Source organism: Mya arenaria, chromosome 14 (assembly GCF_026914265.1).
Source record: "Mya arenaria isolate MELC-2E11 chromosome 14, ASM2691426v1".
NCBI classification, from domain to species: domain Eukaryota; kingdom Metazoa; phylum Mollusca; class Bivalvia; order Myida; family Myidae; genus Mya; species Mya arenaria.
Genome location: NC_069135.1, coordinates 28,663,705 through 28,793,646, shown reverse-complemented (window position 1 = coordinate 28,793,646; position 129,942 = coordinate 28,663,705). Strand labels below are relative to the sequence as shown.

The following is a 129,942-nucleotide window of genomic DNA, read 5'->3' as shown; positions in this document are numbered from 1 at the left end:
TGTTCAGCTATATGAGTGCCTTCATCAAACGTGTGGCAACAAATACAAAACCTGTCGGGTCAACAAAACAACCTCTAACACAACCGTAGGTTGTCCGGTAAACGCAGTGGTTAGAGCACTCGATTCTGGCCTAGGTGAACCGGGTTCGACCTGGGTGCGTGTGAGTTTGGTTTGTGGTCACCAAGCCGGACAAGTGGGTTTCGTGCGGGTACTCTGGTCCCCCCCCCCCAAAAAAAAAAAAAAAAAATCACACTCTCGCGTGACATCGTGCCAGCGAGAGTGATTAATATAATGTTGTAATAACTTTGTTTCACAATCGATTAAGTTTAAACTAACAAAACAATTGATGTCAAAACGATGACTCTTCATACGTTTGCCTACTTGTTGTCTAGTTGAGAATAACTTTGAGAAGAAATGTGCTTATTGGTATATTATCATCTATGTACTCAATTTATGGAAACACTTTGCATGAACTACCGGACAAATCAAAAGGTTTTTCGTTTTGCCTTTGTGATGTACAGTACGTTCCGACACGAAGTTGAAAGTAGTATTTATGATACCGCATGCAATCAACTATGTCTTCAACACACCATTTCTTGCTCAGGCTTCCGTCACTGCATGACATATCCTCATCCTCTGAACACACTTTGTAATTAGAGTGGACTGTCATGTTTTCTTCGGGGTAGAAAACTTCCTTTTTATGATGATAGGGGGAACTTGGAACAAGCCCGCATTTGAGCAAGCAGGTCGGAAGATGTGCCACAACGTCCCTGTAGTGTACAACTCGGAAGCTATTGTTCACAATCCTATCAAATTGATCAGCAAAGACTCGGTCACCAACTCGAGGACTTCCAAAGTTGTAAAGGGTCAGGTTTTCAGAGTGTACGATTCCCTCGTAAACAAGCGAAACGGCTGTTAAAGATGCAATCGCGCCTCCAAGTGAATGCCCGGTTACAACGACTTCAAAACGAGGGTATTTCTTTACCATCTCCATGATGGAACTTTTGACACACGGGTAAAGATTTGTTTGCGCTTTTGTAAAGTATTTCTGAACTTTTCCGCCCGTTGAAAATGGCACCTTACCTTTAGAAAGAATTGAGAGTATTTCATCAAATAATTGCCTATAATCCCCAGCAACGACTGTCCCTCGAAACGCCACAACTATCTTTTTCGTAATAGTTGACACTGCAACATACGCAAAACACTGTTTGTATTTAATAATTATATAGTCCGCACAGTCCGCAACTGCTTTGTTTACGACTTTGTATTCTCCTTTTGGATATTTGGAGTCCAAACACGTTTGAGGATCATCAGAAAAGGCTGCTGCTGATAATAAAAGGTTGTGGTAAGCCTCGTCAGGGTTATAAGATTTTCTTTCACCCCTCAGATCTTCGCAAGCGTTGTGTGCAGTGACAATAGATGAATTTGCACAGTCGTGTCGTTCCTTTGGTGAGTAGCATCTTTTATCTTTCACACACCAGTCACAATTGTTTCCGTGGATATCTTTGGTCGAGGTACAGGTCTTGCAGTCTGTTGAAGTTGAACAAATAATTTCTGCGGTGCTTCTACATCGCCCGAGAGCCAGTGTGATCACAACTATCGATATACGTATCATTTTATAAGATGTTTACAAGAGAAATATTATAAAATAATGAAATGTTTTAAGTTTCGTCCTTTTGTTTGAATTTATGACTTAACGACATGTTTATCTAACATAAAAAATCAAAAGAACCAAACAAAATGACATAATCAGGAAGTGTTTCGTTTGCTGTTTGTTAAAGAATATTAGACTTATTACCCGTGATGTTTTACACAAAGATGACGGAAGATAAAGTGTTTCGGTAAAATGAATATCATTAAACTTAATACTGGCCTGAAAGTGCATATAACTGCCGCTTGTTACCTTTTAAGCTGTACAACATTAACAATTTTACTAGTTATTGTTTGCGAATAACACTTAATAAGTAACATGATAACTGCTTACATTCGAGTTTCCACTTATCTATTAAAGCTGCACTCTCACAGATATACCATTTAAACAATTTTTATATATATTTTTTTTGTCTTGGATAGAGCAAATTTTTGCGTAAATATCTGCAAACCAATGATATAAAATTGCTGACAAAGATCAGATCGCAGCTTTTTATATTTCCGTTCGAAATTTAATGTTTTATGGCTTAAACGGTTAAAGAGAAATGCATAAAACATCAATTTTTGAACGTAAATATAAAAAAAATGCGATCTATTTTTTGTCAGCAGTCTTATATATAGTAAAACTGCGATCGTTAGAACAAACGTCGTTCGAGAACATGCACTCGAGGTCGGAGCTTGGTCCCGAACAATTTTCCTTCTATTTTCATATAAAATATACCTACGCTGCATCGAAACCTAAATGTCGAGGAGTCGGGCAATATCGCGGTCCCAAGTACACAAATCATGCACAAAACCTTCTGGCTCCCTCGATATCATAATTTCACACTTTTTCCGAACGCGTGTTCCAAAATAAACAAACAATTACTAGGTGTTAAAATTTTCGCAAGCTGTAAAAATGCAATGCCAGTTGGAAGGCAATTTGATAAGGTATGTAAAACTGTGTTCACTTTTTACGCTTGACCGATAGTGATTGATAAGGGCATTTGAGAAGATAATTATGAGAATTTAATGACAAAATATTGATTGTGAGAAATGTAAATGAATAATAAAAAATAATAAAAATATGAATAATCACAAACATTTTGTACATTATCTATCTAAAATCGGAATATCTGAAAAGAACTCCTTCTCGTCACTTAGCTTTGCAGGATGGCAATTTCTATACATTAATTTATTAATATTTCTTTTACATTTAGTATACATTTAGTATATGACAGCCTTTGAACTTTTGAGCGTTTTCCACAACGCAACACATAATAGGTGTATTAGTAAATAGTCGGTTTGACGACTTCAAACTTAAAATACACTGAAAGATATATTTCATAACAGACTGGAAATTGAAATTCGGGTCGTTCGAAACATCACTTCCCTCGGGGTTTTGGCCCGGTCCCCGGCGTCCTTTAGCGGTCGCAGTTATTCTGTAACTGGTTTGCATGGATTTTCGCAAAATTTGGCTCGTTCCATGACAAAAAATAAAAAAAAGTTGTCAAAGCGTTCAATCTGTGAGAGTGCAGCTTTAATGCACTTTTGACTTTTAGCAGTAACTGGTTATTTAGTAATGATCTTCGAATTCCACTTAGTAAGTAACTGAACTAACTAACTAGATAAGATTCGTGTTACCAGTTATCTATAAATGCATTCTAGATTCAGGCGCTATCAGGTTACCTAGTTTTATGGTTTACGAATTCCACTTAGTAAGTAACAAACATACTTACTGGTTAACTAGATGAGATTCGTATTACCACTTATCTATAAAGGGCTGTGTTGGAAACCTGATGAACATGGGGTAGGTCGGGGCAACCAGCAGCCTCACCAAAGCGTTACAACAGTGCAGCAATTATTGCCATGCAAGGTTGAGCTGTGGCTCAAATGTAACAGAGCGTGACCTTAAAGCGAGAAAGCCAATGCACATTGACTGTGACGCCGACCACATTGGCTTCATCAGAATCCATCTGTATAAGAACGCCCTAGTGAACGTGAACGCTCCGTGAGGACAGGGATTGTCAATCTGCCTTGTGACCATGGACTTTGAATGTGTTGGGGGAGGGAAAGGGAGAATACGCTACCAAAGAGAATCGGTTTCACATAAATGACCACAAGTATATCTTGTTGCAATGACGTGGCGCTACGGGTCTCGATGGTGTAAGTACAGTTTTGTTATTTTTTCCTGATGTGGATACTTTAACATAAGGTTGTCGTCCATGGATTCCAGCTGCCGCCGCGGCCATGTTCGAGTGAAACACGTTGAAGGAGTCAACATCACGATGTTTCGCCAGTCTTCATGACGTTCAGGACCGCGTGCCGGAGTGAGAAACTTTATTTGCCGGGTCGAATGGGCACCAACACGAAATATTTCTAGTTACACATACAGCCGAACCTCGTTCGCTCGAACTCCGAGGGACCGGCGAAAAAACCTTGAGACTCGGAAAATTTGAGCTAAGCGGGATCGTTTACCCTCACTAAAAAGAAATCGGTCCTTCACATCTAGTTCGAGCCAACGAGGAATTCGAGCCAAGCGAGTTCGAGCCAACGGGATTTGACTGTAGGTATTTTCGCTGAAGGTTAATACCATCCTGAATGGGCCATTGGTACACTAACTTGTAGTTTTACCTGTATAACTTGTAACTATGCTATGTACTTGGGCATATTAAATTTCTGGGCACAACTGTTATCCATAATAAACTGAGATTTCTTATGAAACATCGATATCTGTTTATCATGGCGAACCTTCGTGGCAAGTGTTTTAGAAAATCCAATAATGTCTGGTTAATATACATTCCGGTTTAGGATCTTTTCAACATTTGACTACTAACTTTGACCTGATATTTGAGGTACAGACCTAGGTCTGTGTGGGACACTCCATCTCATCATTGTGAACCTATCTGGCAAGTTGTTTAATGCATGGTTCAGATTCAGCCCGGGCAAGCTTCAGTCCGGACGGCCGGAAGAACGATCACAAGCACATACATGGAAACGCCATTGTGATAACCCACCAACTATGTATCCACCCATTTATCCTAAATGCAATACCAATGAAGTGTTTGTACATTTTCAAATAAGCTTGGTATATACCAAGTTTCAATAATACTAACTTATTTTCTAATTCAAGTTTGTTTCTGAGTGAAAGTGATTTATGTAACAGTGACATTGACCTTGATCTTTTTACCTAAAAAGCCAACCCATAGTTATGACTAAACAAAAAGATATTCACACAACAAGCTGCAATAACATACGTTGTTCCAAGCGGAAACCACGTGTCTGATAATGGATAACACAAACTTAAATTTAACTTGAATTGTTCTTCATGATGGACTTTCAGGGTCCCATGGATAGCATATATCCAAAGAAATTAAACATTATAATATGGGGACTGATAATGCTAGCAGTTTAAAATATCATTAATACTAACATTCATTACGACTTCCATCTGTCCGCAAAGTTCGAGCATTTTTATTTTACATGATAAAACGAGCAAGTCAATGACTAGTACAAACCACGTTTTGATGTAAAATATCATTTTGATAACGTTAATTGATTATTACCGGTTCAGATAGGTCATGGAATTCTTTTTTTTTCTTTTTTTTTGAAGATTGTTTTTAAACTTGGCCATATCTCAATAATAGAAAGATCTATGAATACAAACTTGGTTCACATTTTACCAGGTACATTAAGTACATTTACAGCAAGGCCAATAATTCTGGCTTTTGACACTTATTTAACTTAATGACACTGAATAACTCTCCTTATATTATCTTAAACTGTAAACCTTATTATTTTAACCATCTACAAAGGTACGTGAAGTTGCGACATGGCGGCCTGGCTTTACATTCCAGATGTACGTAAAGTTGGCGGCATGGCCCCTGGCTCTACATTACATATGCACGTGAAGTTGGTGGCCCTACATTACAGATGTCCGTGAAGTTGGCGGCATAGCGACCTAGCTTTACATTGCAAATGTATGTGAAATTGGCGGCCTGGCGGCCTAGCTTTACATTGCAGATGTGCGTGACGTTGGCTCTACATTGCAGATGTACGTGAAGTTGGCGGCTTGGCGACCTAGCTTTACATTGCAGATGTACGTGAAGTTGGCGGCCTGGCACCCTATATCTTCATTACAGATGCACGTGAAATTGGCGGCATGGCGCCCTGGCTCTACATTACAGAAGTACGTGAAGTTGGCGGCCTGGTAACCTAGCTTTACATAGCAGATGTACGTGAAATGGCGGCATGGCGACCTGGCTTTACATTACAGATGTTCGTGAAGTTGGCGGCATGGCGGCCTGGCTTTACATTGCAGATGTACGTGAAGTTGGCGGCATGGCGACCTGGCTTTACATTGCAGATGTGCGTGAAGTTGGCGGCATTGCGGCCTGGCTTTACATTCCATATGTACGTGAAGTTGGCGGCCTGGCGGCCTGGCGGCCTGGCTTAACATTACAGATGCACGTGAAGTTTGCGGCATGGCGCCCTGGCTCTACATTACAGATGTACGTGAAGTTGGCGGCCTGGTAACCTAGCTTTACATTGCAGATGTACGTGAAATTGGCGGCATGGCGAGCTGGCTTTACATTACAGATGTACGTGAAGTTGGCGGCATGGCGGCATGGCGGCCTGGCTTTACATTGCAGATGTGCGTGAAGTTGGCGGCATGGCGACCTGGCTTTACATTGCAGATGTGCTTGAAGTTGGCGGCATGGCGGTCTGGCTTAACATTACAGATGCACGTGAAGTTGGCGACATGGCGCCCTGGCTCTACATTACAGATGTACGTGAAGTTGGCGGCCTGGTAACCTAGCTTTACATTGCAGATGTACGTGAAATAGGCGGCCTGGCTTTACATTGCAGATGTGCGTGAAGTTGGCGGCATGGCGACCTGACTTTACATTGCAGATGTGCGTGAAGTTGGCGGCATGGCGGCCTGGCGGCCTGGCTTTACATTCCATGTGTACGTGAAGTTGGCGGCATTGCGGCCTGGCTTAACATTGCAGAAGTACGTGAAGTTGGCGGCATGGCGCCCTGGCTCTACATAACAGATGTACGTGAAGTTGGCGGCCTGGCGACCAAGCTTTACATTGCAGATGCAGTGGCGGATCCAGTACTTTCTAAAATGGGGGGGGGGCACAACTAATTATAAACATATGAAACTTTTTTAGAATGCATTTATTTTAAATGTTCCGTGGATTACAAGGGCCATATCCTAAATCGTTCGTGAATTTTAAGAATAGTGAAAACTGTATTTACCCACAAATTTAGACAGTAGTCAAGACAGCCATGTATCAGAAGTATCCTTCACCTAATTCAATCGATCACTTTCAACTTTCAATGGCATTTCACAGTTAATACAGTGGTGGATGATCCAAGATTAAAATGTTTAAAAAGTTTGTTTACTTTTGACGAGCAAGCTTTTTCAAGAGTAAAACGTCTATTGCATAATGCTGTCCGTCATACGAACCTTTGCATTGTAAAAGGCCCTTAATTGTATCAAATTTGTTCAATTTATCGTGAATCAGTGTCATCCATGCTCGTACACAAGAGCGATGTTGCTATGCGTATGATTTTCATCTTTCTTTGTCATACCTCTGATAATTGTGAATGCTATGATCTAGCTCACTTAATCGATTATTTCTTGTCATAACCTTGCTAAATTTTAAAGCAGTTTTACTGGAACATATGGCGCAAGTTCAATGGTCAGATTGCAATGTTCAATTTGGAGTTAACGGCCTTTTAACTATGACTCAACTTCAAATATATTACATTATCTGTATAAATTTACTTGATCAGCTTCAGTAGTGAAACGAATCGATCTTCTTACGTCAGTCCTAAACTCCTAAACAACACAAATACTAACAATTATGTCGACAACAGCAAGATTATCACGAGATACACTGTCCCTTTTCCTGATTGCTAAACCTATCTGAAGCGGTCTAACATAATATATCTCATAAGCGACACAGTCTCTGTATACCACTAAAACAAGCTCAAGACGAATACTAGGGTTTATATTTAATATAGTCCTGAAACTGAGTTTGAGACTCAGAAAGAAACATTTTAGGTTTGTTGTAAAGTGCTATTATAGGCGCACAATATATAGTATATTATATAATATTATATGTGACGATGCCTGAAAAAAATGGATAAATAGATGCAAACACGACATTTGCAGTTCGTGTTAGTCTTTAAAAGAGCACATCACTTCATTGGAAACATTTTGGCTAAAAATCGAGGTCAAAATCTTACGTACTTGTTGCATTGCACTTTTAAAGACGCACAAGGGTCGATAGAAACTCCGGTGGATGTGTCCAAAAAGGCATACTTTTTTAGAGATAGTTATACATCGAAACATGTTTTGTAGCTATATATCGTACACAATGATATGGTGATTTAAGTCCAAAGTCGATCAGTGTTGTGTACAAAATCTCTTAATTATCGAAATATTCAGAAAAAAGAAGAACAATTAACTGGTATTCTCATGTATATATGCATTTTGTAGCTATGCTCATTATACATAATATAATTACAAAATTTAGTTAAATAACAATAAACGTAACAAATATAACTGAATATATTGCCATGGCGACAAAAAAAGTGAACTAGTGTATTTACTGTCTCTTAACACGTTTTTGAAATTTTATCACTTATCACATTGACATTTAACAACCAAATGCAATGTTATATATATAAATAATAACGATAGTAACAACAAATTGTTACAATGGCAATCACACGAACCCATTTCAAAACATTTAACATAAGTGATAATCAAATCTTTTCTTAAAAAATCTTTAAAACATACCGCATAACACAACTTACAAAAACTAGAAGCTTACTTAACATTTCGATAAATTGCATGTTTTGTGTGGACATTGCAGATCAGTATTCTAATAAATCTGGCCTAACATTAATTCACTTGATAAAAATGTGATGAATCAAGCATAAGACTAGTTTAAAAGAAAAAAAACGTGACATAAAACTATCAAGCAAAATGTGTAAAATATTTTTTATTGTTCGCCCAAAAAGACGGCAAAGTTAAAAAAACATATTTCACACTACCATGCATAAATTGTATCATAGTTGATAGGAAAGAATGATTGGGCCTTAAGCCACTCTTTTATGGAAGGGTACTGAATCGTGTTCTCTATAGAACAACCCTTCTTCCGTCATGAAGAGCGAGATTGGCAACCTTCTATTTTCATAGAATGAAATGCTTATATTTCTTTTGTTTCTGATAACGACTCCTAACATAATAATAAATACACACCAACTTCACATATTTGACACTTGGAACCTAATATTTATTCAATTGAACATTATTCCTAACATTTTCTGTCACATTCAGAATGAACTTCTTCACAGCCTGATGCAGTATGCCTTATTCACATTTAGAACCCAGTCTCTTTCTGCAGGACCCTGTCCTTTTCAAAACCTAGCTAAAACCTTAAAGGTGTTTTGTTTGCATGGTTTCAGATACATACCAGTTTTCAAATCCTTATCCTTCAGTTTAATATAATAATATTATAACCGCCCCCCCCCCCACACACACACACCCATCCCCCCAAACCGTGTATTTGTACACAACCTCTGTTAATTGATCTTAATATTTTTGCCTAATTGATTATCAGATCTCCAATTTGAGTATCCTGCTGTGCAGTTTTGAATGGAAAAATGGACCCTAAATGGCCATGAGCCAATTAACGAATACACAGGATATTGGCCCCTGCTGTGACACCAGTGCAATTAGCAGGAGATGCACAGCAGGGGATTATCATGCCAAACATTCCTTAAACTAAGCCTTTAACTGGTAAATTTCACAAATGCAAATAATTATTTGCAATTCATGAAAAAGAATGCTCAATATTTACCTGTATTTATTTTCCAATGTGCATACCAAAGAGCGGTATGATTTTTATTTTGGCTGGCACCATTATCAAAATGCACTTCCGCCTTTTCGTCACCAACACCATGGTACTTGAAGTAATTCTCACCAAGCCCACAATTGTGTCTGCTCCATTCCCCTGAATCTTAGTCTCATTTAACAAATTAAATGTCTGCTGTCATGCAACAATTAATACACATTTTTATTTCATACCTAAATAATCATCTAAAACATTGCCTGCTTTCAATTAAAATATTGAAACCAGGAAAATATGCTGTATTGCTCAATGTGTTTCCTGATCTCATATCACAACCACAAATCTTCTACTTGGAAAGAGCTGTTGATCAACAGCGGGTAAATAATGTATGAACTCAAGTTATAAATAACTACAATGTACCCGAGTTCTCTACACATACTTCGAAGACTTCCATGAAGTTATATCAAAATATTTGACCAGTCTGTTGGGCATGACGGGGAAGAAGAATGTCCAAACGGTACAAATGGGGATGTCGAGCAAGGCACATGGACATTGTCCTGAAATACGATAGCAATATAATGAATATGAATGCATACAAATATAGTGCACTGAATATAAAAGCCAAATCGTCATCGTCCTCAAAACGCATACATAGAACAAAAATTATGTGCAGAGTTATGGTCAGACTGAGTGTTTTTAGTAAGTGAAGGTCATCTAAGTTACACAAATCCAGAATAAAAATGTCATCAGTGTCGACGGTGACAAGTTCATTAGTAGCACCATGGCTACGAACCAATTGACTCATTATGATGCATGGAAATAAACTGAAGCGCCAGTTCAAGACATATGTTTACTTTCGGGTTTGAAGACCCTGACACTTCAGCATTATTTTGCTTTTTTAATTTGTGATTTTAACGCTCATATCAATATAACATCAATAAAACTTACCTGTCAAAATTCGACAGAAGCATCCACGAAAGGCAGCAAATGTAGACAAATTCTAAGTTCTATTTGTTAAAAAGCGAGAAAATATCGCTTATATGTAACTAATGTGCCAAAATTATATGCTTTTTGTACTTTTAAATATCTCAAACATGTTTCAATAATTGCGTGTGTGTAAGATTTTAGACCAATTGTTGAAATGGTTAAAGGTTATTTTGACACTGAGGACACCGACGCTAGCACAAAGCTTTCATAATTGTCGGCATCACTGAGATCACTGAGACCACTGCTATCAGAATGGTCTGGCGTCACTAAGACCACAGTTACCAAGGCTGTCACAATTTTATGACGTCACTGACATCACTGAGACCAATGCTATAACAATGGTCGGAGGTCACAGAGACCACTGAGACCAAGGCAATCACAATAATAGGACGTCACTTCGACCACTGAGACCAAGGCTATCGAACTTGTTGGGCGTCACTGAGACTACTGACACCAAGGCTATCACAATTGTCGGACGTCACTGCGACCACTGAGACCAAGGCTATGATAGGACGTCACAAAGGCTATCACAATGGTTGGGCGTCACAGAGACCACTGAGACCAAGGCTATCACAATAATAGGACGTCACTGAGACCAATGAGACCAAGGCTATCGCACTTGTTGGGCGTCACTGAGACTACTGAGACCAAGGCTGTCACAATTGTCGGACGTCACTGCGACCACTGAGACCAAGGCTATCACAATGGTCGGACGTCACCGAGACCACTGAGACCAAGGCTATCACAATGGTCGGACGTAACAAAGGCTATCATAATTGTCGGACGTCACTGCGACCACTGAGACCAAGGCTATCACAATGGTCGGACGTCACCAAGACCACTGAGACCAAGGCTATCACAATGGTCGGACGTAACAAAGGCTATCACAATGGTCGGACGTCACCGATACTACAGATACCAAGGCTATCACAATGGCTGAATTCACCGTGACCACTGGGACCAAGGCTTCCACAATGGAAGAACATCACTGAGACCAATGAGACCAAGGCTATCACAATGGTTGGACATCACCGGGACCACTGGGACCAATTCTATCACAATGGTGGGACGTCACCGACACCATTGACACTAAGGCCATCACAATGGTCGGACGTCGCTAAGAACACAGAGACCAAGGCAATCACAATGGTAGAACGTCACCGAGATCACTGAGGCTAAGGTTATTACAATGGTAGAACGTCAACGAGATCACTGAGACTAAGGTTATTACAATGGTAGAACGTCACTGAGATCACTGAGGCTAAGGTTATTACAATGGTAGAACGTCACTGAGATCACTGAGGCTAAGGTTATTACAATGGTAGAACTCACTGAGATTACTGAGGCTAAGGTTATTACAATGGTAGAACGTCACTGAGATCACTCTGAGGCTAAGGTTATTACAATGGTAGAACGTCACTGAGATCACTGAGGCTAAGGTTATTATTACAATGGTAGAACTTCACTGAGATCACTGAGGCTAAGGTTATTACAATGGTAGAACGTCACTGAGATCACTGAGGCTAAGGTTATTACAATGGTAGAACGTCACTGAGATCTCTGAGGCTAAGGTTATTACAATGGTAGAACGTCACGGAGATCACAGAGGCTAAGGTTATTACAATGGTAGAACGTCACGGAGATCACAGAGGCTAAGGTTATTACAATGGTAGAACGTCACTGAGATCACTGAGACTAAGGCTATTACAATCGTAGAACGTCACTGAGATCACTGAGGCTAAGGTTATTACAATGGTAGAACGTCACTGAGATCACTGAGGCTAAGGTTATAACAATGGTAGAACGTCACCGAGATCACTGAGGCTAAGGTTATAACAATGGTAGAACGTCACCGAGATCACTGAGGCTAAGGTTATTACAATGGTAGAACGTCACCGAGATCACTGAGGCTAAGATTATTACAATGGTAGAACGTCACCGAGATCACTGAGGCTAAGGTTATTACAATGGTAGAACGTCACCGAGATCAAAGAGACTAAGGTTATTACAATGGTAGAACGTCACCGAGATCAAAGAGACTAAGGTTATTACAATGGTAGAACGTCACCGAGATCAAAGAGACTAAGGTTATTACAATGGTAGAACGTCACTGAGATCACCGAGGCTTAGGTTATTACAATGGTAGAACGTCACTGAGATCACCGAGGCTAAGGTTATTACAATGGTAGAACGTCACTGAGATCACCGAGGCTAAGGTTATTACAATGGTAGAACGTCACTGAGATCTCTGAGGCTAAGGTTATTACAATGGTAGAACGTCACTGAGATCTCTGAGGCTAAGGTTATTACAATGGTAGAACGTCACCGAGATCACTGAGGCTAAGGTTATTACAATGGTAGAACGTCACCGAGATCACTGAGGCTAAGGTTATTACAATGGTAGAACGTCACCGAGATCACTGAGGCTAAGGTTATTACAATGGCAGAACGTCACCGAGATCACTGAGGCTAAGGTTATTACAATGGTAGAACGTCACCGAGATCACTGAGGCTAAGGTTATTACAATGGTAGAACGTCACCGAGATCACTGAGGCTAAGGTTATTACAATGGTAGAACGTCACCGAGATCACTGAGGCTAAGGTTATAACAATGGTAGAACGTCACCGAGATCACTGAGGCTAAGGTTATTACAATGGTAGAACGTCACCGAGAACACTGAGACTAAAGCTATAACAATGATAGAACGTCACCGAGATCACTGAGGCTAAGGCTATAACAATGATAGAACGTCACCGAGATCACTGAGGCTAAGGCTATAACAATGGTAGAACGTCACCGAGATCACTGAGGCTAAGGCTATAACAATGGTAGAACGTCACCGAGATCACTGAGGCTAAGGTTATTACAATGGTAGAACGTCACCGAGATCACTGAGGCTAAGGTTATTACAATGGTAGAACGTCACCGAGAACACTGAGACTAAAGCTATAACAATGATAGAACGTCACCGAGATCACTGAGACTAAGGCTATAACAATGATAGAACGTCACCGAGATCACTGAGGCTAAGGCTATAACAATGGTAGAACGTCACCGAGATCACTGAGGCTAAGGCTATAACAATGGTAGAACGTCACCGAGATCACTGAGGCTAAGGTTATTACAATGGTAGAACGTCACCGAGATCACTGAGGCTAAGGTTATTACAATGGTAGAACGTCACCGAGATCACTGAGGCTAAGGTTATTACAATGGTAGAACGTCACCGAGATCACTGAGGCTAAGGTTATTACAATGGTAGAACGTCACTGAGATCACTGAGGCTAAGGTTATTACAATGGTAGAACGTCACTGAGATCACTGAGGCTAAGGTTATTACAATGGTAGAACGTCACCGAGATCACTGAGGCTAAGGTTATTACAATGGTAGAACGTCACTGAGATCACTGAGGCTAAGGTTATTACAATGGTAGAACGTCACTGAGATCACTGAGGCTAAGGTTATTACAATGGTAGAACGTCACCGAGATCACTGAGACTAAGGCTATAACAATGGTAGAACGTCACTGAGATCACTGAGGCTAAGGTTATTACAATGGTAGAACGTCACTGAGAACACAGAGAACAAGATTATCTCAATGATCGGACATAGAGTCATAATGCAATACATCAAGTAGTTGTTGAGAAATTAACCTATGTGTGCGTACTTGCAAAACCTTTACCATAATTTCTGAGTCATGTAATAAAGGCCAATTATTTTCATTATATGCAAACTAAAGTTATCCAACTTCATTAATTTAGTAGGTTAGATAGTTTGAAATACATATCTAAAGTTTCAATGCAATGTATGATGTTTTTACTGAGATAATGACTTAAAGGTGCTTACATGCAAAACCTTAACCAAGGTGACGCCAACGCCGACGCTTGGGTGAGTAGTATAGCTCTACTTATTATTCGAATAGTCAAGCTAAAAATGTAGTTTATCTTATTTTTCTCAAATATTCTTTTCTAAACGCTTCAACACTCGATAACAGACAATATAACACAGATTACACATCAAAAATCGTGTAATGGTTCGAGAAATTGGGGCTAGGCAAAAAGGCGACCTCAAAACAAAGACTTATCAATGTCATTTTTAGCTCGTCTATTCAAAGAATAAGGAGAGCTATACTACTCACACAAGCGTTGGCGTTGGCGTCACACTTTGGTTAACTTGGTCCTCTGTACCAAGGGACAAGGTCACCATTACAAAAAAGGTATCTCGCTGTATAACTCCCGTAACCTGCTTACATAGCATTGTGGCATTTAATTCTTATTTTCATTGATTTTGTTAACTATCAACTTAGTCTTTGCATCCTACATATTCAGCATCAAGAACAAAATGCCAGGATGATGATAAGGTGCGGATCCGAATGGAGACACTTAATGATTAGCCTACCCTTCACCGCCATCGAAAATAATAGTCATAGTATACATGCAGGGTGGCTGTTTTTCATTTGAAGTTAAAACAGCATAAAAACAGACGTTGTGCAGTCATTTATTACTACAAGAAAGTGAACATTTCGTGGTAAAATTTAGTTATACAATCGCCATTAACTTCTTTGGTTTCAAGAACAAGCCTCCCTTATCAAATTGGGAAAAAGCATGCTATCCATACCTGTGTGTGTAATTGTTAACACATGAGAATGCCATATCACTTATATGGAATTTTATTGAAAAGGGCAACAGTGTCATAATCTGACCATGATTGAAATTTAAAATAGGACAATGTTTTAACCTTCACTACACATTTTTATACTTAACCTAAACTTGGTAGGATATGGGCCAACACTTGTTAATTTTGCACTTATTTTAATTGAATAAGAAATGCATCTATTTGTACATCTTTCTGTCAACCCTATGTCTGGCTTTATTCCCTGTCTTGTCTGGATATAGCGAAAGCCTTGTTTGAAGTCGGGGGCTCCTGTATTCCCACCATTATCCGCCCTTCAATCCATTCCCTTGTCCTGATCCAACTTCCTTTCCCTTGTCCTGACCCACCTTCTTTTCCCTTGTCCTCAACCACCTTCCTTTCCCTTGTCCTGACCCACATTCCTTTTCCTTGTCAAGACCCACCTTCCTTTCCCTTGTCCTCACCTACCTTCTTTCCTCTTGTCCTCACCTACCTGCCTTCCCTTGTAAAGACCAACTTTCCTTTCCCTTGTCCTCACCTACCTTCTTTCCCCTTGTCCTCACCTACCTTCTTTCCCCTTGTCCTCACCCACCTGCCTTCCCTTGTAAAGACCAACTTTCCTTTCCCTTGTCCTCGCCCACCCTTCCTTTCCCTTGTCCTCACCCACCTTTCTTTACCTTGTCCTGACCCACCTTCCTTTCCCTTGATTAAGATTATAAGTATCTTTCATGGCCGAGAGAGTATGATAGGTTCATTCCGACCCGAGTGTAGGGTGTTTTGCGGAAACGAGGTTTACACTGCGCAAGGGTCGGAATGAACCTATCTTACACGAGCGGCTATGGTAGATGCTTTTTCTCCCACCTCAGTTAAACAAAATAAATGTATTTTTTTCGCAGGAACTCTTTTTCTTGAAAGGTGCATGGAAACTGTTTTATGGTAACATTTGAAGCGAGAAATAATTAATTAGTGTTCTAAATATTGCCATAAGACAAGGTTTCCATGATGCTACAGACGACAGTTTTCAACAAGGGAGGTAATTACTATGCGGCGACCATAAAAAAGGAGTTCCATACGGACAGTTTATGTTCGCCCGTGGGCAAGATAAGAATTTCTAGCATTGTTAAATTATGGGATCTACTTATCTGAGGTGGGAGAAAATATTGTCTCAATAAATGTAAAATAATATGTCAAATCCATTCGCTGTCTAACTAATCAGACAGGTATATTGAAGTTTTGCCATAGTACCTTGTCTAACATTTTCTTGAAATGAAGTCAACTTAATTTTGAAAAACTTTGACTTGTGCATTAAATACAAGAATGACAAAGACACTGACCAAGAAGCAGACTTAAAACATATACAGAAATCAATTTTGCTAGAATTTTATAGTGAGGTTAAATGATTTATAAATACATGTTTAATGTAGCTATATTTGGACACTATTAACTTTATTATACTTTGGTACAACATTCTTAGTTCATAGGTGATGTGACATTCTTATGTTATGATGTGACATTCTTATGTTATGATGTGAGATTCTTATGTTATGATGTGACATTCTTATGTTGTGATGTGTCATTTGAAAAAAACAATAGGAATTGTGGTGACCTTTGCGTCATCTTTAATTTTACTTGTACATGTTAAACATGTTGGTGTAAATATAGATGTTTGAACAAAAGGTTCAGTTTTAAGTAGATTTTTAATAATAATGACAATTTTCCTATGAGTACAAATCCTTTTGCTCTTTTTTTTAAATTCATTGAAAATGTGTTGTAATTAAATATACAAATGCGCCTTTAATGCAGTCATAAAATTGCGGCAACTAGTCCAGCAATCATTACAGTTAAAACAAATACGTGGGTGCAGTTTTCCACATCTTCTTCCTTACCTCAAAATTAGGGCGATGTTTCATCTTTTTTTTCTCTGGCCCAGCGTATCTTTGTGGATATCTTGGTACTTCTTCAAATTTTCCCAGAAAGTCGAAAAAATAAAAATGCCATAACTGCAATAAACATCGGAGGGAGTAGGGGTAAATGGAACACCAGAAACAAGATTTGCCAAGAATAGACAGTGATTTATTTGTCGGAATCTACACGTATGGACTGATTTATTTTCTATACACCCCAAGGAAGAGTTCGAACGACTGGAGCCCGCATATTGTTAAGTTTGGACAGGCCGCGCGTTTGGTAAAGTTCCGTCTTTTAAACATTTCAAACACTGTTTGGTGGCAATCGTAACAACTTACTAGTAGCTTCGGCAAGCTTCGAGATAGCCATATCTTGATACTAGCCGAGGAGTTCCGATTGTGTTTGGTGGGTGCTTTTTCTTTGAAATGTAAACAGACCAAGAGCCTTACAGAGGTCATCATGGCCGAAAACGTTCCAAAGTATCTGGATATCGGATGTCTTACCTCACCCCCTGTAGATGAAGACACAAAACAAAAGTTTGTATTAAATGGAACCTGGCCATCATGTCTTCAATTCCCATTTCCAACACGGTTATTCTTTTTCTTTAGCCTTAATAAATTGTATAATTGTGTGTTCAGTACAATAACTTACACACCAGTATATTTTTAAAGTGGAATTGCCCTGTCAGTAAGGAACAACAATGTAAACCAGTTTAGATACATTTACCACGTAAACCAGTTTAGATACATTTACCACGTAAACCAGTTTAGATACATTTACCACGTAAACCAGTTTAGATACATTTACCACGTAAACCAGTTTAGATACATTTACCACGTAAACCAGTTTAGATACATTTACCACGTAAACCAGTTTAGATACATTTACCACGTAAACCAGTTTAGATACATTTACCACGTAAACCAGTTATAAAGATTTACTACGTAAAGCAGTTACTGGATTCTTTTGTACTGGAAACAAATATGGCAGTGTTCATTTATTGCTTTAAATTATATAACACGCTTATGGTTCTACTGAAACAATAGCGTTGGGGATCAGTGCTAGCCTCGCATCCGTACATCGCGTACGATTCCCCGTCCGGGTGGAAAAAAATACATATTTTTTGTCCTGTCACAATTTTAATTTTTGAATACAATTACCTATTATTGTAGTTTTCTTTTCCAGAGCATTTGGAACAAATAGTCAGCTGCGAAAACTCAGCAGAAATATTCTTGAATGAGTTCATTGTGTAGGTAAATCCAATAGATTGATAACATATTCTTCAAACACTACACTTACTTTTTAAAGCTGAAATTTTCGTCCAACACTGTGGACATCATCAGAGCAACTGGCCTGACTATCGCTCACTCGCAGCTCTGACACTCGGGACTTCCCGCCGAATTTCCGTAATCCGGCGAAAAGTGGGTTGTAAATCCCAGAAAGGAAGGCCCCCTCGTCCCGGTTCATAACTGCCCCCTCAGATAGAGACAATAAATCTAAAGGGATGGTGGTTATTCCGTATGTGAAAGGGCTATCTGAAGCAGTGAGCCGGGTGTTTAATAAACATCGAGTCGCCACGGCCATGCGCCCACATCAGACACTACGCAACATCTTAGTGCACCCCAAGGACAAACAGGAAACAACAGAGAAAGCAGAAGTAATTTACAAAATACCTTGTAAAAATTGTGATAAAGTCTACGTGGGAGAATCGGGGCGAAAATTTGGAATAAGACTGAATGAACACAAAAAAGATTGTGAAACAAACTCAAATAAGGCATTTACTAGATCAACTAGAAAACAATCAGAATCGACAATAGAAAAAAGTGCAATCACAGATCACCAGAACATAAATAATCATGAAATAGACTGGGAGGGGGCACGCGTAATAGAGAGAGAATCAGACTGGAGAGTGCGAAAAACGAAGGAGGCTATCTGAATCAAAACTGAGGGGGCAGTTATGAACCGGGACGAGGGGGCCTTCCTTTCTGGGATTTACAACCCACTTTTCGCCGGATTACGGAAATTCGGCGGGAAGTCCCGAGTGTCAGAGCTGCGAGTGAGCGATAGTCAGGCCAGTTGCTCTGATGATGTCCACAGTGTTGGACGAAAATTTCAGCTTTAAAAAGTAAGTGTAGTGTTTGAAGAATATGTTATCAATCTATCAGCAGAAATAGTTAATGGAAACACCATGGTTGAGGTACTCCATGACAAAGGATGCAGTCTTTTGTGTAAACTGCTGTTTGTTCGGAGGCATAGACGGCCGAGAGAAAACTGTTACAGCCGGCACATGTGATTGGAAGAATTTTTCCATGCTAATTAAACCTCATGCAGTTAAAAAAATCCCATCTTGATGCGTCTGTTCGTGCCGAAGGCTATATGGATACTTTACCCGGAAAATGTGAATCGATAAACAAAACGGTATCCACCAGTGCGAAAGAATCGGTAAACAAAAATCGACACATATTGTCCATAATTATCGAAGTAATTGTGCTTTGCGCAAAGCAAAATATACTATTACGCGGACACACCGAAAACAACAATAATTTCATGGCTATACTGAGAACCTTTGCACAAAATGACCAAATCCTAGCAAATCATCTAGACAACGCACACTATAACAGAAAATACACTTCACCAGAAATCCAAAATGAATTAATTGGCATTTGCGCAAGTCAAACAACTTTTGGTAAACTGTCGGTCGTGTTCGTGCCCCAATTATGTCATCAGACAAGTAACAGACAAATCGATAAAAGAACAATTGTCTTTTTGCGTGCGTTTCGTCGATGGGAGTTGCGTAGTCCGAGAAGAATTTCTTGGATTCGTCGAGTGTATATCGATCAAGGGAGTCGCACTGTGTGCAAACATTGTATTGTTCTTGCAAGAAGCAAATCTCGATCTACTTAAGAATAGAGCTCAGTGCTATGACGGTGTGTCAAACATGTCTGGGAAATTTAAGGGACTTCAAGCTCTTATCCGTGAACGTTCACCACATGCAAATTACAATGTACGTGCACTGCAAATCGCATTGTTTGAATCTGTCTTTGGTCCATTGTTCGAACATTCCTTGCGTTAGAACTCATTCGGAACTCCTCGACCATTTTTATCGAAAACAACCTCGGATGTATGCCGGTACATCAGTTAAAGTAGTTCGTATTTTTTTAATGAAATCATTTTAGAAATGTAGTGTTTTAAAATTGTATTTATTGATCTAAGTTTAAACTGATTGCCAGTGAAGTATATTAATGCAAACATAATTAAGATTTCCAAGAGTTAAGTCATAACGTTTAACTGCTAAATAAAATCATTACGCGATCTACTTGCAGCGGACTTAAACGTACCTCTTTTTTAGTATGTAAACCGTCCAAATACATCCGAGGTTGTTTTTGAAAAAAATAACCGAGGAGCTCCGAATGCGTTAGAACTATGATGTCGACTGTTCAGGACATAAGCTTCATGTTTGATTATTCTGCTAAACGTTTGTTCGCATTCCAGAACGAGCTGTCACACGATGTTGATACCCAAAAGGAAATGAACCAGCGCACTAAGCTCCGTACTCTGTGAAACACGTTGGTCCAGTCGGGCAGACGTTCTTGAAACTTTCAAGAATGCATTCCCTGTAGTGGTTCACACATTGGAGATATTACAGGCGGATGGCGACGAAAAGGCAGGGCAATATCTGGCCGCTATATTGCGTTTCGAATTAATAATTGCGCTCCTTGTGGCGGAACACATTCTAAGTAGCATCTTTCCTCTGACAAATCTCCTACAAAAGCAGGACAACGACTTGTTGCATGCTGTGAGTGAAACGCGCGTAGTTATTAAGCTGTGCAACGATGAAAGGGCTGATCAGTATGTTTGGGATGCTCTTTACGTCAAGGCCGTAGATGTTAGCGCCGATATTGACATTCAAACATCAATGCCGAGACGAGCTGGTCGACAGCAGAACAGAGCTAACCCTGATGTCCAAACGGTGTCTGAATACTACAGGGTCACTTTGTATAATGTTTTCCTGGACCATTTAGTTCAGGAAATGGAAACTCGCATTCTGGGTAATGAAGATCGGTATTGCGCGCAACCTGACCTGCAGGATAATATGCTGCCGACAATATATGCCACCTTTGCCCCCGACATTCCCCAAACATACGAGACATTCAAGTCGGAAATTGCTAGATGGAGAGTTAGATGGAGTATGACAGACATTAATGCTTTAAGACTCCAAGACACCCTACAGCAAACGTGCAAGGACTTGTATATTTGTATTTGTACCATCACCGGAGTTCTTTTGACCATATGTCACCCAAGCCCAACTATATGTGTTTTCGACTTGCTCCTTTCACTCGGTTTCAAGCAATAAACTCTCACATGCGTTGCCGCCAAAAGTGTTTATTTGTTAGTTACAGAAATGCTTAATGGATTTCCTTAAAGTGACACCCTCATTCAAAATAGGTATATACACATGTAAAACAAACATAAATTTGGAGTGATAAACCTTTAACTACTTAACAAATAATGCATTTATGGAAAATATTAATTACTGATAACAAGTTTGTTTACCGTGTGTTTAATAGCTGAAAACGCACAAAAAAAAATGATTGGTGAGTGCTAAAATATTTACTGTGATCTTCAATTAAGTCATAATGTAGAAATATCGTGTATTATGCTTCTTTCTTTCAAATTAAACTTGGTATTCTTCAATTGTACCATTGTTTTCGACATTGTTTCATCATTTTGAGTAAAAACAATTGTTTTAATTGTGGTTAATCTTACTTGGGAGAATAATAGTGCATCTTTAATAGTTGGTTTAGTTGAAAGTACCTCAAGGTCAACATACAGCTTCAAAAGTTATACCACAAGGTCATCACATACTTAAAGAGGTAGTACCTGAAGGTCATTACACAATTTAAGAGGTAGTACCTCAAGGTCACAAAGCATCAGAGGGAGTACCATCAGGTCAACATAAATTGTCAATAGTGCTTGAAGATCAACATAGAGCTCCAGAGATGGTACCTCGATTTCAACATACATATTCAGAGGTAGCGCCACAAGGTCAACATACAGTCAGCAAACAAACAGTACCTCAACGTCAACATTCGCTTTCAGAGGAAGCACTTAAATGTCAACTTAAAGCTTCATAGTTTTAACTACAAGCTTATAGCTAGTATCACCAGGTCAACAGTGTAAATAGTTCTAGAAGATCAACATACTGGTTAAGGGAAATTACCTCAATGTCAACTAACAGTATAACCAAATGGTCAGAGGTAGTACCTTAAGGTCAACATACACCTTTAGATGTAGTACTACAGGTTCAGAGGCACTGCCTCAATGTCAACATGCAGCTGCAGAAGAAGTGCCACAAGTTAAACCTACAGCTTCATAGGTAGTACATCAATGCCATCATACTTCAAGGGTAATACCACAAGTTTAACATACAGATACAGATGTAACAAGTTAAGGTCAACACCTTCAGTGATATTACCTCAATATCAACGTACAGCATAAGAGGTAGTACCACATTATCAACATACATATTTAAAGGTAGTACCTGAAAGTAAACGTAAAGCTTAAGAATTAGTACCTAAAAGTCAACATTCACCTTCAAAGGTTGTGCCTAAATATCAGCGAACATCTTCAGAGGTAATTCCACAAGGTCAATAAACAGCTTTAGAGGTAGAACCACAATGCCGTAGTACCACAATGTCGTCATACATCTTCAGATGTAGAACCACAATGTCGTCATACATATTCAGGGGTAGTACCACACTGTCAATATACAGCTTAAGAGGTAGCACCACAAGGTCATACAGCTTGAGAGGTAATACCACAATGTCATACAGCTTCAGAGGTAGTACCACAATGACATCATTACGCTTCAGAGGTAGTACCACAATGTCATCATACATCTTCAGAGATAGTACCACAAGGTCCATATACAACTTAAGACTATTTTACCTTAAAATAATAAAGATTGCAAAATCAGTCATTTAACGTAGGATTCGAGTTGAGACAAAGAACAAAACTACCCGCAATTACTTATATAAATATGTAACACATATTCTGCCATCTATTTGACATACTGTTAATCAGTAAACAATAGCCATTCAAAGGATACCAATATTGTATTGGGTCTCCCGGTATCAAAATGGCCCAACAAAATGACAGTCTTTATTTCATGGAAACAGGGGTATTTAAGAAAGCCTACACCCAAATCAGGCGCATACGCGTAGCTGTCTATACGCAAGAACGCGGCTGAATCCACATGGTTCTGACAAAAAATCAGCCAAAGTTGCAGTATGCGTACTTGACTACATGATCCTAAAACTTTCCATTTTTCAGTACTAAATAAAGCACCTCAGTACGCCCAGAATGCACCAGACTGCACCATGGTTTTCAAAAACTACCGAAGGGGCATGCCCCGAACCCCCTTGCACAATTATAAATCCACACGAATAGAGGGCTAGCTACGCCCCTGTTAACATATACAGTACACACATCTTAAAAAATCAAGATCAATGCCATTTGTGGAAAGGCGACCAGTCCTTTACATTGTGTCTATATTTGTACAATATTTTAACTTGAACAAACATTTTTGCATCTTTCAAACAAAAAAAAGTACTGTCTTCAATATTTCAAGGAGCAACATAAGGTTCTACGTTTTGAGGTTTAATATCCCTCTGAGCACGGAACCGCTTGTGCAAACAAGAGGCCCAAGAGGGTCTATGCTCTACTGGCATGGCTCTTGTGGTCATTTTCAATATAGAGCATGTACGTATGAGTAATAGGCAACAAATATATAGTTCACTTTTTGTGTTTGGGTTAGCTAAAAAAACGCTGCATGTTCAACATCTGAGGACAGAAAGTGTTGTAAGCAGATTAGTTGCATAAACTATTTTTATATGTGCCAAGTAAAGGTAATCTGAGGGTAAAAATAGTTGCTTTCAAAACTGTACTCATGGTCAAAATTTCATTTCTGTAGCTTTAAAAATAAAAAAGTTGGTCAAAAGGTCAAAGCCAATAACATCCGAGAACAACATTGATGCTCGTTTGCTAAACTGTGCACATGGTCAATATTTCATTGCTGTAGCTGTACAAATTGAAAAGTAAGTAAAAAAGGTGGGGCCAGCTTTTGCCCAAGGGGCATAATTTCAAATGTTTTGCTAGACGGTCATCATATGATGCTCCACAACCGTGAATATCAAAGGTATGGGCCTTGTGGTTTGAAACAAGAAGACAGGTTTTTAACATTACCCAATTTAAGTATACCAAACATGTGAACCCTGGGCGTGTACAGTAATGACCCCAGGGGCATAATTTGAACAAACATTTACAAGCAATTGTGACTTTACATCTAAACTTGGCTAAAAAAAGACTTCGCTTATGTAGACTTGGCTAAAAATAGACTTAGATAAAAATAGCATTTTTTATACTTTCAAGAACCATAATCTAGGCATGCATGGGCGGATCTGGCTGGTTTTCATAAAGAACCGAGCTCTAATGGATATCTAAAAACTGTACAAGTTTCATCGAGATACAATCAAAACTGAAGTCTGCATCATGTTCGCAAGCAATTGTTTACAGACGCACATACTTTTTTATACTTTCAAGGCCAATAATCTAGGCATGCGTGGGCGGATCTGGTTGGTTTTCGAAAGGAGTCAAGCTCTAATGTATATCTTAATACTGTAGATTCATCGAGATCTATACAATCAAAACTGAAGACTGTATCGTGTTCACAAGAAATTGTGCACAGACGCACATAAGTACGTTCTACGTACACATTACCATCGCATAACAACGGAGATTACAAAGTATGCCTACAGTAGCGTTAGTTTACATATTTGACATGTTTAAGGGATCAAAGAAGTGTCAAAAAAACAATAACCATTGAAAATTGGCGTTCATGAATATACATATATGTTTGGTATATATAACGTTGGTTTATAAATAACTGTTGCAGATTCTAGAAACAGACTATACTTTATATCCTTATCTTCTTGCATGCTGAGTATTCCTGGTCAGTCTGTTGATGCGTAGTGTAGTTCATGATAAATAGTTGGAGCGCACTTGTGTTTCTTATTTATTATTTCACATTAGTGAACAATGAACATTACTGAATTTGTGAACATTGAACACACGCAACACAAGGAAAACAAAACAATAACCATGTTTTATATAACGTAGTTCTAACCCAGTGTTAGCATAATCTGTAATCGATACGATCACGTGACTTTTTCTATATAAAGAAAGGTCACCCCGTGTGCGAACATAACTGATCATTTGTCGTGCTGCGTCAGTGAACGTACAGGCAAATATCAACGGAAGTTCTCAACTTTTTACTGTTTAAAGACGTATTATCTAACGTTCTAAACCTTCAATAATACAATGGCTCTGTCAAGACCTCGCCAGAACTTCCACCAAGAGAGTGAAGCCGGAATAAACAGGCAAATCAACATGGAACTCTATGCAAGTTACGTGTACCAGTCTATGGTAAGTGCATAGCAATGTTGTGTTGTATTTTCTGTTGCGTAATAACTAATTTATGCAACATTTTACGCTGTAAACACCATAACTTGAATCAAGGTCAAATTAATAAGGAGTACTCATTAATTATTAAAAACATTCCAGTACACCACTAATTGCAGAAGGTATACAGTATATGGCCATTGGCATTGGATCTGTCCGGATCACTTGGCAGTCGGATGACTGAATGAGTCATTGAAGTACATGTATTTAACATTGAGATCCTCTGATCTGTCCCTATTCAGTGTTTTTAAAGGATATTGGCACTACCCATAAGGGCATAATGTTTCAAAGACATTTTCCATTATATGCACTTTTTGTGTTTCAATGATATAATTAATAAAGACACATGCATTGACTTTTTTGTACTTAAACATATATCGACATTCATATGCAAAAGCCAACCAGTACATACCACTAACAGTACTGTATGGTCAGTGACGTTATTTCATTGTGAAATAAAAACAATGTCTTGCAATAAATGTACCATGAATTGTTATGTCGCCCCTCTCTTGTCGCGGTCTATTGGCAATATGCCAATTATGTTTTGCTGATATATTGGCCCAATGCCCTTTCCTTATACAGGCCTTACAGTACAGTATACCGTTTGTTTCGATTATGTTTTCCTTGTGCTTTATGTTTGGCTATTCGTTCTTTGCTGTTTGTTTCCCTGATACAGGCTCTATGACATTTGTGTCATTGAAATTGGCTCTATGCTATACATTTGGCTGACCCGGCACCCTATGCTGTTTGTTTGGTGCCGGGTCAAAAAGGACTAATACCAAAAAGGCTCACTTTCACATTCAAAGATAACATACTGGTATATAGTGCTGTAGTGGGTTTGACTTTGTATGATCAGCGGTGTTTGCCTTGAACAATTGGGGCAATAATCACAATGCAACCAGAACATTACAGTATAGCCTGATTGTTCAGAACTTACAACGTAAACATTCAGTAAAGTTACCAACTTTATTAAATTCATCATAGTTAATTTTCAAATTTTTACTGCTCTGGAAGTTTAAAGCTGCACTCTCACAGATTGAACGTTTTGACAACTTTTTTATTTTTAGCTCGACTATTCGAAGAATAAGGAGAGCTATACTACTCACCCAAGCGTCAGCGCCACCCCTTGGTTAAGGTTTTGCGTGCAAGCACACATAGGTTAATATATCAGCAACTACTTGATGTATTGCACTGAGACTTTATACAATGGTACTCAACCATCCAACCTACTTAATTAACCAAGTTTGATAACTCTACTTTGCATTTAATGCCAATAATAGGGCTGGTTACGGTTTTGCGTGCAAGCACACATAGGTTAATATTTCAACAACTACTTGAGGTCTTGCATTGAGACTTGATACAATGGTACTCAACCATCCAACCTACTTAATTAACCAAGTTAGATAACTCTACTTTGCATTTAATGCAAATAATTGCCCATTATTATTCGACTCAGAAATTCTGGTTAAGGTTTTGTCAGCAATCTTATATCATTGGTTTGCAGATATTTACGCAAAAAAATGTTCTTTCCAAGAATAAAAATGTTGCAAAAATGGTAAATTTGTGAGAGTGCAGCTTTAATGGAAACTCTTATGATCCGCAGTAATTGTAACAAATTGAGACAACAGTTTTAGCTTTAGTTGTTTTATTCTAAATATAATATGTTCCCTTACAATATTGTTTGTAGATTTCTTCATATAAATTACATTATTTATTCAGAAAGCGACTATCTTTTAGTGTTTACAAGTTACTATTACAGAACATGAGACCACAGACTCTAATTATTGTCTTACATTTAGTATTGTATACATGTGTAAAATAAACATAAAGATAGATAACAATTTCTTTTTGATAATCAGTCAGTATCAAGTACAACAAGCAGTTGAACATTCTATATGTTTTACAAGAACAGTTTCTGTTTTACAGGAACAGTTTCTTTCAGAAAACTGAGAAAACTAAATTCTAAATGGTTAGAAGTAAATGGTTACATGTTTAAACAATCACTTGTAAACCACAAACATGAGAAGTTGAGAACCAATCCTTTAGCAGTTAAATTACAAAGAAAATTTGTAATAAGGTACTGTAGTGACTTATTGACTTGATAAGAATACGAGTGCATAACTTTACATAGTAAGACCTTAACATTTCAACATAAACTAGCATTAACCAGAAATAAGTAAATTAGTCGATAGTGGTTACATCCCTTGTTTCTATAATTGATTGTTCAAATTTCACTATCGATTGTCGCCGCCGTAGGCCTTTCCTGTCAATTGTCGATTATAATCAATCATCGGCACAACACTAACTATGTCGTTAATCAAGTTGTTAACTTAAACCACTTTAATATATAGGTTCATGGAAACAAAATGTGTCAATAACAGTTATTAGAATCAAGTGTTTCTGGTATTGGGTCTTTCTGATACTGTGCCTTTTTCGCCCTTCATTTGTTTTTGTTTTTATTTAGGCCCTATGTGATGGTTTTTCAATATAGACTGCCTTATACCTTTGCCCAATATGTCAACTGGTTTAAGTGCATACCTAAAACTGATCAAGCAATTTCATTATATTGAAAGGATAACAAATTTGCCATTTTTTCCAGGCTTACTACTTTGATCGAGATGATGTGGCGCTGAAGGGTTTCAGTAACTTCTTCAAGAAGTCATCTGATGAAGAGCGTGAACATGCAGAAAAGTTCATGAAATATCAGAACCAGCGTGGAGGCCGTATTGTGCTTCAGCCCATTCAGGTTAGTGCTGTTGCTCTATATAAATTTATCGAAATGGTGATTTTTGACGACAAGCGCTTCAAATTACATTCATTTATACAAATTAATATAAGTTTACATGGATTTTACTTCAAAAATGGTTAAAAACCTGTCTGTGTAAAAAATCACTACAGCAATGTATGCATGTTATGATGTACACCAAAAATGTTTTAATAGGGAAAGGAGTTGGTGTCCACTTATCATTTTCATTGTATTATATTAAAATATAGTGATTAAATTTACATATGATAAAAGAGTTCCTTTACCCTAACTTGTGTGAACTTAAGATGTCAAAGTTTCTCCATAAACATTATTACTAAGTGTGTCACTATTTGTTCAAATATCTTATCAGCTGGACTCCTAAAACATGCATACTGTTTCTTTAAAGAGCTTAAGGTAGCTTTAACGGATGGCCGTTGAATCTTGGAAGATAAAATACAATCTCCCTTTCATCGTAGAAAAGTGTCATTTTTAACAAGATTATTTGTATCGAAGAGATAAAATAATCACCAATACAGCCTTAAGTAAGGAACTATGACGACAGTTTATGAAGAATGAATGAGTAATCTATTTTATTTTATTTTTTGCTAAACCAGAAACCAGACAGAGATGAGTGGGGTAGTGGTCTAGAAGCAATGGAGTCAGCCCTCGCACTGGAGAAAACAGTGAACCAGTCTCTCCTTGACCTTCACAAGGTTGCCGGCGACCATGGGGATGCTCAGGTACATAATGTGCCGGGTTTAACAGCTTTGTGGAAACTTTTAAGTGAGGATGTAAACACAAGAGATTAGCTGAAATTTGAAAATTAAACTTTTGTAAGAAATACTTCAGATCACAAATTTGTCCATGAAACTTCCGAAGTACGGTAGTAACAATAATAACCTGCATAATTGGCCAATTGTTGTAAACAGAGTACTTTAATTACTCTTAATCATTTTCGGACTTGCTGAGAGGCCCTGTTATAATAAGTGTATAAGAAATAAAGCAAACTTGATGACAACCTAATATACAATTCAAAATGTGTAAATTACTTCTTTGAAGCATTTGTGAATTCAAAAGAAATCATTGAATGAATGTTTTTTAAGAGATCTGACTAGATGCGTTGTTTGCTGGTACAGAGTTACAATGTATTTAAGATTTGTTCTGTACAAAATTCAGCTAAAGCCAGCTAAGTAAATGATAGCAAAAATTAAAACACTTCTAGACAATCCCCTTACATTTTTGTGAACAAATTCTGGAAACTGGTTTACAATTAAATAACCTCAAGTTCCCTTGCATTTCAGATGACTGACTTCCTGGAGGGCAACTACCTTGAGGAGCAAGTTGAGGCCATTAAGGAAATCTCAGATCGCATCACGAATCTCAAGCGTGTCGGCTCCGGCCTGGGAGAATGGCAGTATGACAAAGAACTGCAGTAACCATGTCAACAGCATCCACAGCAAGCACTGTGTTAACATTGGACTTTCTTTTTTGTTCTTTTCTGCTAGCTTTAAAGTTATACTGATAGTTTCAAAGATGCAAGTTTTAACATGTTGAGACTTAAAAATGGCTTTAATTTCTGTTGAATCCTACTAAATAAGTAATAAAAAGGCTTTAAAACAAAATCTGTGTTCTGCTTGTCCTCATTAAGTCCGTCTTTATGTTGGAGACAGCTAAAGGAAGATAAAAGGCAAGACGGAAACTGCTTGATTGTGAATAAAACAATAATAAATGAGAAATGCATCATGTATAAATTGCATTATGCAAGAGATGGGATAAAGTATTGTCCACATGCATTATTGAATGATTTTAAAACTCGAGTACAAATTTACCAAATTGTGAATGAGTTCAGCCTGGACACAACAGTGAGGCTGCCTTAACATCATTCAGATAGTGGACACATTTAAATGATAATTATATGTCACTGACTTGAATCTGGTTTGTGTATTTATAACACTGGAAAAGAAAGGCCATAAAGGAGGGAACACAAACACAGACATGAATATTTGCAAATTATGGAACTAGATACTTCCTTTTGTTAAAATAATTATATTGGGCAGATTAAAACACTAAAATTGGCACAAAAACATGAGGACAAAGAGATATATAGTTACGTGATCGAAGAATAATAGGATATAATCTTCCTCGATATTCAATTTTCATGGCTGGGATATATACATTTGGAGTGATGACAAAGTTTTGATAGAGAAGTAAGAGAGCAATTAACCCAAGTTTGTTAGTCCATATAAGGTTCATAAAAAAAGACATATATCAAAACAATTTAACATATTTAAAGCTGGGATTAGTTTCACCAGAATTATTAATGAACACTTTAAAGCTGCACTCTCACAGATTTACCGTGTTTACAACTTTTTTATTTTTTGTCTTGGAATGAGCAAATTTTTGCGTAAATATCTGCAAACCAATGATAAAAGACTGTTGACAGAAGATCAGATCGCAGATTTTCATATTTCCTTTCCAAATTTAAGGTTTTATGGCTTAAACCGTTACTAAGGGTTTAGGACAAATGCATAAAACATCATTTTTTGAACTTCAATATAAAAATCTGCGATTAATTTTTTTGTCAGCAGTCTTATATAACTGGTTTACATGCATTTTTGCAAAAATTGAATCACTCCAAGACAACAAATAAAAAAGTTGTCAAAACGTTCAATCTGTGAGAGTGCAGCTTTAAAAGAAAAAAGTGAAAATGTTGAAAACATTACAAATAAGGAAATAAAAATGTAGCAAAAGAAGCTGATGATATTTGTCCCTATTGTCTTAGTTCACCTAGTGTTAAAACAAATCCACTGGCTTGGCTTGGGAATGGAAGACCTCAGATTCCTGACAATAATTTAATTTCATACGAAAAAGGCTGTACCAATGTCCAAGAGAACTGAGTCATTCTTGACAGACGAAACTTAGAAGCCATACTAGAAAAGAAAGACTTATGCATGAAGCATGTAAGAACTGACAGTAGAAAAATTATGATGGAGTGTTTACTCCAACAACTGGGTGGATTAATATTTAATACCTCATTACCTGTATACCCAAGCCACAAGAAAATTACTTAAATGGTGACACTACCATACAGCTTTACCAACATTACTATAATATGAACATAAAACTTTCAAACGTTACATTGGTCAGGAAATTTTGTGTCACCTGACTATGCAACATAGAGGGGTTACTTTTGTCGGCAGCAGCGGTGGCAGCCATCTCGTCCCGTTTTTACTTGCTGGGGCATATCTCGTAAACAATTAGTGGTATCAACTTGAAATTTCATAAGTAGATAGATCTCATTGAGGGCAAGTGCAGAGCACAAGAACTGTAACTCTTGCTTCCATATTTTCAGAGTTATTGCCCTTTGTTAATTTCATGCTTAAGTTTTGTCCGGGGCATATCTTGTAGAAAATAAGAGTTTTCAACTTGAAACTTCATATGTAGATAGATCTCATGGAAGGTAAGTGCAGTGCACAATAACAGTAACTCTTGCTTTCTTAGTTTTAGAGTAATTGCCCTTTGTTAATTTTCATGCTTAAAGTTTTGTCCGGGGCATATCTTAAAGAAAATAAGAGGTATCAACTTGAAACTTCGTAGCTAGAAAGATCTCATTGAGGGCAAGTGCAGTGCACAAGAACTGTTACTCTTGGTTCCATATTTTTAGAGTTATTGGCCTTTGTTAATTTTTCATGCTTAAAGTTTCGTCCGCGGCATATCTTTAAGAATATAAGATATTAAACTTGAAACTTTGTAGATAGATCTCATTGAGGGCAAGTGCAGTGCACAAGAATCGAACTCTTGCATCTAAATGTTTAGAGTTATTGCCCTTAGTTAATTTTCAAGCTTAATTTTTGTCAGGGGCATATATCGTAAACTATAAGAGGTATCAACCTGAAACTTAATAGGTAGATAGATCTCCTTGAGGGCAAGTGCAGTGCACAAGAACTGTAACTCTTGCTTCCATATTTTTACAGTTATTGCCCTTTGTTAATTTTTCGTCTGGCTTAACATTGTAACCTTCAGTTCAAATGCCACCTACACTTGAAAGTTAAATGGCAACATTATTGTCTATAAATGAATGAAATGCCAATCTAACAGCTCTAATGTCGACAGTAAATAATTCATCAGGCAACACATCTGACTCGCGGAGTTCTAGTTATTCTGACATTTACTGGATGTACCATGTGTATTTATTTATTATCAAAGTTTCATGTCTTAACTATTGTTAGGGGACACTTTTTTCAAATTAAGAAATACCTATGTGAACATGCATAAAATTATACAAAAGCTTGCCCCAGCTGCACCTGGAGATTTATGTAGTCCTATTGCCCCCATAAGAGTTATGGCCTTCAAAATGCTTCAATGAAAATTGCTGTCCTCGCCAAAACTTGATTACCAATTGTCTGATCCTTTAGTTACCAAACTTGGACAATAAGTGTCTAACGGAATATCTAAGTTCGGTTTAAAAACCAGTGATGTCAACCTAGTCAATTCAGAGTTATATCCCTCAACTTCCTACAATAACACAGACTTTGTTGTCTATGCTGTATTTTAATGACCTTTTGTCCAATCATCACCAAACTAGAATATTATGTGTATAAGTAGGATATCTCTGCAAAGTTTGATAACCAGCTATGTCGCACCACTCACTTCAGAGTTATAACCCTGGATTTGCTGAGATAACCCAAAATTTGTTTTTAGCCAGCTATGAATTGTAACTGGAGGAGCTTTGTCAGATTTTCTCTTAACTTTGACCATTAATGTTTTTGCAGAATATCTCAACAATGTTTGATAACCAAGTATATTGTCTAGATTGTAACTCAAGGAACATTGTCTGATATTCACTAAACTTGGACAATATATGTATGGGCAGAATCTCTCAGTAAGGTTTAATAACCAGTCAGGTTGTCCCAGTCATGTTAGAGTGCCGGGGTAACACAAATTGTTGTCCATTGTAAGATGAGGAGCTTTGTCTGATCACTAAAATTTGGCAGTATGTGTAAAGGAAGAATATTTTAGCCAGGTTTCCATTGTTAATAATGTCACCCAAGGAGTTTTGGCTCTTCATTTGCTAAAATAACACAAACTGTGTTGGCTTATCATCACAAAGCTTGGACAACATGTATGGCAGAATATCTTAGCCATGTTTGAAAACAAGTCCTGTTGTTAAAAACTCTTCAGAGTTATGGCCCTTGAACGGAGTAAATTACACAAACTATGCTGTCTGCTGGAGAAGCTTTTGTACGGTCATCATCAAACTTGGACAATATGTGAAGCAGCCAGGTCAAAACAAGCCATTTTGACTCAGCTGTCTGTTATGTCTTCATGTCTGCATATTTATGGTTCATATGTTTGTCTGTCTTGCTCCCCCCCCCCCCTCCCTCTTTTCATCTGTCTGTGAAGTGTTTTGGTCTGCCTGTTAACCATGATGTGACAGTTCTTCTATGTATTTCTATTAATCTTTTAGGCAAACCATTGCTGAATTTCTGCTATTTTGTATTTTCTGTCCATCTTTACACCTTTCTGTAGACCAGTCCTTCAAGTTCTTGTTGTATAAATATTGCTTTCTTTCAGAGTTTGTACTGTTGTGTTTTTAGCCGCCTCTTTTGGTTCTTACTTCAGTGAGGACTCTAGTCACATCCGTCTGTTGTTTGTCTGCTTGTGAGTCAACAGTGTATCATGTCTACAAACACAAAATATATTCAACCAAACTTTGTTATTCTTACAAAACATAAGACATACGTGAGTTGCTTTCTTCCTCTGTAAATTTGTGATGGAGATATATACAGGTTTAAGTAGTGCATCTTAGCTAATGATTGTTTTTTCACATTAAACAGGTTTTTTTATTCAAATGTTAATATGAGCTTTTCTTTTGTAAAAGAAACAACCATGACAGTTTAATAGGTTTGTTCAAATATGCATGAATGATCTATGAGCTTTGAAGATCATGCATCTCTTTTTTTGAATGCACACTTTGATAAGAGTTGATTTAAGTATGAAACAATTAAAAGCTATATCATCCTTCTTTCAGGTGTTGTATATATTCAAAATTACTTGACATGAAAAATTGGTAAAGCTAGTTAACTATACAAAACAGTTGTATATCAATAAAGAAGTAAAATTAAAAACAAGAAAAAAATCAGGCATAGTCAATCTTGATGTCATCTTCACTTTGGCAATACAGCAGCTAAACAAGAGCTGTCACAGTATGTGACGAATGCCCCCGAATGTGACATTGACCTACGAACAAGGTCAGTACATGAAAAGTTTATCTTGCCTTTACGTGTCAAATACATATGGCAAGTTATTTTAAATTGCCTCTGAACATAAAAAATACCACCCATACTTGACAACCTACACTGTTATGTCCTTATATTCAGCATTCCATTGTGAATAAACACTTAGTGTATCTTTCACCTTAGAGGTATGGACATGGGTCTTGCACACGACACGTCGTCTTCGTATGTGGAACACATGTAGCAAGTGATTTTAAAATCTGTCCATACAAGGGAAAGTAACAGCCCTGACACAACAACCTATACTCTATGTCCTTATATGCAGCACTCCATTGTGAATAAACACTAAGTGTGACCTTGACCTTTGAGGTAGGGACACGGGTCTTGCACGCGACACGTCGTCTTGGTATGTGGAACACATGTGGCAAGTTATTTTAAAATCTGTCCATACAAGGGAAAGTTACAGCCCGGACACGACAACCTATACTCTATGTCTTTATATGCAGCACTCCATTGTGAATAAACACTATGTGTGACCTTGACCTTTGAGGCTGGGACACAGGTCTTGCACGCGACACGTTGCTTGGTATGTGGAACACATGTGGCAAGTTATTTTAAAATCTGTCCATACAAGAGAAAGTTACAGCCCGGACACGACAACCTATACTCTATGTCCTTATATGCAGCACTCCATTGTAAATAAACACTAAGTGTGACCTTGACCTTTGAGGTAGGGACACGGGTCTTGCACGCGACACGTCGTCTTGGTATGTGGAACACATGTGGCAAGTTATTTTAAAATCTGTCAATACAAGAGAAAGTTACAGTCTGGACACGACAACCTATACTGTTATGTCCTTATATGCAGCACTCCATTGTGAATAAACACTAAGTGTGACCTTGACCTTTGAGGTAGGGACACGGGTCTTGCACTCGACACGTCGTCTTGGTATGTGGAACACATTTGGTAAGTTATTTTAAAATCTGTCCTTACAAGGGAAAGTTACAGCCCGGACACGACAACCTATACTTTATGTCCTTATATGCAGCACTCCATTGTGAATAAACACTAAGTGTGACCTTGACCTTTGAGGTAGGGACACGGGTTTTGCACGCGACACGTCGTCTTGGTATGTGGAACACATTTGGTAAGTTATTTTAAAATCTGTCCTTACAAGGGTAAGTTACAGCCCGGACACGACAACCTATACTTTATGTCCTTATATGCAGCACTCCATTGTGAATAAACACTAAGTGTGACCTTGACCTTTGAGGTAGGGACACGGGTCTTGCACGCGACACGTCGTCTTGGTATGTGGAACACATGTGGCAAGTTATTTTAAAATCTGTCCATACAAGGGAAAGTTACAGCCCGGACACGACAACCTATACTCTGTCATTATATGCAGCACTCCATTGTGAATAAACACTAAGTGTGACCTTGACCTTTGAGGTAGGGACACAGGTCTTGCACGCGACACGTCGTCTTGGTATGTGGAACACATGTGGCAAGTTATTTTAAAATCTGTCCATGCAAGGGAAAGTTACAGCCCGGACACGACAACCTAAACTCTATGTCCTTATATGCAGCACTCCATTGTAAATAAACACTAAGTGTGACCTTGACCTTTGAGGTAGGGACACGGGTCTTGCACGCGACACATCGTCTTGGTATGTGGAACACATGTGGCAAGTTATTTTAAAATCTGTCCATACAAGAGAAAGTTACAGCCCGGACACGACAACGTATACTCTATGTCCTTATATGCAGCACTCCATTGTGAATAAACACTAAGTGTGACCTTGACCTTTGAGGTAGGGACACGGGTCTTGCACGCGACACGTCGTCTTGGTATGTGGAACACATTTGGTAAGTTATTTTAAAATCTGTCCTTACAAGGGAAAGTTACAGCCCGGACACGACAACCTATACTTTATGTCCTTATATGCAGCACTCCATTGTGAATAAACACTAAGTGTGACCTTGACCTTTGAGGTAGGGACACGGGTCTTGCACTCGACACGTCGTCTTGGTATGTGGAACACATGTGGCAAGTTATTTTAAAATCTGTCCATACAAGGGAAAGTTACAGCCCGGACACGACAACCTATACTCTATGTCCTTATATGCAGCACTCCATTGTGAATAAACACTAAGTGTGACCTTGACCTTTGAGGTAGGGACACGGATCTTGCACGCGACACGTCGTCTTGGTATGTGGTACACATGTGGCAAGTTATTTTAAAATCTGTCCATACAAGAGAAAGTTACAGCCCGGACACGACAACCTATACTCTATGTCATTATATGCAGCACTCCATTGTGAATAAACACTAAGTGTGACCTTGACCTTTGAGGTAGGGACACGGGTCTTGCACGCGACACGTCGTCTTGGTATGTGGAACACATGTGGCAAGTTATTTTAAAATCTGTCCATACAAGGGAAAGTTACAGCCCGGACACGACAACCTATATTCTATGTCCTTATATGCAGCACTCCATTGTGAATAAACACTAAGTGTGACCTTGACCTTTGAGGTAGGGACACGGGTCTTGCACGCGACACGTCGTCTTGGTATGTGGAACACATGTGGCAAGTTATTTTAAAATCTGTCCATACAAGGGAAAGTTACAGCCCGGACACGACAACCTATACTCTGTCATTATATGCAGCACTCCATTGTGAATAAACACTAAGTGTGACCTTGACCTTTGAGGTAGGGACATGAGTCTTGCATGCCACACGTCGTCTTGGTATGTGGAACACATGTGGCAAGTTATTTTAAAATCTGTCCATACAAGGGGAAGTTACAGAGCCGGACGGACGGACGGACAGTGCGATTTTAATATGCCCACCTTCGGGGGCATAACAATTTGTGCACAAATTGCCAGATACATTATGCTGAGCTATATAGCAAAGCTAATAACTCTGTGATACTTTTTTGAATTACGGCCCTTGTTTAGCCGAGAAAATATCAACTGACAAGTGTTGGCGTTTGCTCTGCAGTGCAATGGGTATCTTGTGCAACATTTGTTCAGATTTGAGAACCCACTTGGGTAGATAAATAGATGTATGTTTATCATCGAAGAAATTTTAGTACACTTGAGCACATTTCTTAACTCGTTGCTATGCAACGCTATGTTGGTAGAGAGCCACCTACATGTAGGTCTTCACATCTGTTTTAATTCAGGTTATTGCTTAGGTATGGAGTGCTCACACATAGCGCTATATGGTGCTCCCTATCTGCGCTAGTCAATCAGTTGTTTTCGAGTTCCTTGTACCTCAAAACAAATGGGGGTCATCTACCGTACATGAATTGAAAGATCTAAGACTGGGTTGCTTTCCAGTTATTGATCAGAAACGAATTTGATAGACTCTTGCAACAAACTTGCAATGCCATATTATGACATGCAGTAGAATACTAACATAAAAGTTTGAAACTGCCTTCAGTAATAGACCTTTTGATATCTCCACAACCATGGTATCAAACTTGCATTTTGGTACAAAAACTAGAAATCAAAACAAGTGCACAGTTGCGGTTGATAAATATATTTCTTTCATAGAGACACGAAGGTATTTTCTACAAATTTTGTTTTCACCTGTCCAACTCATTCCAATCTCAGCACAAGGCAAGAGAATGACACAGTGCCAAACAAATACTTATAAATAAGAGAAATGTTACAAATTATTTTACCACTCTAGAAAGCTTGGAAACAATTTATATTCACACACACATGCACCATCATCATTGTCATTTACATTGTTTCATGAAATTGTATTATTCTACAGCTGCATACAATAAAAAACACTTCAGTTTTATCATGGATAACAGTGTGCTAAAACACTAAATCTTCAAAGAGCACTTGTTTCACTTCCTGTACTAAACAACTGACACAATTTCAAATCTTAAGAACTTAAACATAATAGGTCACCCACTATAATCAAATTCAAATAAATTATCCAATGTAAATGAAGAGAAAAGTTAATACATTAACAATATAGCCATTTAACCATGATATTGCTCGTCAATTCGGCACTTATAATATTTTCCAGTGTTTTTCTAAGATATCACATCATTATACAACGGCAGCATGGATATTTTGCGAATGCAGGGCGAGCACATCGGTAACACTGTCAGCACTTATCTCCTGCTTCTTCCCGGCACTGCCATACAGCTTCACCTGGCGGCCATCTTGGCTTAACAACACCTTCACCTGAAACAGACGTAAGCTCCAGTATTATAAAACATCACCCAACAACAAGTAGATTATAATAGTAATCATTATATTGGTTTTGCTTTTTTAAATGGACTAGACACCAGTCATTCCTCCAAACAAGACTAGAGTTGTCAAAATGTGTTAGTGCGAGGCCATTAATTTTACATGATAAAAAGAATATTTTGTCGCTGTCTCAGGTTAGCTGATCCTTTCAAAAATAGCAGTTAATTGAGTATATAATAAGCACTTGAAAGTCACATGAGTAGTAAATACATATACCAATGCTATTTTATAAATTAACTGGGAGTGGTAGTAAATATTGGAATTGGAAAAAATACGCAAAATCTTTAAAAGACACATGTCGTAAGCGATATGATATATCAGTTATTAAGATTCAATGAGTTCTACACAATGATATCAACTGTGGTAATTTTGACAATTTTCTTGCAGTTGTACCAGTTTTGCAACTGCATCACATTTCTGCTAAATATACCTTCCAATAATCTATTGTTACTTCTAAATGATTATCATCACGGAGTAAAATAAATTGTGAATGCCATCACTGATCTGTATTCTTGATAAATCAAGATACGTAAGTCAACAGAAACTATAGTCACATTAGTGTATCAATTTGCATGTAAATATCTTCTCACTTATGGCAATGGTTCAAGTTTTGCATGAGAACATATCAGCAAACACCAAACCACGCCATTATCTCTTTTCTTTGAAAAACAAAAATTTTTAGAACTAAAAACTAGTCCTATCAAACAAATATGCAATTTTCATTAAGATATTGGTATGCCACTGCCAAATTGAAAGCCCTTCTTAAAATACCTCCAAAAGTATGAACGAACATGCATATACCTGAGCCAACAGTTGTTGAACTGTGCAAGATGCTCCTCTTGGATTTTCCAAAAGTAACATCCCTTTGCATGGTTTTCCTGCAGGATTTGTGTACTCCAGATTGGCGAAATGGCAAATAGGGGAGGTTACACTGGTTGGCTTAGTTCCACTTCCCATAGCTGGACTGGCATACAGGGTTTTCGTTGTGAGGCTAGAGATGTCAGAGGATTTTGACAAACCAGTCTGGCAGCTGGCATCAGTATATAATTCTATTTTTCTGCCCCTAACTCCGAACACAGACTGGACCTAAAACAAAAGTTAACACAGTGTGAAATAATCTCAGATACTCGAAACCCTAAAAGCAACAAGTACTATACAACTTTAATACTCATGTGATATAAACACATATTTTTATTAAGGTATCTGAACTGCTTTGACTGATTTTTCAATCTTTCAAAGTCAAAACAATGTGTTTGTAATGTTCTTATTGATATAATATTTACATATTCTACTTCTGCACTTTACAACCTTTTAAGTGATATCACAATAATATGAAGTCACCCGGCATCAATATTTCACATTATTGTACATAGGTAACCTTAAAACCAAACTCAGCATAAACATTATTGTCCCTCCATTTTTTATCTTATTTTTCATTTAATAGTGGCACACTGATTTTACAACTGATCTTATTCATGCAACTGTAGTTAGCAGTCAATGGCTAAAGAATTATTATGTTCATAATATTATTCATTACACGGTTTAAAAAATTAAAAACTTTCAAAACATTTACAAATTATAACTTCCGTTCTACTTCATGACTCACCTGTTCTTTCAACTGATCAACACTCAGCACAAACTCCCCGGCTGGGTTTTCCAACAGCACCGTTGCCTGCTGACTGCCAGTCACTCCCTCCTGACAAGGACTTCCACACAGCTGTACGTTCACATAGCGACAGTTAGGTTGAACCCCCTTTACTACCGGGGCTGGGGGAAGGGTCTCAGAAGTTGCAGCTGGTTTAGCGCTTGTTGCCAGACTTGCTTCATCACCACCTCCACCACGCTTTACAATAGCCAGGTCCAGTGTTGAAGACTTGATCTGAAATTTAAAAAAAATACATGTAAGGCCATTAGTCATGAAATTCAGTCTACAGTAAAACATTGAAACATATGTATCAGTACCAGAGATGGATATCATCTTAAGTTTAGGGAAAGTTGTTAATGCAGCCAACTTTATGCTCTAAAGACTCTAGCTTTATTTTCTTTACCGTGCTAATTTTTTTGCACTAGCCAACCCATTAGAATTCTGGATATCGGATGCCTGTCAGGTGTGGCCATTATATCTCTGGTCAAGGCCACTAGACCTTGCCCTTCAATCTACTTGCCCCAAAATCATTAACTGACCATGACCCAAGAGCAAACCATGTTTGAAGACTGTATAACAATTCATTCAAAAGAAACCGATATGAAACCAAAGTGTGATAATGATGCAGACAAGGTCTAGACAAAGTAAATCCTTGTGTGTGTCCCATGCTTCGGAGACACAAAAACCTAGTAAAATGCGAGAGTTGAAAATGTGAATCTATGTTTTAGAACTCGGCTTAATATAGAAATTCAGAATTTACACTTTCATACCTTCTGGTCTTCTCTGATGAGCTCATTAAGGCCTGCAGGTATGGGGAAGGCCTCCATGGGCTGCTTTATTGTGGAGAAGATGAAGTCAGAGAAATCACAGATGATTTTCTCTAGGTCGGGACTCGCCTTGTAGTACACTGTAATGTCGTCTGATGGGACCAATTTAGCCTGGAATATATGGAAAGCAAGTTGGACTAAGAATGTTAAAATATGAATGAGAAAGAGTTTTATGTGGTAGGCATAAGTTTCAGACTTGATGCTGACCTATTTGTACCTGTATGTACATCCTAAATCGCCTTCCCTGCTCTCTTCTTATCAGAATTGTTTGCTATTCTTCGTAATGGACAAGAAATGCATGAGTGAATAAGAACATGACGGGCCATTTTCATCATGTGCTCTACGTTTAATCTGCGAAGATAAATATCAACTTGCGAGCTAGGGGCACAAGGCACTAAAAACATTTAAATTTCACTTGTATTTTGTGAGTATGCAAACCAAAATTCAAACCCTGAATCAGACACCATTTTCAATTTTGATTCGCTTCTTGAGGCCAATAGCCCTACTTTCGTTTTGAGGCTAGTATTCAATTTTCTGAAGAAGAGAATTCCATCAGTCTTTTTGTTTTCCTCACAACACCATATTCTTGTATAGAACAATCCCAACAAGCTTGATGAGTCTAATATTTACGACATGTTTTCACTAAATAAGAATACAAAGGGCATAATGTATACCTTTTTCCTCAGTTTCTGTACGCGGTTGATGACTTCCCGTGCCACCCCTTCATCCAACATGGACTGGTCTGGTGACACATCTACTAGAACTAGCACCTGGGTGAATGGAAAATAAAAATGAAATAAATAAGTTATAAATATGTAACAATCTGCCATTTTTATGTCATGAGCCTACCCAACTTGTTTAGAGTCATTCTTTTGGCAATTTGAAAAGCCAACAGCATTCTTTAGCAGACAAGATTGACCTTTTAAATAGAGATGAATTTGCTAAATGATTGAAAGGGATCCACACAAAAACCAGGTTTGAAATGTTCCACAACCCAAAATACCTGACTTTTTAATTTATTTTTAAAGAAAATTAATGGAACGCTCATTTTTATAATTTTGTAAGATGATTCTATCTTTTATATAATACCTGTTGATCCGCATGTGCGTCATAGTGTTTCACGTCCTGCTGGCTGTCGAACTTGTACATGAGGCGTAAATCTCCCTCCTCCAACTTGTGTCCTCGCACAGTGATCTCCCCTGACTGCTGGAAGGCCATTAACTGACTGTCAGTCAACTCTCTGATGCCCTCATGGACCTGAAATTCACCAGAGGTGTTGAAGTAAGGCGGTGTAGGTTTACGTGAGGATGTTATGCAATTGTTTTGGTAAACGTATCAAAAAGGACATGGATTTAAGCCTACAAGCTGCATTTCCTCATTGCCTTGTAAATTGACACAAGTGTGTTTCAAGAAAGCTGTATGCACAATTCGGCTAAAATAACACTGTAGCTAAATTCACCTGAAAATGTCACTATTCAAGGACCACATACCAGAGTCAAAAAAGTTAACATAATAAGTCGCCCCCCCCCCTTTGATCTTCCAGAGTAACCATATTGTCATTAAAATATTAATACAAACTAAGCGCAGATTTGATATCGATTCGAGCTTAGTATGGAAGATTTTTAACAAAAAAATGTCTTACATCTTTAAAGTGCTGTTTCAACTTTAACCCAAGGACTTTGTGATCAGGCTCTGCATGAAGCCTGGCGCCATATTTCTCCTTGTCCATTGATGTCGTCAGCACCTTCACATTTAACTCCTACAAACAATATTGGGGATTATATAATGAATGTTAAACTCAAGTGCAGCAGTAACCATATAGTTTTCGGCAAAAATTTTGGGTTTATAATAAAAACTATAATTTTCTTCCAAATTGGGCAATTATTGAACTAATCAAGTTTATTGCTACATGAAGATTTTAGAATGCCAGGAAATATGGTTCTCTTCGAATGTTTTTAAAGCCATTATTTCATAAATGGTGATAATCACCTAGCATGTTATCAAACCTACCATGACATAGTTAAAGTGAACTAGATCTTGAGCAACGGTTTTATTCTGGGTGCCATATGTTTAACACATTTTCCTACCTCCACAATGTAGGACTGAAGACCTTCAATGTCCTTCAACATTCCTGGCTCATTAGAAATGGCAACTACCTCTTTCAATGGGTACTGAAACAAATCAATACAAGCCATGAGTTTATGTACACATGGTCTTCTTTCTATTATAAAATACAGAATATTATCGTTTTTCAAAACAACAGTTGTTTGCTACATTACTTTAAAAACCCTACACTGGATCCCTTTGTTATATAGAACATTTTGGTTATTCAAAATCAACTCCCCCTCTGCATCTAGCCTCAATATGCTCAACATTTGTGGCAAAATATTTAAAATCCCTCAAGAGGTTCAAAAGATTTGGAGCAGACACAAAATGAAGTCATATGACCTTTGACCTCGAAGTGTGACCTTGACCTTAAACCAATATAATTGTAACATGCACACTGCACATCATCTCATTATGTTGTACATCTAACATGAAAAGAATCAATTGACAACATGCACACAGAGTAATAATCTTTTTGCTACCTGACAGGAAAGATATCACCATAACAGGATTCAGGCAACAAATATTTACTCATAAGATTTCTTTGGAAACTTGGCCCAAAACACAAAACCTAAAGGCCAATGACCAGAGACGTCACAGGTGTTCATACCTATCAATTTGTCTGTTTTTTTGTTGTTGTTTTTTCAGTTTCATAGGCCAATTGCATTTTAAAACTTATCCCCACATACCTTGAGAGGCAGCGTGTTTCTGTCACGGATAATCCGTCCCAAATCAATCACTGACTGCATGCTTGATACAGACGCCTCAATGTGGGTATCAATCAACTCCTCTCTGGAAACAAGAACATCGGATTTTAATACATACAATACAGGTTTACTTGATATTTCTTCAGTAAACAACAAGAGCTGTCACAGTGACAGCGCGCTCGAGTATTCCCCCGCTTTTCAATGCAAGGATTGAAATGTTTTGGCGAAACATGCATGGATCACTGTTAGATTAGATTTCAATGCAATACATGGTGTGCTGAGATATTAACTTAAATGTAGTTCCATGCAAAATTTTAACGAGAATTTCTAAGTCTAATAATAAAGGGCCATTATTTGCAAAATACAGTTATCTAACTTGGTTATTCAATTAAGTTGGGTGGTTGAATAACATTGTATAAAGTCTCAATGCAATACATCAAGTAGTTGCTGAGATATTATCATATGTGTGCTAACATACAAGACCTGAACCAGAATTTCTAAGTCGCAAAATAAAGGGGCAAAAATTATATGTTATAAAAGATAGAGTTACCTTACTTGATTAAATAAGGTTAAATAGATGGGAGCCTGTGTGTAAAGTTTCAATTCAATACATGATGTATTCGCTGAGGTATTGACTTAAAAGTGGTTACATGCAAAACCTTAACCAGAATTTCTATGTCAAATAAAAAGGGGCCATTATTTTAATTTAATGCAAACTGGAGTTGTCTTACTTGGTTATTTAAGTAGATTGGATGGTTGAGTACCATTGTATAAATTCTCAATGCAATCCATCCAGTAATTGCTGAGATATTAACCTATGTGTGCTTAAATGCAAAACCTTAACCAGAATGTCTAAGTCAAATAATAAAGGCCCATAATTTGCTTAATATTCAAAAAAAGTGTTATCTGGGAATACATATCTAATGTTTCAATGCAATACATGATATATTTGCTGAGATATTGACTTAAATGTGGTTACATGCAAAAACTTACCCAGAATTTCTAAGTCTTATAATAAAGAGCATTTATTTTGCATTAAATGCAAACTAGAGTTATCTAACTTGGTTAATTAAGTAGGTTGTATGGTTGACTACCATTGCATAAAGTCTCAATGCAATACCTCAAGTAGTTGCTGAGATATTAACCTATGTGTGCTTACACCCAAAACCTTAACCAGAATTTATAAGTCGAATAATTAAGGGCAATTATTTGCATTCAATGCAAACTAGAGTTATCTAACTTGGTTAATTTAATAGGTTGGATGGTTGAGTACCATTACCATATTAACCTATGTGTGCTTACACGAAAAACCTTAACCAGAATTTCTAAGTCAAATAATAAAGGCCTATTATTTGCATTATATTCAAATAATTGGTATCTAACTTCATTAATTTAGTATGTAAGATAGTTGGGAATACATATCCAAAGTTTCAATGCAATAACTGATGTATTTACTGAGATAATGACTTAAGGTGCTTACATGCAAAACCCTAACCAAGGTGTGAGACGCCAACACCGCCGCTGCCGCCGCCGACGCCAGGGTGAGTAGTATAGCTCTCCTTATTCTTCGAATAGTCGAGCTAAAAATCACAAAGGACATGAAGCATGTGCAACTTTATCCCTGTTCCCTGATTTTTTGTTGTATGAAGAAATGTAGGATATTCAGGTTGGTATGCATATAGTTTTTAGTCTCGGTCGAAAGCATTTTTTGTTGTTGTTTTAACAATTGACATAATAATAATTCTGAACCACCCTGATATAAATATTCATTAATGTTCAACTAATGGCAAGATTTACTAGTCACATGATAATCCTGGAGACACATGTGGTTCTATTGGATTAATTTAAATATCTTTTATTAAACAAGTAGGTAATTATGAAGGGGGTTGTATCAGATATAGACACATCAATTCAGCACACTATTACGGGTACCTATTTTTTCCAGTACACAGGTCAATTACATTTGTACTTCACAACTAAACTATTTGACAATCATGAATCCTTATACCTCGGCTCAGGGATCATCATGAAGTGAACACTGCGTGTATCCTTGCCCTCAATATATTTAGGGTCAAGGAGTAGACGTAGATTTTGGAACATCAGCTCTGTTATGTATGGGATCAGTGGCGCCTGAAATACAGAAATTGCACCTCAAAGACACCTCACCTCTTTTTTTAAAATGATCTAGAAAGAAAGCTTACATAGAACTAACATCAGAACAACAATAATCATGCATTGACAAAAGATGACAACATATAAAGATTTCATTAAACCACTCTTACTCCAATATAAGATGTACTACAATTAATACTAATGTTTTAATTAACTGAAAACTATAAATACATATCGAAAACCATGGTTCTTATGAAGGATACCGGGATTAATTTGAAAAAAGGTGCAGAAAACACGGTATTTCTACCTTTTAAGACTATAGTTTATCACTGTAAATCTTTTAAATCCAACTATACATTTAATACTTTTGTGTTTGCAGCTTTTAAATATATATCGCTCAAAATTTGTGTTTGTTAAATATGTGTATGTATGTGTCACTTTTAAATTAGCTAAGATAATTTTTAAATAGAAAAACAGATTAAACACTCAAAATTGAATTTGAAAAATTATTAGAAGCATTTTTGTCACTTACCATCACTTTGCTCATGGAGAAGAGCACAGCAAACAGTGTGGTGATAGCATGTAGGCAATCGTCCGCCCCTGTGTCCCCCTTGAGACGCTTCCTGTTCATGCGCACGTACCAGTTTGTTAGCTGGTCAACAAACTTCACCATTCGTGGCATCACTGTGTACAGCCTGTAAGCTGTCGGTGGAAAAGGAAATTTCAGCAAAGGTTTTTTTTAAATAAATTTTGCTTCAATTTATAACTTCAGGATAGCTTTGCAAGCAAATAAGTCTTAGACTAACTTTGGTAAAATTTGGGGAATCTATCACAAATTTTGTGGTGACCAATCGCTAACACGTCCTTATACAACTATAGGAGCTAACCATGATTTCTGTCAGACATACATAATTTTGTCAAAGGCCTGAGAAATGCTTCATATTAACTGTATAAGTAATCTTCAGAGTCAAACTGAAGTGGCTTTGTAAAACTTAAGCTGATTAACAAGGGCCATGATTACCCTGCATCTCAGCCCGCACAAATTTGATGAGTGACTGGGTGAAGGAGAGGATCCATCGGTCCATGTAGTTCTCTGTGGTTCCCATCTTCACTGGGCTGTACTGCAGGGATATACCCTCCTCCTGCAAACATAGATGTATAGAAACTATTTAACAATCTCATTACAATATAATAAAATATTCATGATTTTCGCAGATACCGCCTATTGCAGCTTTTTGTACTGTGTAGTCTCGCCAGGCCAAGAACAGCTTAAATTTTTTAACAATGAAATTGCAATTAGAAATTTGCAGAAATGCCTTGGTCCAATTTGGTGCCGAATCAGGCTTATAATGGTCTTGAGGTGAAACTGAATGCCCAGTAAGTAAGGGGTTAGTCAGTCATTTTTTATAGTTTTGTAAGTGAATTAACTACAGAAATCAGTTTTACAATACATTTAACATGTAAAGAAAAATACAATGGTACAATTTATCCAATTATTCAGGTAATCCAGCACTCACCCGTTCAAGACGTTCCACATTCTGCATGAGGAACCTGTAGGCGTTATACCAGGGCAGAAAGACATCCTTGAGAATGTCGCGCACACCCTCCTCCTTAAATCTCAGGTTATCTGCCCTCACTGCTGGCGAGTTGCATAGGTACAACCTTGGAAATGATATTAGATATAAGCATTTTATTTATCATGTCACAAAAGTTCTGCTTTAAATATAAGTGCTGCCTTCTACCAGTAATTCTTCCAACGGATTTCGGATAAGGAGTTTCAGCAAATCAATTGATATTGTTTCTTTCTAAAAGTATATATTCCCATTTGATATATATTCTGATTTGATTTCATTAATTATATTGCGAAATAATGTTCACATTTGTTAAACCAGTATCCTCTAGCCAGGGAGAGCTTTTACAGTAGAGAGTAGAAACAACATGGTAACAATTGAGTTCATAGCTAAGTCAAGATTACATCAATTTCATGAAGTAAAAGTAAGAGTCACTTTCAAATTCAAGTATCAGGAGCTAATGAATCATCTGATTAGAGCGTGAATTACCTGAGAGCATCTGCACCATACTTGTGGACGACTTCCAGGGGATCCGGGTAATTCTTCTTCCTCTTACTCATTTTCTGTCCATCTCTGAAAAAAATCATTTGTTCAAATATAACTGATCTGGACTTCAGTAACACAAGTGGTATTTGAATTGGTTTAATAGATTTCTTTCCATGTAGGAATTGCCAAAAAAAATCGACATTCAAATGTATGTTAAAATTTATGTGTTTTTTCATTATACGAGCCGGAAAATTGTTAAGCAATTTTATCAACTACAAAGAATACTCTCACTTTTGAAATTAAACATAAACTATTTTAAGTTCGACCTAACTAATTTAATTTCAGTAGATACCATGTTATAGATATATAATTAATAATACCTGATGACAACAACACTTACGATGCTAAAACCAGTCCATTACAGACGAGGTTTTTGAATGGTGGTTTTCCAAACAGCAGTGTTGATAGTACCAGTAGCGTGTAAAACCTGAAATATAGTTCATACTGGTAATTAAAATTGATATTGAGTGTTATAGTTTCTGGCAGAACACAAAACATGGTCAATTTTATTCATCGAAAAATGGATGTACAGAGATGCCAGTTTATAACATACAGGAATGTCAATGCAGGTTTTCAATACTTAAATGGAAGATAAAATTCTACATGGCTATGAAAGTGATCTCTCACAATTTTATAAAGGCATAAAAAATGCACACATTACAAAACCTGTCTGAGCCTGTAATTACAATCCTACTGTACATACCATCCTCTAGTCTGATCAATTCCTTCAGCAATAAAGTCGGCGGGAAAGGAATCATCAAACTCCTTCTTGTGCTGGAACGGGTAATGTTGCTGGGCGTACGGCATACTGCCACTCTCAAACCAACAGTCAAACACCTCTGTCACCCGACGTAACACGCCCTTGCCCAGTCGGGACGGGATTGTCAACTTGTCTATGCTAGAAAAAGATATCATATTTTATTATTATCGTATACAGTAACATATAAACCAAGGTTATATTCAAACTTCATTGAGAAGCAATTGGGCTTCAAGGTTAAAGAAAAACTGATATATTGTAATTCCTTATTGAAAATAATTAACCGGATTTTCATCTTCAACATAAAAGGGTGATGTTTTGTAATGCATCTTGTTATTAAAGGACTAAAACATCAAGTCATTTCTTAACTTATTTACCTAACTTAAGTTTCTCTCATATCATGTGATATAAAAGCTTAATAATATTAACTGAGATATATTAATTTTAGTGATTGTATAAAAAATACATACTTTCATGTTAAAATCACTTATTCTTTTTTTTAAATTTGACAATGAAAAGTTTAGGAAATTGACTTAAGTGAGGAAATGACGTTTTATGAATACCACCCATTTGCAGTGTTAAAACAGACATAACCCTATACAGTTAATTGACAAAAATAGCTTTAAATCTTATACACAAAACTCCTAAGTCTTACTTCTCTCTGTGCAAGTCCTTGATATCAGTCACTCCAGTCAGCTTCTGCAGTTCTTCAATGGAGCCGACACAGACTATTTCCTCCATATCGTCCGAGGCCCAGAGGGGAATCGGTGTCCCCCAGTATCGGTTCCGAGATATTGCCCAATCACGAGCCTCTCTGAGCCAGTTAGCGAAACGCTTCTCCTTCACAAAGTCTGGCACCCTAGAATAAAAGGTGCATATATTGTAAAAAATCAAATTTACAGAATTCCCTTTCTTTTACAAAAAAATGCAATCAAAATGCAAATTACATCCTTTAAAAAATAGCCTATTTATATTCCATAAAAGCTGTAAAACATTTACTTGCAGTACGGAGTGAATATGGAATACTTTTTACAAGTATACAATATTTAAAGAAATTTTGACACCAAATCAGAATTCATGAGCTTACCAGTATGTCAACCAAAGCCTACCAGTATGTCAACCAGGCCTTACCAGTATGTCAACAAAAGCCTACCAGTATGTCAACCAAAGCCTACCAGTATGTCTATCAGCCCCTACCAGTATGTCAACCAAAGCCTACCAGTATGTCAATCAGCCCTTACCAGTATGTCAACAAAAGCCTACCAGTATGTCAATCAGCCCTTACCAGTATGTCAACCAAAGCCTACCAGTTTGTCAATCAGCCCTTACCAGTATGTCAACAAAAGCCTACCAGTTTGTCAATCAGCCCTTACCAGTATGTCAGTCAGTCCTTACCAGTATGTCAACCAAAGCCTACCAGTATGTCAATCAGCCCTTACCAGTATGTCAACAAAAGCCTACCAGTATGTCAATCAGCCCTTACCAGTATGTCAGTCAGTCCTTACCAGTATGTCAATCAGCCCTTACCAGTATGTCAACAAAAGCCTACCAGTTTGTCAATCAGCCCTTACCAGTATGTCAGTCAGCACTTACCAGTTTGTCAATCAGCCCTTACCAGTATGTCAGTCAGCACTTACCAGTTTGTCAATCAGCCCTTACCAGTATGTCAACAAAAGCCTACCAGTTTGTCAATCAGCCCTTACCAGTATGTCAGTCAGCACTTACCAGTATGTCAATCAGCACTTACCAGTATGTCAGTCAGTCCTTACCAGTATGTCAACCAAAGCCTACCAGTATGTCAATCAGCCCTTACCAGTATGTCAACAAAAGCCTACCAGTATGTCAATCAGCCCTTACCAGTATGTCAGTCAGTCCTTACCAGTATGTCAACCAAAGCCTACCAGTATGTCAATCAGCCCTTACCAGTATGTCAACAAAAGCCTACCAGTATGTCAATCAGCCCTTACCAGTATGTCAGTCAGCACTTACCAGTATGTCAATCAGCCCTTACCAGTATGTCAACAAAAGCCTACCAGTTTGTCAATCAGCCCTTACCAGTATGTCAATCAGCGCTTACCAGTATGTCAATCAGCGCTTACCAGTATGTCAGTCAGTCCTTACCAGTATGTCAACCAAAACTTACCAGTTTGTCAATCAGCCCCTACCAGTATGTCAACCAAAACTTACCAGTTTGTCAATCAGCCCTTACCAGTATGTCAATCAGCGCTTACCAGTATGTCAATCAGCGCTTACCAGTATGTCAGTCAGTCCTTACCAGTATGTCAACCAAAACTTACCAGTTTGTCAATCAGCCCTTACCAGTATGTCAATCAGCGCTTACCAGTATGTCAATCAGCGCTTACCAGTATGTCAATCAGCCCTTACCAGTATGTCAATCAGCGCTTACCAGTATGTCAATCAGCGCTTACCAGTATGTCAGTCAGTCCTTACCAGTATGTCAACCAAAACTTACCAGTATGTCAATCAGTCCCTACCAGTATGTCAACCAAAACTTACCAGTTTGTCAATCAGTCCTTACCAGTATGTCAGTCAGTCCTTACCAGTATGTCAACCAAAACTTACCAGTTTGTCAATCAGTCCTTACCAGTTTGTCAATCAGCCCTTACCAGTATGTCAATCAGCGCTTACCAGTATGTCAATCAGCACTTACCAGTATGTCAATCAGCGCTTACCAGTATGTCAATCAGCGCTTACCAGTATGTCAATCAGCACTTACCAGTATGTCAATCAGCGCTTACCAGTATGTCAATCAGCGCTTACCAGTTTGTCAATCAGCCCTTACCAGTATGTCAATCAGCACTTACCAGTATGTCAATCAGCACTTACCAGTATGTCAATCAGCACTTACCAGTATGTCAATCAGCGCTTACCAGTATGTCAATCAGCACTTACCAGTATGTCAATCAGCACTTACCAGTATGTCAATCAGCGCTTACCAGTATGTCAATCAGCGCTTACCAGTTTGTCAATCAGCCCTTACCAGTATGTCAATCAGCGCTTACCAGTATGTCAATCAGCGCTTACCAGTATGTCAATCAGCACTTACCAGTATGTCTGAGCATTGTTGGCTAGAAGCATCTCCTGTGCATGTTCGACTCGTACAAACCAGCTGGACACTGCCTTGTAGATCAGGGGAGTTTCTGACCTGGGGGAAGAAAAGATGGACTTGAGTACAAACAGTTTCATTTTAGCTTGTTCAGAAAGAAAGATATTAAAGATGCACTCTTATTCCCAAATAAGATTAATCACAAATAAAAAAAATGGTTTTAAAATACCATAAAGTCTGAAGAAAAGTTGAAAACAATGTTTCTTATGATTGATACCAAGTTTATTTGTAAAGAAATGTGCTGAAATCAGGGTATTTCTATCTTATAATACGCCAGTAAATCACAGAAAATCTTTTAGCATTCACCAATCATTTAATATTTTTGCGTTTTTAGCTTTCAAATACACGGTTACAATCTTTATCAGTAATTAATATTTTCCAGAAATGCATTTATCAATTGAGTAGATAAAGGTTTATCACTCAAAATGCATATTTGTTATACATGTGTATTTATTGATTTTGAATAAGAGTGTCACTTTAACTGAGAGTCTGATTAACAAGTGTTCCTGTAGAAAGTAATCGAAACTAACATCTCCTGAGCCCCACATGGACGCTATTACCACTTCACTTAACAAGGGCCTTTGATCAGAGGATCAGTGAGTCAGGTATGAGGAGATCTATAAAAGTGATATTATAAAGCACTGGGGTAATTTATCAATCACACATCAGACCTTGTTTAAATATTTATAAATTGGACAGTAAATTTAATTAAGTATCTAGTTTTAGTAAATTATAAATGTAATACGACGTGTACCATTCACACAACCACTCCAATATGATTATCGTTTTATATAAAGCCAATTCCCCCCATCTTTCATTGTTTTTGTCAGCCTCAGATAACCATTCAATCACAAATAAACTGGTACCTACCTCCAGCAGAAAGGGTAGTTATGTTTTAAAGAACCCTGGTGCACCAGTCTTCCTTCCTCCTTTAACTTCTTTATGATCTTCTTATCAGCATCCTGTGAGGGAAATTTCCACAATTCAGTAAAACTGCTTGCAAAGTCAATGAAGTTGAACATATTTGAAGAATGTAATAAAAATTGATGAAGTGTTTTATAGACATAGTAATGAATTACTCCACTTTCATCCCTAGTACCAAACAAGATTTTTTAAATTTGAAAATGCCATTGCATAGGTCAAAGTTTATTTTAGGAATAAGAAATGTTCATACTGACAAGGAATGGAAGGCAAAAACTGAATCCTACCAAAACAATAAGCCCTTGATAACTTGTTAGCCTTCACACTCATGATAAATCCAAGATTACTGTACTTACCTTGATATATTCTCCCTTAAATTCACTGACAGGGTCAGTGAACTTTCCTGTAGAATCGACAGGGCATACCATGTCCATATCTTTTGTGATGACTCCATAACGAAGGCACACTCTCTGATCATCCTGTGAAAAGTAATGTTACATGTTGTATGTAGTTCCATAGGAAACATTCTTATGATATAAACATTATCATGTGTTAATAAAGATGATAATGTTAATAAAGAACTTGATTTTTCGCCTAATAATGAGGTGCAAACCTTCTAGCCTGAAGATAAGACATTTACGTTCTTATTTTAATTGACTGTTTGTAATTTATGAGTAGAAATAAAAATTGTTTCATCAATTTTCCTGCATGAACTATTTACAGACTAAGGGTAGGTACCTCTCCAAAGTAAGGAGCCTGATGTACGACCCCAGTGCCGCTTTCCGAAGTAACATACCCATCACACAACACTTTGAACGCTCCAGTCTCCTTTTTCAGCTGAAATTATAGACAATATGATGTAAAATCTTGGTGTATTCTAATCTAGCTTTGTCAAGTAGCTACACATTGAAGCTCTAGTCTATGATCATTTTAAAAGAACAAGAGCTGTCACAGAGACTATTCCACCGCTTTTCAATGTAAGGATTGAAAAGTTTTGGCGATGTGTCACTGTTAGATTAGATTTCAATGCAATACATAGTGTGCTGAGATATAAACATAAATGTAGTTTCATGCAAAATATTTGCACAGAGTTTTTAAGTCTAATAATAAAGGGCCATTATTTGCAAATACAGGTATCTTACTTGGTTATTCAAGTAAGTTGGGTGGTTGAATACCATTGTATAAAGTCTAAATGCAATACATCAAATAGTTGCTGAGGTATTATCCTATGTGTGCTAACATCAAGACCTGAACCAGAATTTCTAAGTCGCATAATAAAGGGGCAAAAACTATATATTATAAAAGATAGAGTTATCTTAATTGATTAAATAAGAAGGTTAAATAGATGGGAGCCTGTGTGTAAAGTTTCAATGCAATACATGATGTATTCGCTGAGGTATTGACTTTAAAGTGGTTACATGCAAAACCTTAACCAGAATTTCTATGTCGAATAAAAAAGGGGCCATTATTTTAATTTAATGCAAACTGGAGTTATCTTACTTGGTTATTTAAGTAGATGGTTGAGTACCATTGTATAAAGTCTCAATGCAATCCATCAAGTAATTGCTGAGATATTAACCTATGTGTGCTTACATGTAAAACCTTAACCAGAATTTCTAAGTCAAATAATAAAGGCCCATAATTTGCATTAAAATAAAAAAGTGTTATCTGGGAATACATATCTAATGTTTCAATGCAATACATGATATATTTGCTAGATATTGACTTAAATGTGGCTACATGCAAAACCTTCACCAGAATTTCTAAGTCGAATAATAAAGGGCAATTATTTGCATTCAATGCAAACTAGAGTTATCTAACTTGGTTAATTTAGTAGGTTGGATAGTTGAGTAACATTGTATAAAGTCTCAATGCAATACCTCAAGTAGTTGCTGAGATATTAACCTATGTGTGCTTACACGCAAAACCTTAACCAGAATTTCTAAGTCGAATAATAAAGGCCTATTATTTGCATTATATTCAAATAATTGTTATCTAACTTCATTAATTTAGTATGTAAGATAGTTGTAAATACATATTTAAAGTTTCAATGCAATAACTGATGTATTTACTGAGATAATGACTTAAAGGTGCTTACATGCAAAACCTTAACCAAGGCATGACCCCAACGCCGACGCCACCGCCAATGCCAGGGTGAGTAGTATAACTCTCCTTATTCTTCGAAATGTTGAGCTAAAAATCAACCATTTTGGTTCAGATTACCTCTCCCTAACTACAAAATAGGCTACTGTTTATAAAGTCTGTTGATATTTTTTTTTAATAATAAGAATAATTTAATTGCCTTTTAAATATGATTTGTGAAACCTTAACAGCTTTATACAGAACTGTAACACCATTTCACAATAATGACAAAAACATAAAGCCTAGAATAAATTATTTTTTTTCCAAAAAACCTAGTACGCTACCCTACCCATTTTTGGACTTAATCAAGGTTAAACCTAAGGTAACCTCAATAAAACCTTCGTTACTTTGGTACATCAAGCCACATCATAGAATCAAACATTGTTATTATTATGACATTTTCAAACCCTCATTTTTAGCCACATGTACATTGACTCAATCTGAAAGTTTTTAGTTTTCCAGTGTTTTTCAGGTTAAAGTTTTAAAACATAACAGTGTTATCTTGATGGAATTGACGATTTGTCCTTGATATTTCATAATCAAAGTGTACCTCAAGTGTTTATTCTAACCTTCTCAAATGATGCAACAACACCAAAATTTTCATCAAAATAATGTCAGTGAAAGTAGTCTACCGTAGTTTAAAAGGTTTAATGATAGTTTTGAATGTAATTGCTTCATATTTGTACATGTAAGGTTCTGAGACTCTTTATTCATTAAGTGACATTTGTAATGAGAGAAAAAATAATCTCATTTAAACCAAATTAAGTAAAAACAAGAGATGTTAGTGAAACATTTATGCCCCCTTGGGAGCCAAATTGTTAGTAGGATTTGGACACTTAAATAAAATATGGACAATCAGAAAACCTTTTTTCAGCTTACAGTCACACTGACCTTGACCTTTGACCCACTGACCTCAAAATCAATAGGGTTCATCTGCTGGTCATGACCAATAAGCCTACCTAGTATGAGGTCCCTGGGTCAAAGCGTTCTCAAGTTATTGATCGGAAACCGTTTTTCATGTTAAGGTCACACTGACCTTGACCTTTGACCCACTGACCTCAAAATCAATAGGGTTCATCTGCTGGTCATGACCAATACACCTACCAAGTATGAGGTTCCTGGGTCAAAGCGTTCTCAAGTTATTGATCGGAAACCGTTTTTCATGTAAAGGTCACACTGACCTTGACCTTTGACCCACTGACCTCAAAATCAATAGGGTTCATCTGCTGGTGATGACCAATACACATACCAAGTATGAGGTCCCTCGGTCAAAGCGTTCTCAAGTTATTGATCGGAAACCATTTGGTATTCCGACCGACCGACAGACAGACAGACCGACCGACATGTGCAAAACAATATACCCCACTTTTTTCAAAAGGGGGCATAATAAATTATTTGATTCCATATTACAATTTAAAACATCATTTACACCTGGAAAAAGAGTGCACATTGACTTTCAACAAGAAAATCTGCCTACATAACAAACAGACAGGAAACTGCTGACAGGCATTCTTTCTGTCAAGGATAAATTCAAAATTCCTAAATAAACAAGCTTTGGGATATTTCATCATGCTTAACATGTGCATATAGTTTGCATTGCACCTATTTGCATCAGAAAATCAATACAGACATTAAATTAAAGACTCAAGTTATTTATTGCATTGAATATCTTCATGCGCAAGCAAATTGCACTCTTCAAAACACTACATCTACAACTGATTTTATCTCAAGAATTCAAATATATTGAATGCCATTTTTGACAAGTATGCTTCCCAGCTTAAACAAAAGTTTAAACATTTGATTTAAAGTAGTTACAGAAAAATCTCCAAAAACAGCCATAAAGTGTCTAATATCACAGGAAGTAGTTTGTTACATTGACATAGACCTAATAGTAACTTGTTTACCAGTTGTACATGTACTTACATGGACAAAGTAGTCAAACAGTGGCTTGTATTGTTTCCCCTCCAGCACCTTTCCCTTAAACCTAGGGCAGATAAAAACATACAATTACTGCATTTCGTGGTAGATCACTAATAATAAGATGAATAATTTTTGTAAAGTGAAAAGTTCAAAACCGCACTACAAAAATTGAACACTCCTAATAATAGATAATTATGTTTTTATTTTAACATTTATCCAGAATTTATTTCAACATTTATCCAGAATTGTTAAGGTAATATGAATTTAGATAATGTTAAATGATTAATAAAAATAATTGGTAATGCATGTGTTTTTGGTTCATGGTCTAGACAATTGGAAGTTACATTTAGGAATATATTTGACAATTCATTTTATCTTGTCAACCAATCACACATGTAAAACGAGAACAATGGGGGCATAAACAGTACATTTTACACCACATATGATTACTCATAAGTTGAGAAATTCATGTCAATCAAACTCACTTGTCCAGGACAGTGTACTCCTCTGGAGATTTGAAGAGGGATTCAAGCCTCGCCTCCATCAAGATGTATGTATTGCCAGTGGCCTGGTCTAGAAAGTAGGAAAGTACACATCTATGAATGTTTAAAAGCAGAATTATTTATGAACTTTGAGGAGAACATTTTCTATTTGATTTAGGAATTAAACATGGTTCAAAATGACCTTCAAACCTTTTGATACGGTTAATTCTGAGAAATTTACACTCAAGTTGCAGAAGTTATTTTCACAAAGTTAAAACAATGAAATGGCCTTAAGTAATTGCACAATTACTGCATTTTTGTAATTTGTTATAAGGCAATTTCTAGATATGTTGGCAAATGAAAATTTATCCATATAATATTTAAACTAGAAATGAACTATATATTAGAGGGGTATCTTGTCAATATAAAGAATTTTCGGTGATTTTAAAGAATTTGCCATAATGGGTTAGAATGTCTGACTTGTTATAAAGGGCTGGTTATACAGATACAAACCTTTCACTTTCACATATTCCATAGTTGGGTTAACGCAGAGGGCAAGGTTGCTAGGCAATGTCCAGGGTGTGGTTGTCCAAGCAACCATGGAAACATTCGGTTCATCATCAAGTGGAAATGTGATGATCACTGTAAAACAAAGATAAGTAGACTGTATGATAGTTGCATGTCTATTCATATGAGAAAATGATTATCATTCAGAAAAGGTTTTTGGCAAGCAGTCTAATGGCAGAACTTTGTTATCATAGAATAACACATACATGTATGAACTTTTTCATAAATCAAATTATTATTTTTCTGTACGCAGTGAAAACAATACATAAACCAGAGTAAGAAAAATTTATTAATGTTTGAGCAATATTAAAGCATGATATTTTAAAAACAGAAATCTTGTTCAACATTATACATACTTCTGTATCAAATTGCAGTTTCGTTCATGCATTTTTTCGTATTCTTTAATTACAATGAATGATTTTTAAACCCTTCAGAAATTTCTTTGTGATTGAATACATATTAACAAATAAAAGGAAGACTATTGAGTATTAAACATGTAAACTAACGAAATAAAGCACAGACCTGCCGGGTCCACCACATCTTTGTAGTTTTGACCAGACTCAAAGTTAGACAGGGGAGTGTTACAGGCAGTTGAAAATGGCATAACCTGGTTGTATAAATAAGCAAATTATCAATGTTTCCATCAAACAGAGAAATAAAACAATATTTTTTTTATATAATAATAATAATATGTTAACTAAATGTGAATATGAAGTGAAATTGCAATGCAAATCTTAGGTTTTAAAATTAGACTATCAGAGGAATTAAGTTACTTTAAATCTGAGGGTTCAAGCTATAATAGTACCTTAAATCCCCTATACACGAGGCCTTTGTTGTACAACTCCTTGAAGACCCACCAGATAGTCTCCATAAACCAAGGGTACATAGTCTTGTAGTCATTCTCAAAGTCGATCCATCGGCCTAGACGTGTGACTATATTCTGAAAAAGAATAAAAAATGTTCAAAAAAATGAAAATCACATTGTGTGGTTTCAAATAACACCTTTTGAATAAAAGCCAAATACTATTTTATTATGGACAAACTATTCATAAAAGTAGTGTTTCTGGGGTTTATTACTGGCTTATTTATAATCAGCATGTCACAGGGGTTGAAATTAGCACAAGCTTGCAAGCCCTGCATATACACATACATCTGCTTGGCTTTACATTTTTGAACAAGCCCTGCCGTATAAAACCCAGAATTTGAGCTCCCCCGGAAAACATTTTACCAGTGAAGGGGTTGTGTTAATTTCAACTACTGACTGTCAATCAGCTTGAGTCTACAAGCAATTGACAACTGCTAACTTTAAACAGCTTGCCAAAATAGGTACAATCTAAAAACTTTTAACAAAACTAGACTATCTAACCTCCCAGTCTGATGAGTATCTCATGACAATCTTCCTGCATTCAGCATTGTATTTTTCAATTCCCATCTTGGCCACATCATCCGGGCCTTTTATTCCGAGGGTCTTGTCAATTTCATACTCCTGAAATGCCGAGGATTTCTTTCATTTAGCACACAAGGCATACACATACAAGTGTATATATATATATATATATATATATATATATATATATACTAAATCTCTGTACACAATTTTTAAGACAGCAAACCAATTTCAGAATTAAAATATACCTATAGTATACTTTTTTAAACAGTACAATACAAGGTTCTCAATAAAATTCAGTTGAACCGTCTCAAATAGTAGAGTAACTGACAAGCTTCTACTTATTCTACTGAAAATTCTGTTAGTTTTCCAAATTTGAACCGGCCCCATTGCCATTGGAACCGTCCATTCTGGCAGCCAGTTCTTATTGAGAACACTGATAATATCAAATGCACATTTTCAAAATGGATACTTAACAATAGATGACTTGATGTCTACATCAGTCCATACTTTACAGAAATTACTTTATTATACTAGTACATTCACAGAGTAATGATTTCTCTAACAACAACAACAACAACAACACAACAACAACAGTGTCCCACAGAACCAATCCATAGCCATACCACAGGGAGTCCATGACAGTCCCATCCAAATCTTCTTTCCACATGGAAGCCACTCTGATGTGCCCAGCGAGTGACCACATCTTTGATTGTCCCTGCCAGGATATGCCCATAATGTGGCAGGCCTGTTGCAAATGGAGGTCCATCGTAGAATGTATACCTGGCAAATGACAAAATAAAAGGCGTACAGGTTTTGGTCAACATTTCAGATGTTTTATTTAAATACATATTGGAATGCAATAATTATCAATGTCAACAACATCAATGCTTTGACAAAACTAACATTTTTTTTTATCAAAAAAACTGTTATTGTTTTTTTCTAACCATTGAATTAGCAAAATAATTCTTTAATATATAACATGATTTAAATGCAAACATCATAAATTAAACTTTCATAATTTCATTATTCAAACTAGAGCTATCACTGGATGTAATCATACCCCCAGAACACCACTTTCTTGTAAGAAGAAGTATCACTGGGAGTGGTGTATGCTCATTGAATGTCGGTTAGAAAGCTTCCATTAAGTTAATGAGCCTATTATAGAAATAAAGACTAGAACATCAGGGATATAAGGCATCATTTTTGTACAAACACACACAATACATGGCGAGTGTATAGTTACAGAGAACTCTTTATATAGTTTACCTTGGCTTTCCTTTTGACAACTTCAATGATGTTTTAAACGCATCAATTTTTTTCCAGTACTCTAATATTTTTTCCTCTTCATTTGGAAATGATATCTTTTCAGGCACTGGCTGTGCCATGATGCTGTAAATGAGATAAGAAATAAGCTTAATGATTTCATATGATTAAATTTTTAAATATCATTATCATTGGTAAATTATGACTTTCCAGGACCTAGATATATTAAAAATCTAATGTTGCAATTCCTAATTCAAGAAATGATCAGTCAATGGCCAATTTATTTTCTTTGCATGCAAGCAATGATGTGTGTTTTATATTGGTTGGATAATAAACCTCACACTTCATAAATTTTCCAAATACCGGAACAATTTCAAAGAATTCAGTAAACTCTTCAATTAATGGAGTATTGATTTACAAAGCCTCTTAGTCTTTTATAATGTATATTTGTCCTCTCAGCGCATATTTTGACCGAGTCAAGTCAAGTCAATATTTTATTGGCAATACAATTATATACATTGCCATAACACTGAATTAACAAGCATGGTGGTGAAATTTACAATAAATCAGCATAAGTTTAGTATAATATTATGGAGAAAAGTATGCAAACTATATGTATTGATAAGATCATCTTCATAATTAAGCATATCATTATTTAAGTCATGTATTAACATGAAAAAGTATTATCCTCGCCGTTTAAAAGCTTGATATAAATAAGTTACGTTTTTTTTATAATATTTACATTTGTTGTTGACAATAATGTTACAAATTTGAACAAACATGGCCAACTTGTATACTACTTAGGCAAGTGGGATGTTCTTAGATCATGATAAAATGGACATATAAGTAAGAAGTGGTATTCATTTTCAACACAGTTCATATTACATTTAGTACATATTCTATTTTCCCTTTCAATATTTCTATATCTGCCTTCTTCTATCAATAAAGTATGTGCTGAACACCTTAACCTCGTCATCATTATTCTATTATTATCATTGACCAAATCCAGGATGAAATTGTAAAACTTCAAATGATTACACAACAAAGTGAAACATACTTTATTCTTTAATATGTTATTAGGCCTAAAAAACAAAATTAAATTTGGTTGGGGAAACCCGACCCTACCTTCAAAATAGGCGCATATATTTTAAATAATAAACCTATAATTTCTTACTTAATAATGCATTTCAGAAAATGTTTATTATATGCGAATCATAGAATTTTAAGTTGTTGGAAAGTCATGTGATATGCAAGTTTTGTAATGACATTTGCGGGCTAAAAATATAATTGCTTTCGGTTTTCTTGAAATTTGTAATTGCTATCAATGCAGCATTCTAGGGGGTTAAAAAGTGTCAAAAAGAAGACAGAAGTCATTTGGGTATGCTTACCAATAAATAAATTACATCCCATTCAATAAGGCTTCTGATAAGCTGACTGGAGTAGACAAATTTTTATTAAGATAGTATGGCCTAAGTTTGACAATGTATATTTCTTTGAGTTCCCATTTATTTTAAGTTATGGCCTAAGTTTGACAATGTATATTTCTTTGAGTTCCCATTTATTTTAAGTTATCTCATAATTGTATGACATAATTGCATTAGACAGAAATCAACATGTTGATGTATGTCGCAGTTTTTGCAATAGTTTTTTTTTATTTTTTTTATTTATATACTTGCCCATATATTTTATCAATAGAATAAAAATTTGCTAATAACTTGTGCTTCATGTACAATAAAATATTGTATGTTTTTGCATGACAAGGTGCTAATTAAATGCAATCTAATAAAGGCTCTTAAAATGCTTATACCACGTGAGCTTCAGGGGGGCTTTGCCCCTTTTGAACTCCAACAAGTGTGTTGCCCTGGGCCCATAACAGGGCCTTTCCCAGCTCCCTGAACCCCCGGTAAAAAAATGGCAACAACTTCTTAGAATCCAGAGGGAATTCATTTGGTCAATAATTTATCAAAATATTGATCACTACTGATAGAATAGTGTTTTCAACAAAAATGCAATGTAGTTAAATGACCTGGCAATGTAAACATCATTACGAAAATACCAAGAGAGATGTGTCTCAAAGGAAGTCGCGTATATGCTGGTAATAAAAACAAAAAAATTGGCAAATTCAGAAATTAAAACGGCATGCTATTCTTTTAAGAAATGTGTTGATGCAATAAATAATTAAAATATCATATAATGTAATGTCAAAAATATTTTATCGTTAAAATCCTTAGACCTTACATCAAAATGACAGCTTGTCAACCACGAAAATATATGACATAATATCTTTTTTACCTGCTGTGGTCAAATAAGCGTTAAAACATGTTAAACTTACCCTTATCTCTCGCCTAATGTTTTATTGTGCAAGACAAAGTCACTTTTATATGCTCAATTTACTTCCTGGCCCTGAAATATTGACTAAACTTGCAAAAAGTTTCATCATCCACATGTACCGGCGGCGTAAATTTATTTCACTACGTAAAAATTGCGTCCATATTAGGTTATTAAAGACTAGTATAGTTCTAAATTAAAAATTATCTGCTCTGGATTTCCATCCTTGCCAAAGGGATCGGTTGAGATAAAATTTGTTTTGGTCAAGTTGTTAAAAAGATTTCGAAGGAATTTCAATGATGCAATAAAATAATTGATACGGAAACCGGGGATCGGCTTCATGTATATGATGCAATAAAACGAAATATATGAAAAGTATATAATCTTTACTTCTCATATTCCGGTCACTGAATTCACGCTTAATTGTACTTATTTTTTATGATGTTGCCAAGTGTATAATTTTGGCCGAAAAAATAATACTTAAACCAATACTGCAATATAACAAAATATGCGCACCACTCGCCGTTGCAAACCGGAACCCTCACAATTATTTCAATACGGTGCCCCCCCCCCCCCTCCCACCCCCGACTGTTTAAACAAAAAAGTTACTTCTGTAACAATCTCGATCCTTTACAACTAGACAATGATTGCTAACTTATTCATAGCATTGATTATTATGTTCGCGCACATTCATGACACTATTTTATTGTCACAAAATGTTCCAGTACCACTAGTAGCGGTGTCAGTCCTGATATATATTTTGATAATGTTGGTATTCAATGCCGGAACGTTAACCTATATATATAGGGACTCTCATTCACCTTTATCTACATGTACGTAAATATTTTGGAAAACATATCGTTCTCAGTGTGGATTTGATCGGAAATCGGCATTTTTTTTAATGTGAGCAAGACCGTCGGTTAAGTTGTATAAACGCACTTTGTTATGATTGCCATTTTTTTATACTGTCGGAGAAAGCCGCAGTTTTTACAGCTGAATAACAGTAGCATTCTGTGGTCGCCCAATTTAAAATGGTATAATTGCGCTCTGATACGTTCGATTTATAGCGCGGAACGGTCTGCACTCGCCGAATGAGCCTTGCCCGAGTGCGAGTGTAACTAATAATAAGCTTACATACCAAAACATATACAGTGTGTCGATGAAGATTGTGGTGAGGTTGAAAAGTGACATTATCGTGCACATAAAGTATAGTAAAACATACCGAAAATACATCTAAATTATCTATGGCATTGTTTTTGAATTTGTTTTACATACATATCTCGAAAGCATTACCAAAAATAGTCCCCGGAAGTAGTTTACGTTATATTATATAATAATATTTTCTTACGGTTTTGTGTGCACGTGTACTTTTGTAGAAAAAAAGTCACAAAGAAATTTCCCAAAACGATCCTTTACAATGAATATGTGTTCATCTGCGTCATGCTTCATATCGCAACTGCCGTCACAAGTGTATTTGATAGGATATGGTCAAATTACGTGTGTTATAAACCCTTAATGCGTTTTTCAGTGTGTGTATACCACGTGATAAATTACGTCATATATGCTACGTCGGAAGGCAACATTTTGCATAAAATGAAGACTTAAATCAAAGATAACTTTTCTTTAACTACACCATTTTAAATAAAACAAAAGGCAGTCTATGCCACTTAAAGAGCCCCGCCTTCGTTTTATTACCGAAGTTTGATTAGGTGATTAGTTTTCTCAAACACTTCAACAAACCTGTTTCCATAATAATGTTTTGACAGTGCTCCGTCAAACGGCCGTATTGTGAAAAGGTTTTTCGAAGTGTTTGAAGAAACTTAAAACTCTCAATCAAACTCTGGTAAAAAAAACGAAGGCGATCATGGCTCCGTAAGAGCCGTAGACTGCGCTATGTTTCATCTAATATGGTGAAGAAATAGTGAAGTTATCTTTGTTTGAAGTCTTCATTCGAAGCAAAATATGGCCTTCCGACGTAGCATTTATTACGCAATTTATCACGTGGTATACACACACTGTTTTTGTTGATACCAAACTAGTTTTGCTTGAAGTAACAAATGTATCGGTATTTGTACAGTTTCCACCACATGCTGTGGCTTCTGCATGTCCATTATTTCTTAATTTCTTCAAATTAATGATACAGCAGATGGTCGTTTGCCTGTCTTAAATAAATGGTGTTTAAACACACGTGTTGGATCACTGTCCGTCAAGTGTTTTTCAAAGGGAGCTAGTTTTGAATGGAACGGACAGACGATAGTTTCAAAAACCGGTTCGGCTTTTGTAAAACGAACGATAACATTGATTTTCATTTTATTTGTAACTGTCACAACAAAAACACAGTTCGTGAAACCAAACCTGGTTTATAACCAACAAAAACACCCTTAATGTTGAAGGTCTCTCAGGTCTAGTTTAAGGAATGTGATGCATGATAATCCCCTGCTGTGCATCTCCTGCTAATCGCACTGGTGTCACAGTAGGGGCCACTTTCCTGTGAATTGATTTATCGGCTCAGGGCCATTTAGGGTCCATTTTTATAATTAAACCGCGAAAACTGCACAACAGGATACTCAGATTGAAGATCTGATAAGCCAATTAGGCAATAAGATTATGATCAATTAACAGAGGTTGTGTACTAATACACGGTAGTTTTTTTTTTGTTGTTGTTGTTTTGTTTTGTTGGTTTTTTTTGGGGGGGGGGGGTGGGGGGGGGAGATCACTTATAGAAGGCTTAAACTTGGCCTTTTACCAAAGGAAGCCAACAGACGAAAATAATTTACTTAAGTATGTTTCATCGATTAGCCACGGACGTTGAACTTATACCGATACAATTAAGTCTACCCTTCAAACTCTTGGCCGCGTTTCTCACCGACAGGACCTTTATTAGGGTGAGGAATCACGTGACTTCAACGGGGATTTCTAATAGGTCGCCACGGGTCAAAATCGATGTAAACGAACAAGAAAGTGACTTTAATTCCTGAATAGCTGTTCATACAGGGAGAAAATGTTGATAACATATGTAGTCTTTGATTTGATAACAAAATTTAAAGCGGTCTATAATGGTCATTGAATTGAATTACCAAATGTCTTAAGCTTCCCGATTCTCTTGAAACTTGGTAGACATTCGGCATTAATCATATCGACCTTTCTATGGATGCAATTTTAGTCAAATAAAGTATACAAAGCCTGAAAGTTGATTTTCTATTTTTTTTTATTTAACATGTGAACTTTTTCAATTATAAATAAAACAATAAAACCCAAACACAACTTAACAATCTTTTTTCAGTTTATTTCAAAAGGAACATGGTAATATGAAACAAATCGCACTCTGTGTAAGCAACATTTACTAATACAACAACAATGTAAAAAAGTCCGACTACTTTGACCTGTCTTGGAAATGACTAAATCTAATCTTCTGCCGCTCCTAATGACGCTAAGTTTATCAATGGCTATTTAAAATTTAAATCTTGGACTTAATTGAAAGAAACTTGTATCAAAAGTACGACCAATACTTTTGGTCATTGCAATCGGACTATATTACGCATTACTTCAAGGGAAAGCCATGACAACAATGTTAAGGCTCTATCACAAAATATACGGTAAACTGGCGAAAATAAATACCAGATTGTGGGAAATATTTATTGCATTTTACATATTTACCTACTAAGAACATGATGACCAATTGAAAAACATTATATGAGCTGCCATGTTGGAAACTAGTAACACAAGAAAGACAACTCAACTTGAAATCTTTGTCATTGGACGTGCCATTGTAAACACTGTGCAAAACTTAGGAAAAATGCTTGGACTTTTCGTGTAAGTAGAATGATAAACCTAGGAAAGACTAACTAATAACACTCTTGAATTTCAAACAAATGTAATACAGTGTATATGATTTTTAATAAAAAAAAGCATAATATTTGTCTCTCAGATATTGTTTAAGAATCAATGTTGTTAACATATTTGTAAATGTCTAAAAGTAAGTATGTATTATATTTTGTTCAGAAGTGGTAGCAAAATCAGTTTTGACATTGTATGAAAAAGATTTGTCAATTAACTACTGTTAAATAACATTTCATTCGTACATGTGTAAATAAGTTGTTTTTAAAGACGTATAATACCTATAATAATGGCACCTTATATTCATAAGACGGTTGTTAAGATGAGAATTGGCACACTCAGCACAAAAATAGAACACTTTCATACCATGGATTCAATGTGATTTCTTGACTGATCTGAGCATCATAAAACAACCAATCAAAGTTACTATCATTACAGCATAAAAGTTATAAACATGTTTTTAACATTTACAAAAGTTTGGAATATCCGATATTGTAACTGTATCTTTTTTTCATATAGTGCGTGCACCAATATTGTATTTATGGAAATAACATATATAGAAATATAAATATATATTGCACATTCTCCGATACCACGCTTGATTAATAAATGCATCGTACAATTATAATGTGTGTAAATATATTAAACGATATGTAATGTTAATTCCTAGACTTCTTTTGATTGCTTCCGGATGTATTCTCGTCGTCATCATCTTTACCAAATATCGTTGATTTAACAAGATCAAATAAATCTATTTCCTCTTCGTGCACATGTTCATCTTTTAAGGTAGTTTGATGCTTAATTTTGCTGTTTTTATTTTTCTTTATTATATTAGCTTGTTGTTTATTAATTTTGGCTTTTGGAATGTTTTTCATTACCTTTTTCCGCGTATCATCATCATCTTCAGAAAGAAACAAGTTTTTAATGCTTCCTACAATTTTTCCAAATAAACTCTTACCACCTCCATTCTTTTCATCATTATCATCGTCATTGTCATCATGATCATTATCATTTGCTTGCTTTAAGTTCCGTTTTTGGCCCTTTTCCTTGTTATCTGGTATTCCATCACCATCTGCATCTTCTTTATTGTCTGGAATACCATCACCGTCATCATCATCGTCAAGTTCGTCAGGTATTCCATCATTGTCATCATCTTCATCAAGATAGTCGGGAATTCCATCTCCATCTGTGTCGATTTCTTTCCAGTCTGGAATTCCATCACCATCATCATCTTCGTCCAAATAATCGGGAATACCATCTCCATCCGAATCTAATTCATTTTCATCACTGATACCATCTCCATCATCGTCATCATCCTCATCATTTGGAATTCCATCACCATCAATATCGTCATCTAAATAATCTGGAATCCCATCACCGTCCGTATCCTTTTCTAGATAATCAGGTATACCGTCTCCGTCATCATCGTCGTCTTGCTCGTTAGGGATGCCATCACCATCAATATCATCATCTTGATTATTTGGAATGCCATCGCCATCGATGTCATCGTCGAGATAGTCAGGAATACCGTCGCCATCAGTATCCTTTTCTTTCCAGTCGGGAATTCCGTCACCATCCGAATCCTTTTCCATCCAATCTGGAATGCCGTCACCATCGTCATCTTGATCATTTGGAATGCCATCACCATCAACATCTTCATCTTGGTCATTTGGAATACCATCGCCATCAATATCCTCATCTAGGTAGTCGGGGATTCCGTCACCATCAGTATCCTTTTCTTTCCAGTCAGGAATGCCGTCACCGTCATCGTCGTCATCTTGATTATTTGGAATGCCATCTCCGTCAATATCATCATCAAGGTAGTCAGGAATTCCATCACCATCGGTATCCTTTTCTTTCCAGTCTGGAATGCCGTCACCGTCATCGTCGTCATCTTGATTATTTGGAATGCCATCTCCGTCAATATCATCATCAAGGTAGTCAGGAATTCCATCACCATCGGTATCTTTTTCTTTCCAGTCTGGAATGCCGTCACCGTCATCGTCGTCATCTTGATTATTCGGAATGCCATCTCCGTCAATATCATCATCAAGGTAGTCAGGGATTCCATCACCATCGGTATCCTTTTCTTTCCAGTCTGGAATGCCGTCACCGTCATCGTCGTCATCTTGATTATTTGGAATGCCATCTCCGTCAATATCATCATCAAGGTAGTCAGGGATTCCATCGCCATCGGTATCCTTTTCCTTCCAATCTGGAATGCCGTCACCATCAGAATCTTTTTCCATAAGATCCGAAATACCATCGCCATCATCGTCATCATCCTCATTATTTGGGATTCCATCGCCGTCGATGTCATCATCTAAATAATCTGGAATCCCGTCACCATCGGTGTCCTTTTCCAGGTAATCCGGTATACCATTGCCATTATCATCATCGTCCTTGTCGTTTGCAATACCATCTCCATCTATATCGTTGTCTTGATCGTTGGGAATACCATCACCGTCGATATCATCATCAAGATAATCGGGAATACCATCGCCATCGGTATCTTTCTCTTTCGAATCAGGTATTCCATCCCCATCATCGTCATCATCTTCACTGTTTGGAATCCCGTCGCCATCAATATCATCGTCCTTTTCATTTGGGATACCGTCACCATCAATGTCATCATCAAGATAGTCAGGGATACCATCGCCATCTGTATCTTGTTGTTTCCAATCCGGGATGCCATCACCATTTGCGTCTATTTCATTGCTGTCAGGAATCCCATCACCATCGTCGTCGTCATCCTTATCATTTGGAATACCATCTCCATCTATGTCGTCATCAAGATAATCTGGTATCCCGTCTCCGTCAGTGTCCTTTTCTTTCCAGTCCGGTATTCCATCACCATCGGAATCTTCCATTGAATCCAAAATACCATCTCCGTCATCATCGTCATCCAATTCATTTGGAATACCATCGCCATCAATATCGTCGTCAAGATAATCTGGTATTCCGTCTCCGTCAGTGTCCTTTTCCTGCCAATCGGGAATACCATCACCATCATCATCATCGTCTCGGTCATTGGGAATTCCATCACCGTCGATGTCATCGTCTTCATCATTTGGAATTCCATCCCCATCTATATCGTCATCCAAATAATCTGGAATACCATCTCCGTCAGTGTCTTTTTCTTTCCAGTCGGGAATTCCATCACCATCAGAATCTGTTTCCATCCAATCAGGAATGCCATCCCCATCATCGTCGTCGTCTTGCTCATTTTTAATGCCGTCGCCGTCAATATCATCATCTTGTTCGTTCGGAATACCATCGCCATCGATATCATCATCAAGATAATCTGGAATTCCGTCACCATCCGTATCCTTCTCTTTCCAATCCGGAATTCCATCACCATCGGAATCCTGTTCCATATAGTCAGGTATCCCATCTCCATCATCGTCATTATCAAGATCATTTGGAATACCGTCACCATCAACATCATCGTCGTCATCATTCGGTATACCATCCCCATCTATGTCATCATCCAGGTAATCAGGGATTCCGTCGCCATCTGTATCTTTTTCTTTCCAATCTGGAATACCATCGCCATCTGAATCCAAATCTAAGTTATTCGGTATACCGTCTCCGTCGACGTCATCGTCTTTGTCATTTGGAATACCATCCCCATCAATGTCATCATCAAGGTAATCGGGGATACCATCGCCGTCTGTATCTTTCTCTTTATCGTCAGGAATACCATCTCCGTCGTCATCATCGTCCTGATCATTTGGTGTTCCATCACCGTCAATATCGTCATCAATATCGTTTGGTATACCGTCGCCATCAATATCGTCGTCTAAATAATCAGGTATACCATCTCCGTCTGTATCTTTAAATTTGCCAGTTCGTTGCCCACCAGAATCGATATCTTTATCGTTTTTGATTCCATCGCCGTCAATATCGTCATCATCTTCATTTGGTATTCCATCACCATCAATATCATCATCCAGATAGTCTGGGATACCATCTCCGTCGGTATCCCTTTGTTGATAATCCGGAATACCATCGCCATCATCGTCATCATCTAGTTCATCCGGTATGCCATCATTGTCATCGTCATCATCTAGGTAGTCAGGAATTCCGTCTCCATCTGAATCGAGTTCCTTTTCATCTGGAATACCGTCATTGTCGTCGTCATTATCAATGGAGTCCGGTATTCCGTCACCATCTGAGTCTTCCAGATTGTCGGGAATTCCATCGCCGTCGTCATCATCATCTTCCTCGTTAGGAATTCCATCTCCGTCTATATCATCATCAAGATAGTCTGGTATTCCATCGCCATCAGTGTCTTTTTCAAGATAATTTGCTCTTTCATAATCATAATTATCGTCATCTTCCTCATTCAAAATTCCATCTCCATCTATATCATCATCCTCTTCATTAGGAATGCCATCACCATCAATATCGTTGTCAAGATAATCAGGAATCCCATCTCCATCGGTGTCCTTTTCCTTCCAATCAGGAATTCCATCCCCATCCGAATCTTTTTCAAGGATATCAGGTATACCATCACCATCGCTATCTTCCTGGTCATCAGGAATGCCATCCCCGTCGTCATCTTCGTCAAGGTCGTCAGGGATTCCATCTCCGTCTGAATCTTGTTCTTTGTCATCTGGAATGCCATCGCCATCATCATCATCGTCAAGATAATCCGGTATTCCATCTCCGTCCGTATCCTTTTCTTGATCATCGGGAATACCGTCACCGTCATCGTCGCTGTCTAAAACATCTGGTATTCCGTCTCCATCGGAATCTTCTTTGTCATCTGGAATTCCATCATTGTCGTCGTCATCGTCCTGATCATTTGGAATACCATCACCATCAATATCGTCATCAAGGTAGTCAGGGATACCGTCTCCATCTGTATCCTTTTCTAGATAATCAGGTATTCCATCACCATCAGCGTCGTTGTCTTGGTCGTCAGGAATGCCATCATTGTCATCGTCATCGTCAAGATAGTCGGGAATACCATCACCGTCTGTGTCTTTTTCTTTCCAGTCAGGTATTCCGTCACCGTCGGAATCTTCGTCTTCACTGTCAGGAATGCCATCATTGTCATCATCGTCATCAAGATAATCAGGAATGCCGTCGCCATCTGTATCTTTTTCCATCCAGTCTGGTATACCATCACCGTCGGTGTCAATATTCTTACAATCGTCTCCGTCGCATTGCCCTGCCTCCTCTGTATCGGGAATGCCATCATTGTCATCGTCCGGGTCAAGATGATCAGGAATACCATCTCCATCGGAATCCTTTGTATCAGAACTGCTCCACATGCCCATGAGTTTCCTTTTGCAGAAAGTGCACGTTTCCTGAAATGTATATCATTATATCATGTTCACACTGATAATGCTTTTATGATAGTAATATATGTTTGAGTCATCTTCCAGTCAGGAGTTGAAAGCGAACAGTTCTCAAAATTCAAATGCTGTTTATTTGTCTGTCTAGTGACACATTCATCGGGCATCTTGAATAGAAATGCTAATTATTTTAATAACACAAACGACATGCTTGTTATTATCACAATACTGGTGCAGCATGCAGTTTTTGTTAAGAACATAATAAAATGACCTACTTATCCGTGAAATATTTTTTCTTCTCAAATGCATGATAACGACCGAAGAAAAAAGTGAAAACTATACATACTTTGTCCTGTGATGTCACTGCAGTACGTATTTCTTAGGAATTTGATGGCGATAGTTCCTTATTTCATTTTATAAACTGAACACTCATGACAGCAAATTAAATAATATATGAAAATAATCCAAATCGACATACTTGGTGATTTGGTGAGATGGAGCAACACATGTACCTAAAAATCCCAAATTGCGATATCAATGCACAAAGTACAAGCGCTGAATATATAAGTTAACTATTAACCAACATGATAAAAAAAAGAAATTTCGTGATATGTTTGTTTTGCTTAAAGTGACACTCTTATTCAAATCAATACATACACATATATTACAAACAAATTTTGAGTGATGAATCTTTAAATACTTACTGAATAATGCATTTATGGAAAATATCAATTATTGATAATAAGATTGTAACAGTGTAATTAATAGCTGAAAACGCAAAAGTATTAAATGATTGGCGAGAGCTAAAATATTTACAGTGATCCACTATCGTCTCATTTGGTACAAATACCGTGTTTTCTGCACCTTTCTTTCAAAGAACCATGGTCTTCGACATTTATTCATCCTTTTTAATATATTTAACTAATTGTATTTAATATTGTAAATCTTATTTAGAGGTAAGAGTGCATCTTTGACAAAAGAAAACGCCTCTATCAGTTCAAGTCTGTTCTATTTATCAGCTAAGTCTATAAATGGTATTATGACTTATAGAAACTCGATGTATACCAAAAACCCAGGTGCGCTAAATGATTGAAAGTATAGTTCCATCATGACATCGCCGTTGAGTTCTGCATTATACATGTATATGTATTAGAAAATTGCTACAAAAATGCAAATATCTGACATTATAGTTTACTTTCAAAAGTTTTATTTTTTAGACGTTTAAACTTCTATTGACAATTAGGGACATTGCTTCTCAGTGTATGAACAAATGCTTTGATAAAATACATATGATGTTTATCAAACCTCTGATCAACGAAACAAATGTGACGTTCAATAAATATAAAGCTACGGTAAGTCATGAACACTTCTTGTGCAGTTTGTATCCGAAAACGAAATCCTCGTTTCCATTGCGTTGAATAACATAACTTTTGTGACATCTTTGAACCAACTTTAATACCAGACGAAACTTTGCAGACTTATTGGTACCATTATATGACATACATGTATGTATACCAATTAAAAAGGAAAACGCTATATAATCTTGATCCTCGAGTTGGCTGCCTTATTTTCACGTTATTCAATCCGGAGTTGTTAACGTCACTGAAGTTTCAAATTAATAACGTTTACATAGTGCATGAATTAAGCTGCAGCTGCAATGGGGATATTAGACGAAAGTGTTGTGAGTTTTTATTGATGTAAGTATATTAAAGGTACATTATTAATCTTATTGTTAACATACCTGTGATGAGATACATAACGATGGTTATAACTTATAACATTTCTAAATATGCTAATGGAATGAAGAACTAAACTCATATCTTGATTGTCCGTCGAAGAATAAAATCACACTCGAAAAATGTTAAGCAATTAATTGGACAATTGCACCCGCAACGTAGTAGGCAAGAAAGAGACAATTGGCAATTGTATGGTGACAAAGAGATCACTAATGACGTCACATATTAACTCATACATTTACATTCGCATTAACTGGTAAATACTATTTAAGCCAATGGTGGATTTCACCAGTTGTGCACACATTCCCATGCAAAATGTCCGAGTCCTCACATGAACACCCTTAACACATCGATGCAGGGTCTTTAAACGCTCCTGCATTCTATTCATGGCAATTCACAAATAATATTTTTCAGGAAGCCACTGTAAAAATAATTGTGTGTTGTAAAAAACATTACTTATTATATGTTTAGCAGTATTGTGCTTTAACTTGCAAGGTCCGTAACAACACTGTTGCAAAACATAATTGTGAATACATGTCTATATATCAATAACTGGTAAAGCCTAAACGGCAACGCACACATACATAATATGTATTGATAATGGACACACAACCTGGATATGTTCGATAAGTTTTAAGATATAACCTACAAGGCCATCGCCATCTTTATCCGTTTCATGAACGCCAATGATGTCATCACTATCATTCATATCATCCAGAATGAAGTTTCCATGTTCATCTGTATCTAAGTCATTGATTATTCTGTCATCGTCTACATCACTACCATCTTAATGCTCTATCGCATCATTGTTATCAATTCATCTGAACTGCCATCATCATTATCTAAATCATCTTGAACACCATCTCCGTCAGTTTCATTTTCGAATAAATCCAATATACCATCGTTGCCCTCGTCACTGTAAATCTTATTAATACCGTCGCCATTAGAAGTTTATTCATTAACATCTGCAGTTCCATCGTTGTTATCGTCATTACCAATTAAATCAGGAATTGCGTCAGTGTCAGTGTCGTGTTCATCATTTTCAATGCTATCAGAAATCCCGTTATTGTCACTGTCATTGGGGACATCTTCCTCGTAAGTGTCTCGTTCTTCATAATCAGGAATACCATCACCAGCATCATCTCTATCAAGATCGTTGATCACTCTATTGCAATGACCATCTTTCTCGTCGACGGCGTTAATTCCATCGTTGTCGTCGATGGTATCAATTCAATGGCTTCAAGAATATCGTCACCATCTTATCTGTCTAGACAATCAATCACTCCGTCCCCATCTGTGCCTCTTTCGTTAACACCATTAACTTTCCATTTCACCTGGAATACCATCGTTATTCACATCACTGCCCATATCATCAGGAATTAAATACACCTCTTTCGTTATATCTAGTATTCCTGTGCTGAATATCTTTAAAATTGTGTAATCCTACCGTTGTCAACATCGTTATCTAGGTCATCTGGGATACCTTCACCATCTGTGTCTTTATCGTTTCAATCGCAGATTCCATCAATGCCTTATTATCAACATCGAAATCAGAAATATCATCATCCATGTCATCGTGACATATTCGTCAGGTATTCTATACGTGCTACGTTCAACTTATCTGGAATTGCATTGTGATTTCCTTCCAATCCATTCATGAAGTTCGAGTATCCCATCATTATCATCATCGTCGTCAAGTACATCCTTTACGCTATCAATATCATGTTCTCCATCAACATAGCCAATTAGTCCATTCCCATCGCTATCGTTTTCAAAGTAATTAAGAATCCCACTACCACTAGTGTCAACATCATTGTCATAAATTATCCCATCCTGATCTTATTTGTTTCTTAAAAATCCTGCATCTATACCATCGCCGTCACCATCCAGATCTACTAATTCGTAAATACTGTCATTATAATCACCAGGATCTAAGTATTTTGGTATTCTATCACAATCAGTGTCAATCCCATCATGGTCAGTAAACTTTAACAAACATAGGTAGTTTAAACTTATTTACTTTTCAACGATTGTGAGACTATTTATAACAGCATTGTATTAATCATGAGTATCACTATCCTTGGAACAATGGTACACGATATATATTTTATGGCGGATCCAAACTACCCGGCGAAAACCACTTGTCTGGATTTGAGAATCAAATCTGGGATGCCTTGGTAAAAAGTGAGTGTGCTAACCACTGCATTAATGACCATCAAACTGACCTTTTTCAAGATCAAAAAGAAAAATAATGTAACAAATGCCTTGAATCATACTTCGTCTCTGACCTAGTGACTAGATATTTATTTTACAAACATCCTGGCCCAGTTGGATAAGAAAGAGTTGATCAAGAGATATCACAGGAACCTGACAAATGCCCCCAACCGTGCCTTGTCAGACATTTGTATATGATGCTGTACATTTTTGAAACATATTAACTAAGCTATAGATGAAACACTAAATAATGCTTAAACATTTGTATTCAGATGTGAGTTTGACCGTTGAAATGCTCAGAGCCAAATGGCAAATGTTGTAATGTATGCTTGATTATACATGTAATGATTAAGAGTTACAAAGTTATGGCCAAGACACAAATCATTACTATGAAATCCATATCAGTGACATTGACATTTGAGGTGTTCAGATCAAATTGGCCATTATGTATGTTTGATTAAAATTTTCAAAAGTGACCAGGGGTGGATCCAGGATTTGCAAAAGAGTACCACCAGTATCCGCTAGTGGAGACAGAGTTTCAGCTGAAACACAAACCACTCCTTTGCAATGACTATCAGACTCCACTGACTACTAGATGTGACCTCGATCTTTGATGTGCAAAACACCATTCCATGCTGCTATCAAAGTCTTTATTAAAATTATCAAAACTGACAAAGATGCAATGGAAACCCAAATATTGACCACAAAGTATGGCCTTGATCTTTCTGATGAGAAAACAAATGCTCTTCACAACACACCTTTCTATACTGCTCTACAATTCTTTGAAGGTTGATAGAAGTTGCAATGTTACAGCTGAGACACAAATCATAACTTTGAAATTTCTATCTGGCTCCAGTGACCACTCAGTGTGACCTTGACCTTTGACACACACTTTTCCTTGCTGATCTACAAATCTGAGAAGTTTGATTGAAATCTGAAAGTGACAAAGTTGCGACTGAGATATGACGCTAATAGAGATACTGGCAGAAGAACTGATAGACAGTGTGCCTACCACATGACTTCCTTCGGAGGCACAAACCAGCCATAGCCAGTAGATAATTAACACAGTAGCCGTTAATCAAACATGGCTATTACACATTACACATTATTGGTGCTTGACTTACATGTTAATAAGGCAATCATTCTAGCCAAGTGTAGAAAATGTCTTCAGATTATTAAAAAAGACCTACCCTTCTATAATCTAGTGGCCTACTGTTTGACACTAAATAACACATTTATGGACCTAGCACTCAAACAAGTGGGCGAAAATGGCCCTTAATCACTAACTTGATTGGGTTAAGGGTTCTAGAGTTATTGATCGGATAACATACTGGACGCTGCCCGCCTCATGCAGTTTGGAGTTGATATCCTTAATGACAGCAATACAATAAAATAGTTATATATATATAAAATAAATAAAAACAACAACAAAGAGAACACTCTTGATAAAGGGGTCACATAAGGATCAACATTTCTGTGAAATTATTTTGAAATTGGGTCAATGGTTTCTAAAGAGGAGATTTTGGATGATTTCAAAAAGACATATGGAATAAAGAAGCCCCCTAGCCCCTAAACATGAGTTAAAGGCATTTGATAGCGGTCAACTAAGGAAAATTTCTGTGAAATTATTTTGAAATAGGGCCAAAACTTTCTAAGGAGGTTTTCAAAGTTTTTCATATAAACACATATAAAAGTAGCCCTGCTCCTGGTGGCCATGTTTTTTTTTAAAGAATCAACATGGGGTGAAGGAATTTGATTGGGGGTCACCTAAGGAACATCTCTGTGAAATTATTTTAAAATCAGGCCAGCGCAAGTTTCCATAAAGACATATAGTGAAAAGTAGCCCCATCCTGTGAGATCATGTTTTTCAAAGAAACAGCATGGGTTAATAAATTTGAAACAGGGTCATCAAACGAATATTTTTGTTACTGAGATGATTTTCAGTTTTTCCTATCAGTTACCATGGCAACCAAAGTTCTACTTTTATTAATGGAAACTAAGAACAATATTTTGTTGAAATTGTCCCTGTGGTATAGGAAGATTTAGTTGTTTGAAGGAAAATACATGCCCGATAACAGATGACGTTGAACAACCACTCTGTCACAAGTTGCTCAGCTTAGCTAAAAAAAGGAAAAGCAAAAGAATACAATGTTTTAATTTGATGATGCGACATATCTAGATTGTTAGTATTAAATGTTTATAAAACATTTTTCCAGGTGACATACTTTTTAACTGACATGACCCTTAATGACACAATGACAAACGTGACAAGTACTTCATAGAGACAATTTTGACTAAGGGTCAAAGCATGTCCTTCAAAAAGTCAATGTTTTTCAAACCTTTCTCATAGCGACCTTTTAAGACTTTGTTAGGGACCATAATCAGTTTCTCAAAGATCTCACAAAGTGGCATATTTTGACATGTCCTATAAGCATTTCAGTGTTGATGAGTTTTTAGTATAGGACCTATTAATATACCTTCTGAGCTTACGTGATATCCCCTGGCCCTCATTTAATGAAATAAAAACATGGTGACAGTAAAAAGAGGATCTAGTTAAAGAAAAAAGGCACTTTTTTATCATTTTAAATGAAATAGTCAGACAGCGTGCTCGACTACGCCACTTTGACTTAGAAGTGAATACAATAACAATGTAATATGTGCCTGTCAAAAGCAATAAAACAATCAAATTAAAAAGTGAACAAGAATCGCAATGTGACAAAACCAGGTTTTTAATGATTGGCAGAAGAGATTCAGTTTCAACTGCTTTTTTCTATTTTTTGTAACTGTGACCTTGATCCTAAGGGCCCCAAATACAATCCCATGGAAGTCCTCCATAAACTCTTCCTACATATCAAGTTTGGTCACAGTATGTGAACCATAACTGAAACAGTAATCTATTTTTATAAACAGTGACCTTGACCCTAGGGAGCCTAAAGGCAATTCATTTAAAGCTCTGCATAAACTTGTCCTATATACCAAGTTTGGTCACAGTACTAACCATATTTCTATTTTAGCACCAGTGACCTTGACCTAGACCATAACTCTCGAGGCCCAAAACACAATCTCAGGAAAGGTCTCTATAAACTCTTCCTATATACGAAGTTTGGTCACAATATGTAAATCCTTACTTAAGTTATTCAATACCAACCCTTTTTCTATTAATAGTAACCCTGACCTTGATCCTATGGGTCTCAAACGCATTCCAAAAAAAGGTCTCCATTAATTCTTCGTATATACCAAGTTTGGTCTCTTTATGTCAAACCTAGCTAAAATTATTTGATACATAAGGTGACTTTGATGCTGCCCTCCCACCATCCCGCCCAAACAACGACTCAAGTCATTCAAATAACTTGATTTCCAATTATGAAAATGTGGTTAAGAATATATACAAATATGCCTTTCAAAGGAAATTAAAAAATAAAATAAAATCAAGGGCCATAATTTGTATTTAGGCTTTTAACGGAGTTATGTTTCTTGTTGTAAGATGGTCGTTAATAATTTTGAATTTTATTAAGTGCATTTAATGAATGGTATAGAAGTTTTTTTTATTAAAATCCCAACTTGCCCTTAACTTTTACTTGCCTAAAACTTTAACCTAAGTCAATCAGGGGCCATAACTTGTATTAAGGATATGGAGTTATGTAACCTCATTGCGTGATGGTCCTGAACAATTGTGTGAAGTATTAAGTCAATTGAATGAAGGGTATAGAAGTTATTAAACAATATCCCAACCTGCCCTAAAACTTTAACTTAAGTTCCATAGTCAATCAGGGGCCATAATTTGTTTAAAAGATAATGTGGAGTTATCTAACCTTATTATGTGATGGCTCTGAACATCTGTATGAAGTATTAAGTCAATTGAATGAATAGTATTGGAGTTTTAAGTGAAAATCCCAACTTGCCGTAAAACTTTAACCTGCCCTAAAACTTTAACCTAAGTCAATCGGGGGCCATAGCTTGTATTAAGGATAATATGGAGTTATCTAACCTCATTATGTTATAGCTCTGAACAACTGTGTGAAGTATTAAGTCAATTGAAAAAAGAGTATTGGACTTACAAGTGACAATCCTAACTTGCCCTAAAACTTGAACCGGATGCCGACGCCAACGCTGGGGCGAGTAGTATAGCCCTCCTTATACTTCAAATAATAGGCTAACAAGAGCTGTCCCAGTATGTGACGAATGCCCCCGATTGTGATATTGACCTATAAACAAGGTCAGTACATGAAAAGTTGATCTTGCCTTTACATGTCAAATACATATGGCAAGTTATTTTAAATTGCCTCTAAACATAAAAAATACCACCCATAGTTGACAACCGACACTGTTATGTCCTTATATATGCAGCATTCCATTGTGAATAAACACCCAAGTGTGACCTTGACCTTTGAGATAGGGACACGGGTCTGTCATGCGACACGTCGTCTTGGTATGTGGAACACATGTGGCAAGTTATTTTAAAATCTGTTTATACAAGGGAAAGTTACAGCCCGGACACGACAACTTATACTCTATGTCCTTATGCGCAGCATTCCATTGTGAATAAAGACTAAGTGTGACCTTGACCTTAGAGGTAGGGACACGGGTCGTTCACGCAACACGTTGTTTTGGTATGTGGAACACATGTGGCAAGTTATTTTAAAATCTGTTTATACAAGGGAAAGTTACAGCCCGGACACGACAACCTATACTCTTTGTCCTATATGCAGCACTCCATTGTGAATAAAGACTAAGTGTGACCTTGACCTTTGAGGTAGGGGCACAGGTCTTGCACGCGACACGTCGTCTTGGTATGTGGAACACGTGGCAAGTTATTTTAAAATCTGTCCATACAAGAGAAAGTTACAGCCCGGACACGAGTTATTGAGCCGGACACACAGACGGACAGACGGTGCGATTTTAATATGCCCACCTTCGGGGGCATAAAAAGTCCTCTTTTTGACCAAATATAAGTTATATAAATGATAATGCAGCATACCTTTGGGTTTCATATTCAAATATTCCGGTAGTTTTATAATATTTGTTGAAAGAAAAAGCCGTCTCTTCAGCATTCAGACTTTGTTTATTCTTTAACAATTCAAACAAAAAAGCAACACACTCTTATAAACATATTTATTTAATATTCACATCTTAAATACAAACAATCTGAGATGTCAAAATTTTCGTCATTTACTCAAAAACATCTTATACTCTCACAATCACAAACAGTTCATATATGACATGGGAAAAAATGAGAAGAAAACAAACATTTTTGGTGAAACATGATTTTTTTTACTTAATTTATACAACCATAATATACATATTTTGCAAATTTCTCCTGGAAAAGTAAGACTTAAGAATTCTTGTTTGAAGAACAGATACCTTAAAAAAAATGGTACATTTCATTTTACTAGCACTCAAGATGCATTAATATGCCCTTTGGAATGGAATGACTTATGACAAATGTAATAAGGTTAACTGTAAGTTTTGGACAGGAACATGCTATTTTAATGATATTTTATGTTTACAGATAAAGAACTAAATCAAAATGGTCCTCTAAAACACTAAGTATGAAACGGCAATATCACAATAATGAGCGCTGCTGAGTTATCACTTTCTACACAAAATTTCCATCTTTACACAATATCACTTGTATATTATATATTATGACTCATTGGTCTTAAATTTGGTTGCGAGCATGTTATTCACACAGATTCTTTTTTTAGTTATTTCGGTCATCTAGTTCAGCCTGCGCTTGCCAGCAATGCATCAAGTAGCTAGCTAAGTTTCAAACCAGTCAATACTCAATAATCAACTGATGATGAACATGATCATTAATTACATCATGCTGTCACTGCAGCATGATAATGTTCTGTAATGCTTTGTATATTGATCCATGAGAGATGAAACCGAGTGATATATTCTTTAAAATGCATTTATGTTACAACTCGTCATGATCATCGTCTTTCTGCAAAGATACAAAAGGGAGAGAATTGTAAGTTTAAGTTACAACTTACAATGAGTTATCTCCCTTTGCACCAAAGCTTGCCTGCCTGTTGTATGTGTTTTTTTGGTAACACCCATCGCATTACCCCCAGAAAACAAATAAAGTCTGAGTCGTGCTAAAACACATCAACTTTGATAACACTCATGTTTTTTTAAATTGTTTTTTTTTGTTTTTTGTTTTGCTTTGCACAATGAAATTGCAAAGCAAGTATTGAAAATATGAACATTTTACACATTGGTAAAATGCATCCAGTCAGAAATGAGGTAATGGGTAAAACGATGGTGCAAAACTCAGAATTTGGAACATGCATAACTGTTCAAAACTCTCTAATCACAAGAGCAACCATGGGAAAGAATTTAACCTTATGCATTCAAACGAGTTATATTTGTTAAGTTTTTTTCTAGATCTTGTTTTCAATAAATGAGAACAGTTTTTTAATGAGAAATAGAGTAAATTCTTTTAAACTCAAGGGAGCATACTTTGAATTGTATTTATTACTATAATGATCAGCTTCACAGTCCAAGTACTTCTAATGGGTTCCTATTTGGAATGAATCCCTTATGAACATTATTATATCTTTGTCTAAAAAGGTATAAGTATCTCCTTATTTATCCAAGGCCCTTGTTAAAAAGGATATGTAAAACTTATTTTTGGCCCTGGTTACTCCAAGTGAGCATGACTAAAACACACACAGGCAAAAGCTTCGGTACAAAAGGAAATTAATCAACAATAATATTAATCAAGGATGTTAATATGCCAAACTTTGGTTATTGTAATAAATACTTATACACATAAACAAAATTGAAAGTCTACATAGAATTGATAAAATGATGTGCATTTAAGGAAAGTATTGTGTATGTATATATTGGTGAAATGAAAAAAAAGTTTCTTTAACCTAACATCTTCTTTATCAACTTTCTTGTTTATAAAATTACAAATGTCTATTCAGCTAAATTATATCTCCATGCTTGGCTCAACTTTCATAACAGACAATTTCTAAAAATGTCACTTTATAATTTGAAACTAAACCAATACCAACCTATCCCTCAGAAAGATAAACAATAAATAAAATGACAACTCTGTATTGAAAGCTGAGCCATAAGGTAAGATGAACTGTGTAAGCACACTGAGACCAACCTTCTCTGCATCAGCATCCTCCCCGTCGGCATCCACTTCTTCATTGTCTTCATCATCGTCGGCGGCTTCTTCCTCCTCCTCAAAAACTGGCTCCTCTTCAACCTGGCGAGAGATTATGATAATGAAAATAAAAAATATAGGGTTTCTTTCATTGAATATCATTGTTTCTTTAACTGAATATCACTGTTTCTTTAATTGAATATCATTTTTTTTCTTTAACTGAATATCATTGTTTCTTTAATTGAATATCATTTTTTTTCTTAAATTGAATATCATTGTTTCTTACATTGAATATCATTGTTTCTTTAACTTCAATTGAATATCATTGTTTCTTTAACTAAATATTATTGTTCTTTAAATGAATATCATAGAATTTTTTTCATCCCTCAAATTGAATTAAATTGTGACAGTGGAAAGTTGGACTACATTATACAATATAAGCCTTCTATACTTTGTCCTTGAAAACATTAATGTTTTACCTTAGCATTCAAATCGACATCCATGGCATGTCGTAACATTTTCTCGATTCTTGTGGCGAAAGCTGCAGAATCAGGAACATTGAATCCCGAGCGTAAGGTGGCAGTCTCGAACATCACATATGCCAAGTCCTTCGCTGTATCATCCTCCTCATTTGCCTGAAAAGACAAAGAATAATCCGCAATGTAACATCAGGCATATATTAACTCATGTTACATGTAAAACCTTAATATGTAAAATATGGTTAAGTTTTCCACTGGTTACTTTGGCCAGTTTGCACATTAAGATGATTTTATAAGTTAATTGGATTAATTATTTTTAAATCAATAATAAATTTAGCTAACTTCAATCAAACTGAAGGTTTAATTAGTTTTATACAATTGGCTGCTTGTCTAGTAATGTGTTGCAGGTCAGTCAGAAATCATTTGAAAATATTGTAAAAGAAAAAAAAAAAATTCCAGTGTTTTAAAACATAGCAGTCTTACTATTTAAGCTTTATTCCTTACCTCAAGAACCATACATGTCGATTAATTAAATAAAAAAAACCCATACATGTCGATTAATTAAATAAAAAAGAACCATACATGTCGATTAATTAAATTTGTAAACATGGTTTGAAACAGTACGAAGATTTCCAATCTGACTCCATTAACCATTTACAAGTTTTTAACATATTGTTTAGATAAAACATTCCCTAAGAGAAAATACACTTACTTCTATTCTTGTTTTAAGTTCCTTTATCAATGGATGTCTTGGGTTGATTTCTAATGTTTTCTTCTGAGTAGCATAGTACCTGAAATGACAAAAAAATATTGATAAGATAAGCTCGGTGATTTTTGAACAATGGACATTATCAGGAAAAGATGAAAACCATTTTTATTTTTTCACCTTCCATAAAATTTATGTAATTATACAGAAATTTCAAAACAACTTCCATCTTGATAATGAAAATCATAGGATGAAAGTGAATAAATTCATGAAATAATTGTTAAAATAGTGAGTTAATGATAATAAATGCCTTGTGAATTTTGTTAATCTTAGCTTTGCCTAATTAATTCTGAAAACAGTCATCAAGCTAATGAACACTGTCAAGACATTAGGGAACACCTACTGTTGTGATGGGTCCTGTGACTTGGCATATGCCTGGGCCTTCATGATGCGTTCCATGTTTCCAGACCAACCGTACTGGCTGGCAACAAGAGCACATGGAGATTCTGTCAACCTTTCTGAAATTACGGCCTTCTCAATCTGTAGAGAGATGGGGAGACAATGAAAGTTTGCAAATTGAGTAAATAAGATGTACTATAAAGTATGATAAGACAACGGTGAATAAAAGTATGTTAATACAATAACTTGGTTCAAGCAATTTGTGACTGGCAAAATCATCCTGGCAAAATCATTAAGAAGCAAATTGATATATGGTCATTTTTTTAATAGTTTGAATCTTTATATGTCATATCTAGATATAAAAATCATTGGGTTAGCTGTTGAACCAGCAAATCCTCTTTGCTATTTGCTACAATCCTGACAACAAATCTGTCTGTAAAACACACAGCAACATTGGGCCTTCTTATAGAGAACAATAAGATAAAACAAACTCAGATAAGATGAAGAATTTCTGTTTGATAAACCAAGATTTACCTGCAATTTCATTTTTTGCATTCTTAGCATTGGTTTGGAAATATATATCTTAACACCGAAAAAGCAATTGTACAATATGTTTGTTGATAAGACATGGCCATTATGTACAATGCACAACAATAAAATATCTTTACCTGATCCTTGAGAGCACTTTCTTTCAGCCACTTCATAAGGGGCTCAAAGTCCTTCTCCAACCCTTCTTTGTATTCCTTTGCCTTTTCTGACTGGTCGATTTTGACTCCCTCTTTCGCAACATTCTGGAATTTCTTGCCCTCAAACTCGGGTAGAGATTGGATGCAGTATTCATCGACTGGTTCTGTCAGATACAGGACTTCATATCCCTTCTTCAGGAGTCGCTCAACGAACGGGGATTTCTCAACCTGTGAATAAAGGAGAAGTATGAGTTTTAAGTAAAAAGAGTGACATAATCAATGAATTATATCTTCAGAATGTACTACAGGTTCACAACGTCCAATGAAACTAAATTTTACTGGTATAATAATGACTTGTACTAAAATACTTCATTCTGAAATTAAATTTACAAAATTCTAACCCACCTCGCCACGGCTGGTACCGGCCATGAAGTAGATATGTTCCTGCTTTTCCTTCATTCTTTCGATGTAGTCCGCCAGTGAGGTCTGTTCGGTGTCAGAGTTGGAAGTGAAGAATTTGAGCAGCTTGGCAAGACGAGTCCTGTTAGAGTGGTCTTCAATGACTCCAAGCTTGATGCTGAAAAATGTGACAATATTTATGTATATTTATGTTAACATTTGTTATGAAATAAGAGTGCATATCCATACCGCAGCACTTGTCTGTATTCTTTAAATAAAAAAGGGGGAATAGCTCAACAATTATTGAAGCCAGGATTATGGGATTTGCAGTACATGTGTGCATTGTCTCTAGCAACATGTGTACCAAGTTTTGTTTAAATACTTTTTGTGAAAGGGTCAATGTTTAGGTGTTTGCAAGCCTACAATGATGCCAAGGCTATGATAATACATAAAAAAAGTTTTCTTTCAAAGGCAAAGTTATGTAAATTAGTTTGGAAGGGCTAATCTACATAATTCACCAGCAGAAAATGTTTTGCTATCACAAGCACCCATCAGTGAAGTAGGTGGGATTGGTCAAGTGGTATAGGTCTGCCTCTCACACAAGAATTGTAGATATGATACCCCCTCCAACGTTGATGGTGGACTAGTTGTATAGATGTCTGCCTCTCATCAAAAAGGTTGCGAGTTCAATCCCAAACAGTGTAACTTTCTAATCAATACTTTTTTCTACCCACAATACAGACTTGAGAATTCATAAAAATCTAACAAAACTCATGATCAAATATATACAAAGCAACTAAACCCTTACTTTGTAGAGTACTCCTTCCAGAACTTATCATAGTCTTCACCCTCAATCTTTTTTATCATATCAAGGGTCTTGCGAACCAGCTTCTTCTTGATCACCTTCAGAAGCTTGTGTTGTTGAAGAGTCTCGCGGGAAACATTCAGCGGAAGATCGTCAGAGTCAACTACGCCATTAACGAACGACAAGTACTTGGGCATCATGTCTTCGAAATCTTCTGTGATGAAAACACGCCGGACGTACATCTGGAATGAGCATTTACATAGCCAATGACACATATTACACCATGCTTTTCTTCAAGTCATCGGAATTCATTTATTACATTTGGAAGCAAGATTCCAGAAAAATCATAGCTATTCACATTTGTGTGAGGTACAAGAGTGATGAATCAGAATTAAATACAGCAGAGTATTTGGGCTACATAAGTGATGTATTTGAAAACGAGCAACCATTAAATTATCATTTTATAAAAAATCTTTTCAACTTAGAGCTTTACCTGTTTACCCAATTAATATATTATTATAAAACGTCTTCATAATTTTTCTGTCCAACAAATACCAGTTATATAAAACTGCTGACAAAATATTAGATCGCAGATTTTTATATTTCATTTCAAAACATGATGTTTTATGCATTTTTAAAAACTGTTTGTAACGGTTTAAGCCATAAAACATTAATTTTCGAACGGAAATATGATAATCTACAATCTGATTTTTTAGCAGCAATCTTATATCATTGGTATGCAGATATTTACCCAAAAATTTGCTCTTTCCAAGACAAAAATAAAAAAGTTGTAAAAATGGTATATCTGTGAGAGTGCATCTTTAACTTAACTCATTGCATCACATACCTTAATACCCTCCATCTTTTTCCCGTAGTTTTGGAACATGTCACTTGGGCTGGTCTTTGGCACAAAAAGGATGGATTTGAAGGTCACCTCTCCCTCTGCTGTGAAGTGGATCTTGGCCAGGGGCTCGTCAGAATGCTTGCCGATGGACTTGTAGAACTCGTTGTATTCTGAATCTTCAACATCACTTGGTCTGAAGATGGGAAATGGAGGTTAGAATGGATTTGTCACAATAATAAATCTGATTACACCCATCCTCATTGTCTATCTACATTGACGATGTATTCCAGTTTTAAGTCCGTAGGCATTTGTTTGTCCAGGGTTATCATGTGACTAGTAAACCTTTCTGTTGGTTTAACAGTTATGAATATTAATATACGGGTGGTTAGGTCTCTCTCATGGTAATAATATACCTGTTGCTTTTAAAAGAACTCTTAAATCTAAAGACATTTACATGTAACAAACATGATTAACAGCAGTCTGACTGTGTTTTCTTCCTAGTAGAGACACGTTTTAATCATTCATCATGAAGAAAATATATAGATTTTTTTTTAAACTTATCACACAGAAAACACTTACTTTCTGGTCCAGATGGGTTTCACATTGTTGACAAGAACCCAGTCCCAAACAGTCTTGGAGACTTTCTTGGTTTTCGGCTTATCGTCTTCCTTCTCCTCTTCCACCTCAGCCTCATCATCATCTTCATCCTCTTCTTTGTCAGCCTCTGCTTCTTCTGCTTCATCCTCGTCAAGTGGCTCTTCAACTTCCTCGGTCTGTGAATATATATCAATTATATAAATTCAAAATTTACAAATTTGTTTCTATCTCAGCCCTGTCAATATCTCCATTCTCCTGTGTTGGCTTCAGTTTTTGCTGCATCTTCATCAATTGGCTCCTCTACTGCAACAGCTTGTAAAACAGAAGATATGTGTATAAGTAAATCCTGGTCCTTCTCACCCTCGTCAACATCTTTCATCCTGATCTTCGTCATCTTCAGCTTTTTTTTCACAGTATCATCAACCATGCAACCATTTACCCTTGTCATCAACATTCTCATTTTCTTCTTTTTTCACTTTAAGCTACCTTGGCTACCTTAATTCATTGCTAGTAAGAACAACTCTATATTCAAATGATGTCACATACCTTACTCTCCCAGAGGTAGATGTTGAAGTTAATGAACTGACTGTACTTCTGTACCAGAGACTTAAGGCTTCCCTCTTCAAGGAACTCATGGGCCTCTTCCTTCAGGTGAAGACTGGAAATGAAATAAAATGTGAAACCTTTCGATCAAGCTTTTTCTAATGACCATACGGATGCACTTAGAGCATGGTGATGCCCGTTCATGTAATGTTAGTTAACCAAAGGGTATTACACTACAAATATTTCATCCAGGTTGAAGGCATTTGATGCATACTGTGATACATCTTTATTACCATTTATAACATCTGTTCTGAGTTTGACAATATTATCTTTAACACATTAAGGTCATGGAATTTTGCATGACAGTGACTTCATCGTGATAATAAGATAACCTGGGGACAACCTTTTCTACAACAAAAAACAGACCAGATAATAAACCATGCCCTTTTTTATGCAATAATGATGACACAAAGGCTATGAAAATACAGCAACATTTAAAACAACAAATCAACACCAGATAAGCCAACAAACCAATCATTTCCTACACACCTGATCTGTGTTCCACGTCCGAGAGTGTTGCCACGTGGGTCTTTGCTGACACTGAATTCATTGGAGTCAGACTCCCAAACGTACTGCTCATCATCATTATGCTTGGACGTCACAATCACACGGTCAGCAACTAGAGAAACAAGGATTAAATCTGGTCAATCAAGTCTTATACTTATTATTCAAGCCAAAGGGATCTTTACTTTTCCTAAACAGCACATTTTTAACCCGTTTCCAGCAATAAGGTCAGATTGCCTCAAATTCGTTAAACCCACGTTAATGTACACATGCCATGCATAAAGACAAGAGATTTCAATACATCATTTTGTTCGATAACTAGATTTGTTCCAATTGTCCAAAATAAATGCCTTGAGAAAGCCCCTCTACTAGAGTTCCAAAATGAGCCTATGATTAAAATCTGTTTTAAGCCTGACATCATTACAAATATTTTATAAAAAGAATGCAACATGATGGAGAAAAAAAAAATTTCCGTTGGCTCTCCTACTACATTTTATTGACAGATAATAGAGGTTACCTTACTATTTACTCAATCTATTTCTATAATTCACATACCGAGGAAAGATGCGTAGAATCCAACACCAAACTGTCCGATAAGGTCGTTCATCTGAACAGAAGATGAAGCATCCCCAAGTTTCGTAAGGAATTCACTGGTTCCTGATTTTGCGATGGTACCAAGGTTATTAACCAGGTCATTTTTGGTCATACCCACGCCAGTGTCAATAACATGTAGAACATGGTTGTCTTTGTCAGCCTGAACATAAAGACACAAGTATGTAAATTGACACATGACAGTTTTCCATATTTTTTCTATACTAAACAATTGAGTCTGCTTTGCCAATCACTGAGAATAACATCTCCTGAGGCTGGTTGTCTTAAATTCAAGAAAGATTTATCAAAACAAAGAACACAAGATTGAAGGTGCTTCAACAAGAAATGAAAAGACTAGAAATATTAATAGAACTACAGAAAATTAGAACTTTTTTAAGCATTAATTTTAATCTGCTACATTCCAGTGCAGCTCATGTGCTATTTAAAAGTATGTCAAAACTAGGTAACAAAATAATCCATCTTATCTGGAAATTGACATACCTTAATTTTGATACTAAGTTCATCTGTTGCAGAAAGTGCCGATTTATCTGTGAGCGAAAGGAATCGGATTTTATCGAGGGCATCAGAGGCGTTGGAGATCAATTCTCTCAGGAAAATCTGAAAATACATGATCAGATAAGTTACAAAATCAAGAAATATTGGACAGAAATCTTTCTCTAGAAACAATCTGAAAGTCTTATAATTTTTTCTCAATTTTCATTGTACTTGGCCAAAGTTTGTTAATATGAGTAAAAAGGTCTTAAATTAGTACAAATGGCTTTAAACTTGTGATAGTTGCTAGGCCAGTTCATAATAATTATATTTAGAAATGCAACACTCAATATTATAAATATCACTGCCAAATTTCATTGCAAATGATAAGAAACCGCTTTCAATACTAACAAGAAACGCCGCAATGGGACGAAATCAGGTTTTTAATGATTGACAGAAGAACTTGAGCCTGTGTCTGTTTTTCTATTTTTAGTAACAGTGACCTTGACCCTGAGACCCCAAATGCAATCAATTGAAAGGTATCCATAAACTCTTCCTTAATACCAAGTTGTGTCAGGATATGTCAATCCTAACTTAAGTTATTCAGTTTCAACCATTTTTCTATTTTTAGTAACAGTGACCTTGACCTTGAATCTAGGGACCCCAAACGCAATCCCATGAAAGGTATCCATAAACTCTTCCTTTATACCTGGTTTGGTCAAGATATGAAGACCCTGTCTAAAATTATTCAGTTTCAACTGTTTTTCTATTTTTAGTAACAGTGACCTTGACCTTGAATCTAGGGACCCCAAACGCAATCCCATGAAAGGTACCCATAAACTCTTTCTATAGACCAAGTTTGGTCAAGATATGTCAACCCTTACTAAAGTTATTCAGTTTCATAGGTGAGTTTGACACCGCCCGGCCGCCCGAATAACGCCGTTCGCCGTTCTAATAACCAGGTTTCACTATGTGAAAACCTGGTTAATAATAACTGTTAACATGTGTTTGCAATAACACCAACAATTCAGGAATATAAAATTGTTATGCTTATCATATGCCAGGTAATGAAGCACTAATGACCATCATTTCAAGACAGCAGATACTTATACAATGTGTATCTATGATTTCTCAAGTAAACATCTATAAGTGGACTTGTCTTGCCTTTCAAAAATCTTGTTATGAACAGTGATGCAAATGAAGTGTTACAGGGGTATGTTAGAATGCTGATTTTGCTTCGTTTTTCAAATTGAGAAAACAATCAGGTTCTCAGGGACGGCTTGTGATACAAATCTATCACCATGTCTTAATAATATATACTATATAATCTTGATTAAAACAAGCCACAAATCTCTCATCAAGTCTTTAGTCACACAAAAGCATGCTATAAGAAATGAATATACATTTTTGTAACCACCAGACATAATATAACCTTCACATACAGTACTGTAGGGAGTAGGTTATAATTTATTATGAAGAAACCTGCATAGCTATTATACCTGTAACAGAAGCTGCCTAACTCAATCAGCAGGCATACTGTCATATAATTATTACCGGTACTAGGTGCTGTTTAGCAAAACAACTACCATGGTAGAGACTTTTTGCATCCCAGGTTTTTATCCTCCAAAAAAGTTGGTTATTGCTACAATGACTGATTTTGCTTACTTTGTATAACATTCAGTACTAATATTATCTGTTATTCATCTTCTTACAAATGAAGTATTCTGCATTATCCAATTCAGTACAGTAAGGTCTATGTTGATGATGATTCTCAACTCTATGTTTTCAAAATAAGAGATGGTAGCCAAAATTGAGCTGATAGAATAAATATTGTTTTGTGTCAGTAGAATTGACGAAAGGCATTACGTACTTCATAATGTGTTTGCACTTAATCATTGACTTAAAAAACTTATTGGCAAACCGTATTTCAGTTATGAACCCAAAATGACGAATATACTGTCAAAGTTAATTACTAATTTATACGTGCAGTAGTGAGTACCTTGAGCATAACTTAATGAAGGTCTAGGCACCAATTATTTTCTACATTATCTGGAGGATGAGTATGCTGTTATAAGCATTAATTTGTTTACAAAACAAAATGCCTTGTTGACTAGTTAGTTCCAGTACGAACTCTGATACGCAAAATATTTATATTACGTATATTTCTAAGAAACACACTGATTCAAATGAAATGCTTGAAGGCTTTCGCTTCATGAAAATTTTACGATGAAGCCCGATATATTGCATGCCATAAAATATTAAATTTGCCAAGAGTTTTTGAATTTTTTCTATCCTGATTGAGACTCTGGTTTCGGGTTTTAGCAATAAACATTCACTGTTCAATTTTCTGTGCAGAATAATGCAGATAATAAGAAATTCATCATTACAGCTGTTCCCATGCATCAAAATTCCATAAAAAACACACACAATTCAATGCAAAGGAAACGCTTATCTGTTTTTTTTCAGGGGGCACTACTCCACAGGGTATTGGGCTGGAGTGAAGGACTTGCTACCAACATTCTTAAGTTTTTGCCTGATGTCTAACAACATTACGATGGTAAATCTATTATACAACAATGCCACAACTTTTGGTCTTAGATAAACAGAAAAGCCAATCAAATGTTAATTTTTCCTTGAGAAGGGGCTTTGATAGGGAGCACCTTGAACCATTTCTATGAGTTAGTTCACAATTTGGGGGGAAATGCATGATTTGAAAGAAATTCAGTATAAAAGATGCCCTAAACAAGGTAAAAAGAAGACAAATACCAACCTCTTTGTTCTTGTAAAGTGAGTTAATGATGAGTTTCATCATGCGGTTCACTTCTGCCTGGAATGCATGTTTCTCAGCTTTGTCGCGGAGTTCCTTCATTTGAGCAACATTCAAACCATCTAGTTTAATGGCCTCCTCCTCTCTGGAAAAGAAATATACATTGACAAGTTATATTTCCAGAATAGGGTTACCTGTTTCTGATTTGTTATTTGGAATGATTTTCAGATATCATCTACAAGTTAGATAGCTCCTCAGGCCACCTCTCCCAGGGTGTTACCCTTGCCTCCTATGCATACCGAATACTCATATATTTTCTACCAAAGTCCTGCAAAATAAATGATATAAAACTGTTCTGAGAGTGGCTTGGCAAAAAATGCCAAATTACACCCTCCTCTCTTGAAAGACAGCAATGAGTTTCTATAGCCACATGGACTGTCATTCTTCATGAATATGGTTAGAAAAGAGATGAAACATTTCTTAATCCTTAGAGAAACAGAGCTCATCCCTTCTATGATTTTTTCACCAACAATCATTGGAAAGGCTGCATTGAATATATATTGTTTTTGAACAATTGCAGTGAACATCATCAGGGGGCGTATTCAATAACCAACTAAAATTTAACATTAGCAGAAACTGAACTGAACTGCTAAATTAATTGGCCACTAGACTGAATTAGGAATTACTCAGCATGTCTAAGGATTGGGGGCCGAAAACATATTTCCAAGTTAAGTTTAAGAGTAGAATCTGTGTGCTTTGATAAGACTGTAAAAATAACCAGTTACCACCGAGACATTTCTATATTATCTAAGGATTATTTTGAATACTGCCAAATGATAAGAATTATATTGAATACTGGCCTCAAACATTATTCAAGGTACAAATTAAAACCTATGAGCTCTCTTTCCAAAGTGTTGATGTTTGAAATAATGCTTCCTGGTAATATGTTCAATGGAGGTTTTATTTGTTCTGCATCTTTAATGAGTTTTCTTGCAATAAGAATAGATACTAAATTTATTTCGGGATAAATGATGGGTTTTCAACTTTATAGGATTTGATTGCAAGCCCCTTAGAAGTTTCTTTTCTCTTGATACAGTGTTTAATAAATGCTTTACAAAACATTCATTGATACATAACATTGCAAACATATAAATTAATACAGAAAATAATAGAATCCAATTCTCTTGTTCAGTAGTCATTTTCCTTTAGATAACTGGGTTTAATTTTGATCATACTCACAAGCTTAGTAATAACATACTCTGCTCTAGAATAATTTTGCAAAAGCCAATTTCAGGGTATTAAGGCAAAACCAATTTAGTTTGAGAAGGGTTGCATCCTTTTCAAAAACAGGAATGGTGGGTAGGATTTATTTTATTAGAGTTTAATGTAAAAATGTTAATGTCATCATTGGAGGATGGTGTTAAAGAAGACTTCAATAATTATGAAGCTGTAAAGGTTTTAAACAACATATTAGAACACACTTAAAAAATAAAAATATTCATATTTATTTAACAACTGACTATAAAAATGGTAGGGTCTGCACCTATTTCGTAGGTAGGGACAGGTTACCCAAACCAAATGTATTTTTTTAGGCCATATGATACAACTTGCAATATCTTACATTTATAGCACTGGCATCAATTATTCCCAATTCTAATCTTAAGTGCTTTCGAAACTGGAAGCCATTGAAATATCAGATTATACTTAGAATGCTTAGAATACACAAGAAAAGAGGAAGTGTATAATCATGTATTATTTCATGCAGATAAAACAATGGTTTATAAGAATATGCTGACTCAATTCTTCCTGAGTATTTTTACCTGGCAATAAAATGCAAAGTGATGCCAATTATTGGTATTGTATATATGTGTTTTACTGGAGAGGAAATATAAACCTTTAATTTTAAGTTGAAAAATACCAGTAACATCAGAAATAATCACATGTGATGATGTGAAATATTTAAAACCATGATGTTATATATGTTTATAATCATTCTTAATAGTTATAATTCAAAACCTTTATGGCATAGTATGTCGATGCCATAATACATCTTTGGAAATTATAGTAAGCCCAATTTGGGTGCAATTCTTTTTTGAACAATATTTATGCAAAAAGCTGCAGAAACAAGCTCAGTAGCAAAAACAAGCCTAACAGACATTCAACTTCAGTGCTGGTCTTGGCTTGTGGTAATCTGGACCAAATGTTTGTTGACAATACAAAGGCAGTCATGAACAGTACTTCTAAGATTGTTTTTCTAACCACAACAACACAAGACCATCTAAACATGCGCAACCATCTCAAGGCTTCATGAACATGTTTTATAATCACCTGATTTATTTTCTGGTAAAAAAATACAAATTCTAGCAGAGAAATGAAACTCTGTGGCTGCAAAAATAAACTCCTAGCATAAACTTGGCAGCGAGACCAATCACTGCATTAACAATACCTTGAGGAGAGTCCTGTGTTATTAGTACTGAAGACTAGTAAACGGTGCATATATTAGTATTATAGTTCGCTGTTTGCATACTTGTGTGGGCCAATGACAATCAAGGTCTTTTCAAATTTTGCTGCTCATTAATTTAACGTTTAATGAATTATATTGCACTAAAAATAGATTTATACAGTATATTTCAGTCCATCTTTTTTTCCATCAATGTCTAATTGTTAAATAGTCAGTAGTAAAAGGCAGCATATATCGGGTGCTTGCATTTGTGTGTTCAGGGATTTTTCTGTTAATTGATTTTACGAAAATCAAATCTAACAGATGCACCAAGAAACATCAAACATATAGACAGAAGTTTTCTTATTTTGAATTAACACATTGAACACAAGATATTGTCTTAAAATCATTAAAAGATAAATGCAAAAAATAGCAACAGCAATTCTATTGAATTCAATGAATGATTGGGTCATAAAACCAATCCTGCAATGGTTTTTAACTAAACTATAAGACAGAGGCTCACTTGAATGTTTTTACTGTGAAGAGAGACTATCTACAGCACCATGCTTAGAAAATATAATTAATCTGGAATACATTTTTTCTGGCATTTTTTCTATGAAGATAATAACACAATTGATGTTATTATATCAATCAACAAGTAAAAGGTAGGTGAAAAATACACAGAATGCAGAATATTTGGCAAAACGCAAGTATAAACGAAATGCTGATTACAAAAAACATGTTAACAACAAGTACAAGCAAAAGATTTACTCTCTGATATTATAGGATAATGTAAACGACTAGAAAAAGAAGTAACTGGTTGAATCTACATTCTTTTACCTTTTACTAGAATATGAGGCCAATTGTGTATTGAGACAAAATGTTACGGAGAAATATAGACCTTAATGACAAAAGTAAAGGTGTTTTTTCTTGAAAAATGTTGAAACTTTAAACTTTAAAAAAGACAGATCAAACAGCCATTCACTTAAAGACATTGGTAATAGAACGGGGAATCAAACAGGTGGTGTTTGGAATCTGTATACCAGGAATCAACACGGAAAGAAGCATGAAGCCTTACATGAAAGAAACCCTTGTGAGTTGTTCAGAACACACATCTGGCATGTTCTGTATTGTCATGTAAACAATTGTGATGATGACTATCAACAAACATTGACTGGCAGCAAAGTCTGGAGGATGTCCTGTGGAACTCATAATTAGATCTCTGTCTCCTTTTTGTATTTTCACATGAACTCATTTGAACGACATGTAATTGAATTTGAACTGCATTGGCCATTGCTGAATAACCAATGATTATTAAACCATATGTAATGCTTTATGTGAATGGCAAGTTTAATTAGGGCATTCAATATCGCAAGAAAAGAACAACTGGATTTGAAACACACCTTCCAACAACTTCATCGTCTGTTCTGGACCCATCACGACTTTTTCCCATGTCCAATTCCACAGTAGCGTCATCTTCCTCCGCCCGCACTGCTGAAAATACAGAATATTGATTATTAGAATCAAGGTTCTGATGAGCAACAGTTGCTAAAATAATTTGTATTTTGTATGAAATATGGGTTCACATTGTGAATGTATGACAATTTCTGCATCCAATCAATGGATAACATGCAGTAACATTAAGATTATTTGAACATAAGGCCATATCAAATTGTTTTTCTGTTAAGCATCAACTCTTGGACGAAAACCCATCTAGCTATTCTGAAAAAAAACAACCAGAGAACCCCCCTCCCCCCATTACTAAATGATTCTAATGTAGAGTATAGACACCAGAGCCTCCTTAGTTTATTCTGGAACATTCTCAATTGTCAGATTTCCACTGCAAATTAAGTGCAAATAAAACTTATATTTAAGTGTGTTGATTATGGGATTCACAGCAGAATGAATCATTTTCTGATATCATATGCAAAACAACACTATTACAAAATATGAAGCATGGCGATGTTGTTAACACCTGTGTTCTGTAGTAGGTATGTAGGTAAAACAAAATTAAAAATATTCAGCAAGATCATTGATCATATAAAAATAGTTTGTTTTTTCGATCTGTTTGACCCAAACAAATCCCTTAACCCTTTAGCGCATGTATACGAGATAGGCCGACATAGCTCATTACCAGATGTATACGCATTTGGCCGACCGTATCCATTACTGGATGTAAACGCATGGCCCGCATATTTCAATAGGGTCATTTCAATATTTCAATGTTGCATCTTTCTTTTTGTAAACAATATCCCGGATGTTTATAAAATTAAAGTTTAACCTTTTGTGTATTGATTTTCCCTTGAAAATATCGTCTGCTAAATTGAGAAGGTGTTTATACTCCCAATCGCAGGTGTGATATCCCATTGTGACGTAATGAGACCACGAGCTAAGTACTGTATGGAATTTCCCCCAAATTCATTGATGCGTAAATCATTAAATATATTACGTCAGTTCAGTTTACTGTACCATTTAAATCAATTGAGATTATATTTACTTAAAGGTAATATTTTGTTTACAAACAAAAGAAACAATTAGTAAATGAGAAAATGATGGGTAAATTTTCTGTGAAGCTTATATAATGTCCATCATAGTTTTGGCTGTAAAATAGGTCATGTGCAAGCGTTTTGTTTGATCTAGATCTTTTTATTCATACCGGAAAATCATTTATCGGCTTTCTTTTTTGTAAACAATTTTATGAGGGGGTAATAAAGTTAAACAGAGCCCTTGGACTGGATCTCTCAGCTGGATGACACCGGATATTCCTGACATATTTCTGTGTCTTAATACACAAGAACATAAATTGTCGGCTTTTTAATCCAGATGGGTCTTTTTTATGATAGGGGTAATAAAAATTAGATCGATCCCAGCATTTTATTACCCTTTGATTTAATGCAATTATGACATTTCAAAGAAATGTTACAAATCCATCTTGAAAATACATTCACAGCTGAAATAAAATAATTTAATATTTCATCATTTACACCATTTATTAGATAATTTAATTATCTATAAAAAATGAATTCACATAAAAAAGATTTGGACACAATTATTTGGAGTAACATTGATTTTAAGGTCATACTGCTGTATTCATTTTCTCATTTTCAAATATCCAGAAAAGTATCTATGCAGATAAGGACTGCTTATCAGTAAGATGGCTATTGACTGGGAGGTGTAATCTGGCCACTTGTCTATGTGCTAAAGGGTTAACAGACACTTAACATTTGGTATGGCCGTATGTTATAATGAAAATTTACAATATTTAGGATAAATGAAGGAGTGATAGTTTCTGTTATCACTGGGTAACCTGATTTTATGCATGGCTGTTGCCTAATGGGTTTTTTACCTCCCCTCCTTCTGGGGGTAGGGGATATTCAACTTGCATTTTATCAAAAATTGTATGTGCCCCCAAAGAAACAAAAAACATAGCACATCATTAATATTATATGATATATGTCTGTTTTATCATACACAAAACAGACTTAATTAGTAAACAGTATCATGAAAATGAACTGCATGTTCATAAATTATTCAATAATGAATAAGATTTAGGATTAATCAGTTTTATCAAGAATCTATACACTAATGTATGATACAGTTGATAATTCCAGCAGTAAGTTGAGTGTCATAAACAATCAAGCTCACCTTAAAAAACCAGTTTGGCACAATAGTACATCAGTTGGCTGAGAGTATGCATACTTGCCACCTATATGCAACATGTAACAGCCACAGATTCAGTGAACAGTTAAACAGGTGGAAACCTTATAAGATTTGTATCATACACGCCTAAGCAACCTGATCATGGCATCAATGCAGTGTCTTCTTTATGCATCATTTTTTTTTTAAATAATAACAGTTCATGAACAATCTCTTATGCAGGTCAAGCATGGAAGTCATTTTTGTTTTCATTTTATTTTGGAATAAAACCTTCATTCTAAGTTTGCCTTAATAAAATTATTGACAAGCTGCAAGAGATCTATGCTAGGAAGGATGGTACTAGTGTTCCTGCTTGTGATCGCCATTGAAAATGATGAAAGTGGTAACAACATTTCAAATCTTGCAATTTTTTGGTATAAGCAACACTGATTTACCATCACAAAGTAATTAGCAGTCCAAATGATACATGTGGGTCACGGACACTACGGACCATGGACATTCCGTAGTGTCCCTAAATCTGATCCGTAGTGTCCCTAAATCTGATCCGTAATGTCTGGTCCGTAATGTCCATGGTCTGTAGTGTCCGTGACCCCTAGAACATGGGTGGCTCTAGCCAGTCTAGGTTAGGCATAAGAGGAGCACAACTTTTGACAGGCCCCCCACCCCTCCTTCCCCAAAATAGAAAGGACAATCTGAATTAGTGAATTCATGCGTATCATATTCATAAATTTACAATGACAATGCCATAAACTGTAAATGCTTACTTGGTAAACAAATGTGTAAAGTTAAAGTAGTATAAGCATACCAGGAATAGAGAATCTGAAATTAATAATGTTAAGGGAATATCAGGCAAAATCAGCATTTTTTACTCTGTCATGATTTTGACTTTTGTTTTCCTAAATGAAATGACATGCTTGAAAACAAGCATCCATTTAATGGACTTACCAATGTCATAATGATTAAACACATGAATGTCAAAATCGTAAATATTATCAAATTCTGCCAAAAAAGGAAATATTGTTGGATGGAAACTTGATCTTGAACCGGTTTACCAACATGCCAAGCTCTCTGTAAACGTGCAAGTACTCACCGGTAACGCACAAAACTCCTAAAACTGCTAGAATGAATAGTGTTTTCTTCATATTTCCATCAACTCCTAAGAGCTGTCAAGAACTGTTCGAAGAAATATCTAAAAATTCGGGACAACTCTCCTCACACTGACGTTTGGCAGATCGGGAATTCCCAGTGTAGTAGATTTGTCCAATCAAAGCGAACCACGCTGAATATGTAAGCCAATCAAAACAAAACAGGTACGACAACCCCGGTTTTACTTGGCCTTTTCTGATTGGTCAATATTTTGAGTGTACTGCTACCAGGGCGTGAAAACGGTGTCACAATTTTATTCATCCTGGACATAAAATCCCGGACCAATTCGGTGACGTTTTCACCGGTTAACATGACTGGTTACTTTCTTTTTATTAATTCATTACCAATTTCCACTGCTATCTATACCAGTCTGTTAAAATTATGGTCTGATGTTTATTTTGACATTTGACAGTTCCCTGTCTTCATCGTATTTAGATTGTAACGGTGTATTCCATTTGTTCTTGAATTAATTCTAAGATAACATTGCTGTAAGTATTTTAAACCATTTCGTGGTGCATTTTCTTATTTCGTTCAATAACAAGTATTATTTAAAGTAGAAAGTGGTTATACTCTGAGGGGTTAATATTGGTAACGATTTTAGAATTACTGTATGGTGTGGCTTCATATTTATGTTTGAAGACTCAATTTGTGAGAGCGGAAACGTAAACATAGTGACAATTACAAAATGGAAAGTGTTCGAAGGAACAGTATGTTTTCATTTAGTTCCATAAAGTCATAATTATGAACAATGGCCCATGCATTTATTCTGCTTTCATTAGTGTTGAGAGGCTTTGTCATAATGATATATAGTAGGGGTCTTGAAATAATTGAACACGTTTTCAAAATGTTACAGCATTTATACCCGAAAATCATCAGATGCATAGGTTGCAACTTGCATTCAACTGATTTTTATACATTTTTAAGTATATGTATTACCGGTAGTCATTCTAAAATGCCGTCCAGGCTTATTTTTTAATGGCTGGACAGCATTTTAGAATGACTTGTATTACCGGTAGACAGATTTCAACAGCTTATATGTCGGTGCTCATTTCGAAGAATGTTTTGAATGAAAAAATTCACATGACTGATATGTTCTTGAACTATCTTATGTTCCAGGTGCTAAAAAACATCCAGTAGATGACAATGATCGGAATGATGGCTCTAACATATCTTTTTCTAGCTGGACTAGGCGCTTTTCTCTACATGTACATGGTACATCCAGTCATCTTTATTCATCTGTATTTCAGGTATAGATCAATAACATGCTCATATGTATCTTAGTTTAAAATAATTTACCAGAACACAAATATGACACAACTGTTGAAATCTATTTATTACTATTTATGCAATACAAAGCTTATTCATTTCTTTTTTACTTGTCTAAACATTAATATCTTTTCTTTTTGAACCATGCTAGAGAGTTTTTCCTTTTTTCTAGACATTAACTATACTTCTATATCAGAACAGTAACAAGTAGGCGGAACAGAACTGTTCTGAAAGTAGCATGCATATTTATTACATTATTCAAATATGCTGCACACTAGTATTGAATATTGTTATTGGCAACTTGGTGCTGTAAGACTTTATTTTATTATACAGAATATCAGTGTGGTTGAGTGGTCTCAAGCTGAAATATGTAAACATCGACGACATGACAATCTGCTATGGTGAAAAAGGGAAAAGAAGAAAGGGCCAGCCCTCGATGATACTGCTTCATGGATTCACAGCCTGCAAGTTTATGTGGTCTCCCCTAGCTAAGGTATTTAAGAAATATAGCTAAAGCCCAGTACTATCAACACATGACAAGAGTTAAATGCACCGGATGTTTAAAAAAAGCAGTTATCGGTATATAAATTAGTAAATAGTAATATTAGAAGACGCTGCAAATTTTAATTTCAACCGCTGGACATCCAATCGTTTGATGTGACCTTCAGAAACAAGCAAATAAAGGAATCCAGCTGAAACAAACATGTGTTTTTACTTTTACATATGACTAACTAGTTTTTTACTCTTACATGAAGAACAGGGAAAGCTTGTTAAATTACTGAAGACTCAAATTGATTTACTATTCTATGTTTGTAGTTTTAGTAATCTTGAAATATTTTGGTGTCATCTGATTGTGGAATAATTAATTTATTTTATAGATTCAATAGAGACTGATACTTATGTAATACTTAATACTTCCTTTTTAGTTTTATTAACAATATATTTTTGTTTAAGTTAAGAATGGAAACAACATCACACATGGTCCGAGTGATCATTATGACAAAAAGCAAATCTATTTACCATGCACAAAGATAATTTTGCCCTAGGGGATCAGCTTCATTTGTACAGGACTGCATTATTGTGCTGTCAAGGTCACCTTGCTCCCTGTCAAAACATCATTTGGGTATTTTGTAGAGATGCAAACGAATGGCAAAATTGATATTCGAATATTCGGTAATTCTTTCGAACCAATATTCGAATATTCGATTACCAAAATACATCTTTTAAAAGTTGTAGTACACTTTTATAGTATTCGCTAAAGTAATAGCCGTGGCATATAAGCCATACTTTGTCGTAACCAATACGCGCGGCGGACCCTGAATTTTACCAAATGAGCCTATGAAATTCCTCATTTCAGAAAGACAAAAAGTAAAACATTATGAAAGTAAGTAAAGTAAAAAACTAAATCTTTTCATTTATATGCATGTGCCTTCATAATTGTAAACAACGTGAACTTAGATGGACTTCTGGTCAAATGACGTTATACGCCAATGGAGGGTCTTTCCGAAGAACGAGCAGCCTAGTTCTGGGATTGGCCTGCACTAAATAAACTTATAGAAAAAACAAACCAACTCGGGAACTAGTTTATTCCTTAATTGGAAAAGGCATTTACCGAAAATAATTGATTTTTGGTGTCACTTGTCTTATAGGCAGATATTGTTAAATTGCGGGGAGTTTTTACAGTACCCGACGATATGTCCCTAAATGACATATGACACGTGTTTAGTGTATTGTCATCACATTCACAACTCTGGCAGTATAGGCCAATCGTTGTAAATCATGACAAACAAACTTTATACACAACATCCGGGTTTCAAGCAAAAGGTTTATTGATGTATTTATTTAACAAAAAAACATCGAATATTCGAACACCGATTTTGACATTCGAATACCAAACGTTTGATCGAATATTCGTTTGCATCCCTAGTATTTTGTATTAGTTTGATGCAATACATTTGTTCTGTTCAGCAACTTACACTTATTGAATATCTCATCAGCTGTGGTGTTTGACTTTTTTGTTACTGTTTCTATTTTTGTTTCTGAAGTACCAAATTATTATCCTCCTTAATAATGTTTGTGTTTATATAGTGCATAACACGATGTTGATAAAATATCTAAAGTCCTTTCAGATATTATTAAGTTATTGTACCAAATGACCAGAGGGATACTTAACGAAGGAAATGACTTAAGATGTTTTTTGAATAGCAGCCTAGTTTATTGTTTGTTTAGTCTTTCATTTGACATTGTTGCTAGGCAATTATTTTACATAAACTGATAGAGTAATCTGAAAAGTAAGTATTATTTTTCATGTTTCAGAACCTGTCACATGACTGTCATGTGATCGCAGTTGACCTCCCAGGTCATGGTGACAGTGACACGCCCACAGAAGATGAAGACATCTCACATACAACCACTGTCAAGAAAATGAATCAGGTAGAGTTGTCAGTGTTTATCAATGCCAAGTCTTACTTCGTAATTTGACCAAAGTTAATGGCAAAATTTTCTATGAAAATGGGAATCTAAATCACTATTTCAAACTTTTCAATGATAATGAGGACAATAAAAATGGGATTGTAATATAAAAGGGGAATAGTGTAGTATATATTTGGGGGCAAGTTAAAGATGTGCATAATTTGTTCATTTTGTATACTATTTGCACATTCACAATAGAGGAAAACATTAGTGATTGCAATTTAAACTGTCAGCAAGTATTGAAAATTAGTATTCATTTAATTAAAATATGATTCAATTTTGTAGCTCGCATAATTTTGTGAGTGTTTATTTTGGTGCATATGCTCATTTTTTTACCTGATAATGCTGTGAATTTAAATAGGTATGAAAGGGGTTCATATACACGTCTTTCAAAAAATTAATTCTAGTCTGAATTATCAGAAAACAAAAATCATTGAAAATATACCTAACAAATAAATGTTTTATACCCATTTCCTTCAGATCATATGCAGACTTGGCCTGGAGGAGGAACCATTCCATCTTGTGGGCATGTCTATGGGTGGTGCACTAGCAGGCTTGTATGCAGCTCAATACCCTGAACATATACACTCCCTCACACTCATATGCCCAGCCAGTGAGTCAAATAGCATGTCAAAGATTTTTAGTATATCAGATGATCAGTAAATCAAGTGTCAAATTGTTGTATTTAAGCGACTTTTGATAATTAATTATGGTCTATTATAAAATAAATAATTTATTTGCATCATCATGTTGAAGTTGGTTACCAAAAATAGAAAACTGTGATTTTCGGTCAAACGTGTCAAAAATCATTTTTGCATTTAAAGCAACATACATTGTAGGTGAATATAACATGCACTCCATTGTTTATACCTGATAGTAAAACATTATAAAGGGAACGAGAGAATCTCAGTATTATTTGATCCAATCAGTTTTACTGACTACTGTATGCCTTTACACTTGCCTTACACTAGCCCATTCTACCTTCAGTGCGTACCCCGATAGAGAGCCCCTTCTGGGGTGACATCCATGCTGCCCTGGAGCAGGGCATGACCAACCTGCATGAGAAATGTACCCTCCTGTTTCCCCAGTCCGCACACCAAGTACAGGACATGTTGCGTTTTGTACAGTTCAATAACAGCTGGGTACCAAAACAGGTAGTTTTTTTATAATTTAAGATTTTTAATTTCAATGATCTCAACAAAACAAAGCATTAGGGTAGATGTTATGTCAAATTGGAGACTTAATGAATAGTTAAATCTGTACACCATTGAACATATTGAGCTTATGAATAGTTGATTTAATTGTAGGTAAAGATTGATCATCTTATGGAAATTTACTTTACTTTGTTTCTTTTCTTCAGATTCTGCAGGGAGTAGTGGATTTTAGGAAGAACTATTACCCATTTTATGCGAGATGTAAGTCATCATTCATGATATTTAATATACATCAATAGTCAATCATGTGGAAATGCCCCAATCCCTTCATTGAGTTTATATTTAGTTTAAACATTATTTTATAAAAATACATTGCACACATATCATACATGTAAGGTAAGGATTGAGGAGATAGCTGAAACTAATTTTATTTCCTCTATTCTTGACTTTATTTATATATGTATACCTAATTAGTTTTAAAGGACTTATACTGAATACTCCCCCTTGTGTAAAATGTAAGTTAATTTCAAATTTAGGGGTTCTTAAGTTCAGGATTTATGCTGGAATAGGGATCAAGAACTTTCAACTTTTGTACTTTTTTTTACTTTTGTACAGTTGTAATGATTGTTTTATTTGCTTGAACATATGCATCAAAAACACTAGGAAGTATATTAAAATGATTAAATTTGGAAACAAGTGTTAAATGCCAAATGTTAAAACAGGCAGCTTGTACAATTCCAGTGTTCAACATGATAGCTCAGCCAGACAACCACCACTTGTTACGAGACTGTGCCACTAAAATAACTGCTCCAACACAGATTATTTGGGGGGAGGAAGACCAGGTGAGAGAAACCAGTCAACAAAAATTAATAAATCTCCGCCATTAAAATAAAAAGTTGATCAACAAGTCTGAAATCTTGCACTAATATTGCTTAAAGAATTCAACAAGCTTGCTAGGTAAAATTAAGATGTTGAGTAAGAATGGTGAATAGTTCACCAATACAGGGCTACTTGCAGGCTTGTATATCTGGCTGCAGGTGTATTGTAAAATGCTTTTTCTTTGTGGAGGTTTTATTCTTGTGTTTCATATTATATTTTATGGGTCAATGTATATATTAGAATTCCATTGAGTTAGGATTTTTTTTATCTAGGTCCTTAAAAATGCAATGTACATTTAGTGTAAGAAAGCTCTTAAAACTCAATTTTGATGTGTAAACATAAGACATTGTGTTGATCAGTATGTGTATATATATATAATGCCATACATAGAAGCGTAGGCAGGTGAAATGTCTCTGGTGTCAAGGTGCTTGCATGTCTCTAAATATGGTCAACTTAATGAAAGCGTCTTTACCCTAAGTAACATAAGCATCAAGAGGAAAATTGATGGATTTTAGATGATATGGTTATATTTCTCATAAATCTATATCATCTTTACCCCAGGTAATTCATGCATCCGGAGCAGCAGTGTTGAAAGAACTGTTACCCAATTGTGTGCGGGTAGATCTCATTCCACGATGTGGACATTCCATGAGCACAGACAGGCCGGGGGCCATGACCAAGGCCTTACTGACATTCAGGAGTGGATTAGAGCAAAAAACCAGATAACAGGAAGTGGTGGAATATGGTGTAGTGTTCTGTTCATATAAGAACTGAAAAAACAGGAAGCGGTTGAATTTACTGTAGAGATAAGAACAAGAAAATAGGGATTGGTGGAATTTTACTACCAAGTTTTCCATTTTTAACGTACGACTAATGAACCAGCGAGCTGCTTTAAGAAGAATCCTATGAGAGATTTTCAAAAGTGCTTGTGGTATTGCACATTTTTAAAACCTTCCTAGGAACAAAATTGCTCCTAAAATCTTGATGACAGGAGCCCCTGGTAGAAGAAAGTGGTCAAAAGAGTTATAATTTCAATGAAGTATTTTGTGATAATTCAAAACCAGACAAATGGAAGTTATTGAATCTGATGTAATTATGTTCAGAATAATATTAGGTGCCAAAAACTTGCCTCATGGCACTTCATCAAATTAGCTCTTCAAGTTGTGTTGATAAGCTTGGATTCAGTTCTTTTATCTTTTACCTGAAACCAGTTGATCTTCAGTGGAAAAGAGTGAAAAAGAAAATTTCAGAATGTTGTTTGTTTGACATAATTGAGCGAAGAATTTATGGTTGTTTTTATTATCTGAAATTAGTTTTATTGGATACAGAAGGATGTGGAATTTTGTGTACCTCACTACTGAGCATGTAACTTGTTTGTTAAGAGAAAAAGTAATGTATGAAATATAGCTTCATAATCTCATAATTTCCATCTTACCAATGCCCATATTGTATAAATGATTTTTTGAATTGATATAAAAATATTCATATATAAATATACATAGTTTTGACACTGAAGTCAAAAGTGCCCTTTCTCACCTAGAACCCTACCCTTTTCAAATCCTGGCTGGAGCACTGCCACTTTTGGAATGTCACTTTTAGTAAATATATTGTCTTACATACCTGTGAATAGTTACAAGAGCATTTGTTTTAAAATTACCAAGGATCTACTTCTCATATTATGAAACATATTAAAAGTGTTTCCTTGCCTGAAATGAATGATAAGTCAAGGTTATAGTTATGTAATTGTTGAGGATTATTCTATAATTATGTTAAATTTTTAATAATGTTGATACCAGTGACAAATACCTCAGGGCTATTACCATATTGTGATATTGTGTGTTTTGTAAATTGATGTCAATTCTTTAATTAACGTTAAAATATGTAGGAATGAAATATGATGTCATGTCTAAATATAGTGTCTTAAAACAATGATGTCATTATCTTTATATTTTTTTACATTTCAATGTAGGCCAATTATCTATAGTTAAAACCACAGGCGTCTAAATCATTGTTTGTCTCTCACATGTTGATTATTATCATTTTGGGTACATATAATAAGATAAACGGCACATCTGAAGATATCTTAGGCTTTTGATATACAAGGAAGTTTTTTGTTTATCTCATTATATGTACCCAAAATGAAATTGATCAACATTTTAGAGAAACAATGATTCAGACGCCGGGGGTTCACACATGAATATTAGGCATTAATTGTGTAGAATATTGTGTAGAATATTGAACATTGTAAAGAAGACCTTTTATGAATTACCAATACATACAACATGTATGTTTAAGTAAGGTCAGTATGATTTGTACATGTATGTTTTTTATAATTATTGCTAGTGAATCAGAAAATCAGCGCCAGTAAATATTGTGATGTGTCAGGGTTTTTTTCTGACCCAATTTACCGTAATTTTGAATCAATAAGCAACAATAACTGACTTAATTTTTCAAGAACTCTCTTTAAGATCAAATTTAAGAATTTAAAATGTTTTTATTTACAAAATAGTCCTTTAAACACAAAGCAAATTGTTCAAATCTTTGCTAAAATTAACCATGTGATTAATAACTAGATTGTGAAGTATTTCATGATATGTTTATATATTTGAATAAACAAGTGCAGTTTAAACAGTTGGCTCAAGTCTTGTTAGAAAAACAGCAGATCACATGTGTATCCATTAAACTTCCAGAGCAGTAACAATTTGAAAGTTAACAAAAATAAAGTTAACAACAATAACGTTAACAATGTTGTTAACTTTTACAAAGTTCTGAACAATTGACCAATAGTTTGTTTCAATTTTTTAATGTTCATTTATAAATGTTAAATAGGATGTTTTAATAAGTAATCTGTGTTGATTGTGTGCAATAGATTTCAATGTTATAAAGCATTTTATTCCAAGTCATTTTATAGTTTTAGTGCTTTTTCCCTTTACTTTTTTTTAGTGGTTGGTGTTGTCGCCAAAACTATTTTTGTGTTTGTTAAAACTATTTGTGTCGGGTTAACAAACATCATGTTTTTTAATCAAAAGTCACTGCTGTACTCTAACTGCATAAGTGATGCATGTACACTCATGAAAAATTATGTATTATGAAAGAGCATGTTTAATGAGATGGGAGTTTTCCTGTTTCCAAATATTGGGTCTTACAAATGTGTTGACTGAAGATAATGTAAATGCATTTTGCTTTATACGATCTGTTCCAAGTCGTCATAGCACATTATACCAATTTTACTGAAACATTTATATTGTCAGGTTGTCTGTTCATATAGTTTAGAAGTGTTACATGCATGTTTATATTCGCAGGTCTGATATATTCTGTGAACAGATTGTTTGCTTAAAATTAGTAAAAGATTGCCTGCTTCTACATCTACAATTACAGTTTTTATAAAGGTTGTACGATAATTAAAAATATTGTGAAAGGTTGGTAAAACAGTTGGATTAAATCCCACAATGGAACAGAATAAATTTTCTAATCAAGTTCCGGATGTTAGTGCAGTGTATTTTCAATGTCTATATTGAAACATGTTAGTTTATTAACATTTTCAGAATTCATTCACTCCGATCTTCAAAATTTGTTCATTCACTCCGATCTTCAAAATGTGTTCATTCACTCCGATCTTCAAAATTTATTAAGATCATCCATTTAAAACAATTTTGTGTCTTAAATACACCATATATTAATATATATTATTGTCACTCTGACTCTTTCATGTTGTCTATTCACAGATGAACACAGCTATTTTGTCAATGTTTAAAATTGTGGAAAAAATATAAATATTTGCTATATTCCTGTAAAATAAATAAAACACCACATACAATAGTTTTGTCGTCAGTTTAACAAAGAGATTTATTTCAATTTCGAGATAAAAACCACAGAATTGTGTGGGTGCTAAAAGGAAACACCCTCAGTAGGTTTTTAAAAATAAAATGTGTCCATAAAAAATTGGAGCTTTCATCTAGCCCCCTACAGATTTGATGGAAGAACATGACCTTGGTGCTAATGAGTACAATAGTTTTGATTTATTTGACCTTTACCAATTGAAATTAGAGATATGATATGTTTTTTGACACTTCCCAAGTGTCAATATAACCACCAATGACTCACAATTCTTGGACGTTAATTAAGGTTCTTATGAAATGCCCTGATTCTAACAATGTTTAAAGAAAGGAATATCATGGGTCATTTGCGAAGCAGTAAATGAAAATAAACACTCTTATTTAACACTCTTATTTTAATACATCAAATTGCATCAAACAGACATTTTTTTCATAATGGTGGTCAAGAACTGCTCTCCAATTTAAAATCAAGAAACCATATCGAAATACAAGGCATTCAAAGCTTTTGAAATAGATGTGAAGCAGTCAGTGCTGGTATTATTTTCCCAAGCTTGGCTCTGTTTCGGTTTCATAAAGAAGAAATCCGGCAAATGAAGAATAGTGGCTCCCAAGGATGGCTTCATCAACAATAGCATTTTTAACGGAAACAACGTCTCCGGCATTCAGGTAGACAATCAGAGTTTGTGACTCCTGTTGGAAGGGGACACCATAGAGTGCGGCTTGTTTGACGGAATTAACACAGATGTCAAGGTAATTATGCTTGTCACTGCTTTGTGCGCCCCATCCAGCAATGGTTGTATGGATGACGTAAATGCCTGGTACTGGGGCAGTAAAATAGCCGGAGTGCTGATTGTACGCTGTGCCAACATTGGTGAGAATGCTGTCAAACTTGATGGCCTGGTTGCTTCCAACATGCTGGATGTCGTGAACTGTTATTGTGGCATAGAAGGCAACTTGTCTCTGTGAAAGCTGGCGAATATGTCTGCCTAAAAAGAAATTGATTAAGCCTTTCAAAAGTTTTATAGAAGCTGTTTCCCAGTTCATGATCACTGGTCAATTATTTATTATTGTGCAAGTTAATGGCATCTTATCATTCTTGATTTAAGTTTGATCTACATTCTATACTGATAATCAAGTTTGCTAGCTTGTCAACATCATTTGCATATTACCGGTAAATGCATGAATGTAAGCACTGCAAGGTGATGCCATGTAATGCTCATCCGTTATTCTCTGTCAAACATGGGCCTATTAACTTGTCAAATGTTACAACCAGAATCACAGGTCTTACTAAACATATGCATGTTGCCACTTGTAGCATTTGAACAGTCAAACCAAGATAAACTTAATGTTTTTAAATAATTATTGGATCAGTCCAATACACTAATTTAAGCAATTCTTATTAAAAGAGGTTGACAATATTTGCATTCAAATTGTTCCTTATTGCTGCCTTTATAGTTTAAAGGGCATGGCTTATTGATTATAGAAATGAGAACTTTTTTGTCTTTGGTTTGAAGACTGATAGAGACATGTTTGACATTTTTCCGCGTATTTACGTTGGCTTGCATTTACACATATCATTCAATTTTAACGGTAACAAATAGTGAAGAAATGAAGACTATAACTTGTTTTGAGTAATGGTCAAGATTTTGTACCCGGACAAGAACAACATGGCTATAACAGTAACTCTGGGTTTTCTTCTACAAAAAGACGGATCTAAAAATGAGAAGAACTAGCCAGTAAAAATAATTTACTTCATGGTTTTTACCTGTATTCCCATTCATTGCAGCAGGAGAAGTCATATTTTCTGTGCCATTAACATATTCACCATTTTTATCATCAGTTGTGTAAGGCATTTGGGCAAACTTCAAAATTTCAACATCTTTTTCAAGACTCTGAACTTTATCAAAGACATCCTTCTTCACAATTTCACACTGATTTTTGAGGATCACATTTTCAGTGCGAAGGAGCTCCATTTCATTGTTTAGCTTTTCATCCTTCTCAGCTAAGTTTGCAACTTGTTGTTTCAGAATTGTATTGTCATGTTCAAGACCCAGAACACGCTTTGCCAACTCTTCAATATCAATGTTTTTTCCATTTCCTTCCGCACTTGCATTTTTTACAATAATATTAATTATCAGTGCAAACAATACACTCTTCATTGGTTTCATCTTGTCTGGGACTGAAGAAGAAATTTAGTCCACGTCTTGTTGACTTATATGGACTGAGAGATAGTTGACTGTCACATGTATTGATAAGACTGGCAGAAACAATCCTAAAACAAATTGTTATATGGACTGTCTTACTATTAACATACATGTATATATTTTATTGGCTTAGACATTGCAAATGTTTGTTTTATATATAATGTTAACAAAATGCTTTTTGTATGCTTGAATTTTCAAAAAATGTGTTCCTATAATTATATATCAGTTGGTTTTGTGTTTCTTAAAAAAATAACTACATTTTCTCCAATGTTGTAACAAAAATGTGAGTGTGTGAGCACATTAAATAGTAACCAACATTCCTTATCTGCAAACATCCTTTTATAGTACATTTCAAATGTGTTCACCTTATGATAAGATAGAAGTCAAACTTTTAAGTTAGTTGTGGATGAAAACCTACGTGCCCTTTCTTTATCACTGCGAGAGTGTCATAACATTTAGTTTCATATTATAAAACAACATCAAACACAAATGATCATGTAAATAGGAGAACCCTGCTTGTTGATATATTGTCACATTCCATCAAAAGCATTGTTTCAGACCTGTATATGTGTATGTTAAGATCTGGCCACAATGCCAATTAGGTTTTTAAGGGTAACCAGCTTAATAAGCTTGTTGCATTAAGTCATTTTCTTAATATTAATTTTGATAATTAAAATCAATAGCTGTCACAGTATGTGATGAACCCCCCCCCCCCCCCCCTCCGAAGGTGACATCCACGCTGAATAATGTCAGTATAGACAAAATTGAAGAAAATAGCAATGAAATGCTCATAAAGTCTTACCAATATGGCTGGTGCATTTGCAAGACCACAGTCATGGCATTATGTCTTACTCACATGGCTGGTGCATTTGCAAGACCCCATTGCATTATGTCTAATCAACATGGCTGGCACATTTGCAAGACCACATGGCATTATGTCTAATCAACATGGTTGGTGCATTTGCGAGAACACATGACATCATGTCTGTGCCATGGGATTGAAACTCCTGTATGCTTGACAACAATACAGCGTGGGTCTTACAAATACAACATTGCCTTTACGTGCCTTTATGTCCTTATATGCAACATGCCATAGTAAACAAACACTTCTTTTGACCTTGAACTTGAGGTCGTGACACCAGTCTTGCACGCGACACGTTATCTTGATATGTCAAAAAATATGGCAAGTTATTTTGAAATCTGTCCATACAAGAGAAAGTTGCCACCATGATATGACCACCGAAACGCTATGTCTCATTTGCAGCATTCCATAGTATTCAAACACTTAGTGAGACCTTGACCTTTTAGGTAGTGACACATGTCTTGCACGTGACACGTTGTCTTGGTATGTCAAACACATGTGGCAAGTTATTTTAAAATCTGTCCAAACATGAAAACGTTACAGACAGACATGACCACCTAAACTCTCATTTGCATCATTCCATAGTATTCAAACACTAAGTGTGACCTTGACCTTAGAGGATGGGGCACGGGTCCTGCAAGCGACTCGTTGTTTAGGTATGTCATACATATGTGGGAAGTTACACCCCGGTCAGACCATCTAAACTCTATGTCTCATTTGCAGCATTCCACAGTATTCAAAGTAGGTAGGAACACAGGCTTGTTCGCGACACAGTTGTCTTTATATGCCAAAGACAGGTGGGAAGTTATTTTAAATTCTGTCCATACAATAGAAAGTCACAGCCCGGAGAAGTTGAGCCAGACACACAGACGGACAGAAGGATGGTGCAACTTTACAATAACTTTTTCATAAGATCATTGCCTTTTAGAATCCAAAAACTCTTAAAATGTAAACATTACACAAATTATTGCAGAGCAGAAATTAACAGCTTAGCATAATCCTGTTAAAAGAGACTTATGATGTTTGAAAAAATGGGGCCTGGTTTTCAATCCATCGCCAACATTTAAGATTTGGTATGATAATGCAATTCCACCACCAACAACACCAACGCTAAGACAATACAACAGCTCCCTCTTTAAAATATAATACCACTTAGGTAAGCTGCTGCTAGTGGGGATTGGCAATTTTGCACTTCGCAAAAAGTCACATTCAAACATAAACTGTTTTGTTATATTTTAGATTGTGCTCTTAAGAATCATATTTCAGAATTCATCAAAATAAATAAATGAGCATGAATAATGACTCAACCAGTTTTCTTTCATTCATTGGTTCATTTATTTAGCTCTAAAAACAGCAAGACCCGAGATTTAGAAACTTTTATTTGCCAGCAAACAAAACAATTTACAAATTTTAACTATCCATAACATATCGAAATGAGTATTTGACACACATCTTAAAAATATTATCAATTTAAAAGTACACCATAATCTTAGAGATATTTCATCTTATATATATAAGACGGCTGTTATGGTATATAAATCTATTAACAATCTTACACCGAGTTATATAAGAGACATTATAAAGTTATCAAACAATACAAGATATGGATTGCAATCTTCTACGCGACAAGACATTGCCCACATTCGACATAAAACTCAATACAAGAAACACTCGTTTGCATGCTACAGTGGGACAGTTTGGAACTCTTTACCAGAACGAATACGTAAATCGAACACGGAAAAGACATTTAAAGCCTGCTGCAAAAAGTTCTTTTTACATAATCAATTGCAAAAACCGTTGTAAAAATTGTACGCATAATTCCATGACTATTGTTTTTACATTATATATATCTCGAGTAAGGTGTTAAATACATGTGTGACTGTCCTACTGTAAGTTAATTAATTTTAATGATATGATTTGTTAACCTTTAGGTACAAATTGATGTATTGTTCGGCATTGATGTTATAATTAATGTATTTTATTCATGTTTCTTTATGTTTTCGTATAACATTTTAATACATACCCTTTTGAAATAACATAGATTTATGGCTTGCATTTTCATTCTAAGCATTTATGTGTGTGTGCGTGTGTATGTTTCTTTCAGAAGGCCACATTGTAAATAAGTCGTGTGTTATGTTTGTTTATAATATGATGCCTATGTCTTAATGTGTTACCTTCTTTAAATAAAGTTATTATTATTATTATTATTATTCTAAGTATTCTGTAATAAACATTTCATCTGTTTTATTCTTATCAAGCACTATTTCTGCATCATCAGTTTCATACACAGGTTCTGCATTCTCCTTCCAGATATCAGAGTCCACTTCTTGAAGTAAATCGTCAGGAAAACTCATCACACTTGTGTCATTGAACACATCATTGTATTGATCAGGAACAGCTAATGGAGATTCTTTGGTATATTGTTTAATCTGAAAAGATTTATTATAAGTTAGAATACTTGTTTAATATTACTTTTTATGCAAAACTGTTGGAAGCTTTTTTATGTGAGCTTACATATTGTACAGAGCAACTGCCAAACATTTTCAATTCATATGCTATGCATTTGATACAAAAAAACTTAAAATGAGGACTAAGGAACTCAGCGCAATTTTGAATGGGCTAATTTCTAAATTTATGTAAATACTCCTATGCTAAAAACTGTTCCAAACTTTTATTTACTTCTTAAAAATGTACATGTGTACAAATAGTATAAGCACGAGTAAGAAAATAGTACCTTTACTACATAATTTGCAGTGTGCTCCAGTATTCGTTGAGGAGTCCTGAAAAACATGTAGGCACATTGTAGAGTAAAACCATTATATATTTTTATTGCATCTCTTTCATTTTACTAAAAGTTATAAAATGTTGTTGTTTTTTCTTGGCAAAAATCCTGAACAAATTTCAGTTGAACCGCCTATGTAATGATTATGTTAAAGCAATGTTTGCACTCATGTTTCCGCCAATGTGATCTCCAGACCAATTTTGATAAAGTCATTTAGAAAGCATCTGATAAAAACAACCATCAAAGTTTCTTTCATTATTTTTCTTGTTATTTAGTGTGTTAGTTGGCACTTATCATATGTGCACAGGCAAGTGAATAGAAATACAGCCAATACTAAGAAAGTTATTAATTATTTTTGCTTAACTAAACAATGAAGTAAAGGAAAAAATAATTATTACTTCATAATGCACGAGCTAATAAAGAACACAATAACTTTCAGTGCCCATTCATGTTTATATGGTTAGTTCACACTGTTAATGGTTTCTTTGACATGAATACAAAATGTAAATATTTTAAACAGAGTATACTCTTAATTTCCAAATACACAATTAAACCTCCTGCCCCCAAATTCTGGAAAAATAAAGCGTAAAAGTTTTAACTTATTTTACCTAATAAAAAATTAAAGAAGATCTTTAATCTAACTTCTTTTAAATGTTGCAAGACTTAAGAATATTACACTAACTATACCAAAAGAAAAAGAAAAGGGGCTTAGCTTGATCCTGGTATAAGGATTTTAAGATTGTTCGAGAAACGGGGGCCATGGTTGCAAATCTATCGAAAGGAAAATTATCACATTCCAAAACAATCTCACCCACCTCTCTATCATGGAGTCAAAGCTGTTCCCAACAATGACAACCCTTCCTAGCTGGGGACCCCAGTTAGCCCACAACACATTGTTATACAGAGCTTTACCGCAGTGCGGAAGATAGAACAATGTGGTCCGGTCTGGGTTACACTGTCTTTTGCCTTCCTGATAATAGAACATATATCTCTTAAGTAATGTTTAAAATGATCATTTACAAAGTAATTAACAACAGTATTATTAAGTTTCAGCCTACCATAGTTGACATTTTCGAATTAACACATTTATAAATTATTCAAAAAAGCTAATATTTTCTGACATAAATGTTTACTTTATATCATACATGGTTTCCAAAAGTAATCACAGGCAACTATTTTACGTTGTAAATATACATGTACTTGTTTTAGTTGTTACGTCTCTCACCTCATTTTTACTTAACACTGTAAATCCCAGCTCATCTAACACGCCCTTCTCATCGGCAGTGAAAATTGGATCATAAACTTCACACTGTTCGGACCTTACCTATAGACAAATGGGAATACATGTGTAATAACTAGGGATGCAAACGAATGGCAAAATTGATATTCGAATATTCGTTAATTCTTTCGATCGAATATTCGAATATTCGATTACCAATATGAATGTATAAGAAATGTAGTAAACAACTTTTATTGTTTGCTTTAGTAATAGCCGGGGCATTTTAACCCTTCTTCGTTGTAGCCGGTATCCGCGAAGGACCCGGATTTTTGCAAACATTGGCAATGAAATTCCCCATTTACAAAAATATCGAACAAAAGCAATAGCCACTGAAAAAGGCGAAGATCGTAAATGCCTGGTTGAATGTCATGATGCACCAACGGGTCGTTCTGTAGGACGAGCGGCCTCATTCTGGGATTGACATATACTAAATATAACTAGGAAAACACCAAACCTACTCGGAAATTAGATAAATAATAAAACGAAAATAACCCTGAATATTGACCCATCTATTGTATAACAATGACCTAAATTGCTATTCTATACAGTTACATTTCAAAGCACGAATGTTATATCGAAACATGGAAAACAGCATATAACTAGCACATGTCATCCATATCATCACGGCGATTTGAGCAATACTGCACAGCTTAATTGACAGCCATGACACCACTTTGGTTGCCGATTCCGTTTATTATCCAATAATGGTCATTAGAATTTACCGAAAATAATTGAAAGTTGTTTGATGCCACTTGTCTTATAGCCAGTTTTTGTAAAATTACGGGTACTGTTTATAGTCTCCGACTATGTGTCCCTAATTAACATATGACGCGTGTACCGGTATAGTGTCATCACGTCACGCCTCTGGCAATTAGAGGCCAATCGTTGTAAAAACAAGACATGCTAATATATACAACAGCACAGATGTAGGAAAAAGGTTTATTATTATATTTACCAAACAAAAAGCATCGAATATTCGAATACCAATTTTGACATTCGAATATTAAACGTTCGATCGAATATTCGAATATTCGTTTGCATCCCTAGTAATAACTAAAGGTACATCCGTTTTAACTATTTTAAAGTTAAAGTATTACCAATGAAAAAGGTGAGCAAGAACATGATTTTATTGACTGAACAACAAACTTGTAAACAAAAAGAAATTCTGATATATTTACATGTACATTGTACATACTTCCTGCAAACTACCCAAGTTATTGATATTATAATTTCAAACACAGGGGTTTTGGGTGAAGTATCTGTTTTGTACCATGTGTTCAAGGACATTGTTCAATAACATTGCATAAGTACAGTATATCTTTGGGAAAAGGATTGGCTCTAAGGGCCGGGCTGGTCAGGCTGGAGTAGGAAGCACGAAGGGTATATGCACGTGTTGAGCGAGGCCTCATGCTCGAGCACAAACCGTCCGCCCAAGCCTTCTTCATTGTAATTTATACACTCACTACTTATAGAATAGTTCTATGTACTTGTTACTTTACGAAGAGTTCATGTTTAACCAATAACAAAATAAACCACTCTGAAACATGGGACTCAAGCATGGTACAACTTAATCTTTAGGAATGTCAAGGCATTCTTTTCATTGTTATGTTTCTCAACTTGTGCAAAATATTCAATGATTATGAAACAATAATTATATTCACTATATTTATCATAGAAATGTACACTTGAAATTGTTTATTAGCGCAAACATTGATACCTGTAAATTTTCTCTCAGAGCATGTAACAGGGCCAGTTGATATTTAGCGATGTATGACTCAACAAAACTTCCCAGTCCATAACATACAATGTCTAAGTTGGTCCCGCATTCTGTTGGTAAAAAGCATTTTTACTGTGTTGCATTTATATGGAAACGATATACCATGTAGTTACACTATCGGTAATTTCTACAATAAGTTGTTGATTGAGAAATGAAAGTTTAGTTTTTAAATGAGAAGTATCAAAATTAAAGTGTGAACAGATAATGATGACGGAACAATGAACTTGCTTATCTTTAGTTTTAACTTTTTTTTATTTGACAATCATTGTAAAACGTTATTGCAACATGATATTAATGACTTTCGTTGGCACAATTTTATGCAAGAGCGTGGTCCTGTTTTGTGGGGGAAATGCGAGTACCTGTAGGAAACCCACTTGGTCTGGCTTGGTGACCAGAACCAAACACAGGTGGACCCAGGCCGGGAATCTTACCAAGGTCGTCTAGGTAAGAAGCAAGGGCGCTAACCACTGTGCTAACCGGACAACTGATTGTTAAGGAACATATTACCTTCAAAATGGCTCCTTAAACTATCTGAAATACAATAGAATATGTATCTTATCTACCGGTAATGAAAATACTGTCAGACAGTTGATACAATAATGATTTCATAATAAAGAGAAATTTTGGGGAAAACAGAAGTAAGAAAAATGATGTCAGATTCAAATGATATTTATAATGACTACCCACTAGTGTTTGCAATGATAAATTTATATGCCTAATGACTATACTGCATTCCAGAACAAACATTTAATATCCTTGTAAGAATATCCAATAAGTTTTTAAGAGAATATGTAGAGAATTGATAATAAAAATATCCCGTACTATTACCATTGAGGTTCTTATAAAACTGTGTAGACGATAGGTCATACCTGAAAATACACAAACAAAAGTCAATGAGTTTAAACATAAATTTTATGTTCTACTCAGATAGATATGAACAATAACAATGAAGGGCCTATTCCCTACTGGCTTGGCTCTTTAGGTCATTTTCAATCCAAAGCATGATTGTATGTATGGGTGATAGGCAACATACTGATAATTGACAAAGGCAAGAAAGACAACAAAATGCACAGAGTCAATACAGGTTGCCTCTTTTAAACTGTACAATTCACCTCTTTAACAAAGGCAAGGGGATAAAAAAACAACATAACTAATGCAACTGAATACAGGTTATCTCGGGTAGACTGTATTTTTTTACTTAGCTACAATAGCATTTTCTTATAATATTCAAGTGCCATAATCAAGTAATGCATGGGCCAATCTGGTTTGTTTAAGAAAAGAACATATGAATACATATATCTATACTGGATAAGTTTGATTAAGATACATGTACTATCAAACCTAAAGATTTTATCGGGTTCACAAAGAATTGTTTACAGACACAAGGATGGAAGCACACACAACAGAAATAGTGCCATGTCATACGCTATTCTGGCCTTGACCACTAGAGCTAAAAATGAGTAAAATATCTCTGGAGGTTTGAGCATGCACAAAGAACAGAAAGTGACATTATCACAAACACTAAGAAAGTAGGTTTTTATTTTTGCTTAAATAAACAATAAAGATATCTGTCATATATATATTTAGGTACTGGTTAATGTTAACCTTTAATCTACTGTTTAATGTTTTATAAAGAGTATATTGAGTGTGTTTAACATAAGTTTACATCAATCAATCAATAAATTAATCAAGTTGACAGCCAGGATGCAATCCAATAAGGATGATGTAAAAGTTCATTCTAATTAATTCTTTTGAATTTTATTTCATTGTATTTATAAAAAATAGAAAAGGTAAAAATGAAGGAAATCTAATCCCAATTTTTTATTTATTAAAGTGATACTAGTATTTATAATCAATATAACAATCATAAATTTTGAGTGATTTGTACAAGTGTCCTATATTAAACTCGCATACTCTGTTAAAGGTCTTACTAAAGTTTTATAGCACAGGTTCTTTCAGGTGTTTCTGGGCATTGAAAGGTATTTTTATTGTACAGATAGCACATTATATTAGCACATTGTCATACAATTACATAACATTTTTAATTGACAAAACATACGGGTACGTATGGAAATATAAGAATCAAAGGTACATGTTCATTCGTAACCATAAAAATCATGCACTCTTTCTTGTCCGTAATAGTTGAAGCCCGAAATTATAAATATTCCAGTTTTCCAAAACTAATTAGTACTGTTTTAATATACACAAGTTAGTTTGGAAACAACAGATTCATTGATCCGCTACATTATATTCAATAGCTTGAATATCACCTTTTTAATTGTACCGTCATGGTAAAACCCAGTTATGTGAACATGTATTGACATCCTTGTTGGCAACGCATTAAATCTTACTTACTGATGTATCACATCGCTTACGACACATGTATTTTTCACAGTTTTGCTCATTTTTCCAATTCGAAATATACTATATTTGATTGTTCTTGCGCATATTGATATTCTATCTATCTGTCTGTCTTCCATTAATGTCAAACCCTTACTGTGGACCTAGACATTTGCGTGTCAAGCTGCAAGAATGTTAGTAAAAGTTGTGAAAGAAACAGTAATTTTTAAAGTTAAGCTAAGGAGGTACAGATTAGGTTTAAAAAGTAAAGAGTTTAGATAGCTCCCTATGGGGAAACATGTTCAATCTGATAGACAGCCTGATTGAACTGCACCAGGGTGGGTCAGGCCACTATGTTAGGTGGGAGGTCGTTCCAATGGAAGACGGCTCTAGGGAAGAAAGAGAAGTAGTAGTAGTCGGTGGTGGCAGACATTAATCTGTTGGAGGAACTGTGATAATGTCGAGATGGTCTTGTCAGTGGGATAAGGTAGATAAAGGGTTGCTATTAGGTTATGTGTTATTTTGTACAGAGCAGAAAGCCTGTTATCTAATATTCTATGATCGAGTCTACGCCACTGTCAAGACTGCATCATGTTAGTGACTCTTGATGTTTGTCCATAGTCATGTATTGCCAATCTGGCAGCCCTACATTGGACCGATTTGAGTTGGTATATGTGGGTATCAGTGAAAGGACACCAAACTGTGGAGCAATATTCAAGCTGTGGGCGGACAAGAACTTTGTAGGCAGAAGATTTCAGTTGTTCAGAGTGTACCTTAATGATATTAGTAAAAAGTCTGCCCCGAGGTCGCGAAAACCTATGATAAAATGTAAAATACAAGGAAAACGTTTAAAAAATGTGAACCCAGTAATCTTGCTCATGTCATACTTTATTTCTGTCAACCTCTTTATCACACTGTCCTTTTTTATTTCCGTAGGAGGCTTTTTCTTTGGTTTTCGGCATTTCACCGGAACGAAGGCAGCCATTTTGAAAATTAATGAATTGCTTAAGCGAATTTAGTTTTTATAATATCCGTTTTTATGAAAAGAAATCATATATCATTGATTATGAATAATGTATTATTAAAAATTGATGTGTGGCTAAATATACTACATTACTATCCATCATAATTCATAATTTGTTTAATTTTATTTTTCGTCCAATGATAAATCTGAGTTCAGTAATTAGAACGTTGAAATAGCAATGGCTCTGTGTCCCAAATCTGTTTTGATCACAGGTGCTAACAGAGGAATTGGTCTGGAATTCGTCAAACAGTTCCTGAAGTTAGATGTGCCACCAAAGTTTATATTTGCCTGCTGCAGACAACCTGACAGTGCTGAGGTACAAACATGTTTTACATTAGGTCACGGTTTATGTTCACCCTAGAAGTTAGCTCCCTTTCGCCTACATTCTAGCCTACATTGTACATCAAATGAGCGAAATGTACTAGTCAATCATGTAGAAAAAGGACAATATGCAATGTCATGACAATCAATATGTACATTCCCCAAAGCGTCTACGAACAATAAGCTTTAGGCACTCAATAGAGTTGTTGATCAATTAGGCCTAATTGTAATGCACCAGTCAATTGTAACCATGGTCCCGAGGTCCGGGGAAAAGCGGGGACTTCCTGTCTAGGCAAGCCCGGCTAAAATCCCCGCATTGCCAAGATGAACTGATAGTAAAATCCCCGCCAAATGCCCAGCACCCAAGGGACCCTTCCCTGCTATATTATGCGCGAAGACAAAACCACAGCATTCACCCAGCACTGCGGGGCCACTTGGAAGGTAAAACCACGGCCCATTTCCCTTGCTATCCCTGGTATACCCCTGGACCTGTGGGGCTGTGGTTACAATTAACTGTTACATAGACAGATTTTTTACGATTTTTCATACGGTAAATCCTTCATTTTAGGATTATTTTTTTATCCCATTTTGAACGTCTATTATTTCAAACTTATCTTTCTACTGTGACATTCTTGAGCCCGTATTTTAAAAAAAAACTGTTTAATTAATTTGCTATTGGCCAGAGAATTTAAAAAAGGAATTTTACTATTGCATGCACTTTGATGAATAAAATCAACAAATACCTCATATGTCCTAATATACAGGATGCTTGTCTTTTTGAGAATCCTGTGGGCTAAATAAGCAAATTTAAAATTTGATGATTAGTTATGCATAGAGTAAGAAATATGAAATATCAAGTATACAGTGTGGCACGTCAGTTAGGGCATGCATGTTTGATAGGACACTACGGTAATCAACTTTGACCACGTTGTTTTACAGGTAACAAGTTTTAATAATTCATACATTCCATAGAATTGACAACCAGTTTGGTTGTTGTTATTTTCAAACTTTTGTTGCAATATGAACATGTATCTGTATGTATATCTCTATTCAAACTTTATAAAGCTGCAAGACTTGTCAATTTTATGGAATGTATGAAATTATCATGGACCTATGCTTTAAAAGGTCCGTAAAATATTAAAAATATAAAAAAAATCAGGAAAAATATAGTTGATAATTTATGATTGAATATTATTTTTTGCCAGAAAGCTTGACTTATTATATGCTAAGCTTTAAAAAGTTTAATTAGTTTTTGCCATTTGCAGTATAGTGTTCATTCATAAAGTAATAACTGGTATTCAAATAACCTAATTTTAAAAACATGTAAAAAGAAAATTGCCAATATCTGTGAGCGAGTATCTTTAAAAAGTTAGACTTGATTTTAAGCCTACCTGCACTCTGAACCTATTAATCTCACACATTTCAAGTTTTTCTGTGTTTGTGCTCATATTTTGAAACATTTAGGAGGATGTAGCCCCCTCCCCCCTCCTCCATTGGGTACTGCATACTCCTGTCATTTTCTATCTGAATCCTGTGTACAAATAAAAGTCAACTATTGTGTGAGTTTGTGTCCCAAATAAAGCCAAATTTTCAATTTACTATGAACACCTTTTATGTCTGGAGTACTCATAAAAAGGGCCCAAAATACTGTGTACCAAAACCTCATTTAATGGGAGGAAGGATATTATTATTATGTGTATGAACATTTCTTAGTACAAAATATTGATACAAATTGTAAGTTGTAATTTCTTTCAAAATTGGATGCTGCTTTTACCACTTAAATGGACATTTATTGTATTGGTGTCACATCTCACTTTGAACTTGCCTTGACAGCGATGGAAGGAAACATTTGTCAGCTTGCTAAAACTTAATGTAAAACAGTTCGTTTATTCTCAATAAAATATATTACATATCAGCAGTCAAAAAAGTCACCTTTAAGCAAATGTTTTACATTTCCTTTGCAGGATTTAAAGAGCATTGCATCAGGAAGTTCAGTGGTGCATATTGTTAAACTTGGTAAGTTTTTTTTTTTTCTGATATAATTATGGACAATTTAACTTGTGTTTACATCTAGACCATTCTTGTTTCAGCTATATTAACATAAACTGTATTTTATTAACTTGTTTTTGAAATTATTTTTTGTCTGCTGGAATTACAGTACTTCTAAAATTTGGCAAATCAGCAGTCAATTGTTATTGTGTTTAGCAGGTGAATATATATACTAGTATTTAAACAGGAGCTGGGATAGTAGACAAAATATAATCTCAAACACTAAGCTGGTGAAAAGGTTATTAGTATGCATTTACTAAAATAAAATGTGATTGCATCCAATTCAACCATGTTGGTACCGTATATACATACTAATAACTATAAACTACATAATACTAAAACTATTACAAAATCTAAGGCGGGTTTCATCGACTGATATAAAACTCATTATTAAGCTCATAATTATTAAAATGAGAATACTTGACTCTGCATGTCAGCATAAATTACAAATAGTTTATTGAATTACTTCAAATAATGTCCCTATTATAAACGTGCATAGAAATAACTTCAGTTTGAATAATACATATTTATTATCTAAAACATTTTAGATGTGCAAGACCAGTCGACAATTGATACCGCAAAGACTTATGTGGAATCCAAACTGGAGGGACAGGGTTTGAATCTCCTGATTAACAATGCGGCTGTGCTGCATCTGAAAGGGTTCTATGATGTCACCAAGCAGGAAATGATGGACCACTTTGAGACAAATGCAGTTGGACCTCTTATAGTATCACAGGTATTGACTTGTCTGCCTCTAAAATATATTGTATGTACGATTTAAATGGTGTAATGCTTGGAACCGGTATGTTTCTGCCTTATTGATTGGTTGAGAGCTGGTCACATGACAAACTAGAACTGTAAGCCAAAGGCTAACGAATACCCCCCAACCCTTCCCTGTCTAGGTTGTTTGCCCTGGCCTTAGTTATGGTATCATTAGAAAGCACAAGGCAATAATACAGGTGCACAAAATCACATATACAAAGGTTCACATCATGGTGATGGATGGCTGAAAGTTTGAGAAAAATATATTGAAAAATGACAAAGGAGTAGGCCACCAAAGCGAATATTGTAACAAATTTAAGGCCTGTATGCACCTAACTTCAGGACTTTTGATGGTCTTTTTAAGGACAAAATCAATTAAAGGTCTTTTTAAGGCCATGCAAACATTCTGATTAATACAGGTGCACCAAATCACATATTCAACAGTTCATATCATGGTCATTGACATCTGAAAGTTTGAAAAAGATTTATAGAAAAAATGAGAAAAAATGACCAAGGATTAGGCTAGACAAAGCTGTATAATTTTTGCCTATTTTAACTTATTCAGGGGCCATAATTGGAGACATGATCATGTGATTCCAACCACAATCACAGGGGCAAATGTTCTCACCATGGCTAAAAGTTTGAAAAAGATTCATTCAAAAATGACGAAGGAGTAGGACGAACAAAACTAATTTTACCCAATTTAACTCATTAAGGGGCCACAACTCCACTCAGGATCATGTGACTCCCACCAAATTCATGGAGGCAAAGGTTTACATCATGGCCATTAATATTTGAAAGTTTGAAAAAGATTTGCTCAATAGCTTCAAAGAAGAATCCTGGACAAAGCTAATTTTGCCCAATTTAACTCATTAAGGGGCCACAACTCCACTCAGGATCATGCGACTCTGACCAAATCCACGGAGGCACAGGTTTACATCATGGTCATTAATATTTGAAAGTTTGAAAAAGATTTGTTCAATAACGACAAAGATGAATCCCGGACAAAAAAAAAACGGACGGACAGACGGACGGACAGACGGACAACCCGATTCCAGTATACCCCCCCAAACTTTGTTTTGGGGGGTATAAAAATGAAACCATAGAATGTTGTTACACTGACAAAAATTGATATTCTTGGGAAGAAAATAAAATAAACAAAATCGCCATGCATTACAGGATGTGACATCATTCTTCTTGTATGCTTTGATAACATAAGCAACCCGAAAAACAATCATGTAAGTGACATCATATTGTGAAAGCATCATTTTGGGATGTAATAAGTAAAGAATGAATAGTTTTTAGCTTGACTATTCGAAGAATAGGTGGTTCGAATAGATGGGCTATACTACTCACCCCAGCATCGGCGTCAGCGTCCGGTTAAAGTTTTAGGGCAAGTTGGGATTTTCACTTATAAGTCCAATACCCTACATTCAATTGACTTAATACTTCACGTAGTTGTTCAGGGCCATCACATGATGAGGTTAGATAACTCCATATTATACACAGATTATGGCCCCTGATTGACTATGGAACTTAGGTTAAAGTTTTAGGGCAAGTTGGAATATTTATTAATAACTTCTATATCCTTTGTTCAATTGACTTAATACTTCACACAGTTGTTCAGGACCATCACCCAATGAGGTTACATAACTCCATATCCTTAATACAAGTTATGGCCCCTGATTGAATTAGGTTAAAGTTTTAGGCAAGTAAAAGTTAAGGGCAAGTTGGGATTTTAATAAAAAACTTCTATACCATTCATTAAATGCACTTAATAAAATTCAAAATTATTTACGACCATCTTACAACAAGAAACATAACTCCGTAACAAATTATGACCCTTGAATTTATTTATTTTTTTAAATTTCCTTTGAAAGGTATATTTGTATATTCTTAACCACATTTTCATAATGGGAAATCAAGTTATTTGAATGACTTGCGTCATTGTTTGGGCAGGCTGGTGGGAGGGCAGCATCAAGTCACCTTATGTATCGAATGATTTTAGTTAGGTTTGACATAAAGAGACCAAACTTGGTATTATTACATCGTTATTGTATTCTAAGTCAAAGCGGCATAGTCGTGCGCGCTGCCTTACGACGGCTCTTGTTATGGATATTATTACTAAACTATGCCAATGGGATACATATTGTGGGAATAAACTAAAACACTGTTAGTTAATCATCACTCACTGCAGTCGCTATTTAAACTATAATTTGATATATATGAATCCTAACTACAGTTGTTATTGTTACTTGGGTTGTATGTGTGGTAACTAGTACTCGTTTATATTTTTCTACATGGTATATGGTTTTATTTCTTTTAAAGAATGTATTGGCATTTGTGGCAATGTCAAGATTAAACATGATTCCTAGAAGCTAAAATTAAAGTACATAAATTAGTATCCACATTGCTAAAAAATGTATCCACAGACTTATTTCATTAATAAGCTTGTTTTTAGATTATTTTGTTTACATTAATTTTTGTTTGTTTAAGACCTTCATCTCACTCCTGAAGCAAGCTGCCGGTGTGAACCCTACTGCACCTATGTCTTGTAGCCGTGCCGCCATCATCAACATGTCCACTGGGGTTGCATCCATCTCGGAAAACTCTTCTGGGGGCATCTACCCATATAGAGCATCCAAGGTATGGCTGAATTGACAAATGTGTTGATAAATGAATTCTTACCATGATACATTTTTTAAACAATACCAATTCCTACAAATAATATAGTTAATCACTTCAATACTTTGTATCATTATACACTCAGCATTAGGAGGAATTAATCCTAGCATATATTTCTTGACCAAAGCATATGTCTGGTTGTTTTTTAGGCTGCTCTCAATATGCTCACTTCCAACATGGCAATTGACCTCAAAGGGGATGGCATATTGGTTACTGCAGTTCACCCTGGTTGGGTGAAAACCAATATGGGCGGGCCCAACGCTTTGATTGACACAGAAACAAGCTTGAAGGGAATCATGTCTGTGTTTGCAAAGCTCCAGGGTGAGGAAGGCACTGGGAAGTTTTACCATGGTGTTAAGGGCGAGTTGATTGGCTGGTAGAGACTGAGAAGGATTCTTACTGGCTGATAGATGAGTTATGTCATCTAAAAAACGTGATGTCATTGAAGTATTTGATATTAAAAATGCACTTTTTTACCAAAACAATCATTTAGTGTAAGCCATTTACCCATGTTATTGTTAGTTTAAACTCACATTTACTTTTTGTGGTTTGTTTTTGAGGTGCATTATGCCATTATATATATCAACATTAATGGAGCTTTTACATGTGATTGATTTACATATCATTTATTTTTATATGGAATTTATATACTTTATATAATATGATGCCATGATCTACTTAAGCATATGCTTTTACAAACTTTAATATGTGTTGTGATTTTGCAGAGCTGTATTTCAATTTTCTGTACCTAAAACATGGAAGTATTCAGAAATAAGAGCTTTACCAGTGTTAACTGTATTAAGCAGTTTTACAACTCTGCATGTGAAAGATTTGCTACTGTTTAAATCATAATCAATTCTAAGATGTGGATGTCATGTTCATATTTGGGAGTTGAGGTCTAATTAACTGTATTGCTAGTGTTAACTGTAGTTGTCAGTTTTAAAACTGCATTTGGAAAATATGTTAGAAAGCTACTGTTAAATTAATTAGAAATACTCAAATGTGAATATCATGCACATTTTTGGTAGTGCAAGTTTTGTTAACTGGCCATTTTGATGCATTTTCATGTAATGTTTACTTCTGTCAGTGGTGATTTGATTTAGCTTTGGTTTCCATTTTTTGTCCAATATTATAAAATGTACAGTTTTAGAGAGCAGGAAGTGTTGAACGAAAAACTTTAAAAAAGGATCTCATACTTTCTGATGATAGACAATCTCAATTTCTGAAGTATTTTGAAATTTATGATAATTTATGTTAAGATAGTTGATGCGGGTATATCATATTACCGACAAGACATAATTTTGGATAAAATAAAGGTTTAAATTAATCAATCTTGATTATTATATTATGTGAAAACCCGGAGTGGTTTTGTTCAGCGGTTTCTTCAGTTTTGTTTTTGCTCTCTAACTTGAATCATAACACATAACATAACAAGAGATGTTTGTTAAACATTATGCCCCCTGAGCGCCATGTTGTCAGGATTATATATGGACAATTGAATTAAATACACATGGACTGAAATGACAGCTGATTTGTCACTGACATTCAATGCCGTTGAGGCAGTTTTAAGATTATATCCATTCAAAGTGTGAGGACAGAGTGAGCTATGACCATGACCTTTGAATCTATGACCTCAAAAATCCAGAGGAGTCATCAGCTGGTCACTAAAAACCTAAATGTCAAGTTTGAGGGCC

The 129,942-nt window shown here is 35.8% G+C and overlaps 7 protein-coding genes across 8 annotated transcripts; 3 read left to right on the top strand and 4 right to left on the bottom strand.

The window, feature by feature from the left end:
* The first annotated feature begins 25,280 nt into the window (after positions 1-25,280).
* Positions 25,281-29,918, top strand: LOC128217745 (soma ferritin-like). The gene is made up of 4 exons (XM_052925102.1): positions 25,281-25,514; positions 28,150-28,296; positions 28,911-29,036; positions 29,598-29,918. The coding sequence occupies exons 1-4, from the start codon at positions 25,410-25,412 to the stop codon at positions 29,730-29,732; spliced, it is 513 nt and encodes a 170-aa protein (XP_052781062.1). The 5' UTR covers positions 25,281-25,409; the 3' UTR covers positions 29,733-29,918.
* Positions 29,919-38,067: 8,149 nt separating this feature from the next.
* On the bottom strand, positions 38,068-63,438 carry LOC128217755 (isoleucine--tRNA ligase, cytoplasmic-like). The gene is made up of 30 exons (XM_052925121.1): positions 63,230-63,438; positions 60,901-61,023; positions 60,258-60,414; positions 59,611-59,730; positions 59,050-59,184; positions 58,767-58,851; positions 58,191-58,319; positions 57,681-57,768; positions 57,199-57,259; positions 53,872-53,970; positions 53,490-53,612; positions 53,083-53,174; positions 52,153-52,251; positions 49,741-49,944; positions 49,032-49,226; positions 48,669-48,755; positions 48,272-48,355; positions 47,729-47,873; positions 47,233-47,353; positions 46,744-46,913; positions 46,108-46,229; positions 44,082-44,184; positions 43,374-43,457; positions 42,929-43,045; positions 42,376-42,543; positions 41,961-42,056; positions 41,230-41,397; positions 40,421-40,693; positions 39,616-39,900; positions 38,068-38,748 (listed from the first exon to the last, which is right to left on the bottom strand). Exons 2-30 carry the CDS (start codon positions 61,017-61,019, stop codon positions 38,611-38,613), a joined length of 3,867 nt encoding a protein of 1,288 aa, XP_052781081.1. The 5' UTR covers positions 61,020-61,023; positions 63,230-63,438; the 3' UTR covers positions 38,068-38,610.
* A 3,052-nt stretch (positions 63,439-66,490) lies between these two features.
* On the bottom strand, positions 66,491-100,683 carry LOC128216720 (uncharacterized). 2 transcript variants are annotated; one of them, XM_052923368.1, is made up of 17 exons: positions 100,501-100,683; positions 97,157-97,247; positions 93,317-93,458; positions 90,556-90,672; positions 90,019-90,217; positions 89,449-89,578; positions 88,903-89,014; positions 88,339-88,532; positions 87,763-87,952; positions 86,919-87,157; positions 86,117-86,288; positions 85,694-85,939; positions 85,030-85,166; positions 84,633-84,711; positions 83,921-84,076; positions 83,442-83,543; positions 66,491-72,380 (listed from the first exon to the last, which is right to left on the bottom strand). In XM_052923368.1, the coding sequence occupies exons 1-17, from the start codon at positions 100,550-100,552 to the stop codon at positions 67,722-67,724; spliced, it is 7,017 nt and encodes a 2,338-aa protein (XP_052779328.1). In that variant the 5' UTR covers positions 100,553-100,683; the 3' UTR covers positions 66,491-67,721. The 2 variants fall into 2 exon arrangements, with proteins under 2 accessions (XP_052779328.1, XP_052779329.1); XM_052923369.1 differs by having other exon boundaries at positions 97,157-97,244.
* Positions 100,684-100,908: 225 nt separating this feature from the next.
* Positions 100,909-110,127, top strand: LOC128216408 (monoacylglycerol lipase abhd6-B-like). Its single transcript, XM_052922967.1, has 9 exons — positions 100,909-101,044; positions 101,673-101,803; positions 102,156-102,315; positions 104,139-104,255; positions 104,775-104,907; positions 105,282-105,448; positions 105,655-105,709; positions 106,190-106,290; positions 106,889-110,127. The coding sequence occupies exons 2-9, from the start codon at positions 101,694-101,696 to the stop codon at positions 107,051-107,053; spliced, it is 1,008 nt and encodes a 335-aa protein (XP_052778927.1). The 5' UTR covers positions 100,909-101,044; positions 101,673-101,693; the 3' UTR covers positions 107,054-110,127.
* Positions 110,128-110,540: 413 nt separating this feature from the next.
* Positions 110,541-112,419, bottom strand: LOC128218586 (complement C1q tumor necrosis factor-related protein 8-like). The gene is made up of 2 exons (XM_052926291.1): positions 111,929-112,419; positions 110,541-111,149 (listed from the first exon to the last, which is right to left on the bottom strand). The coding sequence occupies exons 1-2, from the start codon at positions 112,329-112,331 to the stop codon at positions 110,701-110,703; spliced, it is 852 nt and encodes a 283-aa protein (XP_052782251.1). The 5' UTR covers positions 112,332-112,419; the 3' UTR covers positions 110,541-110,700.
* A 2,174-nt stretch (positions 112,420-114,593) lies between these two features.
* LOC128217733 (SRR1-like protein) lies at positions 114,594-122,392 on the bottom strand. Its single transcript, XM_052925082.1, has 8 exons — positions 122,295-122,392; positions 119,896-119,936; positions 119,575-119,598; positions 119,008-119,117; positions 117,237-117,335; positions 116,827-116,981; positions 115,964-116,009; positions 114,594-115,658 (listed from the first exon to the last, which is right to left on the bottom strand). The coding sequence occupies exons 1-8, from the start codon at positions 122,390-122,392 to the stop codon at positions 115,437-115,439; spliced, it is 795 nt and encodes a 264-aa protein (XP_052781042.1). The 3' UTR covers positions 114,594-115,436.
* A 193-nt stretch (positions 122,393-122,585) lies between these two features.
* LOC128216637 (C-factor-like) lies at positions 122,586-129,575 on the top strand. The gene is made up of 5 exons (XM_052923249.1): positions 122,586-122,747; positions 124,717-124,768; positions 125,350-125,537; positions 128,060-128,209; positions 128,398-129,575. Exons 1-5 carry the CDS (start codon positions 122,610-122,612, stop codon positions 128,626-128,628), a joined length of 759 nt encoding a protein of 252 aa, XP_052779209.1. The 5' UTR covers positions 122,586-122,609; the 3' UTR covers positions 128,629-129,575.
* The last annotated feature ends 367 nt before the right edge of the window (positions 129,576-129,942 follow it).

What these genes read in the sequence shown, in the direction of transcription:
- LOC128217745 (XM_052925102.1), top strand. Translation starts at nt 25,410, where the DNA reads ATGGCTCTGTCAAGACCTCGCCAGAACTTCCACCAAGAGAGTGAAGCC. An exon ending in GTTACGTGTACCAGTCTATG is followed by an intron (nt 25,515 to 28,149) that starts GTAAGTGCATAG and finishes CATTTTTTCCAG; the next exon opens with GCTTACTACTTTGATCGAGA. An exon ending in TTGTGCTTCAGCCCATTCAG is followed by an intron (nt 28,297 to 28,910) that starts GTTAGTGCTGTT and finishes TTGCTAAACCAG; the next exon opens with AAACCAGACAGAGATGAGTG.
- LOC128217755 (XM_052925121.1), bottom strand. Translation starts at nt 61,019, where the DNA reads ATGGCACAGCCAGTGCCTGAAAAGATATCATTTCCAAATGAAGAGGAA. An exon ending in GGAATATGTGAAAGTGAAAG is followed by an intron (nt 57,769 to 58,190) that starts GTTTGTATCTGT and finishes CCTACTTTCTAG; the next exon opens with ACCAGGCCACTGGCAATACA. An exon ending in ATTGATCAGACTAGAGGATG is followed by an intron (nt 48,756 to 49,031) that starts GTATGTACAGTA and finishes ACTATATTTCAG; the next exon opens with GTTTTACACGCTACTGGTAC.
- LOC128216720 (XM_052923368.1), bottom strand. Translation starts at nt 100,552, where the DNA reads ATGAAGAAAACACTATTCATTCTAGCAGTTTTAGGAGTTTTGTGCGTT. An exon ending in CACTTTACAAGAACAAAGAG is followed by an intron (nt 90,673 to 93,316) that starts GTTGGTATTTGT and finishes ATGTATTTTCAG; the next exon opens with ATTTTCCTGAGAGAATTGAT. An exon ending in AACTTAAAACAAGAATAGAA is followed by an intron (nt 84,077 to 84,632) that starts GTAAGTGTATTT and finishes TTGTCTTTTCAG; the next exon opens with GCAAATGAGGAGGATGATAC.
- LOC128216408 (XM_052922967.1), top strand. Translation starts at nt 101,694, where the DNA reads ATGACAATGATCGGAATGATGGCTCTAACATATCTTTTTCTAGCTGGA. An exon ending in CACACTCATATGCCCAGCCA is followed by an intron (nt 104,908 to 105,281) that starts GTGAGTCAAATA and finishes TTCTACCTTCAG; the next exon opens with TGCGTACCCCGATAGAGAGC. An exon ending in TTTGGGGGGAGGAAGACCAG is followed by an intron (nt 106,291 to 106,888) that starts GTGAGAGAAACC and finishes TCTTTACCCCAG; the next exon opens with GTAATTCATGCATCCGGAGC.
- LOC128218586 (XM_052926291.1), bottom strand. Translation starts at nt 112,331, where the DNA reads ATGAAACCAATGAAGAGTGTATTGTTTGCACTGATAATTAATATTATT. An exon ending in TGCAATGAATGGGAATACAG is followed by an intron (nt 111,150 to 111,928) that starts GTAAAAACCATG and finishes ATTTCTTTTTAG; the next exon opens with GCAGACATATTCGCCAGCTT.
- LOC128217733 (XM_052925082.1), bottom strand. Translation starts at nt 122,392, where the DNA reads ATGGCTGCCTTCGTTCCGGTGAAATGCCGAAAACCAAAGAAAAAGCCT. An exon ending in AAGAGGTTGACAGAAATAAA is followed by an intron (nt 119,937 to 122,294) that starts GTATGACATGAG and finishes GTGTATTTTCAG; the next exon opens with GTATGACCTATCGTCTACAC. An exon ending in TTTGACTCCATGATAGAGAG is followed by an intron (nt 116,010 to 116,826) that starts GTGGGTGAGATT and finishes CATGTTTTTCAG; the next exon opens with GACTCCTCAACGAATACTGG.
- LOC128216637 (XM_052923249.1), top strand. Translation starts at nt 122,610, where the DNA reads ATGGCTCTGTGTCCCAAATCTGTTTTGATCACAGGTGCTAACAGAGGA. An exon ending in GACAACCTGACAGTGCTGAG is followed by an intron (nt 122,748 to 124,716) that starts GTACAAACATGT and finishes TTTCCTTTGCAG; the next exon opens with GATTTAAAGAGCATTGCATC. An exon ending in GACCTCTTATAGTATCACAG is followed by an intron (nt 125,538 to 128,059) that starts GTATTGACTTGT and finishes TGTTTGTTTAAG; the next exon opens with ACCTTCATCTCACTCCTGAA.